This window comes from Coregonus clupeaformis, chromosome 14 (assembly GCF_020615455.1).
Source record: "Coregonus clupeaformis isolate EN_2021a chromosome 14, ASM2061545v1, whole genome shotgun sequence".
Taxonomy (NCBI): Eukaryota; Metazoa; Chordata; class Actinopteri; order Salmoniformes; family Salmonidae; genus Coregonus; species Coregonus clupeaformis.
Genome location: NC_059205.1, coordinates 546,010 through 657,077, shown reverse-complemented (window position 1 = coordinate 657,077; position 111,068 = coordinate 546,010). Strand labels below are relative to the sequence as shown.

At 43.0% G+C, this 111,068-nt stretch overlaps 1 protein-coding gene and 1 non-coding gene across 3 annotated transcripts; one reads left to right on the top strand and one right to left on the bottom strand.

Moving 5' to 3' along the window:
- Window positions 1-1,882: 1,882 nt before the first annotated feature.
- Window positions 1,883-76,148, bottom strand: LOC121580595 (anion exchange protein 2-like). Of its 2 annotated transcripts, none has more exons than XM_041895562.2 (23): window positions 75,989-76,148; window positions 43,954-44,127; window positions 34,156-34,318; window positions 33,499-33,755; window positions 30,851-30,996; window positions 30,428-30,696; window positions 21,857-21,993; window positions 16,871-17,051; window positions 16,479-16,614; window positions 16,149-16,347; window positions 15,784-15,889; window positions 15,313-15,497; window positions 14,666-14,885; window positions 14,291-14,494; window positions 13,923-14,071; window positions 13,385-13,579; window positions 12,641-12,847; window positions 12,434-12,523; window positions 12,169-12,335; window positions 5,295-5,548; window positions 4,820-4,989; window positions 3,659-3,832; window positions 1,883-3,404 (listed from the first exon to the last, which is right to left on the bottom strand). In XM_041895562.2, exons 2-23 carry the CDS (start codon window positions 44,020-44,022, stop codon window positions 3,324-3,326), a joined length of 3,759 nt encoding a protein of 1,252 aa, XP_041751496.1. In that variant the 5' UTR covers window positions 44,023-44,127; window positions 75,989-76,148; the 3' UTR covers window positions 1,883-3,323. The 2 variants fall into 2 exon arrangements, with proteins under 2 accessions (XP_041751496.1, XP_041751495.1); XM_041895561.2 differs by lacking the exon at window positions 75,989-76,148 and adding an exon at window positions 70,734-70,848.
- Window positions 42,104-42,178, top strand: trnag-ucc. Its single transcript has one exon. It is a non-coding gene; the product is annotated as a tRNA-Gly (tRNA).
- Window positions 76,149-111,068: the final 34,920 nt, after the last annotated feature.

Here is a 111,068-nt window from a genome sequence, read left to right as displayed (position 1 = left end):
ATTCCTAAGAAAATATATGGATATATTTGTATAATATATTTTCTTTCTTCTTTATTTCTCACTCTAATTTCTACATCCCTGCATGTCAACAATATATTTGAAATATAAAATGCTATAATATTTGCAGTTTAAAAAAAAAGAACAATACAATGTGAGAGAACATGAGTTAACAAATATTTTAGCATATTTCTGGGTGCTAGCTTCGCAACATTGCTTTGGGAAAACGGTGAGGAGAGAGGATGTGACCTGGTGAACTTGACAAGGCACACAAATTGAAAACTGTAACATCAGCAAGCAAATCTGCAACAGAGGCAATGTTTTGGACAGTACGATAACAACAAAACACATACAAGGGATCCAGTGCCTTCATTTGCAGTGATTCAACGAGACACAGTTTTTCTACTGCATTATTTAGAAAACACTTTTGGAATACTTGCAAACAACTGTATTGCATGAGGTTTAACTTCAATGTGGTAGAAAGTAAACAACCTCTGTTATGGCTGCATGTGTTGTTACAACACATTCAGGTGACATTTGAAGCTGGAAACAGCGGTCCCCTGTAGCTCAGTTGGTAGAGCATGGCGCTTGCAATGCCAGGGTTGTGGGTTCATTTCCCACGGGGGGGCCAGTATGAAAATGTATGCACTCACTAACTGTAAATCGCTCTGGATAAACGCGTCTGCTAAATGACTAAAATGTTATGAGTGGCTAGCCTTATTGTCTTTATAGATATGAGTAGCTACTAGGGCCTAAGTAAATAGATGTGCGTACATACTTAAAAATGCCTTGATTTGTATGGAATAGAATGTCTCTGACTTTTGGTGACTGTACATTAAAGCCATAATCATACCCATGCTGTACTACACAATTATCTCATAACTGAGATTTAATGTGATTTCCCTCCCAAAGATGATGGAAAGCTCAGTTGGCTTAACTGATTGCGTTTTCACATTGGTGCTTTCAGATCACACCGATTTGTAGTGTATGTCGCTTTAACTCTTTCAGGCACAGCCACATAGCCGGACCTCATATGTAGGCAAAGCATGGAAGGCCGTAATCTCTAAACTCTCGAACAAAACAAGGTGCCATATACAAACATACACGCTACACAGTCACTACAGTTAAATGGAGTCAAGAGAAATGGGCGGAGATGTTGTTCAGACAGTTAAACAAGGACTATGCAACTATGGTAGGAGTGCACGGCAGTGAGAATCAAGTGACTCACTCAAAAGTGGTATGTAGTGTATTCAGGTATGATGGACTATTTATGTAATGGGACCAAACGTCTTTAACATGTTTGGAGAAGCACAGTGGTGAGATCTAAGCAGCAAAGGGGTCGGTCGAAAGTCACTTGTATGTGCTCTTTAAAAAAATACAATGTTTGTCAGTCCTACAGGATAGAGAAAAAATGTGGACACATTTACTTTCTGAGGCACAGATTGTCAAATTAATTAGTAAAGACTTCCACTGTGTACCATCCCAAATATACACCAGGGGTACTGTAGTGCTACTTTATCTACAGGCCTGTATTTATTCAATCGCAAATAATGAATCAGTTTGAATGAGGGCTGCTTTTAAAGGGCGACTGCACTTCCTGATTTGGCCTCATTTTAGATTTGGTTCATTAAGAAATACTAGCGGCCATGACTGAATTTAAACCTCGAGTTGGTTTCGGGGTGTGGTTGGACGTGGGTGTCTCGGGGTGTGGTTGGACGTGGGTGTTTCGGGGTGTGGTTGGACGTGGGTGTTTCGGGGTGTGGTTGGACGTGGGTGTCTCGGGGTGTGGTTGGACGTGGGTGTCTCGGGGTGTGGTTGGACGTGGGTGTCTCGGGTGTGGTTGGACGTGGGGTGTCTCGGGGTGTGGTTGGACGTGGGTGTCTCGGGGTGTGGTTGGACATGGGTGTCTCGTGTGTGTGTGTTCACAGGTGGGAAGAGTTATTTAGCCAATTAGCTTCAGCTGGCTGGTGTGTGACAGTGGCAAAGTTGGTTTGACCTTGGATAGCCTATCTCCTGGGGCTAGTTAGAGACCGTCAATAAATTACACAATGTAAATTAGACAATATTTTCATGTTGTACACGTTTTAGTTTTCTCATTAAACACTTTCAATATTTGTATATGAATTTCTACAATTTTATAGTTGGTTTGAGGTTTTTAAGTGATTGAAATTTGGAACAATTGGAATTTTAACATAATGTCCCATATACATTGTGTCATTTACCAATGATCTCTAACTAGCCCCATAGGAATATCCAAAGTCAACACAAATTTACCACAGGCATTAAGATCGGGTCACGTGCAGCTGCACTCGGAATTGATGATTGCTTGTGGGCTGCCAGCTGGGGGCATGTGGGCAGGATTGAAACAAACCCAACCTTCATTTACGCTGTGATGCAGTCATGACCACAAGTCTCACAAAACTCAGTTTTGGACGAGACTGACTTCATGACCTAAATTATCCTATTTACACTTTGTAGTCAATTTCGACAGTAGAATACATGTCTCTGACTCATAGTGATGCCACAGAGACTGTTTTCCAAAATGAGAAGTTGGTTTTTAGGGACAGTTGCTCTTTAAACAACAATATAACGGATTTAGGCACCCCCTATTCTTAATTTATCATACCCCTGTAAACACACTCCCCATAACCTGAACAGACCCTGTCCACTAGAACAAAACACGTTAGATTCAATCACTTACCCACTGTACCTGATTCTAAAACAAACTCTTCGGCTTGATTACACTGTTACGGACCGCACATCATCATAACCAACTTGCATAGCCACATAGCATATGTGATAACGCCACCACAGAAGCAAACAGAAGACACTGTAAACCAGAAATAATTATCTCTCCAGAAGTCTTGAATAGGCGCTGGATATAGGCTACGGGGGGCCAGTATGAAAAATAAAAAAATAATGTATGCACTCACTAACTGTAAGTCGCTCTGGATAAGAACGTCTGCTAAATGACTAAAGTGTAAAGTGTATACACTGCAATGGTAAACAGCAGCTTTTACGTTGACACCAATCCTTTACTTTGACACATATCAAATCCAACTCACACCTGAAATTAAAACATACCCCAAAATACCGCAAAGATACATAATTCAACATTGTAACAATGACTCAAATAATTTCTAAGTATAAATCCACCTTCCGAAAAGCAAAATAGTAAAAACAGATAAAAAAACATGATTTGGGAGTTGGGACTCTAAAAACCTTTCAAACAAAGGATTTGGTGGGTTAGGAGCAACTTCCTGGAATATAGGACTAGGGTGCCTATTGGTCGGCAGGATGTCCATCACGTTGTCCCCAACCAATCATCATACAGGCATGTGCATATCTGTGTACTCATCCTGTCCCTCCTTCTCATCAAACTTAGGTTCTGCGTCATCTGCATCCAACTAAGACACAAAGAGAGAGCAGCGATAGAAGTCAAGGGTAAAGGTTATGGCCAGGGTTCAGCTGCATACGGTATCAGACTTTCCCATAGATTATTTCCCAGGCAAAGGCCCCCAAAGCAACATCCAACTGTATACTAAAACCAATAAAAGCCCAACTATTTTAGGCAACCGTGTGTGTGTGTGTGTGTGTGTGTGTGTGTGCGCGTGTGCATGCATGCATGCATCCATCCATCCATCCATATGGTTAGACTTACACACTGCATCTCACGCGTGGTGAAGATGCGGGGCAGCAGGAACCATTTGACGGGCACGGTGAGGATGAGGACGAAGGGGAATGCCAGCGAAGCCGCGGTGGACATGACCGCCCACAGCGCCGCCAGACACACCAACTGGATCCCTGTGAACAGGTGCATCCGCAGGGTCCTCACCTGGACCACACACATATGAGAGTATCAGTAGTAGTAGTAGTAGTAGTAGCAGTAGCAGTAGTAGTAGTAGTAGTAGTAGTAGTAGCAGCAGTAGCAATGGTAGTAGAAGTAGCAGTAGTAGTAGAAGTAGCAGTAGTAGTAGAAGTAGTAGTAGTATCATTAGTAGTAGTAGTATCATTCGTAGAAGTAGTAGTAGAAATAGCAGTAGTAGTAGTAGTATCATTAGCAGTAGTAGTATCATTCGTAGTAGTAGTAGTAGTAGTAGTAGCAGTAGTAGTATCAGTAGTAGTAGCAGTAGTAGTAGTAAATAATATAATAAGCCATTTAGCAGACGCTTTTATCCAAAGCGACTTACAGTCGTGCGTGCATACATTTTTGTGTATGGGTGGTCCCGGGGATCGAACCCACTACCTTGGCGTTACAAGCGCCGTGCTCTACCAGCTGAGCTACAGAGGACCTAGTAGTAGTAGCAGTAGTAGCATTAGCAGTAGTAGTATAATAATATAATATAATATAATATAATATATAATATGCCATTTAGCAGATGCTTTTATCCAAAGCGACTTACAGTCATGCGTGCATACATTTTTTGTGTATGGGTGGTCCCGGGGATCGAACCCACTACCTTGGCGTTACAAGTGCCGTGCTCTACCAGCTGAGCTACAGAGGACCACAATAGCAGCAGTAGTAGTAGTAGCAGTAGTAGTAGCAGTAGTAGTAGTAGTAGTAGTAGTAGTAGCAGTAGTAGTAGCAGTAGTAGTAGTAGCAGTAGTAGCAGTAGTAGTAGTAGAAGCAGTAGTAGCAGTAGTAGTAGTAATAGCAGTAGTATTAGTAGTAGCAGTAGTAGCAGCAGTATAATCCTTCCCTTTAGATCCTAAATTCACTTTTACAAGATAAAAACCAGTGTTGTATGCAATAACGTTTTGCTCAGCCACTCAGCACAGCATTTGGGGGGTTGGGGTGTGGTTGGGGTTTTGTGGTACTGACCTTGCGGACATAGGTATGGTCAGGATGATACTTGGGAGGCATCAGCAGCAGCAGCATGCGCTCAGTGAGCTGAATACCGTTGAGGGACATGACACCCATATAGAGGAAAATCCCAAAGAGCACGGCGATGGGGATTTGGCGCAGGAGATCTCCGATCACAATGGACAAACCTAGCCAGGAGAGGACAGACGTGAGAAGATAGTTTTTCCTTGGAAATGAACACATCATTTACGTTGCGCATGTGTCACGGGTGGCAAAACTTCAGAACCGTTTCCAAGCTTCCCAGGTCTCTGAGAAATCCTGGTTGGAAGATTCCCAGTTGGAGGATCCTCTCCCTGCTTATTCCCTCCTGATTCCAGAAGAATCCTCCAACCAGGATTTTTGGAAAACCTGTGAATTTTGGGAACGTTTCTGGAATTACGCAACCCTAATCTCGATTAAGGCCCGGTCCCTAAATTAGAGGGGTCATGCCTACCGACGAACAGAGCTACGAGGAAGCCCGTCACCCTCTGCTCTTTCACTTCCTGGATACGGGGCTTGTCGCCGGGGGCCACCGCCTTGCTCATGACGGTAAGGGCGTTGGCGTGGGTGACAGAACGCACGGTGGCGGCAGCCAACCAGGGCAGGCCGAAGAGGGCCGAAACCCCACCTATGGCCACAATGATGAGCAGGTCCAGGTGGAAGCCGGAGCCCTTCAACAGCATCCGCTCCTTCTTGCTGACTATCAGCCTGACGGAAGGAAAGAAAGAAAGAGAGAGCAAAGAAAAAGAGGAAGTGGAGAAGAGATAAAAGTATAAAAACATAGTAGATGGAGGGAGAGAGAGAAAGAGTGAGGAGGTAGAGAGAGAAAGAGTGAGGAGGTAGAGAGAGAAAGAGTGAGGAGGTAGAGAAAGAAAGAGTGAGGAGGTAGAGAGAGAAAGAGTGAGGAGGTAGAGAGAGAAAGAGTGAGGAGGTAGAGAGAGAAAGAGTGAGGAGGTAGAGAGAGAAAGAGTGAGGAGGTAGAGAGAGAAAGAGTGAGGAGGTAGAGAGAGAAAGAGTGAGGAGGTAGAGAGAGAAGGAGTGAGGAGGGAGAGAGAGTGAGATGCTTGTATTAGGGTCTTTCTATAAACTAGGGTACCAGTGAGGATTTCCTACACTGGACAACATGTTACAGCTGTTGATAAGTCATTGTTAATAATCGGGCAATTTTTTTTCATGTCATAATGTTAACATATACGGGGGGGGGTCATAGCTAATTTAAAACTTTTAACACTTTATCATGGTTGGTGTCTTCGCGGATTTGTCCAAAATCGTGTGACATAAAACATTACTTTTCTGTCCTTGCATTTATGGCAGTGCAAGATGAAGATATATCATATATAAAGCATTAATCAGTTAAATTAGATATTGAACTTGAACTCTGTAAGAATCCTGGATCTAGCTGTCGGACAGTTTTTTTGTATAGAGATCTTAGAAATGCAGTGTAACTACGTAACATTTAGTGTTTCCTTATGTTACGTGGTGAAAACAGTTTTCATTGGCACACAAATCCCAAATAATAAATGTGATTGTAAAATTGAATGCTTCTAACCGAAAGACTCGCCTTACCTTGATACTTAAAACCTAAATCAATAATTTCATTAACGCGGTTCTTCAATAATTATGCATATAATTGTTGGATGCGCATTTGGTGTCCAGCTGATTAGCTTACAGCGTGATATTTTCACACGTCATCATCTGATCCAGGAAGACATTTTCTGAATGACAGTCAAGTGACGAACAGCTGTTGTGATAGCACATGTGAAGCAACAAACAGCCCAAGTGCTGGAAAAAAAAAAAAAGAAGGTGTTCGCAAGGAATGTTCGAATATTTTGGTGTCACATTCGTTACGCTGGTGAAGACAGTTGTGCCTAGATCCACCTTGGATCTAATATACCTAGTGAATTGATGTTGATCATCTGTTGTTGTCTGCTTGATTTACAACAGGGTTTCGTTAGATTTAACAGAGAAAGCATCAAGGTAATGTGCTCATGTTTTCATATGTTTTTGTGCCTCTGATTGGACACGGAGTCTACTGTGCGCAATTGTGTAGGATAGACTATTGTGCAACACCCAACGCTAGTCCTATTAATTATTCTGGATATAATGACAAAAAAATGCATAGCCTAGGTGGCTTATTCACAATATGATCTGGTAATGAAATAACATCACAAATACATTTTGTTTTCCATGTTACACCAGCAATTTTTATAAAAAGCACGAGCTGGATAAATTATTTTGTGTAGAGGTGCTGCTGACTAACGGCGAATAAACTCTAAACTATAAAATGAATAAAGAGAGTTGCACTCTATACATAAACTCCCAGTAATACGTTGGGTAAACCACCAACTTTTCGGCATCACTGGGCCTTCTTCAGGGTGGGATGTTAAACTTGAAGTAACCCTACTTGAACTTGAAGCTCGGAAATTCAAGTACTGGAATAGGACTACCTCGACATTTCCTCAATTTGGTGATGAAAAGTCCTTGTAATCACCGTAGCCAATTTATAAGTTCTCCTGCTCCCTTACAACTATCTGTGATTACATTTTTGATCCGTTTTTGTGAGAGATGTGGCCACTTTCGTTTCGTTTCCTACTGCTTCAATTGAAGGGTGTTGCGCTACTCTGTTGTGGTAAAACCACATGTGGTTATTACGAGGACGACAACGTCTAATGCTGGCTTCAACTTGGCTTTCCAAACAAATCCTTCCATTAAAAAATAAAACACCTGGTTCTTGGTCACTTTCTCATTATAAAAACAGTTAAGATTTAAATGGTGAGCTTAATCAAATCAAATCAAATGTTATTTGTCACATGCGCCGAATACAGTTAAATGCTTACTTACAAGCTACCGCATATGATGGATTTATTATGTATGCCTACGTCGGCCGCTACAGAGAAATCACAATGCATCCACTTCACATCCAATCGATTTAGTCAGGCAATGTCCACATTATTCTCACATATTTTAGAATGTAATAATAATTGGAATATCAAGGCTTTGGCAAGGCCTTAAAAATGCATTATTCTTAAAGTGGTAATGACCTACTTTTTTGGGGGACACTTTTTGCATGCTTTCTGGGGAGAGGAGGGTTCTATATTAGGCCCTATATGTACAATGATATAAATTATAAAATTGTGTAACACTGAAGTCCTTGAAAATTACAATTAAGTGCTTGAAAAAGTCCCTGAAAGTCCTTGAATTTGACTTGCCATTTTTTTATTTTTTTTATTTAACTTTTATTTTGACAGTTAATTCATTCTGAGAGTAGGGTCTCTTTTACAGATGAGGCCTGCATAAATACATCAAACACATACAATATACAATATACGAAATTACTAAACATATTAAGAAAAACAGACACATTTATCAACATAGAGGTCTCTGATCATTACTCTAAACTGACCAAGGGGGACCAGAACATCTCATTTCAGAGAGCTCTGTAAGTTGTTCCACATAAAGGGCGCAAAAACCCAACTCTGTGGAGACCGAGCCTGAGACTGAGTTTGGTAATTTGTAAGTCTAAACTGAATTAATGATGATAGATACAGTACATAGGAAGTTTCTACATGAGTGCTTTGTAGCGCAACACAAGACAATGCTGCTCTCTCCTTACATACAAAAAGGCCCAACCCACTTTTTGATACAAAACACAATGGTGAGTTCTAGAACCATCACCAGTAATAAACCTAAGGGCACAATGGAAAACAGCATCTAGTGGTTTAAGTGTAAATGCTGCTGCATAGATATAGGTAATATCCCCATAATATAAAATATACATAAAAATGGCCTGAACAATTTCCTTTCAATTTCCTTTTATTTTATTTTTTACTTGTTATTATTCAGGGTAGCCCAATTGAGACCAGGGTCTCATTCCCAATGGTGTCCTGAGTAATAAAAAATAAATAAATGTATTAACAAAAGTCAGACATGCCTTGTTTCTGTAAAAGAAACCAACCTTGAATTTCTACTTCTGAGAACTTCAATGTCTGTATGAACCTGCAACCTAGGTCTATGTTGTTGTATAGGTGGAGTTATGGGCCAATTTGCATACACTACCAGTCAAAAGTTTGGACACACCTACTCATTCAAGGGTTTTTCTTTATTTTTTACTATTTTCTACATTGTAGAATAATAGTGAAGACATCAAAACTATTAAATAACACATATGGAAACATGTAGCAATCAAAAAAGTGTTAAAAAAATCAAAATATATTTTATGTTTAAGATTCTTTAAAGTAGCCACCCGTTGCCTTGATGACAGCTTTGCACACTCTTGGTATTCTCTCAACCAGCTTCATGAGGTAGTCACCTGGAATACATTTCAATTAACAGGTGTGCCTTGTTAAAAGTTAATTTGTGGAATTTCTTTCCTTCTTAATGCGTTTGAGCCAATCAGTTGTGTTGTGACAAGGTAGGCGGGGTATACAGAAGATAGCCCTATTTAGTAAAAGACCAAGTCCATATTATGGCAAGAACAGTTCAAATAAGCAAAGAGAAATGACAGTCCATCATTACTTTAAGACATGAAGGTCAGTCAATACGGAAAATGTCAAGAACTTTGAAAGTTTCTTCAAGTGCAGTCACAAAAACCATCAAGCGCTATGATGAAACTGGCTCTCATGAGGACGGCCACAGGAAAGCAAGACCCAGAGTTACATCTGCTGCAGAGGATAAGTTCATTAGAGTTAACTGCACCTCAGATTGTAGCCCAAATAAATGCTTCACAGAGTTCAAGTAACAGACACATCTCAACATCAACTGTTCAGAGGAGACTGCGTGAATCAGGCCTTCATGGTCGAATTGCTGCAAAGAAACCACTACTAAAGGACACCAATAAGAAGAAGAGACTTGCTTGGGCCAAAAAACTTGAGTAATGGACATTAGACCAGTGGAAATCTTTCCTTTTTGAGTCCAAATTTGAGATTTTTGGTTCCAACCGCCGTGTCTTTGTGAGACGCAGAATAGGTGAACGGATGATCTCTGCATGTGTGGTTCCCACCGTGAAGCATGGAGGAGGGGGTGTCATGGTGTGGGGGTGCTTTGCTGGTGACATTGTCTGTGATTTATTTAAAATTCAAGGCACACTTAACCAGCATGGCTACCACAGCATTCTGCAGCGATACACCATCCCATCTGGTTTGCGTTTAGTGGGACTATCATTTGTTTTTCAACAGGAAAATGACCCAAAACACACCTCCATGCTGTGTAAGGGCTTTTTGACCAAGGAGAGTGATGGAGTCCTGCATCAGATGACCTGGCCTCCACAATCACCCGACCTCAACCCAATTGAGATGGTTTGGGATGAGTTGGACCGCAGAATGAAGGAAAAGCAGCCAACAAGTGCTCAGCATATGTGTGAACTCCTTTAAGACAGTTGGAAAAGCATTCCTCATGAAGCTGGTTGAGAGAATGGCAAGAGTGTGCAAAGCTGTCATCAAGGCAAAGGGTGGCTACTTGAATTTAAAATCTAAAATACAGTGGGGAAAAAAAGTATTTAGTCAGCCACCAATTGTGCAAGTTCTCCCACTTAAAAAGATGAGAGAGGCCTGTAATTTTCATCATAGGTACACGTCAACTATGACAGACAAAATGAGGAAAAAAAATCCAGAAAATCACATTGTAGGATTTTTTATGAATTTATTTGCAAATTATGGTGGAAAATAAGTATTTGGTCAATAACAAAAGTTTCTCAATACTTTGTTGTATACCCTTTGTAGGCAATGACACAGGTCAAACGTTTTCTGTAAGTTTTCACAAGGTTTTCACACACTGTTGCTAGTATTTTGGCCCATTCCTCCATGCAGATCTCCTCTAGAGCAGTGATGTTTTGGGGCTGTCGCTGGGCAACACAGACTTTCAACTCCCTCCAAAGATTTTCTATGGGGTTGAGATCTGGAGACTGGCTAGGCCACTCCAGGACCTTGAAATGCTTCTTACGAAGCCACTCCTTCGTTGCCCGGGCGGTGTGTTTGGGATCATTGTCATGCTGAAAGACCCAGCCACGTTTCATCTTCAATGCCCTTGCTGATGGAAGGAGGTTTTCACTCAAAATCTCACGATACATGGCCCCATTCATTCTTTCCTTTACACGGATCAGTCGTCCTGGTCCCTTTGCAGAAAAACAGCCCAAAAGCATGATGTTTCCACCCCCATGCTTCACAGTAGGTATGGTGTTCTTTGGATGCAACTCAGCATTCTTTGTCCTCCAAACACAACAAGTTGAGTTTTTACCAAAAAGTTATATTTTGGTTTCATCTGACCATATGACATTCTCCCAATCCTCTTCTGGATCATCCAAATGCACTCTAGCAAACTTCAGACTGGCCTGGACATGTACTGGCTTAAGCAGGGGGACACGTCTGGCACTGCAGGATTTGAGTCCCTGGCGGCGTAGTGTGTTACTGATGGTAGGCTTTGTTACTTTGGTCCCAGCTCTCTGCAGGTCATTCACTAGGTCCCCCGTGTGGTTCTGGGATTTTTGCTCACCGTTCTTGTGATCATTTTGACCCCACGGGGTGAGATCTTGCGTTGAGCCCCAGATCGAGGGAGATTATCAGTGGTCTTGTATGTCTTCCATTTCCTAATAATTGCTCCCACAGTTGATTTCTTCAAACCAAGCTGCTTACCTATTGCAGATTCAGTCTTCCCAGCCTGGTGCAGGTCTACAATTTTGTTTCTGGTGTCCTTTGACAGCTCTTTGGTCTTGGCCATAGTGGAGTTTGGAGTGTGACTGTTTGAGGTTGTGGACAGGTGTCTTTTATACTGATAACAAGTTCAAACAGGTGCCATTAATACAGGTAACGAGTGGAGGACAGAGGAGCCTCTTAAAGAAGAAGTAACAGGTCTGTGAGAGCCAGAAATCTTGCTTGTTTGTAGGTGACCAAATAGTTATTTTCCACCATAATTTGCAAATAAATTCATTAAAAATCCTACAATGTGATTTTCTGGATTTTTTTTCCTCAATTTGTCTGTCATAGTTGACGTGTACCTATGATGAAAATTACAGGCCTCTCTCATCTTTTTAAGTGGGAGAACTTGCACAATTGGTGGCTGACTAAATACTTTTTTCCCCCACTGTATATATGGAATTTTTTAGTTGAATGAGTAGGTGTGTCCAAACTTTTGACTGGTACTGTATATTCACTTTTATTCCTCTAATTACACATGTGGAACTGCATGAAAATCATTTTTATGTTTGTTTCAAACCATTTAGAAATGTTGACCCCAATGTCACACATTTTCCCCATTATTTATAGAAAAACCCATTGCTCTATAATACTGTATGTAAAATGGGGTTGCAGAGGTGAGGGGTTGGAGGGGTCCCTTACGTGGTGATCTGCGTCTCCATGAAGATGAGAATGAACACGAGCAGGGCGGGCAGGATGCTAGCACCCATCATCCAGACAGGGAACTGGCCGTCCGAGCCCAGCGGGGGGATCAGCCATCCCCGCTTCTCAGGACTGGTCACCGAGAAGCCTGTGGGCACACTCAGCTTCTGTATGGGGGGGGGGGGGTCAAAGGGTAAAGGTCAGCCTGGGCCATTCTCACTTCTGATTGGACTCTCCTTACATTTGATTTTGACCTATATTTCACCTGGGTGTAGGTGTCTTTTATGCTGTAGTCCACCAACACCATGATGAGAATCGAGATAGGAACCCCGAAGTCTCCAATCATCCTACGGAGCTGAAACGCAGAACATGTTGGACTGAATATGATATTGTTTCTTACTGCCACAAGTGTCAAGGCATTTTGAATAAAGGGCCAATACTGTATGGCTCTGGTCAGGCTAACTGTACTTACCTTGCCGGGGAAGAAGGCACTGTTCTTGAACTTGCGCAGGTAGAATGCAATGAAGAACGTTCCGGACATGAGCACCAGCGTCAGGAGGGCTGTGTTGGGCTCTCCTACCACATTGCCAGGCACGTCGACCACAGTGTGGTTGCATGATGATGACGTCCATGTGCCGTTGACTAGGTAACAGCGTTGAAGAGGATGCTCTTGAAAGATCTGGGTCGGTTTTCATTCAGACAGACAGACATAGACAGACAGGCAGATAGACAGACAGACAGACAGACAGACAGACAGGCAGACAGTTTTCTTATGAGTCTCATACCTTCCTGCACCATGACATCAGTCAGGTGTGTTGTAGATGACTTCAGTTCCAAATGCTCTTGATGGTGTCAGAATGCATGCAGCGGTATAGATGCAGTAAAGAGGTCAATGGAACGCAGACCGTGGGGATAGAAGGATATGGAATTGGCGCACATTCAACAAATATGATCTAACAAAGTGGATATTCATCAAATCCGTCATGATTGATGTATTGTAACTTTCTGCTGAGGGGCAATGAGGAGATTCGGGATCTTACCCCACGGCATTTTTCCCCCACGCATTTCCATGGCATTTCCATTGTTTTGGTCGAGTTCCATTGACCTCGTTACTGCATCTATGCTAGCTATGAATGGCAAACTTGTTAGCCAGCGGACAAGCTAACCCAATCAGCTCCAGCCCAGTGTTGATGGGCGCTCTTCCTCCCAACCTCACCTTGCCCAGTTTGGAGAAGGTCTCGTAGATGAAGATAAGGGAGATGAGGAAGGAGAAGATCTCCTGGGTGAAGCGCGAGACAAAGCGGACCAGGAAGCTGCCCTCGAAGGCCACTATGAGGACCACAATGAGCACCAGCCAGAAGCCAATCCACACCCGGCCCGTCAGATACTCCATGTCATTGGCATTGCAGAACTGCATGACAGAACCACGAGACAAAATGTTGGGTGACGTTCAGAAAGCAACTATCATGCGCACATTTAAACCATATTCCTTACACCAGCTAGCGTTGCACATTTCCAGAAACTTCCCCAAAGTTTGCAGGTTTTTTCAATTGAAGGATGTTTGGAATTAGGAAGGAAAGGAATCCTTCAACTCCTCTAAACGGGATTTGTGTAAAACCCAGAAAACTCTTAGGAAGTTTCAGGAAGGTGGCAACCAGTTAATTCCTTGTAAATTCTTGCCAGGGGGGTGAACAAGTGCACCATTTGGGGAGAAGGGAGAGTAACAGAAGAGAAGATTTAGGCTAGTTGCTCACCGAGTAGAAGGCCTCCTCAAACACCAGCAGGGGTCCAGAGAAGCCCACCACAAGGAGAGGCTGCGCCCCAAGGAGGGAGAATATAACCCCCTGCAGTGCCGTGGCGATGATCAGCTCCGACACGCCAATCAACCCCCCCGTCTTCTCACCTAGAGAAGAAGAAGAGAGGGAGGGAGGGATGGAGGAAGTGAATACCAACTCAAAATGATATGGCTACCTATATACTCTATCCCTCTTTTTAGCTTCATTTCAATGTTGTTGTTGTTGTTTTTTGGGGGGGGGGGGTCAGCACTCCAATATTGTCCCTCTTTGTTTTAACTGTATCCCTTACTTCCTCCCCTCCCCCAATGGGTGACTGATTGACTAACCCAGCAGTCCTCCGAAGGTGACGGCGGGTGACAGGGCAGCGAAGTAGATGAATATGACGGCGGCCATGCACTGGGGGTTGAGCGCGTCACGGAAGTCGCTGGCATATTTGGGGTAGCGCCGTGCGGCGTCGCGGATCAGTCCCCCAAACAGGCGGCCTGAACGGCGGAGAGGATCGACCCCAGGTTTGAAGGGCGCCTGCAGAGCTGAGGGAGAGAGAAGGAGAGGGTTATTTTGGTGGTCATCCCTCAAGCTCTTTCCTTCAGTAGTTTGTCTTTGTCACCCTTGTCCATGGAATCTTTGGGCTTTTTGGTCTGTAGTTTGTCCTCCTGTTCCTCTGTAATATACAAATGTATATCTGTGTATATCTCTATTACCTTTATCCTTCGGGCTCTTTGGCTCTTTGACCTTGAGCTCCTTGCCCTGCTGCTCCTCTCTCTTGCGGAGCATCTCTCTCTGGAAGCGGGCCACCGAGCGCAGCAGCTCTTCGCCGCCCACCTCAGACGGCGGCAGCACAATGCTGCAGTCCAGGAAGCTGTTGATGGCGTTCAGCAGGTCCTGCCGCTCGTCCGCCAGGTACGCTGCCTCGTGGAAGTGCTGCGGTAAAAATAATAACATTAATATATCGTTGCTGTCTGATGAAAATATCTAATCTCCAAAAAACAGAAACTTTTCGGGAAATGGAAAAAAAAAACTGCCATATTTGACCATTAACGAACATACAATCACCAAACTTCAGAAGCTATTTTGGAATACATTTCTTGGTCCTAGAGTCATGAAATGTTCAGAGTACATTGAGGGGAGTTACTGCTTTCAATAGATGTTTAAAAAAATTAACATTTGTAAAAATGTAGTTCCGAGGTTTTCATCAGACAGTGACGATATGCCACTTAGCAGATGCTTTTATCCAAAGTGATTTACAGGAGAGTGAGTGCATACTGTGCTCCCTGTGGGAGTTCAACCCACGACCTTGGTGTTGCTAGTGTCACACAGAGAAGTATGGGTCACCCATCAGTTAACTCGCCTTGTCAGACATAAGTGTGGAGATGGAGCGGCCAATCTGGTGGTAGTCGATGTTGGCGATGGGCGGGCCCATGAGGAGGAAGAGGAAACGCACAGGGACGGGCACCTCCAGCACCGACTCCAGCAGCACGGCTTCCTGCAGACGCACAAACGCCATGGAAGGCTGCTCCAGGAAGGTCACGGCGCCTGTGGGAGACAGTCATTAAATGTAATTGAACTTTATGGATTATTGAATTTAAGGATGATCGGACTATCAGACTCAGTGGGGCTTTTCACATTCAGATCAAGTGCGTTAGACTAGAGTACGATTGGAGTAAAATCCTAATGGAGGATTAAGCAAAATCATGCTCAGTACAGATATCAATAACAACAACAAAATGTTAATCTGCCATGATTGACACTATTGGCTCTTCCCAATGTGGGGAAACGTCTGCCTCATAGCAGGAAATGGGAGTGAAATAGCAAGGCATACCTACGAGGACGACAGTGGCCTCTGCGTTTTCCGGAATCTTCTCCAGCAACTTGAGCTCATGCTTGGACTTGGACCTGTGCATGCCCATTATGGCAGGATTGTCCTTCTGTAGATGAACACGGGAGTTTAGACACCAGAAAAATACGCACACACTCAGACTCAAAAAACCATAAACACTCACCCAGACAAGAGGACAAAGATGCATGCACACACAAACACAGTTCAAACAACACACTATTACACAAACACAGTTCAAACAACACACTATAACACAAACAGAGCTCACAAAAAACGCTCAGACAGTACTCACAAACATCCCCGTACACACAGACACACTCCCAAAGACACATCCACACTTTCAAGACCTCGCTCTTCTCCATGTCAATGCGGGATTCTGTGAGGGTGCCGGCAGCCACTCCTCCATCCATGAGGGGGTCAGTCACAGAGGGCTCGGCTTGGTCCGTGTGGTTGCTGCTGTTTTGGTGGTTCACCATCAGTGAGACCAGGCTGGCGGCAGAGATGTTCCGCGTGAAAGAGCTATGTTCTTTCTCATCGCTCGGGTGACTGCGGGTAGAGAGAGAACGGCTGAACTGAGTTTGCGTAGTATAACCGTAGGTAGCAGGGTACCTAGCGTATCACAGACTGTAGGTAGCAGGGTAGCTAGCGTATCACAGACAGCTAGAGGAGAGACATACCTGTGTTTGAGTAGTAGGGCTCTGAGGACATTGGCCCGGTCCTCTACTTTGATCTGGTCAGAGATTATCATCTGCTCCACCACCTGATGAGCGATGCCAGGCAAGGTATTCTGCTTCAAGTCCAGCAGCACCGCACCTAAAGAACACCAACAATTTCATTATCTTGCCTTTGTCCATCCCTAGATTATTCTTTATTCCCCACTTTTCTTCCCTTCCTCCCCAATCTCTCCCTCTCTCTATTCATCAATCCTTTTTCTCCCTCCCCCTCTCACCTCTCTTTCACCCTCTCCTTTCCCCAACTCCTTCTCTCCCTCCTTTCCCCAACCCCTTCTATTCCCCACTCGTCTCACCTTCCCTCCCTTTCTTCCCTCACTCTCCCCTCTTTCTCTCACCGTGGGAGATGGTCTTTCGGAGCTCCAGGAGACTACGGAAGGAGAGCGAGGCGACGTGGGGTTTGCCCCAGCGGTCCGTCTCCTCCTCCACGTCCTCTTCAAACTTGATCCAGCGAGCCGTCTCCCGCCACTGCAACTCCTGGTTCTTATCCATCACCAGCTCGTTCAGCTCCACAAACACCTGGAAGAGAGGTCACACATACAGAATATAATAAAGTAAATAGTATAGAAAACTATCTCCGTAATGAGAACCTCCTCCTGTACCTTGGATCCAATTCCAACAGCCTTGCTCAAATCATGCACCTCTGTACTCAGCCCTCTGTTAACCCAGATTGTTAACCACTCCCTCAAATCTGTCAGTGTCCCACCTGCATTTAAGACCGCTGTCATCAGCCCCCTTCTGAAGAAGCCCAGTGCTGGCTAATTACAGGCCAATATCCAACCTTCCTTTCCTCTCCAAAGTGTTGGGAAATGAGTGGTTGCTGTACAGCTCCAAGTCCATCTCAATCAGAACAACCAATTTCTGAAGTTCCAGTCAGGTTTCCGGCCGGCCTACAGCACTGAAATGGCTCTACTCAGGGTCACCAACGACCTGCTGATTGCGGCTGATGCAGGCTCCCCCTGTCTCCTGATCCTCCTGGACTTGAGCGCAGCGTTTGACACTGTCGACCACCCCATCCTCCTGGAACGCTTCCGGGACACCACGGACTATCTGGACCAGCTCCGAGCTGGTTCCACTCCTACGTCTTAGACAGGACTGAGTATATGTCGCTAGGTGGGTCCAGGTCCCGGACCCACCATGTCACCTGCAGTGTCTCACAAGGATCTGTTCTTGGACCCTTCCTGTTTGTCCTCTACATGCTCCCCCTCGGTCGTGTCATTATCCGGCATGGAATCCCATTCCACTGCTATACTGATGACACCCAGCTGTATGTAAAAACTGCCCCAAGTCCCTCTGATGCATGTGCCCGTCTGAACACCTGCCCTGGGGAGATAAGTGCATGGATGAAGCAACACTTCCTTCAACTGAACAGCAGCAAAACCGTGGCCTTACTTGTTGGCACCTCCCGCCAGTTCCAGCACTCACAAATAACACACCTCACCATTGCAGGACAGAACATCCCTCTGTCCCCCTCAGTTTCCAATCTGGGTGTAAAGCTTGATTCCTCCCTGACCTTTGACAGCCACATCAAACAACTGTGTAAAGTGTCATTCTATCACCTCGAGAACATTGCCAAACACCGCCCCACCCTCACTCAGTCCGATGCAGAGAAGCTCGTCCATTCCTTTATCTCCTCAAGGCTGGACTACTGCAAAACACTCTTCACCTGGATCCCTGGCAGGATTCTCCAGAAGCTCCAATACATCCAGAACAGCGCTGCCAGGATCCTGATGAGAGTGCGGAAACACAATCACATCACCCCCATCCTGGCATCTCTGCACTAGCTCCCCGTCTCATTCCGGATTGAATTCAAAAACTCTCCTGTTGGCTTTCCAGTGTATTCATGGCAATGCCCCGCTTTATCTCAAAGAACATCTCTACCTCCATAACCCCACCGCGCACCGTCAGGTCAAGAAATAGCCTGCTCCTCCACGCCTCCGGGACCAAGCTCCGCTCCTTGGGGGATCGGGTTTTCATCTTGACTGCCCCGAACCTTTGGAATGCCCTCCCGGACCACCTGAAGGCACCACAGACTCTGGGCTCCTTTAAAACGGGCCTTAAGACCTGTCTCTTTCTGTTGATAGCTGTGCTCCTTGGTGTCCTTGTGCCTTGTAACGTCAGCTGTGTTCTTTGTGTCAACAACAGACAAAAATATATATGTTTTTGTTTTATTTTATGCACTTTGAGATTATTCTGTATAATGAAAAGCGCTTTACAAATGTAATAAATTATTATTCATTATTATTAGAGTAGAATAGAATGGTTCTTTATTTGTCATGGGCACTGATTGATCTCGTACAACGCTGTGTACTACTCCCTTCACAGAACAGAACAAACTGGCTCTAACCAGAATAGAAAGAGGAGTGGGAGGCCCCGGTGCACAACTGAGCAAGAGGACAAATACATTAGAGTGTCTAGTTTGAGAAACAGACGCCTCACAGGTCCTCAACTGGCAGCTTCATTAAAAAGTACCCGCAAAACACCAGTCTCAACGTCAACAGTGAAGAGGCGACTCCGGGATGCTGACCTTCTAGGCAGAGTTGCAAAGAAAAAGCCATATCTCAGACTGCCCATCTTAATCTTTTATTTTTATTGGCCAGTCTGAGATATGGCTTTTTCTTTGATGCTGATGCTCCAGATACTCAACTAGTCTCAAGAAGGCCAGTTTTATTGCTTCTTTAATCAGCACAACAGTTTTCAGCTGTGCTAACATAATTGCAAAAGGGTTTTCTAATGATCAATTAGCCTTTTAAAATGATAAACTTGGATTAGCAAACACAACGTGCCATTGGAACACAGGACTGATGGTTGCTGATCATGGGCCTCTGTACGCCTATGTAGATATTCCATTAAAAATCAGCCGTTTCCAGCTACAATAGCCATTTACAACATTAACAATGTCTACACTGTATTTCTGATCAATTTGATGTTATTTTAATAGACAAAAAAACGCTTTTCTTTCGAAAACAAGGACATTTCTAAGTGACCCCAAACGTTTGAATGGCAGTGTATATCGATATCAGTTGCAATGTTTTGATACAATATCGATATATTTTGGTTTTATTTTTAAAAAATTGCAACTGTTTAAATGTTCACTTTTCTGTTCACTTCCACTCTGTGAAGTCCAGACAACTGTTTGCTGATTGTCCATTGGGCCAGGTGTGAATGTTCTGGGAGTCTTTTTACCTACCTAAACAGTTTGAATACAATGGGAAGCCCTTGATGGCCCATCAGCAGGCAATCACGTATACCAAGTTGAGAGCCTGTGAGAAGGTCTGTGAGAGGGTTTTCTGCATGCAGTCATGTGGGTCATTCCACCGATAGAGTGCATTTTGGGTAGTGTAATTTGGTCAAACATTTTATTTTATTTGTTACTTGATTTTAACATTCTGTCATAAAGAGCACATGTTCAACTTCATAAAAACATGTTTTCCCCATCTCAAGAGGTTACAAAAAAACACTTCTAAAGTAAGCCAATCAAGTGACAGGGTTGACGATTCATCTTAAATCACATTTACATTTTAGTCATTTAGCAGACGCTCTTATCCAGAGCAACTTACAGTTAGTGAGTGCATACATTTTCATACTGGCCCCCCGTGGGAATCGAACCCACAATCCTGGCATTGCAAGCGCCATGCTCTACCAACTGAGCTACACAATTAGCCATAAATGCCCCTGTGACAGGGGGAATGGAAGTGTGTTGTGTGCAACAGGAAGGGGCAATTGAATGCAAGCTCCACTAAAATGTTACATTGTTACAACATTTCTAGCCTATCTACCTATGGGTAACAGGGTTGCCGTGTTATGCTCGATGCAGTTTTCCACCACAAAACACCAGAACATGGCCAAGAGTAGAACCAGCTCACCTGCTTTTACACTATGTAAAAATAAAATAAAAAAAGACAAAACTTGAATGGAATAGTTTCACCATATTAAAACGAGAGTTCAGTTCGCGTAACAAGGTTGACCTTAAAATTACGGACAGATGTAAATTAATTACTAATCACATAATATATAATATATAATAATAAATAATAATCTTCAGAAATGACTTTTTCAAAGCAACAAAATAACTAAGGCTTCACAATGATGGTGCAAACTTGGAGAAATCTTGGGGTTAAGTGGGTTAAAATCTTCTCAGAAGTCAGAAAAACATGACGAGGGACATGTCAAAATGCAGATTTTTGGCAAGTCTTTATTGATATAAAAGATCAATTTTTTTTAAAATGTCCATGTGGTTTATATTAAAGAGCACTTCATTTTAATATAACAGGCTTTTAAAATTCAATATTGGTGCACAACGAGAACCACATACACACACATTTTCCCATTTTATGTGACATCCTACTCATGTGTAACATAAACCCCCCCAAAAATGTGCACATTAAACTTGCATTAATGTTTTTATTGTTATTGCTGTGAATCCTGAAGTTTCCAAAATAAAGTGTTGTATCAACCAGACTAAGTTCCAATGAACTTAGGACAAGGTGCATGAAGATATTAGGGTACCATCCAGCATGCATCAAGCCTCTACAAACACACCTGTATAGGTGTGGCGTTAGAAAGTTAAGTAACTGTGCAGTCAAAATCAATCTGAAGGCTAACACGGCCAAAGTCCAAAGTGACCTGGCCTTAAACCGGGTTGTGCTGGTCCAAATAAAACACCCTACCTTCTGGTGCCGTGCCATGCGATCCACGAACTCCAAGCGAACCATTCTGTCCAACCGCGAAGGTCGGACCGATACACAACCACTGGCTGGGCGAGCGAGAAGCAGAGATACTGACAAATCTGACAGAGCAGACTTACCTTACAGTCACCAAACACACAGACACAGAAGAGAGTGAACTTTACCTGGCTACCTTAATACGACAAACTTAACTCCCTGGCTTACTTCCTAGAGCCCCTTGTGTCGTGTTACCTCTCCTCTTTTTCTTGTGGCGTGTGAAAGTTGTCCCTTCATTCATTTCTCAGTCTTTCTCTCCCCCTGTACTGACCTATGTACCAAAGCAGGGAGTTGAAGTACAGGTGACACATTGACTTCTTAAAACCAAACTGTCCATCATCATAACGACTTGACGTGCTACTCACGTCAGTGCCTGTTACTTGTAACCAGCAGTAATTCTACTGGCCTACATCGGTGGGGGTCAAATCAAGTGTAATAGCATATGACAGTGACATGTAAGTCTATGATGGACCAGTCAGGTAAAGTGGTAGCAAAAAAAAAAAAGAAACGTTACCAAATGGATTCCCCAAATGGTTGTTCAAACAAGGGGAAAAAAATACATGGAATTGGCCCAGTACCCCTCGCCCTCCTGGTACCCACCTCATGTGGGGTGCGATCCAACTTGCGGCTGCGGGCGCTAGGCTCCTTGTGGTCCTTGCTGATGTGCACCACCTGACCCTTGTTGCTCTTCCTGACCAGGTGACGGCGAACCGCAGGCACATCCTCAAACCTGTGGCCTAAGGGACATGGGGAGTGGGAACAGAGGGACAGAGAGACAGAGAAAAATAGAAAGGAAGTGATTTTCTGGTCCCAAACTGCTTTTCTCTTTTTTTAAGTCATCAGATCAGATAAATACTTATTTTTTTTCATGACAACATCAAAGTGTCTGGGAAAGACGTCATATTTAGGTTGTTATCTGACCAAATTACAAACAGTTAAAATATGTATATTTCTGGTCACTAAAAGGATGGCTTAAAAACATCATTTTTCCATCAGTATACAACTGACTATCCCGTCACAAAAGACATCAAGAATAACGTTGTTGCAACTAGTTTCGCCCGCTGCAGTGTGTTTTAACAAGCATGGTGAGAACACACTCAGATTCCCACGGGAGTACTTTTTCTTGAAAACAACATTTCAGGATTGGCTTAACAATAGGAAAGCTTTCCAAGGACTCATGGTGTGTGAGACCAACAAATCAAGACCAACCCCACCCTCATCAACTAGCCAATGTATTGCTTTTTTTAAAACTCACTTCTCATAGCTCAAATAGAGGCAAATTCATGGCTATCAAATTAAAGATAATGGTTGGGTTGGCTAACCATTGATACAAACATTAAACATGAGCAGTAGATCTGAACTACAAACTTGCAAATAATTGCAAGAACTTTAAACAGGCAGTCAAACCCAAAGAAAGATAATCAAACGTATTATATTATAAGTTATAACAATCTCATCATAATTTAATTATATATTATATCATGGATACTCACAAAAATCTTTCCTCTGACTCAAAGAAAGGCGCAGTTGCAACCTTTTGACTTTCAGAACACAGCACCAAACCATGCTTCACTTTGGGGCAAAATGAATGATTGTTTTCCAAAGAATGATGGATGGGCACACGCCACACACACACACACACACACACACACACACACACACACACACACACACACACACACACACACACACACACACACACACACACACACACACACACACACACACACACACACACACACACACACACACACACACACACACACACATACTTTTATCTGAACATGAAACAAACAATGCAAAACTGCACTCCAGTGGTGGGCAGCTTTGGGCTCTTTGAAAAGGTTCACATTCCAACGGTGCTCAGTGAACATGTGGGATGGACGGCACTGTTTGCCTGTTCACAGAACAATAAATTCCATATTTGGGATCAGATTTAAGATAACACATGCAAATTGACTGTGGAGAATAGGCTTTTTGTCTCTAAATATCACGGTTTTGTAAGCTTTCCATCAGGGTAAGGACAGGACAACACGGACATAAAAACATGTCTTGGTCAAAGCTTTATTGAAGTTTTGCTTTCATTCTCCCTAGAGGTGATATCATTTGGATGTCCATTAAAGTTACTGACAAATACATTAACATACAGCCAAAGTGATGTCTAGGAGATGTCATAATAAATTCATAGGTTAAAATCAGAGTAACTCCACCATGTTAAAATAATGTCATAGATACAGTTGCTAGTGAAAGTCTATACACCCCTTGCACAGTCTTCACAGTTAGCTGCTTTAACATTAAATAAAAAATGTTTTCAAAATTAATAAAAAATAAAAAGTTAAGATGTATTGATTGTGTATGTCTTCACACCCCAGAGTTAATACTTGGAGGAAGCACCTTTGGTTGCCATTACAGCTGTTAATAATTTGAAGAAGATTCTACCAACCTTGCACAACTCTTTGGGCAACATACATGCATTGTTTTTGTCAAAATTGCTGAAGCTCAGTAAATTTGGTTGGGAATCATTGATGGACAGCAATATTCAAACCTTGTCTCTGTTTTCAAGCATATTTCAGTAAGGACTGAGACTGGACCACCCAGGAACACTCAACACCTCTTGGAAAGCCATTCTGGTGAGTCTTTGGTATAAAACTTTGAGTAATTGTCACACTAAAAAATAAAACTCTATCCCAGGGTTAGATTTTCAAAAGACTATGGCTGCTTTTCCTTGAACTTTTTACCTAGGCTTTGCTCCTTTCATATTTCTTTAGATCCTGACAAACTCCCAAGTCCCTGATGGTGACATGCATATCCATAGCATGATGCTGCCACCACAATACTTGAAAATACAACATTGCATATACTCCACATTACTGGCCTGTATGACAAAGTGAAAAGAAGGAAGCCTGTGTTTAAAACAATCCACTCCATATAATCCATTATGTTAGCAACAAGTAATACTGCAAGACAACACAGCAAATAAATTAACTTTTTGCTGATCTCAGTTGCAACCATCATTTGCCACCGAATTATCGCTCCCTAACGCAGATGTCAAGGTTATCTTCTAGAACAAAAAATAGGGCAGCACTCCAGTGAATAAACGTAACGTTATGACTATAACTACTGTTCCCCAAAGGATGGAAACAAGGTACAACACAACTATGGGGAGTCGTTCTCTCACGACTTCGATTGAAGAACTCAAATCACGCCTGACAATGAAATCTGCGCCTCGCTGGAAGCCTCACTTTCCACAGGTGATAACCCTATGGTTCGGTTTAATTTCATTAATTCAGTACCCCTCTTCTCCGAGCCAAGAACAGGGCGGCGCGGGGGGCCAAACAGGTGTTGTACCTCGTTTCCCTTTAGGGAAAAGTAGTTGTAGTCATAACGTTACGTTCCCTTTCAGTCAGTACTCTCAGTACAACACAACTATGGGGAAAGGGAATCCCGCCCCAAGCCCCAACAAATACCAAATGAAACCACCCAGGCAAGATGCGGTAGTCTGGGTATTGCACACACTGCGCGCTGCCTATTTAGCCTGTCCTGTCCCTGCTGTAAGCACACTGTGTGGGCTACATTGGGAGCAGTGACATCCAAGCGATGAAACCTCACAAAAGTGTGTAGTGATGCACATCTTGTCGCTAAACACAAATATCCCCTGCTGTCAACCCTTTCGATAATGCCCAAGATGCTGCCGGACCCCTGGTGGAGTGGGAGCGTACACCGTTAGGTAACACTTGCCTCTTTCTGCTATATGCCAGGGCAATAGCCTCCATAATCCAGTGGGAGAGACGCTGCTTAGAGAGCGCCCCTGCCGCAAGCTGGATTAACAAAACAGACAAGAAGCTGGTCACTTAACCGGCTATCCCGGGTCCGCTTAATGTACGTGCGTAAAGACTGTACTGGACACAGGGCATGTCACTGTAATTCTCAGAAGCAAATGGAGGAGGCGAAAAGGGAAATAGCTCAAAGCTAGAGACCTATAGGACACAGTCATGACCATTGGAACGAAGGCCGCATTAGGACACAACATACAGGAAGGGTGTACGGATAAAGCGCGGAGATCCCCAACGTGTTTAGCCGAGGCCAAAGCCACGAGCAAGGAGGTTTTGTAGGAGAGGATCTTCAGATCCACAGACTCCAGTGGTTCAAAGGGGGCCTCACACAGAGCATCCAAAACCAAAGCTAAATCCAATAAGTGGGCGCGATAGGTTTAGAAACAAGTCTGAGACAGTGCACAACCTTTAGGAACCACACCGCAAGGGTACAAGCCATCAATTCCAACATGACAAACTGAAATAGCCACCATGTACACTTTCAAAGTGGAGAATGAATGACCCTGCTCAAAAAGCTCCTGTAGGGACATTAACATTTTCAACAGAGCACTCTGAAAAGAATTCCTTTCTTATTCCTTTATAAATGTGTTTGTTTTGGCACCAAAGCTCCAACACCTGCCACTTAAATGCATACAGCCCTCCCGTGGAGGGCGCCCTTGCAGACGAATAGTAGCCAAGCCCACAAACCTGCCCGTGCGCCTGGGATAACCAACAGGTGGACAATCTCCGCAAACCAAGGTTGCTTGGGCCAACGGGAGGCCATGAAAATCAACGACAAGCTCCACGGGAGGGCTGTATGCGTTTAATTGGCAGGCGTTGGAGCTTTGGTGTCAAATCAAAGGAATCGTGTTCGTGTGAGTCTCCCCTTTCCATAGAGTGGTCATAATAGTTTGTAGACTGATTATCAGGATGTTTTCATGGTTTGACAAACAGCTTTTCATAGCTCTGCCACCTTTCACCGCAGATGCAGAAGTGTGATATATGTGGTGGATTGAGACGCATCCAATGCAAAAAAAAACAACAGATATCTCTAGCTTAAACTGAGGGATTCTGATGGGATTTTTTATATTATTTTACTTAGATTGTGTCAATCGACTCGGGTTGTTTGAACATGGACAAGCGTTCAACATACACTACCGGTCAAAAGTTTTAGAACACCTACTCATTTTTTCGGTTTGCTTTATTTTTTACTATTTTCTACATTGTAGAATAATAGTGAAGACGTGAAATAACATGTATGGAATCATGTAGTAACCAACAAAGTGTTAAACAAATCAAAATATATTTTATGTTTGAGATTCTTCAAATAGCAACCCTTTGCCTTGATGACAGCTTTGCACACTCTTGGCATTCTCTCAACCAGCTTCAGTCTTGAAGGAGTTCCCACATATGCTGAGCACTTGTTGGATGCTTTTCCTTCACTCTGCCGTCCGACTCCTCCCAAACCATCTCAATTTGGTTGAGGTCGGGGGATTGTGGAGGCTAGGTCATCTGATGCAGCACTCCATCACTATCCTTCTTGGTAAAATAGCCCTTACACAGCCTGGAGGTGTGTTGGGTCATTGTCCTGTTGAAAAACAAATGATAGTCCCACTAAGCCCAAACCAGATGGGATGGTGTATCGCTGCAGAATGCTGTGGTAGCCATGCTGGTTAAGTGTGCCTTGAATTTTAAATAAATCACAGACAGTGTCACCAACAAAGCACCCCCACGCCATAACACCTGCTCCTCCATGCTTTACGGTGGGAAAAAACACATGCAGAGATCATCCGTTCACCCACACCGCGTCTCACAAAAACACGGCGGTTGGAACCAAAAATCTCCAATTTGGACTCCAGACCAAAGGACAAATTTCTACCGGTCTAATGTCCATTGCAATTTCTGAGGCTGGTAACTCTAATGAACGTATCCTCTGCAGCAGAGGTAACTCTGGGTCTTCCATTCCTGTGGTGGTCCTCATGAGAGCCAGTTTCATCATAGCGCTTGATGGTTTTTGCGACTGCACATAAAGAAACGTTGAAAGTTCTTGAAATTGTCCGTATTGACTGACCTTCATTTCTTAAAGTAATGATGGATTGTCATTTCTCTTTGCTTATTTGAGCTGTTCTTGCCATAATATGGACTTGGTCTTTTACCAAATAGGGCTGTCTTCTGTTTACCCCCCCCCCCCCCACCTTGTCACAACACAACCGATTGGCTCAAACGTATTAAGAAGGAAAGAAATTCCACTAATTAACTTTTAAGAAGTCACACCTGTTAATTGAAATGCATTCCAGGTGACTACCTCATGAAACTGGTTGAGAGAATGCCAAGAGTGTGCAAAGCTGTCATCAAAGCAAAGGGTGGCTATTTTAAGAATCTCAAATATAAAATATATTTTGATTTGTTTAACACTTTTTTGGTTACTACATGATTCCATATGTGTTATTTCATAGTTTTGATGTCTTCACTATTATTTTACAATGTAGAAAATAGTAACAATTAAGAAAACCCCTTGAGTGAGTAGGTGTTCTAAAACTTTTGACCGGTAGTGTACGTTGTGCTTCCACGAGACTGTATAGCCTGCATGAAGCCCGGCCCCCTTATGAGCACAAGGGGCTCCTGCAATGGCTGACATGGTATCCTGTTTGGCATTAACCAAACGTGGGGAAACTGTTGTTACAGTAATATTTTTGTGGAGGGGCACACTGGTCGCTCAGACCTGTGCTAAGGAAGTTATGCATGCTAGCCGACGATAATCGTGAGGCTTTTTAGTCTAAGCTAGGCTAGCTAGCCTCTTTGACCACAGCATGGTCCGTTTAGAATAACCAAGTGACTTAACACTACGTATACTAAACAAGAGTGCTACCCCAGCAACTTCATCGCGGGGAGGCAGGAATAGCTAGTAGTGGCTAGCACGCTATGCAGAGCTTGTTTAGCTAGCCTCTCGAAAGTCTACGTTGGACCGGATCACCAAGGTGGGACCGGACCCTTTATCGAGAGGCATGTGGTGCTTGACCGAGGCAGACACAGGCTGCAGGGGGTACCCATTGAACCTGGCCGCCCTCTCTCTTCGAGTAGCCTCCTGTAACGAGCGACAGAGCACACAGGAGCCGGGTTGAGCGCAGGCTACCGCATACACACCGCCCAGGCAGACGAGACATTTGCTCCGACCAAAGATCTATCCCTGCAACTCAGACTCAGCCGAGGTATGGGTACCCGGGAGAGGAAGTCACTATCGGAAACACCAACCCCCTCAAGAATGCAACACGATTGTCAAGAGAACCTGTGCCATAGACTAGGACAGCAGTGCCAGCCGCGGGCAAGCCACTGTTACTGACACCGTCCCCCAGTCCCACACACAAACTGATTTGAACGAGGGCAGCCAGAGCATGCACCGAGCCGAAACGTACAAGGCAACTGTCACGCCCTGGCTCGGGGGGACTCTTAAATGTTGAGCCAGGGTGTGGAGTTTCTGTTACATTTTCTATGCTTTTGTTCTAGATCGTTTATATCTATGTTGGCCAGGGTGGTTCCCAATCAGAGACAGCTGTAGCTCGTTGTCTCTGATTGGGGACCATACTTAGGCAGCCTGTTTGGCACTAGTATTTTGTGGGATCTTGTTCCGGAAGGTTTGTGTTGTAACCTAGGACTTCACGTATCGTTTCGTTTATTGTTTTGGTTCGTGTTGTGTACACAAATAAAGAATGTACGCTTATCACGCTGCGCCTTGGTCCGCTTCATCTGTCAACGATCGTGACAGCAACAAACGTGAGTATCTTTTTATTCATTTGGGAATGATCGCGAATCCAAGCCTGGCTTGTTAGCCTTTGTCGTTTCGGTCACGTTAGCCATCTGACTCATTGCTACAGCCAGGCCAAGCAATCCAAAGAATAACTAATTGGTTTGTGGTTAGGAAACTAGGAAAACAAATACAAACTCCAGCACACAACATCCACGCTCTACCACAAAGGGACAGTTTAGTTGGCGTAATTTTTGTTTGTTTTTTGGCGTGAATCGTTCGAGGTGAAGAGCGGAAGAATTTAAGGCATTAATCAGAGCCTTAGGGTTATCATCAGAAAAAGCCGGAACTTTCAGCGAGGCGCGTATTTCATTGGCCGTGTCAGGCGTGATTTGCGAGAGTGCGACTCCCCATAGTTATGTTGTATGACAAAGTTGGTAGAATCTTATTCAAAATTATTCACAGCTGTAATGGCTGCCATAGGTACCAAGTATTAACTCTGGGGTGTGAAAACATCTTCAGGTTATCTTTCTATAATTTTCTTTCCCTTTGAAAATGTGGAGTAGGTTGTGTAGATCTGAAGATTTAAAAAAAATATATAATCCCTTTTTAAATTAAAATTTAAGGCAGAAAAATGTGAAGACTGTGCAACGGGTGTGTAGACTTTCACTAGGCACTGTATATCAAAAAGAATATGTAATTTGCTTGCATGGTTGCATATTAATGCCATATGATGATGTCACAGCAGTAGTTAGGTCTCCTGTGTTAAAGTACTGTAGTTCCATTGGAAGTCATAATGCATTAATGATGTAGCTAGTATATCTGTGTAAAGTGTTATCAGAAATGCAAAAATGGTCATAATGATGATAGCCCTATGTCGGGATGCAAAAGTGATGTCATAATAAAGTCTGAATTTATATCAAAGTTAATCCCACTGTGTAGTCATGAAAGATCTACTATGATGTCACAAAAAATGCTATGATGTCACAGTAATATCAACATTAATCTCATGTGTAGTCATGGAAATTATGATGCTATGATGTCACAGTATTATAATAATAATAATAATAAGCCATTTAGCAGACGCTTTTATCCAAAGCAACTTACAGTCATGCGTGCATACATTTTTGTGTATGGGTGGTCCCGGGGATCGAACCCACTACCTTGGCGTTACAAGCGCCGTGCTCTACCAGCTGAGCTACAGAGGACCATTATCAACATTAATCTCCTGTGTAGTCATGGGAATAATGCTACAATGATGTCACAGTAATGTATAATGTTAGTCTCCTGTAAAGTTGTTAAAATGGTGCTGCAATGGTGTCGTAGTAATACTAAAATGAATCCCCTGTTTAGTCATTGAAATGATGTCACAGAACCAAAGTTAATAGTTTAGTCATTAAAACGTTTCACAGTACCAAAGTTTAATAGTTTAGTTATTAAAATATGTTACAGAACCAAAGTTAATAGTTTAGTCATTCAATCCTGATATGATGTCACAGTGAAATGTGAATCATCCCTCTGTGTAGTCATTGAAATCCAGGTCGGTTCTAGGTTGGAAAAATGTGACTGATTGATTTGTTGATTGACTGACTGACTGACTGACTGATTGGTACTCACTCTTGATTCCATCCAGGTCGGCAGACCCCAGCATCTGGGCCTCGCTGTCGTCGGTGGCCTGGCGCTGGTGATGCTCCTGCAGCCCGCACGTCATGTTGCCCGAGCGCCGGCGCTCCTGCAGGTCGTAGCTGCGGCTGCCACCAGGGGGCGGTACTCTGGAGGAGGGAGGTATGGAGCCCCATGTGGAGGGGCTGGGGGACTCCCGGGAGGGGCCGGAGGACAGGCCGTTCCTCCCTTTGTGAGGGGCCGACACCGAGTCCACTGGCTTACTGGTACCATAGCAATGACATGCAGACAGACGGACAGACATACAGACGGACAGACATGCAGACAGACAGATATACAGACAGAGGCTCTGTGTGAATTTGTATGAATGTTTGTGATTGTGTGTGCAGTATATGTGATTGTGTGTGTGTTGCTCACTCAGTAGGTGTGGCATCCTCTGGCAGGTTGGTGCCCAGAGCAGTCTCGGGTACGATGGTGAGGTGCCTGGGAAAGCTGGCACTGCCAGGCTGGCTTGGCGTGGGGGTAGTAGTGGCACTGGCACAGTCATCCTCAGACACAAAGAACTACAGACAGATTGGGGTCAATGAGGAAGAAGCCTACCTGTTAAAAAAGAAAGTAGCTGAGTGTGTGTGTGTGTGTGTGTCTTATAAATCAAATCAAACTTTATTTGTCACATTCGCCAAATACAACAGGTGTAGACCTTACCGTGAAATGCTTACTTACAAGCCCTTAACCAACAATGTATTTCAAGAAAGAGTTTGTTGTCCTGGCACCACACTGCCAGGTCTCTGACCTCCTCCCTGTAGGCTCTCATCGTTGTCGGTGATCAGGCCTACCACTGTTGTGTCGTCAGCAAACATAATGATGCTGTTGGAGTCTTGTTTGGCCACGCAGTCGTAGGTGAACAGGGAGTACAGGAGGGGACTAAGCACGCACCCCTGAGCTGCACCCAGTGTAGAGGATCAGCGTGGCAGACGTGTTGTTGCCTACCCTTACCACCTGGGGGCGGCCCGTCAGGAAGTCCAGGATCCAGTTGCAGAGGGAGGTGTTTAGTCCCAGGGTCCTTAGCTTAGTGATGAGCTTTGTGAGCACTATGGTGTTGAACGCTGAGCTGTAGTCAATGAACAGCATTCTCACATAGGTGTTCCTTTTGTCCAGGTGGGAAAGGGCAGTGTGGAGTGCGATTGAGATTGCGTCATCTGTGAATCTGTTGGGGCGGTATGCGAATTGGAGTGGGTCTAGGGTATCTGGGATGATGCTGTTGATGTGAGCCATGACCAGCCTTTCAAAGCACTTCATGGCTACAGACGTGAGTGCTACAGGGTGGTAATCATTTAGGCAGGTTACCTTCTCTTCCTTGGCATCAGGGACTATGGTGGTCTGCTTGAAACATGTAGGTTTACAGACTCGGTCAGGGAGAGTTTGAAAATGTCAGTGAAGACACTTGCCAGTTGGTCCGCGCATGCTTTGAGTACACGTCCTGGTAATCTGTCTGGCCCCGTGGCTTTGTGAATGTTGACCTGTTTAAAGGTCTTGCTCACATCGGCTATCGAGAGCGTTATCACACAGTCGTCCGGAACAGCTGGTGCTCTCATGCATGCTTCAGTGTTGCTTTACTCAAAGCGAGCATAAAAGGCATTTAGCTCATCTGGTAGGCTCGCGTCACTGGGCAGCTCGCGGCTGGGTTTCCCTTTGTAGTCCGTAATAGTTTTCAAGCCCTGCCACATCCGACGAGCGTCAGAGCTGGTGTAGTAGGATTCAATTTTAATCCTGTATTGACGCTTTGCCTGTTTGATGGTTCGTCGGAGGGCATAGCGGGATTTCTTATAAGCGTCCAGATTAGTGTCCCGCTCCTTGAAAGCGGCAGCTCTAGCCTTTAGCTCAGTGAGGATGTTGCCTGTAATCCATGGCTTCTGGTTGGGATGTGTACGTACGGTCACTGTGGGGACGATGTCATCGATGCACTTATTGACAAAGCAAGTGACTGAGGTGGTGTACTCCTCAATGCCATCGGTTGAATCCAGGAACATATTCCAGTCTGTGCTAGCAAAACATTCCTGTAGCTTAGCATCCGCGTCACCAGACCACTTCTGTATTGAACAAGTCACTGGTGCTTACTGCTTTAGTTTTTGCTTCTAAGCAGGAATCAAGAGGGATTTGCCAAATGGAGGGCGAGGGAGAGCTTTGTATGCGTCTCTGTGTGTGGAGTAAAGGTGGTCTAGAGTTTTTTTCCCCTCTGGTTGCACATGTGACATGCTGGTAGAAATGAGGTAAGACGGATTTAAGTTTGCCTGCATTAAAGTCCCTGGCCACTAGGAGCGCCGCTTCTGGATGAGCATTTTCTTGTTTGCTTATGGCCTAATACAGCTCTTTGAGTGCGGTCTTAGTGCCAGCGTCGGTTTATGGTGGTAAATAGACGGCTACGAATAATACAGATGAGAACTCTCTTGGTAGATAGTGTGGTCCACAGCTTATCATGAGGTACTCTACCTCAGGCGAGCAATACCTCGAGACTTCCTTAATATTAGACATCACGCACCAGCTGTTATCGACAAATAGACACACACCCCCGCCCCTCGTCTTACCAGACGTAGCTTCTCTGTCCTGCCGATGCACGGAAAACCCAGCCAGCTCTATATTATCCGTGTCGTCGTTCAGCCACGACTCGGTGAAACATAGTGTTTGTGTGTTTATCTTATAGTGTGTGTATGTGTGTGTGTGTGTCTTATAGTGTGTGTGTGTCTTATAGTGTGTGTATGTGTGTGTGTGTCTTATAGTGTGTGTTTGTCTTATAGTGTGTTTGTGTGTGTGTGCGTGTCTTATAGTGTGTGTGTGTGTGTGTCTCATAGTATGTGTGTGTGTGTCTTATAGTATGTGTGTGTGTGTCTTATAGTGTGTGTGTGTGTGTCTTATAGTGTGTGTGTGTGTGTGTGTCTTATAGTGTGTGTGTGTGTGTGTGTCTTATAGTGTGTGTGTGTGTGTGTGTCTTATAGTGTGTGTGTGTATGTTCAGTATGTATGGTGTGTATACCCTTTGTATAAACCATTATAAGCTTGTGACTCCACCTGCACATCGTCGTTGTGTGTGTCCGTCTCTGTATCAGGTGTAGGTGTGGTGGTCTGCCCCCCCTCTCCATCGTACTCTCCCTCTGCCTCCTCTTCCTCCTCCTCGTCCTCCTCTATGGTGGGAGCTCCTCCGGCCCCAGATCCTCTCCTCCGTCCCGCTCCCTCCTTCTTCTTCTTCTTCTTGCTCTTCTTTGTCTTCCCTTCTGGGGGCAGTTTGGACAGCGGGTGGTGGATGTGATGAGAGGACTGGCGGTGGTCTGGAGACAGGAGAGAGGGAGACCGTGTTTGGTCGTTTCACTTCCATTGTTTGCATTGATTGATATGACTTGATGTCAAAAACGCAAAAGGAGGAAGTAAAGACAAACAGAACCTACAGTAGTGTGGTCATTTATCCACAGGGTCAGGAGAATAACTGGAGTAAACATGTTTACCATAGAACAGATAGCTCCCTATCCAAGTCCTCCAGTATTTAACTGGCAGGGATATGCATATTAAGCGAACACCGATTTGCCGCACTTGTCTCTGTCTATACAGGCTATTTCCAAACACAATGTAATTACTTAACCCCTACACGGTCACCGCATTAAAACAGTGATTGGATAGAAATGAGAGGTAACTAGGCTAAATCAGCGGTGGGTGGGTGGGTGGTTTGCTCACACTCAAAGTCCTCCTCGTTATAGGCCCGGTGCTTCTCTGGGGGTCCACGGGCCGGCGGGTGGAGGATCTGCTGAAACCGCTGCACCCCCAGGGTCTTGTTCAGATCCAGCTCTTCATCCTCATCATCGTCAATCCGCCGCGGAGAGGGCGGCAGCGGGACCGGCTAGCGGCGGAGAGGGGTGGGGTGGGGGGAGGGAGGGTAAAGGTGGTTAGAGGTTAGAGGTTAGGGATTATTTCATCTCACGGATTTACAATTACATTACATTACATCTAGAGCAACTTTTTGTTAGGACATTCAAGAAAAGGCATGCCAATAGCATAATTGCTAACAATAAATGAGCATCGTCATAAACAGCTCATGTGCTATGCTAGAGCAGGGGTATTCAAATTTACCCTACGAGGTCCGGAGCCTGCTGGTTTTCTGTTCTACCTGATAATTAATTGCACACACCTGGTGTCCCAGGTCTAAATCAGTCCCTGATTAGAGGGGAACAATGAAAACATGCAGTAGAACTGGCTTGGAGGTCCAGAGTTGAGTTTGAAGGCTATAGGATATGATTGGTAGACAGGGAAGTGCAAAGTGCATGGCATCATAGACAACACTAGGGGGAGACATAGCCTCTGGGACATGCCAGGTAACTGACTAGTTGAGAGGGCTTGATGCTTCTTCAAGTACTGTATTTCATTGCAATGCATACATTGTACCAGGGCCATTGACGTATCAAACTAACAGAAACCAACAAAGACATATCATCCATACATTCACTCCTAAATGTCCTATATATTGACACACATGTTGCCCTCTACTAAATTAATATATATCCAATATTTATTGTCATTCCTATTACACAGGATCGATATCAAACTAACAGATAAACAAATTAACACATTCATAGGCTGTTGTCAACCAAGCACTGTACTTCCAACCTGTAAACAATATCAAATTCTTAACAGGTCAACCCCAACTGTCTACACTCTACAGCATCATCATGACACTTAACATGGGGCGGCAGGTAGCTTAGTGGTTAAGAGCGTTGTGCCAGTAACCGAAAGGTCGCTGGTTCTAATCCCCGAGCCGACTAGGTGAAAAATCTGTCGATGTGCCCTTGAGCAAGGCACTTAACCCTAATTGCTCCTGTAAGTCGCTCTGGATAAGAGCGTCTGCTAAATGACTAAAATGTAAATGTTAAGTATTTCCCATAAAACCCTTTTGGGAAAACGGTGATGACCAGATACAAACCCGTCATTCTCATCTAGGAACAACACTGCAAATTAGCATCAACTTCAAGGGTTATGGTGCAATGCATCTCTGGCTGTTATGTTATTCAATGTGTCAGTGTTTTAATTGTATCTGTCCTTATTCAAATAAACGATTTGGAATGTTATGAAATGCCATGAAACTGAACCAGATCACCCGGAGCAGTAAACAGACTTATGCTCTGACAACGGGGCTGAGGGAGGCGGCTGCAGCCCCCCTGCTGCCTGTGGTATGTAATGGATAGGGATGGGACTTAGGGGGATGTTATCACAAGGATTCACTGGGGGCTCACGTGCTTTTGGTCCATCCAACAAGAGTTTATTTTCAGAGGAGGCCCACCTCTGGGTAGCAGGGGAAATATTGCCCCGCGATGCCAGGGTCCGTATTCACAAAGTGTCTCAGAGTAGGAGTACTGATCTAGGATCAGTTTTGCCTGTTAGATCATAATGAATAATATTACATGGACATGGGGGGGGACCTGATCATGGATCAGCTACTTTGAAGCGCTTTATGAATACAGGCCCAGGGCTAGCCTCCTTCAGGTTAACACCAAACCCCCCACGGCTAAATAAACAGGAATGTCTCTGAGGTTTTGTCTCTTTGTGGTAAGGCTATGAGGTTAGATAAAAGGAAAGGAAAAGTCAAGGGGACGTTGATTCGTTTTGGCTTGAGCTCAAGCCTTTGTTACGTAGGTTGGTGTCGTAACCCTGTCTCTTTTAGACATTTTATCTTTTAAAAAAAACTCAAACAAATAGGTCACAATCTATGCCAATAAGAGTTTGACTTACTCAAACATCTTCTCAATGTTTGAGTAAGTAAAACTCCTTGTAGCACAATCTATGGGGAGAAACAAATACCCCAAATGCAACGGTTAGTCATCGTAATATTGATGCTAACACAGCCACAGTCGCAAATGCAAAGGTATGGTACCACTGAGCTAATGGTACCACTGAGCTAATGCTATGTATGGTACCACTGAGCTAATGCTAGGTATGGTACCACTGAGCTAATGCTAGGTATGGTACCACTGAGCTAATGCTAGCATAGCTACACACTGTATATCAGGCTTTGGCAGGTACTCAGTGAGTGAAAGTAAAAGTTATTTCCTGTGATTCAGCAATGCCCACTCGGAGCAGTGAGGCAGATAAATCAACAGACTACATCCTCACACCAATACACTTTTCCACGTCACAAAGGATTAACCTCAGGTCCCCCATTAGGCAGCCATCTTGTTTCATGCCACAGCTCCTCAGGGAGGGGACAACAGTCACTTTTCCCATCTGCTCAGAGCTTGACATTTCCATTTGCAATATCATTTCAGATGCTTGCATCAGGGGAATCTTAAAACAGCTGAGTGATACTGCAGGTAAATTATGAAAAGGTCACGAAGGTGAACGGTCCAAATCATACAAGACTTAATTACTAGTGCTACTTATGTAAATAACTAACTTAATATAGTAACAATATTTTGCATACAAAGTGAATACTACCGCACACACATAGAAAAAGTGTCTCAAGAATGAAAAAAAAAAACTGTAATCACAGTGCTTGAACACACAACATACACACGCACACACACACACACACACACACACACACACACACACACACACACACACACACACACACACACACACACACACACACACACACACACACACACACACACACACACACACACACACACACACACACACACACACACACACACTTCAGTCTAACGTGCTTCATTTCATTACATCAGCAACACCTGACTCCAATAGAGGTCATATAACTCTTGCTTAAACAATATATTCAATCTGTTGAATATGAGCTCACTGATTCATCTTTTCTTTTGTTTGATAATTTTTGCTGTCCTCTTGAAAGTCGCCCACCTCACCTACACCTTCTTTTTACATACAATATCTATGAGAAACACATTTGAACACCATTTGGGGTTCAATTTAAAGCCACAGTCTGTAAGTTGACTTTTTTAGTTTTATGGAGCAAATCCATCCCATGACATATGCAAATAGCACTTGATTTTTTTATTTTCTGTAGTGTGAGACAGCTGTACTAATCTCAGTGGTACCGTTTTATTCTTAACCATGGGGGGTATATTTCATTAATTAAAATGACCTGAAATCTTAGACTGTGACTTTTAAAGGACAGATTAGCATAAAAACAATGATAGCGCGGACATGACTTTAAAGAAAGCCAGACTCCATTGTCACAAAGTTGAGAGCGATAACAACACTGAGGTATGGCTGTGTAGCCTGCACAGAAATGGAATTGCCTCCTGAGTCCTGCTGTTGAATTGCCTCTATTATAAATATTGCCTTATATTATAAATATATTATAAATATTCCATCCTTTATGGAAGGCAGACGCTGCTACTACGGTCACGTGATAACTTGATATATTTGATATCGCTGGTTGGCTGGCATCTACATCATTTGTTGTATATTGTAACCCTTAGCCAATCCCTAACCCATCCCTTATCTTTTTTATTTTAATTAAAATTTTTAGTGGGTAGATCAGCTTTAATATTGCAGATAGATTGTAACTTCCATCAATGTAATTGTCTGCATCACTTCCAATCCCCCATATGTTTTTTTTCTCGCAAATATATATATATATATATATATATATATATATATATATATATATATATATATATATATATATATACACATACATACATACACATACATACATATATACACATACATATATATTTTTTAAAACCCATCCCTTATCTTAGTGGATATGTGCAGATACATGATGTACTGTACCTCTGAATCAAAACCACAGTCAACAGCTATTTTGCTCACTAAGATTTTGAAAATCAAGACTGTGTTGCTGTTCATTTTCCCACCAAAGGAAATTTGGTTTGACCCGTTGACTCGTGGTGTTGGGAAACCACGTGGGTAAGAGTCTGCTGTGGTGTTATGTAACTGCGTCTGAACTTTTCGTGGCCTTTTCTCCCCCGTCCCCCCACCACCCCCGCGGTGGTGGGATCCAATCCATGATGTTATTTCAATTCCCGGTTATCATTTTTGTAACACAATGTTAACCACATAAATACATACTAAAACCCTTTTTGATTGAGAAGGGTTGTGGTAATCTTCACGCCCAACTTTCCTGATGCACTTATTGATCTTTCTCTTTCCTGATACACTTATTGATCTTTCTCTTTACTGTGATGTTTACAGTGATTGAGCGACATTAGCTGGGTCGTGATTGAGATTAATGCGCTGTGAAGATCTTTAAGGTTGCTGTAAACAAGCTTTCAGTTTTGCCCATTTACAGTATGATATTCAGTTTCCATTTGGAGGGGAGAACTTGAATCTCCCTAAACTACAGTCCTTAGTGATTAGACCACTGTGTATGAGCTTTAAAGGTTGGAAACAACATCTTTCACTGGAAACGGCAAATCAATGTTTTATAAAAAACAATTATCAAAAAGTGAAGGAATTTGGCATCACACTACTGGCTCAGTACTTGTGTTGTGATGAAATAATTGAATAGAATGAAATCAAAACTGTGTTGAATATAAAATATTAAAATCTTCAAGGTGATTTTCTTGTCGAATCTTTCTTTTCCACTCCACATATGCATGGCATTGATGGTGTGCCAAGTCCATTCAATCATTTGTAGAAATTACTTATTAAGCTGTTTCAGTTAAATCATTTAATGAAAGAACACTGTTATTGTTGCCTCTGTCAATGTTGTTCACCCTGATGGCTACATCCATAGGATCATTAAGTTAGCCAGCTAACTTTGATAAACAGCCACGTCCCACTGGGCACAGACGTCAGTTCAATGTCTTTTCCACGTTGGTTCCACGTCATTTCATTGAAATGACGTGGAAACAACGTTGATTAAACCAGTGTCCTGTGGGCTATAACTCTTGATTTTCTGGTTGATTAAGAAAGCGACATTTGTATATTGGTTGTCGAGTCAATTATACCTTGTAAATTTTTTGTCTATATTTCAAAAAAATATTAAGTTATTAGCAATTTTGAACAGTTAGCCGGTAACTCATTGATCTAGCTGTCTGGAACATCCCCCAGGGCACTCACCTTGATTTCAAGCAGGAAGTCCATCAGCTATCTGTCACAGTCACGTAGCGAAAGGACGCTAGATGCTCATGACGAGCATTAAAACAAAAAAAGCTATCTAAAATAGCAGGGGAGAGCTACGTTTTGGGCAGTTTTTGGAAAGCCTCTGGTCACATGACAAGAGTGGTCCGTCCAGACAGGAAGTAGACCTTGTCCGGTGACATAATGACCCCATATAAGATTCATAGTCAGCGTCCCAAATGGCACCCTATTCCCTATATAGTGCACTACTTTTGTCCAGGGCCCATACGGCTCTAGTTAAAAGTAGTGCACTATATAGGAAATAGGGTGCCATTTGGGACTCATTTATAATCTCTGTGCAGATTACCAGGCTGCCTTGGCGTTCTACGCATGCAGACCACACACACACACACACACACTCACACACACACACACACACACACAGCCGAGACAGACAAACTGTCACTCTCAATCAAACACACACCTCAAAAGGAACATAAAGCACCTAGACAAAATAGATTTATGGTAATGCTGTCATTCCCAGTCAAGCACCAACACTGAAACTAAGCATGGCTAATGTGTAACTCCTTGAGGAAGCGGACTCACGGACAGTGAGGGAACGACAACATTGGTGAACTACTAGAGCTCTGGAAAAGCTCTAGCTTGATAATTATTTTTGCAATTTTACACACATAAAGAGCATTTTTTTCACACTGACACACACATTAGAACATTTTTTGTTTTAGTCAGTGAGGTACTCTGTGAGGTACTCCGCTGACCATAGAATCAGTATGCACAGAGGATACTGTTGGTAGGACGACACTGTGACTTGACTTAATGAATACACAAGTCAATATACTGAGTATACAGAACATTAAGAACGCCTACTCTTTCCATGACACGGACTGACCAGGTGAATCCAGGTGAAAGCTATGATCCCTTATTGATGTCACTTGTTAAATCCACTTCAATCAATGTAGATGAAGGGGAGGAGACAGGTTAAAGAAGGATTTTTAAGCATTGAACAATTTGAGACATGGATTAGGTATGTGTCCCATTCAGAGGGTGAATGGGCAAGACAAAAGATTTAAGTGCCTTTGAACGGGGTATGGTAGTAGGTGCCAGGCGCACCGGTTTGTCAAGAACTGCAACACTGCTGGGTTTTTCACGCTCAACAGTTTCCCGTGTGATTCTTGAATGGTGCACCACCCAAAGGACATCTAGCCAACTTGACACAACTGTGGGACGCATTGGAGTCAACATGGGCCAGCATCCCTGTGGAATGCTTTCGACACCTTGTAGAGTCCATGCCCCGACGAATTGAGGCTGTTCTGAGGGCAAAAAGGGGGTGCAACTCAATATTATAAATATTACCCATTACCGGCCGTGATCGGGAGTCCCATAGGGCGGCGCACAATTGGCCCAGCGATTGTGAGGGTTTGGCTGGGGGTGGCTTTACTTGGCTCATCCCTCTCTAGCGACTCCTTGTGGCGGGCCGGGTGCCTGCAGGCTGACTTCGGTCGTCAGTTGAACAGTGTTTCCTCCGACACATTGGTGCAGCTGGCTTTCCGGGTTAAGCGAGCGGGTGTTAAGAAGCATGGTTTGGTGGGTCATGTTTCGGAGGACGCATGACTCCACCTTCGCCTCTCCCGAGCCCGTTGGGGAGTTGCAGCGATGAGACAAGATTGTAATCACGAAAAAAATGACAAAAGAGAAAAAAAAGGAAGTTAAATTCTATTCAATTCCAACCAACCCCAGCAGTGATTGACAGGTGCGTATGGTCATTCCGGTTGCCATAGTAATGACAGGTGTTTCTCTGGGCTGCAATTGTTCAGATTAACGTCTATTGTTTGACCGAGAGCAACCAGGCCTCAAAGATCAAAACGGACAAGAGGGGGGAGGAAATGTATTTCATCAGACACACACACACACACACACACACACATACTCCCAGTCACGCAAGCATCATCACGACCACCTTAACCGCCCTCCCACAAGCACTCCCTCCCACCCCCAATATGAGCATTGGGGTTAAGTCAAAGCTGGTATTAATAACTAAATCTAGGCAGGAATGCTGGCGTGTGGGCGTCGTACCACCACATATCACCCATGTCTGAGAGGAACTAGCCAACGGTGCCAAAACACGAAACACTTCATGGGTCTTAGTGGCTAGCGGGAGCTTAGCTCATGTCCCAGCAGGCAAAACGGATTGAAATGAGGTCATAATGGTTGTAATGATGTCATTTCAACCACATTTACTCGTTGGGGTCACGACACAGCGTGGGTCTTTCGACACAGCAGCAAAACAGTCCTAACAAACGGCCGTACAACTGGGGGTGGCGGTTGGTTTGGTTTTCAATTCATTTGTAATAGAGCATTACAGCGCCTTTGCAAAAGTATTCATCCCCCTCTGCGTTTTTCCTATTTTGTTGCATTACAACCTGTAATTTAAATGGGATTTTTATTTGGATTTCATGTAATGGACATACACAAATTAGTCCAAATTGGTGAAGTGAAATGAAAAAAATCACTTGTTTCAAAATATTCTCTAAAATAAATAACGTAAAAGTGATGCGTGCATATGTATTCACCCCCTTTGCTATGAAGCCCCTAAATAATTTCTGGTGCAACCAATTAGCTTAGTTGGTAGAGCATGGTGCTTCCAACGCCAGGGTTGTGGGTTCGATTCCCACGGGGGGCCAGTATGAAAAATGTATGCACTCACTAACTGTAAGTCGCTCTGGATAAGAGCGTCTGCTAAATGACTAAAATGTAGAAGTCACATAATTAGTTCAATAAAGTCCACCTGTGTGCAATCTAAGTGTCACATGATCTCAGTATATATACACCTGTTCTGAAAGGCCCCAGAGTCTGCAACACCACTAAGCAAGGGGTACCACCAAGCAAACGGCACCATGAAGACCAAGGAGCTCTCCAAACAGGTCAGCGACAAAGGTGTGGAGAAGTACAGATCAGGGTTGGGTTATAAAAAAATATCTGAAACTTTGAACATTCCACAGAGCTCCATTATTAAAAAATTGAAAGAATATGGCACCAAACCTGCCAAGAGAGGGCCGCCCACCAAAACTCACGGACCAGGCAAGGAGGGCATTAATCAGAGAGGCAACAAAGAGACCAAAGATAACCCTGAAGGAGCAGCAAAGCTCCACAGCAGAGATTGGAGTATCTGTCCATAGGACCACTTTAAGCCGTTCACTCCACAGAGCTGGGCTTCACGGAAGAGTGGCCAGAAAAAAGCCATTGCTTAAAGAAAAAAATAGGCAAACACGTTTGGTGTTCGCCAAAAGCCATGTGGGAGACTCCCCAAACATATGGAAGAAGGTACTCTGGTCAGATGACACTAAAATTGAGCTTTTTGGCCATCAAGGAAAACGCTATGTCTGGCGCAAACCCAACACCTCTCATCACCCCCAGAACACCATCCACACAGTGAAGCATGGTGGTGGCAGCATCATGCTGTGGGGATGGTTTTCATCGGCAGGGACTGGGAAACTGGTCAGAATTGAAGGAATGATGGATGGTGCTAAATACAGGGAAATTCTTGAGGGAAACCTGTTTCAGTCTTCCAGAGATTTGAGACTGGGACGGAGGTTCACCTTCCAGCAGGACAATGACCCTAAGCATACACTTGAGTGGTTTAAGGGGAAACATTTAAATGTCCTGGAATGGCCTAGTCAAAGACCAGACCTCAATCCAATTGAGAATCTGTGGTATGGCTTAAAAATTGCTGTACACCAGCGAAACCCATCCAACTTGAAGGAGCTGGAGCAGTTTTGCCTTGAAGAATGGGCAAACATCCTAGTGGCTAGATGTGCCAAGCTTATAGAGACATACCCCAAAAGACTTGCAGCTGTAATCGCTGCAAAAGGTGGCTCTACAAAGTATTGACTTTGGGGGGGTTAATAGTTATGCACGCTCAAGTTTTCTGTTATTTTGTCTTATTTCTTGTTTGTTTCACAATAAAACATATTTTGCATCTTCAAAGTGGTAGGCATGTTGTGTAAATGAAATGATATAAACCCCAAAAAAATCCATTTTAATTCCAGGTTGTAAGGCAACAAAATTGGAAAAATGCCAAGGGGGGGGTGAATAATTTGTCTTTACACGTACTACTGGTGCAATGCAAGCATTACCTGACCAATAAGTAAAAAAACAAACAAATAAATACATAAATAAATGTCAAATAATGTGTGTATAGAACGGTGTATAGAACGTGTGTATAGAACAGCGTTTCAGTCCTCAGGACCCCAAGGGGTGCATGTTTTGGTTTGTGCCCTAACACTATACAGCTAATTCAAATTATGAAAGCTTGAAGATTAGTTGATTATTTGAATCAGCTGTGTAGTGCTAGGGCAAAAAACCAAAACGTGCACCTCTTGGCATCCCGAGGTTCGAGTTTGAGAAACCCTGGACTATAGAATAACTAATGTGTATCGATGTAAGGTTAAAACTCACAACTGAGGTGACCGTGGTCTTGGTGTTGGCGGCGACGTTGGTGTCGCTGGCGTCCTTAGGGTTGCTCATGGCACCGTGCAGGGGGTCACGAGGTCAGTGAAGTATGTTGTGATGCGGTCCTTAGCCCTTTTCACTCTCTTTCTGACTCAACAGAGGACTTTGGAGTAGCATAACCTGCAAAAAGGACAGGAAATGTATTGTTAGTCTTGATCAAATTACTATTGGTAAATTAGGTCAAATTTGACTTCAATCGCGCACATTTTATTTAGTGTAGTGATTTAAATGATATCAATTAACATCTTCATTGTACGTCCTACATAACGATTATACGTCCATAACGATGTCATTCATACACTCAGGGCCACGTCACCAGACCAGGGTAAGGTCAAGGCTCTAACAAAATAATAATATAACAGTTATAAGTAGGGTAGGATTTTTCCTGGACATGTCACAGGGTCCTGGCCCTAATCATATTATAGGCTATGCCATATCAACCATGAGACAACCCCTTGTGAATGAACAACAAGATTACAGTAATGTGATTTTGAATCGGGCAAACACAGCGGCAAATAACAACAGCAATCAATCTCTCTGGTATTTGTTATTGGTAAATTTACAAACATATATAAAGATAAATATATTTGAAACTTGTATCCCATTTGTGGTGAAATAAGTATAGCCAGTTATAATTGTAATGGCTTAGCAGATAATAACAAAAGAAGAACAATATTTACATGGCTCAAAGAGAAGGAATATAATATCTATTGTTTACAGGAAACTCGTTCAACAATTATAGATGAAGTTGCGTGGAAAAAGGAATGGGGGGGGGGGCAAATATACTTATCCCATGGACAAAGAAACTCAAAAGGGGTGATGATATTAATTAACAGTAATTTCGATCCGAATGTGCAAAATGTCCAAACAGATACGCAAGGTAGATGGATTATTTTAAATATGTTATTGGACCATAAACAGATATGGCTCATTAACCTTTACGGACCAAATAATGATGATCCACACTTCTTTGACAATATATATAATACATTATCAACTCTGCAAGCAATTCAAGACTCTATTATTATGGTGGGAGATTATAATACCGTTTTAAATTGCTCAATGGACTGTAAAGGAAATCACACTACAAACAATCACCCTCATGCTCTTAAGGAAATCGTGAATGTCATGGATACATTAGAACTAGTAGATATATGGAGGATATTGGACATTTAATCAAAGCCTATTGGATGATAACTTGTTTTTAACTAGGACAGAGGAATTTAAAACAGATTTCTTCTGACATAACATAGGTACAGCAAATCCCCTTATTGTATGGGACACCTTTAAATGTGCCTTTAGAGGCCATGCAATTCAGTACTCATTTCGAAAACAAAAGCAATTTAGGTCAAAAGAGTCCACACTAACAAAGGAAATAGAAGGTCTAACAGAACAGATAGATAGCAATAAAAACTGTAACATAGAGGCTCAGAATAAATTAGAGGAAAAACAAAAAGAAATGGAGACACTTATTCAAGAAAGATCAAGTGTAATATATTATCAAAATAAAGCAAACTTGGAATATGGGGAAAAATGCACCAAATTATTTTCTTAATCTTCAACATAGGAATGCTACCAAAAATAATTTATTGAAACTGGTTACAAATGACGGAGTCACCCATGATTCACCAAATTATATTTTGAAGGAGGAAACAAAGTACTTTAAGCATATGTTTTCGTTTCAGTCGCCTCCATCTCCTCTAACTGAAGCAAATTGTAGAGATTTTTTTTCTATTGATAATATAAAATTAACAGCAATACAGAAAGACTCATGTGAAGGTGAAATTACAGAGGAGGAACTTCTGGATGCAATTAAAGACTTTAAGTCCGGGAAAACTCCAGGGTTGGATGGCATACCAGTCAAGGTATACCAAACCTTTTCTGATATACTCAGAGGACCGTTATTAGCATGTTTTAACCACTCCTATGTAAATGGTAGATTATCAGACACTCAAGAAGAAGGTCTGATTTCATTATTACTGAAACAGGATACAAGTGGAAAATATAAAGGTCCAGTCCATTTAAAAAATTGGAGGCCCCTTACACTTCAGTGTTGTGATGCAAAAATTCTAGCAAAATGTATAGCGCATAGAATTAAAAAGGTATTGTCGGACATTATTCATTCTAATCAGACAGGTTTTTTACATGGACGATACATTGGAGATAATATAAGGCTAGTACTGGAAACAATAGAACACTATGAAAAATCTGGGAAACCAGGCCTACTATTCATAGCAGACTTCGAAAAGGCATTTGATAAAGTACGACTGGGGTTTATATATAAATGCCTGGAGCATTTCAATTTTGGACAATCTCTTATAAATTAGGTTAAAATCATGTATAGTAACCCTAGGTGTAAAATAGTTAATAATGGCTATTTCTCAGAAAGTTTTAAACTGTCAAGAGGAGTGAAACAAGGTTGTCCACTATCGGCATATCTATTGATTATTGCCATCGAGATGTTAGCTATTAAAATCAGATCCAACAATAATATCAAGGGATTAGAAATCCAGGGCTTAAAAACAAAGGTGTCATTGTACGCTGATGATTCATGTTTTCTTTTAAATCCACAACTTGAATCCCTCCACAGCCTCATAGAGGAGCTAGATACATTATCTAACCTCTCTGGATTACAACCAAATTATGATAAATGTACTATATTACATTTTGGATCACAAAAACATTTAAAATGTTCATTACCATGTAATTTACCAATAAAATGGTCTGACGGTGATGTGGATATACTCAGAATACATATCCCAATTGAAATAAATGATCTCACTCCAATACATTTTAATAGAAAGTTAGCAAAAATAGATAAGATCTTGCTACCATGGAAAGGTAAATACCTGTCAATTTGTGGAAAAATCACCCTGATTAACTTTTTAGTATTATCCCAGTTTACCTATTTGCTTATGGTCCTGCCTACGCCTAGTGAACAGTTTTTTAAATTATATGAGAAAAAAAGATTCCATTTTATTTGGAACGGCAAGCCAGACCAAATTAAACGGGCCTATTTATATAATAAATATGAATCGGAGGACAGAAATTATTAAATATTAAAGCATTAGACCTATCACTAAAACCTTCAGGAATACAAAAGTTATACTTAAATCCGAACTGGTTCTCTAGCAAATTAGTAAGATTATCTCACCCAATGTTCAAGAATGGCCTTTTTCCCTTTATTCAGATTACAACCTCTCACTTTAAGTTATTTGAAAAGGAAATAATCTCCCAAATATCACTATTTCTAAAACAAGCCATAGAAAGTTGGTTGCAATTTCAATTTAATCCTCCAGAAACTCCAGAACAAATAATGCGACAAATATTGTGGTTAAACTCAAATATACTAATTGATACAGACACAGGTCTAGGAATGGCTAAAGGATTACAATATTTACCTGGAGCTAACCCTGCAGATAGCACTACTGGGTGATCTGAAAAGTCATAGTCAAGCAAAAATGTTTATTTTCAATTTACGATCTGTAGAAACAATGAGAATAGAAAGGTTCAGAACTTTTGTAAAACATCACAGTACAGTTGAAAAATATATGGCAAATAGAAATCCAATATGGATGGTGTTAAGAGATAGATGGGAGGTGTTGAATGGAGCTGAAGGATGGGACTAATAACAACAACTAATAACAACAAGATAACTAATGTAAAGCATACTGTGTCCATAATAAGTATATAGGTTATAGGTTGAGAGCTTTTGTGAAAGAGCACAGTTAGAAAAATATGGCATATAGAAGCAAAAAAGATGAACATCATGAAAATGATCGGAGGAAGTTCAGGAGTAAAAACAAACAAAATATAATTATTGTAGAATTTGACTGTGTCCATAAAATGTATATAGTATGTATGGGCTGGAAGTAGAGACCTAAGCGTTGTTGTTCACTAGTTTACTCCAATTGGGGAAGAGGTAGTGGGGTTGGAAAGTAATGAAGGGAAATATAATTTTAAAAAGGATATGTGTGTGTGTATGGATGTATGTATATATGTATGTATGTATATATATATGTGTGTGTGTATGTGTGTGTATGTATGTGTATGTGTGTGTGTGTATATATATATATATATATATTGTGATGTCACGAGAGGCTGTGTCCTGGAGGGACGTTACATCCCCCTGAGGTGGCTGCAAACCCAGACAGCTATGGCTCCATCTGCTGGTATGGTCGGGATCTCCACCCCTCTATGGCCAATCTTCCCACGCAGCTGAAACAAATGAGGAGCTGATGAGCTGAAGGTTTGGGAAGGGAAGAGACACAGTCTCCAAGCTGGGCTCTCTGGAGGACAAGAGTGCTGCACGTCCACTTCCATGAGGAATATAAGGATTTGGAGATACTTACCTTTGGGAAAATACTCACCTTTGGATATATGCACCTGTGGAAATACGTGTGGGACATTTGGAAGGACGTTTTGCTGGGTTGGCCACTAGCTGCAACGTGGAATACAGTAAGGCTGGGGAAAAGTTATTTGAGCGAGGGAGAGTTATGATTTTGGATGTGGAAGAGACATCCCTGAACTGTTAACCCTTAAGAGCCACCAGAGAACAGAATTGTGTTATACTTTCGTTAGTTTCCCAAGACCTTTAATAAAATCCTTGTTTTGGTTGAACCTGGTCTCCTTGCACTACTTGAGCAATCCCGCTGAAAGCTGTGTAGCCTCTCGTGACATCACAGATGGTGGAGAATACAGGCACGCTCAAGCGTTAATAGTGCATGTCAGAGGAGGATACCGAAGGTTTGATCACCCAGTTTTCCAAGTTGGCCGTAGGCTCCCCGCCGACTGAAATGGAGGACATATTGAAAGCCCTTGTTGCTGGCCAGCAAGCCCAGATGCAAGCAAACGTGGCTCTCTTGGAGGAGCAAAAGAAAGCCAACCTTCTGAAGGCAGAGGAATTGCAGTTGCAGAGACAGAGGGTGGTCCAAAATACCCGCCCAATAAAGGCAAGTGACTTTATATCTAAGATGGGAGCTACCGATGACATTGAGGCATACCTGCATGCATTTGAGGCCACGGCCACTAGGGAAGCCTGGCCCAAGCAACAGTGGGTTGGTCTGTTAGCCCCCTTTCTAACCGGGGAATCGCTGAATGCTGTCCGGGACCTGGGCCCTGACCAGGTTACTGACTATGATGCCCTGAAGTCTGAGATCCTCAGCAGATATGGACTCACAAAGTTTGGTATGGCCCAGCGCTTTCACAGCTGGACCTTCCAACCAGACCAACCTCCTCGGGCGCAGATGCATGAACTTGTCCGAATCGCAAGGAAATGGCTGGATCCGCAGAGGAATACAGCAGCGGCGGTGGTGGAGGCCGTTGTGGTGGATCGTTACCTACGCGCCCTGCCTTATGAGGCAAAACGGTTCATCAGTCAACAGGCCTTGACCACGGCTGATCTGACCGTGGAAGCTGTGGAAAAGTACCAGGCCACAGCGGAGATGCTGAATGCTTCCCGAAAAGACCCCAGGAGTGCGGCCCCACCACAAATGGGAAGAACCCGTCCAAAGGACCCCAAGGTCTCGAACCCAGCCACGTCAGGACTTATCCTGGCTCCAGGGGGAGCCAGAAACCAGGCGGGTCCAAGAAGAGTACACCAGGAGGGGGAAACTCGACAGTGTTACCGGTGTGGGGAGATGGGACATATCTCCTGGCAGTGTGGGAAACCAGCCGAGGAACCTATGCCCACTGCGGAGTCCTCCAGCTCAGCACCCACACACCGTTTTGCCTCGCTCTTGGGAGTCGTAGATGGCGGCCCAGATCGACCCCCCCACCTGCCCGGTAACTGTGAATCACCATGATGTGGAGGCCTTACTGGATTCTGGTAGCCGGGCCACCCTGGTGCGTAAGGATTTGGTGGGCCCAACGTGTCTGACCCCGGGAAAGTCCTCCCAGTTTCCTGTGTCCATGGGGACACCAGAGAATACCCCATTACTGAACTTACAATGACCAGCACACGGGGAACCATACACACGACGGCGGGGTGGTTGATTCCCTCCCCGTCCCTGTCCTAATTGGGACGAGACTGCCCAGCCTTTTACCCACTCTGGAGAGAGTCTCAGGAGAGGATAACCCGAGTACCTCGGAAACGGAGAGGCAAGACTCATCCTGGGAAGGCTCCGGTGCAATCCTCCGAGTTACTCACTCCCGCCCGGGCTCTGATAGGGATGGCAGGTGCCCAGACCGACACAGAGACGGAGCTACAGAATCTGGACAAAGAACTGTCTGGTCTGAAGGGGACCGCTGAGAGGTATCGTTTGTTAAAGCAACAGTTAGACATGAAGACAGAAGAGTTAGATATCCTCCAGGCTAAACTCCAACAGAGCTCCTTCCCTAAGCAACAGGAGGAGCTGGAGAGGCTGCGCAGGACCATCGAGGAGTGTGAGGAGACCCTGCGCAGTAGTAAGGAGGTCCAGAAGAAGGCAGAGGAGAAGTACAAGGTGTTGGAGAACAAGATGAAGAATGCGGAGGCAGAGAGAGAGAAGGAACTGAAAGCTGCTCAACAGAAGCTAAACTCTGCTAAAACCAAGGCTGATGCGTTCAGTAAGAAACTCAAGGAGAGACAACAGGAGGCTGAGTCCCTGGTCCTAGAGTTGGAGGAGTTGAAGAGAGAGCAGTCTGGCAAGCACCACGGCAATGCGGACGCCCTCTCCCGGCGTGATGCCTTCTTCGCTGCCTTTACCCCGACGAGGACGTCGGTCCCGAGGGGGGGGATGTGTGATGTCACGAGAGGCTGTGTCCTGGAGGGACGTTACATCCCCCTGAGGTGGCTGCAAACCCAGACAGCTATGGCTCCATCTGCTGGTATGGTCGGGATCTCCACCCCTCTATGGCCAATCTTCCCACGCAGCTGAAACAAATGAGGAGCTGATGAGCTGAAGGTTTGGGAAGGGAAGAGACACAGTCTCCAAGCTGGGCTCTCTGGAGGACAAGAGTGCTGCACGTCCACTTCCATGAGGAATATAAGGATTTGGAGATACTTACCTTTGGGAAAATACTCACCTTTGGATATATGCACCTGTGGAAATACGTGTGGGACATTTGGAAGGACGTTTTGCTGGGTTGGCCACTAGCTGCAACGTGGAATACAGTAAGGCTGGGGAAAAGTTATTTGAGCGAGGGAGAGTTATGATTTTGGATGTGGAAGAGACATCCCTGAACTGTTAACCCTTAAGAGCCACCAGAGAACAGAATTGTGTTATACTTTCGTTAGTTTCCCAAGACCTTTAATAAAATCCTTGTTTTGGTTGAACCTGGTCTCCTTGCACTACTTGAGCAATCCCGCTGAAAGCTGTGTAGCCTCTCGTGACATCACAATATATATATATATATATATATACAGTGGGGGAAAAAAGTATTTAGTCAGCCAACAGTTGTGCAAGTTCTCCCACTTAAAAAGATGAGAGAGGCCTGTAATTTTCATCATGGGTACACGTCAACTATGACAGAATTAATTGAGACATTTTTTTCCAGAAAATCACATTGTAGGATTTTTTATGAATTTATTTGCAAATGATGGTGGAAAATAAGTATTGGTCACCTACAAACAAGCAAGATTTCTGGCTCTCACAGACCTGTAACTTCTTCTTTAAGAGGCTCCTCTGTCCTTCACTCGTTACCTGTATTAATGACACCTGTTTGAACTTGTTATCAGTATAAAAGACACCTGTCCACAACCTCAAACAGTCACACTCCAAACTCCACTATGGCCAAGACCAAAGAGCTGTCAAAGGACACCAGAAACAAAATTGTAGACCTGCACCAGGCTGGGAAGACTGAATCTGCAATAGGTAAGCAGCTTGGTTTGAAGAAATCAACTGTGGGAGCAATTATTAGGAAATGGAAGACATACAAGACCACTGATAATCTCCCTCGATCTGGGGCTCCACGCAAGATCTCACCCCGTGGGGTCAAAATTATCACAAGAACGGTGAGCAAAAATCCCAGAACCACACGGGGGGACCTAGTGAATGACCTGCAGAGAGCTGGGACCAAAGTAACAAAGCCTACCATCAGTAACACACTACGCCGCCAGGGACTCAAATCCTGCAGTGCCAGACGTGTCCCCCTGCTTAAGCCAGTACATGTTCAGGCCCGTCTGAAGTTTGCTAGAGTGCATTTGGATGATCCAGAAGAAGATTGGGAGAACGTCATATGGTCAGATGAAACCAAAATATAACTTTTTGGTAAAAACTCAAAGAATGCTGAGTTGCATCCAAAGAACACCATACCTACTGTGAAGCATGGGGGTGGAAACATCATGCTTTGGGGCTGATTTTCTGCAAAGGGACCAGGACGACTGATCCGTGTAAAGGAAAGAATGAATGGGGCCATGTATCGTGAGATTTTGAGTGAAAACCTCCTTCCATCAGCAAGGGCATTGAAGATGAAACGTGGCTGGGTCTTTCAGCATGACAATGATCCCAAACACACCGCCCGGGCAACGAAGGAGTGGCTTCGTAAGAAGCATTTCAAGGTCCTGGAGTGGCCTAGCCAGTCTCCAGATCTCAACCCCATAGAAAATCTTTGGAGGGAGTTGAAAGTCCGTGTTGCCCAGCGACAGCCCCAAAACATCACTGCTCTAGAGGAGATCTGCATGGAGGAATGGGCCAAAATACAAGTAACAGTGTGTGAAAACCTTGTGAAGACTTACAGAAACGTTTGACCTGTGTCATTGCCAACAAAGGGTATATAACAAAGTATTGAGAAACTTTTGTTATGTATTTGTCAAATACTTATTTTCCACCATAATTTGCAAATAAATTCATTAACAATCCTACAATGTGATTTTCTGGAAAGAAAATTCTCATTTTGTCTGTCATAGTTGACGTGTACCTATGATGAAAATTACAGGCCTCTCTCATCTTTTTAAGTGGGAGAACTTGCACAATTGGTGGCTGACTAAATACTTTTTTTCCCACTGTATATATATATATATATATATATATATATATATATATATATATATATATATATATATGTATGTATATGTATATATGTATGTATATATATATATATATGTATATATATATGTATGTATATATATATATATATGTATATATATATATATATATATATATATATATATATATATATATATATATGTGTGTATGTATATGTATATATGTATGTGTATATATATACAGTGGGGAGAACAAGTATTTGATACACTGCTGATTTTGCAGGTTTTCCTACTTACAAAGCATGTAGAGGTCTGTAATTTTTATCATAGGTACACTTCAACTGTGAGAGACTGAATCTAAAACAAACATCCAGAAAATCACATTGTATGATTTTTAAGTAATTAATTTGCATTTTATTGCATGACATAAGTATTTGATACATCAGAAAAGCAGAACTTAATATTTGGTACAGAAACCTTTGTTTGCAATTACAGAGATCATACGTTTCCTGTAGATCTTGACCAGGTTTGCACACACTGCAGCAGGGATTTTGGCCCACTCCTCCATACAGACCTTCTCCAGATCCTTCAGGTTCCGGTGCTGTCGCTGGGCAATACGGACTTTCAGCTCCCTCCAAAGATTGTTTCGGGTCGTTGTCATGCTGGAAGACCCAGCCACGACCCATCTTCAATGCTATTACTGAGGGAAGGAGGTTGTTGGCCAAGATCTTGCGATACATGGCCCCATCCATCCTCCCCTCAATACGGTGCAGTCGTCCTGTCCCCTTTGCACAAAAGCATCCCCAAAGAATGATGTTTCCACCTCCATGCTTCATGGTTGGGATGGTGTTCTTGGGGTTGTACTCATCCTTCTTCTTCCTCCAAACACGGCGAGTGGAGTTTAGACCAAAAAGCTCTATTTTTGTCTCATCAGACCACATGACCTTCTCCCATTCCTCCTCTGGATGATCCAGATGGTCATTGGCAAACTTCAGACGGGCCTGGAGATGCGCTGGCTTGAGCAGGGGGACCTTGCGTGCGCTGCAGGATTTTAATCCATGACGGCGTAGTGTGTTACTAATGGTTTTCTTTGAGACTGTGGTCCCAGCTCTCTTCAGGTCATTGACCAGGTCCTGCCGTGTAGTTCTGGGCTGATCCCTCACCTTCCTCATGATCATTGATGCCCCACGACGTGAGATCTTGCATGGAGCCCCAGACCGAGGGTGATTGACCGTCATCTTGAACTTCTTCCATTTTCTAATAATTGCGCCAACAGTTGTTGCCTTCTCACCAAGCTGCCTGCCTATTGTCCTGTAGCCCATCCCAGCCTTGTGCAGGTCTACAATTTTATCCCTGATGTCCTTACACAGCTCTCTGGTCTTGGCCATTGTGGAGAGGTTGGAGTCTGTTTGATTGAGTGTGTGGACAGGTGTCTTTTATACAGGTTACGAGTTCAAACAGGTGCAGTTAATACAGGTAATGAGTGGAGAACAGGAGGGCTTCTTAAAGAAAAACTAACAGGTCTGTGAGAGCCGGAATTCTTACTGGTTGGTAGGTGATCAAATACTTATGTCATGCAATAAAATGCAAATTCATTACTTAAAAATCATACAATGTGATTTTCTGGATTTTTGTTTTAGATTCCGTCTCTCACAGTTGAAGTGTACCTATGATAAAAATTACAGACCTCTACATGCTTTGTAAGTAGGTAAACCTGCAAAATCGGCAGTGTATCAAATACTTGTTCTCCCCACTGTATATATATATTTATATTTGTGAGAAAAAAATACATATGGGGGATTGGAAGTGATGCAGACAATTACATTGATGGAAGTTACAATCTATCTGAAATATTAAAGCTGATCTACCCCCTAAAAAAAAAAAAAATCAATCTCTCTAGCTTGAGTTTATTGAAGAGTGTTTTTTAATGAAAACATGTGTGATAGCTTCATCATGAAAACACTGCTAAGCATTGCCGTGTCCTGAATGGGTTAGACAAGATTAGGATGTATCAACCTTGGCAAGAACACAACATCCAGTGGAGGATGGAAAACCCTCTTTTAATTATTTTCAGAGGTAGCAAATCAATTCAGCTGGTCAGGCAGAGTCTTATAACACTCAGCTGGTGTTAACATGTTTACCATGGTTACAGGTCTACCATGGTCTACCAGTGGCCTCCTGGTTTGTGTGATGAGTAACCTTGCATGAGACCTGAAGACTTACATTACCTCCCTGAGCGAATGCCTAGGCCTTAGCGCAGTGGGCTAACAGTAGTGTGGTGCGAAGCTGACCCGGGTGCAAGCACAGTTGGTCACATTGGCGCCAACAATGGTGCGGGTGCCAGCGCAATACCACTGACCCAGGTCACGCACTGCTCGCCATCTGATAGAAGTGAGATAGCATTCATAAACACTCAAAACAGCTTAGAGCTTCTCTGATAGTGGAGAGTTTTTCTCAACAGAGAATAACATCTAACAGTTATCATGAGTCTGTATTCTTTTTAGAAGCAGCAACTAAGGGTCAGTGTTGCCAGATTGACAAATTCCCTTCAATGACGTCAGACACGAGGAACATCCCAACACAGCGCTTGAGGGCTTGAGTGGGCTGCCAGATTGTGTTCTGGCCGTGGTCAGATAGTGGGGTTGCCATATTGTGTAGGCAGAGTCCACTTGGAAATCCCCCTAATGTATAACCCAAATCATTTCAGTGAGTGAACTGACACACTCAGCATTTTCCACACCATTATTGTGATACTATGCAAATTCAGGCCAAGTATTGATATTATGTTGGTCTCGTTTAAAGTTTCTCTCACGTTTGTATAATCAAAATGGGACCCATATCTCCTGTTTTCCATAGATGCATCTCAATAGTCTACAGGGTGCTTCCTCTCCTCATCCCTGACCCATTACATCTACTGAACTGAGAGGGCACCACCTCAAACTATTGAGATGTACCCCTTTCCCTATGAGTGATAAGAGATACGTGTATATCCCCAGTCTTGCCACTATAGTATGGGACTGTGGTTTCCATCAACAAGGTCACTGCTGCAAGGTCACTGCCTTCGGAATAGTACATCCACAAACTGGGGAGGAGAAAATGGGATGGAGGATGTTCATTAAAGGTATCCTCTGACACTTCCTGGTTGGGAATGATATGATACTTATATATTATGTATGTATGTAGAACTTGTGATAATCATATACAGTGCATTCGGAAAGTATTCAGACTCGTTTACTTTTTCCACATTTTGTTATGTTACAGCCTTATTCTAAAATGGATTAAATTAAATTATTTCCTCATCAATCTACACACAATAACCCATAATGACAAAGCGAAAACAGGCTTTTAGAAAGTTTAGCAATTTATTAAAAATAAAAAACATAAATATCTTATTTACATAAGTATTCAGACCCTTTGCTATTAGACTCAAAATTGAGCTCAGGTGCATCCTGTTTCCATAGATCATCCTTGAGATGTTTCTACAACTTGATTGGAGTCCACCTGTGGTAAATTCAATTGATTGGACATGATTTGGAAAGGCACACACCTGTCTATATAAGGTCCCACAGTTGACAGTGCATGTCAGAGCAAAAACCAAGCCATGAGGTTGAAGGAATTGTCCGTAGAGCTCCGAGACAGGATTGTGTTGAGGCACAGATCTGGGGAAGGGTACCAAAAAATGTCTGCAGCATTGAAGGTCCCCAAGAACACAGTGGCCTCCATCATTCTTAAGTGGAAGAAGTTTGGAACCACCAAGAATCTTCCTAGAGCTGGCCGCCCAGCCAAACTGAGCAATCGGGGGAGAAGGGCCTTGGTCAGGGAGGTGACCAAGAACCCGATGGTCACTCTGACAGAGCTCCAGAGTTCCTCTGTGGAGATGGGAGAACCTTCCAGAAGGACAACCATCTCTGCAGCACTCCACCAATTAGGCCTTTATGGTAGAGAAGCCAGACGGAAGCCACTCCTCAGTAAAAGGCACATGACAGCCCACTTGGAGTTTGCCAAAAGGCACCTAAAGACTCTCAGACCATGAGAAACAAGATTCTCTGGTCTGATGAAACCAAGATTGAACTCTTTGGCCTGAATGCCAAGTGTCACGTCTGGAGGAAACCTGGCACCATCCCTACGGTGAAGCATGGTGGTGGCAGCATCATGCAGGGGGATGTTTTTCAGCGGCATGGACTGGGAGACAAGTCAGGATCGAAGGAAAGATGAACAGAAAGATGAACAGAGCAAAGTACAGAGAGATCCTTGATGAAAACCTGCTCCAGTGCAGTCCTGTTCACCTTCCAACAGGACAACAACCTTAAGCACACAGCCAAGACAATGCAGGAGTTGCTTCGGGACAAGTCTCTGAATGTCCTTGAGTGGCCCAGCCAGAGCCCGGACTTGAACCCGATCAAACATCTTTGGAGAGACCTGAAAATAGCTGTGCAGCGACACTCCCCATCCAACCTGACAGAGCTTGAGAGGATCTGCAGAGAAGAATGGGAGAAACTCCCCAAATACAGGTGTGCCAAGCTTGTAGCGTCATACCCAAGAAGACTCGAGGCTGTAATCACTGCCAAAGGTGCTTCAACAAAGTACTGAGTAAAGGGTCTGAATACTTATGTAAATGTAATATTTCAGTTTTTAATATTTAATACATTTGCAAAAATTTCAAAAAAAATTTTTTTTGCTTTGACATAATGGGGTATTGTGTGCAGATTGATGAGGGAAAAAAACAATTTAATCTATTTTAGAATATGGCTGTAACGTAAGAAAATGTGGAAAATTCAAGGGGTCTGAATACTTTCCGAATGCACTGTATTATGATATTGGAGTGGAGGATCAACAGTACAGATAGTGCTGAATCATGTGACGTCACGGGGGAGATCCTTAGACAGCATAATTCATGTTGAGATGTTGTCATCACTCACTACAGAGTGTTTGCGTCTGCTTGTGGTATGACTTTCATCTTTGATTATCTATCTTATGGTGAAACAGGTGACGCTGAAAGACCTCAAAGACTAGGACACAGAGGCAGGCAGACTCACACAAATATGCATGCACACACACACACACACACACACACACACACACACACACACACACACACACACACACACACACACACACACACACACGTAAGAGAGCAAAAAGGGGAACACATAAGTCTCAATATTACTCCCACATACAGAAGCAGTGTCTGTGTGTGTCTGTGTGTGTGTGTGTGTGTGTGTGTGTGTGTGTGTGTGTGTGTGTGTGTGTGTGTGTGTGTGTGTGTGTCAGTCTGTCTCTGATTACGTTATCATCCCTTTCAGTTCAACCTTCATTTCATTAAAGTGGAAGAGATCCATCTGATGACTCAATCATGACCCTGATTTCAAATCGATACTGCTCCTGGCACACTGATACAGCGTCATGACAGTCAAAAGGGATGTAGCTCAGTTGGTAGAGCATGGCGTTTGCAACGCCAGGGTTGTGGGTTCGATTTCCACGGGGGGGCCAGTATGAAAAATAAAAATAAATAAAAAGAATGTATGCACTCACTAACTGTAAGGCGCTCTGGATAAGAGCGTCTGCTAAATGACTAAAAATAAAAGCCAGTTAGAAAAACACTAAAGAGGAAACACAAGTAGTTCCAGCAGGAAAAAGCAGACTTTACTTCTAATCCCCTCTGCAGAAACCAACAGCAGGGTTATTTAGACAGGGTCATAATTCTCAGTAACGTTTTTAATGTATGCTTATAACACGTCTTACAATGCATTATAACTGCATCATACTGCACATGTCAGCATTAAGTGAAGTGTTGACACCTCTGAGTATCATTTTTGACTGTTTAAAGCCCCAGAGAGCAGGGGCCTCATTTTTCAAAGGTGTGTGCGCACAAAAAATACTCTAAACCCAGCGTGCCCAAGTTTTCCCGGGAAAGTGTGCATATCTCCAAGTAATAATAATAATAATATTTATTATTATTATTATTATTATTATTATTATTATTAATTATTATTATTATCTCCAAGTACAGCTCAGACCATGCGTACTTCTGGTGGTTGATCAATTGTATTGCAAGCAAATATTGTTCTTATGGGGAAATGGGGGTGTTTGATGCGCAGGAATTATAATAATGGTAGACTAATACAAATATTAAAACGTGGGCCTAATGATGACACAGATGCATTTACATTTAGTAAAGGAGATCGCAGAGCAGCATGTAGCCTAATGTGTTTATTTTACTTTTAATTCTATAGGCCTAAATCATAATTATATATTGCAGGACAAATATTTATGCTACCATTTATCCATCCCTCAATAGCAAAGCATGCTCAAATGTAAATAGACCGGTAGCCTACTTAACATATTTGAGAGTATGGGTAGTCTACAGTAATGCTGTGCGGTAGGAGCACCACATCATAGCCTAGTACATCTCAGAGCCACCAAGGCAGGAGATAGAAACACAATCATGTATTGATAACAAAATACTGAACAACAATTCATCTTTTGCATAGAAGTGTGGGCTGAAGCATTTACTTTTATATTGTTCGAATAGACAATCAATCTTGCAGAATGCGTGGCCAGAGTTTGGCACTCGCTGTAGGCGGCATGCGTTTTAAGTTTGAAAAGTCCCTGCAAAAGATTAACACATTCTGCCCACACTTCTACAGAAATGTGATCAAACTTGCCATTGCGCTTTTCTTTTAGGAACTATCACGGCCCAGTTCCAACATCTCCAAATCATACAGCAAATGAGGGCGTTTTTGTTACCGTAAAAGGTGAATGGAGGGCGTTTTCCAGGCGGGTTTGTAAAGCTTGTTCACGAGCGCACAAATATAGCAGCATATGTTTCTGACTTATCAATGAAAACATGTGCATATGTTGCGTGCGACAGTGACAAATCCCCACTCAAATCCTACAATCTCCACGTACGCCAGAATTGAGTGAGAAATGTGTGCACCGTTGATAAATGAGGCCCCAGAAGTCTACACAAAGGGACCATGGTTATCTTTGGCGAGGACCCTCAACCCTTAGCACCACCTCCTCCCTCATCGATTCAAAGGGCTAAAAGGCTCTGCATGGTCAATCCATCTCCTTCAGTGGGCCGTGCAGCCTTTACTGTGATACGGCCTCTGTAGAAGTCAGGGCATTCATACTTCTTGCGCTTCATGGAGCAGCTCAGAGCTGTTGAGTAGAGCTGTTGTGAAGGAAGTTGTCAAGGAAGTGAGTTTGTGTTTATACAGGACCTCCCACCCCCACCTACCATCAACCAATCATGTCAATGCAGAGTTATACAGAACTATACGGAGCCCTCCGCATTGTTCCAAAAATTGGGAGGCGCACGGCATCGCCGTACAGAGCTCGATTTGGCCTCCGGAAGCCTCCGCAAGCTCGGCAATTATGTCACATCCTCCATACGAAGCCTACGGACAGCATTGCTGGATCAAGCATAAATCAGCTATTTATCATATAAAAGCGCTTAGTGGAAAAAAAAGCACCAGATTCGCCAGCCAGCACTTAAACAATGAGAACGGCAAAAGGGATGAGGGAGATTACCACGCTGTACCTACTCTTGCCTTCGTTGTTGATGTGGGTCCGTGGAATGTTAAGGTCAATCCATGGTGGATTTGTAAGCGGTGGGCCAGTTACTAAAGCAAAGCGCTACACGGTCCGTGTTAGGCAACCCCACCAGGGATTATGGGGTTAAAAATGTTTGTGTGAAAAGATTAGCATGATTGTTTATGCAAGACTAGTGAGCATTTGGATAGAATATCTTGGCTATGTGTGTTTGGTCAGACTTGATCAAAGTTTTGGCACTGTGGCCATTCACGGAACATAAGGTTGTTGGAAAGTGACGGGTACCCTGAAGATATTTGGGAGGCCAGGAGGGACTCGACTTTAGATCATGATTAGGGCATGAGGGTAAGAGGGCCAGCCTTGTCTAGACTAGACATAACATAGTAAATGTAAATCCGGGACACTAAAATTAGTATGCTATGTTACATTTGGTATGGTTACATAAGACAGAAGGTAGTAACCTAAGGTAAAAATGAAAGGAGGGGGGGTTGGTTGGTTGGTTGGTTGGTTGGTTGGGTGGATGGGTAGGCGTAAAACGCGAACATCTAGCAACCCGAACATCTAGCAACCCAAAGGTTGCGTGTTCGAATCTCATCACGGACAATTTTTGCATTTTACTTACTACTTTTTAGCAACTTTGCAACTACTTAGCATGTTAGCTAACCCTTCCCCTGACCTTAACCCTTTAACCTAAATCCTAACCTTAACCCTAACCTTAACCCTTAGCGTAGCTAACGTAAGCATTAGCCACCTAGCTACCTAGCTAACGTTAGCCACAACAAATTGGAATTTGTAACATATCATACTTATTGCACATTTTTTACATATTGTACAAATAGCAATTCGTAACATATCATATTAATTGTAATTCTTAACATATCATACGAAATAGATGATAGACATCCACAAATTAATACATACCAATCGAAATTTAACATATCATTATAAATGGAGGGAGACAGATTTACTATATGTTACGTCTACCCCTGAGTCCAGGTTGAGAGTGTGAACCTTCTCCTTTCAGATCATAGCTACCAGTGCACTGTTTTTTACGAGTGTGCTGTTTTTAGTTTTTTTTTACAGTTAAGAATCACCTTTCTTCGCCACGTACATTTACCTGTACCAGGAATTTGGGCCTGGTGAAATGGTGTTGCCACAATATACAGAATATACACAATAACTGGAATTCACTAAAAACGACAGACTGAACTGTAAAACTATAAACAACCCTATAAATTATGCATGTGCAAGGTGTATAAACAAGACATTTTTAAAGAATGATGTGCAATGGGGGAAATATATATGTAAGAGTCATTCCGTGTTAGAGTGCAAATTGGTAGGTGCATACAAGAATGTGCAGAGAGTGCAAAGAGCAACGTACAATTCTAGGATGATAGTGCAGAGTGCAAAGTCCATGAATGAGAAGACCATCATGGACCAGGTGGCCCGGTTGGTGAAGCCCACGGCGCGTGGGAAGAAGCTGTTCAGGTGGCGGGAGGTTTTGGTCATGATTGACCTGAACCGCCTGCCAGATGAGAGTCATTGGAAGAAGATGGTGTGTCCAGGGTGGGAGGGGTCGGCGATGATCTTTCCTGCACGCTTCTTGGCCCTGGAGTCATGCAGGTCCTTGATGGAGGGCAGGTGGCAGTGTGTTTTACTCCCCTTCTGGTTAACATTAGCATTAGCATGTTGACTTCTGTAACCGTAAAAGCCTTGTTTTTTTGCATGTTAACATCAGAAGCCTCCTCCCTAAGTTTGAGTTACTCACTGCGTTAGCACACTCCGCCAACCCTGATGTTCTAGCAGGGTCTGAATCCTGGCTTAGGAAGACCACCAAAAACTCTGAAATGTCCATCCCCAACTACAACATTTTCCGTCTAGATAGAACTGCCAAAGGGGGCGGAGTTCCAATCCACTGTAGAGATAGCCTGCAGAGCTCTATCATTCTATCCAGGTCTGTGCCCAAACAGTTTGAGCTTCTACTTCTAAAAATCCACCTCTCCAGAAATAAGTCTATCACTGTTGCCGCTTGCTACAGACCCCCCTCAGCCCCCAGCTGTGCCCTGGACACCATATGTGAATTGACTGCCCCCCATCTATCCTCAGAGTTCGTACTGCTTGCTGACCTGAACTGGAATATGCTTAACACTCCGGCCATCCTACAATCTAAACTAGATGCCCTCAATCTCACACAAATTATCAAGGAACCTACCAGGTACAACCCTAAATCCGTAAACATGGGCACCCTCATAGATATCATCCTGACTAATTTACCCTCTCAGCGATCACTGCCTCATTGCCTGCGTCCGTAATGGGTCCGCGGTCAAATGACCACCCCTCATCACTGTCAAACGCTCCCTAAAACACTTCAGCGAGCAGGCCTTTCTAATTGACCTGGCCCAGGTATCCTGGATGGATGTTGTCCTCATTCCGTCAGTAGAGGATGCCTGGTTGTTCTTTAAAAGTGCTTTCCTCTCCATCTTAAATAAGCATGCCCCATTCAAAAAATTCAGAACTAAGAACTGATATAGCCCCTGGTTCACCCCAAACTTGACTGCCCTTGACCAGCACAAAAACATCCTGTGGTGTACTGCATTAGCATCGAATAGCCCCCGCGATATGCAACTTTTCAGGGAAGTCAGGAACCAATATACACAATCAGTTAGGAAAGCAAAGGCTAGCTTTTTCAAACAGAAATTTGCATCCTGTAGCACTAACTCCAAAACGTTTTGAAACACTGTAAAGTCCATGGAGAATAAGAGCACCTCCTCCCAGCTGCCCACTGCACTGAGGCTAGGAAACACTGTCACCACCGATAAATCTACGATAATCGAGAATTTCAATAAGCATTTTGCTACGGATGGCCATGCTTTCCACCTGGATACCACACCACTACCCCGGCCACCAGCTCTGCCCCCCCGCTTCTCCTTCACCCAAATTCAGACAGCTGATGTTCTGAAAGAGCTGTAAAATCTGGACCCCTACAAATCATCTGGGCTAGACAATCTGGACCCTTTCTTTCTAAAATTAGCTGCCGAAATTGTACCAACCCCTATTACTAGCCTGTTCAACCTCTCTTTCGTATCATCTGAGCTCGCAAGAGATTGGAAAGCTGCCGCGGTCATCCCCCTCTTCAAAGGGGGTGACACTCTAGAACCAAACTGTTACAGACCTATATCCATCCTGCCCTGCCTTTCGAAAGTATTTGAAAGCCAAGTTAACAAACAGATCACCGTCCATTTCGAATCCCACCGTACCTTCTCCGCTATGCAATCTGGTTTCCGAGCTGGTCATGGGTGCACTTCAGCCACGCTAAAGGTCCTAAACAATATTATACTGTAACCGCGATCGATAAAAGACAGTACTGTGCAGCCGTCTTCATCGACCTGGCCAAGGCTTTCGACACTGTCAATCACTGCATTCTTATTGGCAGACTAAATAGCCTTGGATTCTCAAATGACTGCCTCGCCTGGTTCACCAACTACTTCTCAGATAGAGTTCAATGTGTCAAATCGGAGGGCCTGTTGTCTGGACCTCTGGCAGTCTCTATGGGGGTGCCACAGGGTTCAATTCTCGGGCCGACTCTATTCTCTGTGTATATCAATGATGTCGCTCTTGCTGCTGGTGGCTCTCAGATCCACCTCTACGCAGATGACACCATTTTGTATACATCTGGCCCTTCATTGGACACTGTGTTAAAAAACCTCCAAACGAGCTTCAATGCCATACAACACTCCTTCCGTGGCCTCCAACTGCTCTTAAACGCTAGTAAAACTAAATGCATGCTCTTCAATCAAACGCTGCTTGCACCCGCCTGACCGACTAGAATCACTACTCTCGGCTGGTCTGACTTAGAATATGTGGACAACTACAAATACCTAGGTGTCTGGTTAGACTGTAAACTCTCCTTCCAGACTCACATTAAGAATCTCCAATCCAAAGTTAAATCTAGAATCGGCTTCCTTATTTGCAACAAAGCCTCCTTCACTCATGCTGCCAAACATGCCCTCGTAAAACTGACTATCCCACCGATCCTTGACTTCGGCGATGTAATTTATAAAATAGCCTCCAACACACTCTACTCAGCAAATTGGATGTAGTCTATCACAGTGCCATTTGTTTTGTCACCAAAGCCCTGTATACTACACACCATTGTGACCTGTACACTCTTGTTGGCTGGCCCTCACTACATATTCGTCGCCAAACCCACTGGCTCCAGGTCATCTATAAATCACTGCTAGGCAAATCCCCGCCTTATCTTAGCTCATTGGTCACCATAGCAGCACCCACCCGTAGTCTGCGCTCCAGCAGGTATATCTCACTGGTCATCCCCAAAGCCAACACCTCCTTTGGCCGCCATTCCTTCCAGTTCTCTGCTGCCAATGACTGGAACGAACTGCAAAAATCTCTGAAGCTGGAGACTCTTATATCCCTCACTAACTTTAAGCATCAGTTGTCAAAGCAGCTTACCGATCACTGCACCTGTACACAGCCCATCTGTAATTAGCCCGCCCAACTACCTCATCCCCATATTGTTATTTATTTTGCTCATTTGGACCCCAGTATCTCTATTTGCACATCTTCTTCTGCACATCTATCACTCCAGTGTTAATACTAAATTGTAATTATTTTGCACTATGGCCTATTTATTGCCTTACCTCCATAACTTACTACATTTGCACACACTGTATATAGATTTTCTATTGTGTTATTGACTGTACGTTTTGTTTACCCCATATGTAACTCTGTGTTGTTGTTGTTTTTATCGCACTGCTTTGCTTTATCTTGGCCAGGTCGCAGTTGTAAATGAGAACTTGTTCTCAACTGGCTTACCTGGTTAAATAAAGGTAAAAAAAACATTAGCATTAGGGGGAGGCTACGCTGTTGCTAGATCTGTGGTGGGAGGATACGCTGTTCCTAGATTCTATTCTTATTTACAATAAAAGTTATTCAAAAATGACACAATAGATTATTTACCATTCATTTCTATTGGACACAAAATAATCTGAAACACAACCAAAACAAACAGCAAATGCATCCAACAAATGTGTAGAGTCACAAGCTTGATGTAATCATTGCGTGCTAGGAATATGGGACCAAATAGTTGTTTTTACTACTACTTTAATACACATAAAAGTGAATTTGTCCCAATACCTTTGGTCCCCTAAAATGGGGGACTATGTACAAAAAGTGCTGTAATTTCTAAACGGTTCATAAGAATAGAATATGGATGAAATTACCCTAAAATTAAAGCTGACAGTCTGCACTTTAACCTCATAGTCATTGTATCATTTCAAATCCAAAGTGCTGGAGTACAGAGCCAAAACAACAAAATAATTGTCACTGTCACAATACTTTTGGAGCTCACTGTATACTGTATATATTTCAGTATGTATGACACCTGAGTAGACCTACACTACCGTTCAAAAGTTTGGGGTCACTTAGAAATGTCCTTGTTTTCGAAAGAAAAGCAATTTTTTTGTCCATTAAAATAACATAAAATTGATCAGAAATACAGTGTAGACATTGTTAATGTTGTAAATGTCTATTTCATTAAATAGTACCCGCAAAACACCAGTCTCAACGTCAACAGTGAAGAGGCGACTCCGGGATGCTGACCTAGGCAGAGTTGCAAAGAAAAAAGTCAAATCTCAGACTGGCCAATAAAAAAGAAAAGATTAAGATGTACAGTGAGGGAAAAAAGTATTTGATCCCCTGCTGATTTTGTACGTTTGCCCACTGACAAAGAAATGATCAGTCTATAATTTTAATGGTAGGTTTATTTGAACAGTGAGAGACAGAATAACAACAAACAAATCCAGAAAAACGCATGTCAAAAATGTTATACATTGATTTGCATTTTAATGAGGGAAATAAGTATATGACCCACTCTCAATCAGAAAGATTTCTGGCTCCCAGGTGTCTTTTATACAGGTAACGAGCTGAGATTAGGAGCACACTCTTAAAGGGAGTGCTCCTAATATCAGCTTGTTACCTGTATAAAAGACACCTGTTCACAGAACAATCAATCAATCAGATTCCAAACTCTCCACCGTTGCCAAGACCAAAGAGCTCTCCAAGGATGTCAGGGACAAGATTGTAGACATACACAAGGCTGGAATGGGCTACAAGACCATCGCCAAGCAGCTTGGTGAGAAGGTGACAACAGTTGGTGCGATTATTCGCTAATGGAAGAAACACAAAATAACTGTCAATCTCCCTCGGCCTGGGGCTCCATGCAAGATCTCACCTCGTGGAGTTGCAATGATCATGAGAACGGTGAGGAATCAGCCCAGAACTACACGGGAGGATCTTGTCATTGATCTCACGGCAGCTGGGACCATAGTCACCAAAAAACAATTGGTAACACACTACGCCGTGAAGGACTGAAATCCTGCAGCGCCCGCAAGGTCCCCCCTGCTCAAGAAAGCACATATACAGGCCCGTCTGAAGTTTGCCAATGAACATCTGAATGATTCAGAGGAGAACTGGGTGAAAGTGTTGTGGTCAGATGAGACCAAAATCGAGCTCTTTGGCATCAACTCAACTCGCCGTGTTTGGAGGAGGAGGAATATAGCCTATGGCCCCAAGAACACCATCCCCACCGTCAAACATGGAGGTGGAAAAATTATGCTTTGGGGGTGTTTTTCTGCTAAGGGGACAGGACAACTTCACCGCATCAAAGGGACGATGGATGGGGCCATGTACCGTCAAATCTTGGGTGAGAACCTCCTTCCCACAGCCAGGGCATTGAAAATGGGTCGTGGATGGGTATTCCAGCATGACAATGACCCAAAACACTCGGCCAAGTCAACAAAGGAGTGGCTCAAGAAGCAGCACATTAAGGTCCTGGAGTGGCCTAGCCAGTCTCTAGACCTTAATCCCATAGAAAATATGTGGAGGGAGCTGAAGGTTCGAGTTGCCAAACGTCAGCCTCGAAACCTTAATGACTTGGAGAAGATCTGCAAAGAGGAGTGGAACAAAATCCCTCCTGAGATGTGTGCAAACCTGGTGGCCAACTACTAGAAACGTCTGACCTCTGTGATTGCCAACAAGGGTTTTCCCACCAAGTACTAAGTCATGTTTTGCAGAGGGGTCAAATACTTATTTCCCTCATTAAAATGCAAATCAATTTATAACATTTTTGACATGCATTTTTCTGGATGTATTTGTTGTTATTCTGTCTCTCACTGTTCAAATAAACCTACCATTAAAATTATAGACTGATCATGTCTTTGTCAGTGGGCAAACATACAAAATCAGCAGGGGATCAAATACTATGTTCCCTCACTGTATGTATGACACCTGAGTAGGCCTAAATCAGATAAGTGGAAATAGAAAACTGTAGAATAATATATTTTTGTTCTCTTCTCGCCGGCTCCTCTCCTTTACTGGGTACAGAGGACAGTGACTCAGCAGCAAAACCACATCTAATATTCAGGCATTCTGGGGCAGACTCACTGTCGGATTGTGAGGCCTGATACGAATGTAAAATGGCCTAAATTATGGGTGCAATGGATTGAAAGGCACAACTGCTTTGATGGTTGCAGATAAGAACCACTCTTAGAAAGTCTATGCTCCGTTCATTTCATTCTCGTTTTATTCAAAGTGTTTCTCTGGTCTACACCATTGCCCATCGTCATCCAGTCAAAATAGAGTTCAATAGTGTTTGCAACCACTAGGGCATGTGGAAATCAGGTCATGACCTCATAAGGTCTGCAGTAGATATCATTCCCACCATCTTGAGTAATTGACATTGCCTGGTTTGGTCCAAAGTTGATCAGAGCTGACTGGCCTGGCCTGCCCTCTAATTATTTGGACTGCATCCCAAACTCCCCCCACTACTTTTGACCAGTGCCCATAGGGCTTTATAGGGAATAGGGTGCCATTTGGGATGCAGAATCAGTGTGAACATGCCAAGCCTTGGTCAAAAACAAAAGCAGGGTCGAACCCACACGTACAGTGCTGTAGTTGCTACAGATGTAGGATCTTAATTTGATCACCCTGTTGTTGCAGGAAATTTCTACTTATGCCACTTGAACAGCCAGTGACTGCACCAGCTGCATATATCAAGTACTGAACAGTGTCTGGAGAAGTAAATTATAGCCTGCTGGCAAAGTGGCTTGCTAGCAGCACAAGGTTGTATTATTATGGCTATGCCGTGTATACGCTGTGAAGGTTACCAGGAAGTGACAGCCACTAAGCTTTGTAATTTTTGATTTTTGAATGGTCTTCAATGGGCAATAAAACATAGCGTAATGGTCTTCAAGCACAAAAAAAAACGTTCATCCACAAATATGAGTATCATTTAATATACATATTTTTTTCATTTAATATACATATCATTTGATGATATAACCGTGAAGCACATTCAAAATATTAGGGGATATGATACGTAAGTAAAAGCGCAAGGCGTGGGTTACTTTCACCTGTATTGGGAACCTATGAGAGCAGCAAGAAACTAGACATTCCAAGGTAAAACAAAACGTCATGAGAAGGTAAAGAGACATTAAGACCCCATGGGTTATTCCTCTACCACCGTTTATGCAACAACGTTTCCATCCAAGATGGATGTTCATCAGGGCCCGTATAAAGTAAATCTTGCCGTTATAGAATATGCTCGAAATTGAATTTTTGGTTTGTGTAACCTAGGTCGGTACTCTCAGAGCATCTCAGAGTTGGAGTGCTGATCCAGTTTTGCCCTTTAGATCATAATGATATGGCACCTGATCCTAGATCAGCACTCCTACTGTAAGACACTGAGAATACGGCCAAGGTCACGCGAATACGGCCAAGGTCACGCGAATACGGCCAAGGTCACGCGAATACGGCCAAGGTCACGCGAATACGGCCAAGGTCACGCGAATACGGCCAAGGTCACGCGAATACGGCCAAGGTCACGCGAATACGGCCAAGGTCACGCGAATACGGCCAAGGTCACGCGAATACGGCCAAGGTCACGCGAATACGGCCAAGGTCACGCGAATACGGCCAAGGTCACGCGAATACGGCCAAGGTCACGCGAACAGAAATCACAATTTTTAAGCATATTCTATAACGGCAAGATTAACTTTGTAAGATAAGAGGTTTGTATCCAAACAATTTGAGGCTGGAGGCTTAGTATGTCTATGGACTAGATGGAAGGAAAATAAGCAAATCATTGTCATCAGTTGACTGGTCATTATCATTCATAAAGATGTCCCTTTCATGAAGTAAGACACAATGTCGCTTCACACAGGTGCAATGTTGAACTGTCCCTAAATAGCCGATATCGTGGGTTAGATACCATCTGTATCTCAAAACCTTATCATTCCTCTCAGAGAGCGAAAGAGAGATAAATAGAGGGATAGGGGGAAAATGTATCGAAATGAAAGAGACAGGTAGTGCCTCACAAGCCAAATCCTACATTGAGAGCTCAGTACAAACTGAAAGCTGCAAAAGAACATGAAGTTTCATTGCCCCCCCACCCCCCCCCCTCAGTACATGTTGTGTGTTAACGGAAGAAAAAACCCTTCTCACTCAACAAAAAAGTTAATGCAGACTCGAGCAACTCAGCTAGAGCTCATAGGTACAAAACGGAGAGAATTCTGTTTTACCGGCCAACAGGAAACAGTCATAAAAAGGGCAGGAACACTTCCTGTTTTTTTTTCTTCTTCTTTCACTTCACTCAACAGATAGGAACCCCCCCCCCCTTCCTCGGATGCGCGACAGATACACACACAACGGCACGCCAAACTCTAACAAAACGTCCTCAGTGTCTCCCTCTGTGACACGATAAACATTACAACCGCTTATTAGAGGCTTCCATTTACAAAGGAGAGAGGATATTTCTTCTTCACAAGGGACACCGAAACCCAAACTGAGAAAGACAGCAGAGTTTAAGGGATCAAGGGATGGCAACACATACGTTTACATAATTTAAGAGGACGCTCTTATCCAGAGCAACTCTCGTTGTAAGTATAGGTACAGCAAAGGCCTTCAACCGTTGCATAACAAGCATAACCGGAGCGAATCCCTACTAGTAAACATTCACATTGCTACAGTTAATGTATAAACACTTGAAAAAAAAACACTGACAGTACAAAGTGAGTGAAGTCTGAGCGGTGTGACTGTGAGCTTGCAGTCAACGACGTAATCAAGGTGAGTGGAGACAATGAACCCGACTGCCGCAAACAGAGGGAGTGTGAGTGCGTGTGTGTGTGTGTGTGTGTGTGTGTGTGTGCGCGTGTGTGTGTGAGAGAGAGAGAGAGAGCCCGACAGAGCTTACCTCGGCGTGCTCACTGCAGAGAGCTTCCTGCAACAGCAGACATCGTAGTGCAGAGTCAAAACCCACTGTGAATTCAGACAGGCAGGGAGAGAACACCGAGAAGAGGGAGTGTGTGTGTGAGGGAGAGGGAGAGGGAGTGTGTGTGTGTGAGAGAGGGAGAGGGAGTGTGTGTGTGTATGTGTGAGAGAGAGGGAGAGGGAGTGTGTGTGTGTGTGTGAGAGAGGGAGAGGGAGTGTGTGTGTGAGGGATGAAGAGAGAAGCGGCGCAAGAGAGAGAGCGAGGGAGACTGTGGTTGGTTCTGTATTACTGGCTGGGCTCTGCACACCCCCTAACACAAGCACACACTCACTCGGACACACACACACACACACTCTACACTCGCAACCGTTGAGTACCAACTAATGTTTCAAACCCTCCCCCAACTTCCATTCCCCTTCGATTGGGTTTCCTCCTCTAGCCCTCTGACAAGCATGTGACCGTGGGAGATGACTCGACAATAAGGGACACACACTCACACACACACACACACACAGACTCACTCATTGTTAAAACACAGTGTGAAACATGACACAGTGACACACATGCCGAAAGACACTCTCTACAGCCGCTATTCACAATCTGACAATGACCTACATATTTACACAATGTGGACAAGGTTATATGGATAGTGAATCCTGATTCTATCCCACTAGAAAAAAGCAAAGCATATAGGCTGTGTACAATGAAAAATAAGTGTTTTTAAATAGTAAAAAACTATTAATCAAAGGTTTAACGACAAACTTTAATCCATTCTTTCATTTTTTTATACCAGGTGAGGCAGCTGAGAACAAGCAATCTTAAACAAATAAATTACACACACGAGAAACAGTAGGCCACTAAAAAGGATGCCGTCCAGGAAAACCGAACACCTAGCTATATAACATCAATATGATACTTTTTTAATGATCTTAAGTGTGTTTTGACCCAACACTTGAAATAAATGCACTTTAAATAAATCTGACTTGACACAGTAGGACTTTGACATGAAATGCTCAAAATCGCCTATGGCCTGTGCAAGCCGTTGAACTTTCTGACCAACTGAGCATAGCAAATATCAACTCAATGTGACAGGCCTATTTGTTCATTGGTCCAAAAACAAGGTTATTATAGTTTTGTGATTTTATATTCGTTTTTATTTCTATTAGTTTAGATTTTTATTTGAAATTCAGTTTAGTTGCAGGTAGTTTTCAGATTTGATTTACTAGTTTTTTTAAATTAAGTTTCAGTTTGATAAAAAAAAGGAAGAAAAAAAAAGTTTTAGTGTTAGGGACAGAGAGTAGCCTATGCATGGGAGGCTAGGATACATTAATGTGTTGTAGACCTATAGTTTGAGTTTTTTGGGGGGATGTTACTTCATGCCACTGTGGGGCAGTAACAAGATGAAGTCAGTGGTTAGGTTTAAATTATAAATCAATCTTAGGCCGCATTCCAGAGCTTAGACGTTGCTGACGCGTGACAGATCTTCCAACGCCTGGAGAGGTATTTAACTATCAGCTAACCACATCATATGTTCTAGCAATCTGTCAGTTGATGACACAGTCGATGACGTGGCACGCAATCATTGGTTGATGCATGCAACGTCTGAGCAGTGGAACGCTGCTTGTTGCCCCTGCCCCGACCAGAAAAGAAATTGCCCGTGAGATGTATCGCTCTGGGTATCGCCGCAGGGTGGGGGCAATAAGAAAACCAGAGCGGCCCTGCCCCCATTTTGCAATAATAATAGTTTTAGTGTCGTTTTAGTTTTTCAAATGTTGTCCTTAATTATTTGATTTCAGTTTACTAAATTGTTTTTCCAATTAAATGTTTAATTAAATGTTTAGATGACTATAATAACCTTGGTCCGAAACACTGCTGATGTCATCACAGACCATACATATATCAGTACATGGGGATTCTAGTTCTAGTTGACATCAGAGCAGGCCGCAGCTAAAATGACTGACAAATTGTGCCATTCTGATATATAGGCCCACTGGCCACAGACCAGCCACTAGTTCAACGTCTAGTTTTGATTTACATTTCATTGAATTGTCAACTGACGTGAAAAGTTGGGTGAAAAAAAAGACGAAATTCCCTTACGTTGATGACTTTTTGCAAATCCAATCAGTATTCCACATTGATTCAGTTTTCCACATAGAATTTTTGGTTGAAATGACGTGGAAAAAAATGATGATTCAAACAGTTTTTGCCCAGTGTGGGGGGGTGGGGGGGGGGGTGGGGGTCTATGACATCAGCCTATCTAAAGTTCTATATTTATGGATGTCATGACTGACTGACCAGTTAAAGACCAGTTTGTGTCCTCTCTCACCTTGTAAAGAGTGGCCTTGATTACATAAGTCAATGTCATAGCCTAAACACACGCACACACACATCAGTCCAACACAAGAGCGTCAGTCCTAACACAAACAGTGATAATGAGGGACAATCTTAAGCCGTGAGAGTGGTTTCCATGGCGACAGACAGAGCCAAGTTGGTACAGGGCAATGTGGTCAGGGCATGGGGCTCCATTAGATAATACTTTACATCATCAGCAGTTATAGTATTTTAAACTTGACCACAATGAGCAATATTAGCATTTCCAGAACACTTCCTCGTGTAACCCCATGTATCTTCCCTGTTTAGCATGTATTACATTTTCATGCCCAAATCATCCCAAATTTTTTTTTTAAACCAGTTCATTGAGTAACACAATCCAGATTTGGGCATGAAATGTAATAGATTGAAGGAAAATTACACTGTCCGGTCATGGTGGAATAGAAAAAGCATAACAACTGATCTCCTATGTAGGACTATCACCAACCAAAACAACAGGCATTATCCAAGCCCACAAGTTACTACGACATCCAAAAAGCTGTGTCTATAATCAGGCTATTCATGATTTCCAATCCGCAACCGCACTATAAAACAAAATTGCAGAGGCATGGTCAATATTTCATGTTTTATGGTATACTAATTACTCATCTAATGTTGCCAAGTTACTTTTTTTCGAGATATATGCGCAGGGTTAGGTCAGCATGCACAGATTTCAAAAAGAGCATGTTTTCATAGCGTGCACGTTCTCCAGTATGGTTTTTTAAAAACTTGAAAAAGAAAAGGAGCGGTGCAATTCAGCATGGCAGAAGAAGAATGACATTCATATTCTCACGGAAAACCATTGGCTCAGGCAGTGCATCTTGGCTGGAAAATTCATTAAAAAAAGAGAGAATGTTAAACCAGATAAATATCACAATTCTATGTCTCCGGAATTGTTTTTCTTTCAGCAGATCCTGGTTAGTTTTGTATGCTAATGTCAGCGTCCATAGATACTAACATCAGAGGAAAACATAATAAAGACCCCCCCCCCCCCCTTTTATACGTTTCTTATAAAGGCCACCAGTTTTGGGGGTTCTAAACACTTTGTTGTAATAGTTTAAAATGGGAAGCCAGAGAGGGAATACATCTAATAGAGTTACTCTGGAAGGAATTTATAACTCAGAAAAGTAAATCACAGAAGTGCTGAGTCACTATAATTTATAACCGATAGAGATCCTGATAGTCTCAGACATGAATCAAAATAGAATTATAGAAATATAATTATCGATGTGAATTCTCAGCGTCACAGCTTTCTACTTACCGTACCAAACAGGAAAGTGGTGGCACTTGGTTGACCAATGAGCATTAGTTAACGCATGGATATTAACCAACATCTCCTCAAAAGCCCAATAGGTGTTTAATCACAATTTTCTTTTTCTTTTTTGCCACACCAGGGTTTAACGTAACCCCTTGAATGGCTGGTGAATGGTTCACCCAGGCTTTTGTGTTCCTGAGGTCACGCTTCCTTCTTCATAGGTCAAGAAGGATTTTAGGCACTCAGTATCTTTTTCTGAAAGGACTGCCACACTCTTAGAAAAAAAGGTGCTATCTAGAACCTTAAAGGGTTCTTCGGCTGTCCCCATAGGAGAACCCTTGGAAGAACCCTTTTAGGTTCCAGGTAGAACCCCTGTGGGTTCCATGTGGAACCCTTTCTACAGAGGGTTTTACCTGGAACCCAAAAGGGTTCTCCTATGGGGACAGCCGAAGAATGCTTTTGGAACCCTTTTTTCTAAGAGTGCAGAATGAGAGATGTAATCTGCGCTGCCTTTGGTTCTCCTTTCTGGGGCTCACTTTGGTTTCATCTACACTCTCAGAAAAAAAGAGTTCCATAAAGAACCATTTGTCCATGTAGGACAGGGCTGAGCCTGATCTGGCCTGCGAGCCCATTCAATCCAGTCCGTGGGGTGGAATTATTATTTTTGGTTAAAAAACACTCTAGGCCACTCTTAAACGTCTAAAACTAGATAGAAAGTAAAGTACGTAGAAATTATAACGGACCTATCTTCTTTTTTTCTTTTTTTTTTTTTTTACTGCACTTTTTCTGGCCGCAAATTAAAACAAAAATAATGTTCTGTGCGGCCCTCCATTGAATTTTCAAATCCCGATGTGGCCCTCCAGCCAAAACTTTCACATGTGGAAACGTGAAAATGTGTTTTTGGAACACTTCAAGCTTTCAACATGTGTAGTTTCATATTGTCACATGTTATCACATTAACATCACATAAGATCACGTGATCACATGAAAACGTGCTTTAGGAACACTTCACATGTTCACGTGAAATTCATATGGTTTTTCCGTAAGGGTTTGCCCACCCCTGCTGTAGAACCCCAGATAGATCCCTTTTCGGATCATATTCAACCCTTTTTGGTTCCACATAGAACCTCTGGTTCCAAACAGAACCCTTGAAAGGGTTCTATTTGTAACCAAAATGGGTTTTATATGACCTGAAAGGGTTCTATCTGGACACCTTTTTCAGAGGGTTCTCCTACAGGGACAAATGGTTCTAGTTCTTCAGTCCCATGTTGTTTTGACGGTGAACCTAGCTGAGAAGTTGTCCAGTGCATGCAACCAGACTGGCAAATTCCATATCAAGTGTCAACTCCCTCCGTCTGCTGTGTAAATCAAATGCACTTCTGAAAGCGCTATCCGGAAATTCACTATCTGCAATTGACTGAATCCAAGCCTTAGAAATAGTAATTCAGGATGCAGGAAATATTAGCATGCTAACTGCCATTGAGATTGAGACTGGTAGCATAGCCAATGGAATTGACAGGTGACCATACTTAGTCACAAGCTGTATGTTAAAAAAGGCTTAATATAGTAATGAGTTGGCGTCATACACATGATAAGATTACAAGAGACTCACCTCTACATGTTCATTCGCAGTTTTTTTTCCCACATGCAAGACTATGTAACCGGATTGTTGTTCGGACAAAGTTGTGTACTTTTTTATAAAGTAAAAAAAAAAAGAAGAGCTGTGCCTATGAATCTCTCTGCTAAGGCTGTTGATCCCACCAGGATCTGAGAGGTTCTCCTGTTGTAAATGACTGATGTACAGGACTGATGAAAGCTGAAGAGGGCAACTATATAAGGTTGGGTTCGGAATGAATGTGTGTGTGTGTGTGTGTATAACTGTGTGTGTAACCGTATGTGTGAGAGAGAAAGAGCGTGGGATTAATTGGTAAGCTTTTAACTCCCAAGGGAAGACTCGAAAAAAAAATAACACAACAGTTATTATCCATACGTGGTCATACTGTTGCGCTCAATGGTACACCAAATACCCCCCCGCCCCCCCAAAAAAGAAAAACTCCCCTAGGAATGATCTTGATGTAAATAGTGATTATTCCCAGTGCTGTGAGATCCTGCTGTGTTGAGCTCTATGACTCCTGTGGGAAGGGAGATGGGTGAGAGAAAACAAGACAAAGGTTGGTGTTTTGACCAAGACAATGACCACACACATCCCACACCACTCAAATTGTTGTTTTCAGGGAGTGTAGGAGGACAGGACTCAATGGAAACAGGTTTTTTTTTTTATCAAGTATTGGCTGTTATTGGGACAGGTCTCTCACAGGTATATAATAACCTCACAGTGACCTGGGTTGGTGCACTTTCTTTGTTTACGTCTAGTGTCTAGTAATGTCTATGTTGCAAATGGAAGACAATTTCACTTCCTGTGAGTTTGTTTAGCGTCCTCCAAGATGGTGTGTGATTAAATTCCACTCCATTAATATTAAACCACAAACGACTCAGCCCTCAAGGAAAGACATGTAATGGATCATTATTTATTATTATGTCCTGTTACGTCGTTAAAAACAATTTAATTTCCATTCTCTTGAGGCTTCACACTTTCCAAGATCAATTTTAGAGTTAACATAATTTCTTCTGTACCACTAATACAATTATATAAAATGGATAAAGTAAGATCTCTTTACCAACCTACTTAAGAGTGGAGTGTAAAGTGTGAAATAAAAGGAACCTTTCCTGCTCATAGCTGGTTTAAATCACATGATGTACACCAGTTGATGTCATCGGTGTCTCCGGATGATGTCATCGGAAATACTTATCTTCTTCTATCTTTTTTACTACAAAACATAGAAACCCGAAGTTTTCACATGTTGGGGTGGTGCTGGAGATGATGTTGAAAAAAAAGGGTGGAGCGCCCCTTTAAGACAGCTTTTGCTGACTTTGTGAAGAATATCACCCCTGTGTTGGCATGACAATACTGAAGCATCAATTTTCACTACCAATTGGCCAAAATGAAGACTAACCTCAGTGCTTGGCAAAAGTTGATTTAATTTCACATCAAATGATCTTCTGAGGGGGTCTTCAGTGCCCCTCTGCTATCTCGCTGATGTAACCATGGCAACATTTATAAGGTCAACAGGGTGATATCAATCAGCCATGAAAGTCACTAAGGTGATATCACTTAACATATCATTTTATTGTTTTGGGCTACTAGCAGTAGAGGCATAATCCTAATTTTACTGCAGGAAAATAAAAAGGAATGCATGTGATATATCAGACGTTTTGTAATATAATTACTGTCAACATAAAAATATAATTATAAATATAGTTTATACGGGTTTTATACAAATTTCCCTCTAAAATACTGTATATGTAAACAGACCATAAATATAAAATACAAAAATATTGTAAAGCTGTAAGTGCTATTATATGATACAATATCAGTACTTGTTGCATTTACATAAAGCAGATTATAAATATAATAAAGTATAATATATAATTGTATAAAGGGCCGTCCACACCAAGGACAATAACTATAAATATAAAATTGTAATGATAAAAAAAATATATATTTCTAATTCAAGTGAACAGGAGCGTTCAGACTACAATGAGAACTACAAAAAAACGTGGATAACGATAACAAGAGCTATCTTTTGGATCACTTTCAGATAAAAAATGTTCAGATGATAAAACACTTACAACCAATCAAAGATGCGTTCTATTGAAGCGGAGGCAGAGCGTACGGTAAACTTGCCTGAATACAGTGCCTTTTGTTGTGTTGCAACGTTTAAAAAATGGATTCAATTGTGTCACTGATCTACACACAATACCCCACAATTGCAAAGTTATGTTTTTAGAAATGTTTACAAATTTTTAAAAAAATGGAAAAGCTGAAATGTTCAGGAATAAAACTGTGCTTAACAGTACTCACTCTGTGTGCAATAATAGTGTTTAACATTATTTTTAAATAACAACCCGATCTCCGTACCCCACACATACAATTATCTGTAAGGTCCCTCAGTCGAGCAGTGAATTTCAAGCACAGATTCAAACACAAAGACCAGGGAGGTTTTTCCAATAGTTTGCAAAGAAGGGCACCTATTGATAGAACAAAAGGTGACATTGGATATCTCTTTGAGCATGGTGCAGATATTAATTACACTTTGGATGGTGTATCAATACACCCAGTCACTACTACAAAGATACAGGCGCCCTTCCTAACAGTTGCCGGAGAGGAAGGAAACCGCTCAGGGATTTTCACCATGAGGCCAATGGTGATTTAAAAAGAGTTACAGAGTTGAATGGCTGTGACAGGAGATAACTAAGGAGGAATCAACAACATTGTAGTTACTCCACAATACTAACATAAATGAGTGAAAAGAAGGAAGCCTGTACAGAATACAAATATTTCAAAACATGCATCCTGTTTGAAATAAGGCACTAAAATAATACTGCAAAAACTGTTGCAAAGAAATGAGCTTTTGGTCCTCAATAAAAAGCATTATGTTTGGTGAGTACCACTGAGTAATAATAAGCCATTTAGCAGACGCTTTTATTCAAAGCGACTTACAGTCATGTGTGCATACATTTTTACATATGGGTGGTCCCGGGGATCGAACCCACTACCCTGGCGTTACAAGCGCCGTGCTCTACCAGCTGAGCTACAGAGGACCACTCTACAACTCTTCATATTTTCAAGCATGGTGGTGGCAGCATCATGTTATGGGTATGCTTGCCATCGACAAGGACTATGGAGTTTTTTGGGATACAAATATTTATACAGCACATTTCAGACATGGAATGCGCTTTACAGGAAAAAATAAATAAAAAACGATGAAAAATAAAAGCTGAAATATTTACTACACAACAAACACACACTGAACAACTAAAAAGCACCCTAAGGAAAAGCAAAGCTAAAAATATATGTTTTTAAATATGCCCTCAGTTTCATTATTCAGACCCCTTGACTTTTTCCACATTTTGTTATGTTACAGCCTTATTCTAAAATTGATGAAATATATATTTTCCTCAGCAATCTACATACAATACCCCATAATGACAAAGCAAAAACAGGCTTTCAGAAATATTTGTAAATTTATAAAATATAAAAAACAGAAATACCTTATTTACATAAGTATTCAGACCCTTTGCTATGAGACTCGAAATTGAGCTCAGCTGCATCCTGTTTCCATTAATCATCCTTGAGATGTTTTTACAACTTGATTGGAGTCCACCTGTGGTAAATTCAATTGATTGGACATGATTTGGAAAGGCACACACCTGTCTATATAAGGTCCCACAGTTGACAGTGCATGTCTGAGCAAAAACCAAGCCATGAGGTCTAAGGAATTGTCCGTAGAACTCCGAGACAGGATTGTGTTGAGGCACAGATCTGGGGAAGGGTACCAAAAAAATTCTGCAGCATTGACGGTCCCCAAGAACACAGTGGCCTCCATCATTCTTAAATGGAAGAAGTTTGGAACCACCAAGATTCTTCCTAGAGCTGGCCGCCCAGCCAGACTGAGCAATCGGGGGAGAAGGGCCTTGGTCAGGGAGGTGACCAAGAACCCGATGGTCACTCTGACAGAGCTCTAGAGTTCCTCTGTGGAGATGGGAGAACCTTCCAGAAGGACAACCATCTCTGCAGCACTCCACCAATCAGGCCTTTATGGTAGAGTGGCCAGACGGAAGCCACTCCTCAGTAAAAGGCACATGACAGCCCACTTGGAGTTTGCCAAAAGGCACCTAAAGACTCTCAGACCATGAGAAACAAGATTCTCTGGTCTGATTAAACCAATATTGAACTCTTTGGCCTGAATGCCAATCGTCACGTCTGGAGGAAACCTGGCACCATCCCTACGGTGAAGCATGGTGGTGGCAGCATCATGCTGTGGGGATTTTTTTCAGCGGCATGGACTGGGAGACTAGTCAGGATTTAAAAATGTTCTTAATATTTATAAATGTGCAAAACATTCTAAAAAACAGTTTTTGCTTTGTCATTATGGGGTATTGTGTTTAGATTGATGAGGGAAATAAATAAAAAAATCCATTTTAGAATAAGGCTGTAACGTAACAAAACGTGGAAAAAGTCAAGGGGTCTGAATACTTTCTGAATGCACTGTGTTTAATTTTCCTTTATTTTTCTTACAAAATGTTATAATCTTTCTTCCACTTTGACTTTAGAGTATCTTGTCTAATTCGTTGACAAAAAATGACAATTAAATCAATTTAAATCCCACAACAATTTGGAAAAAGTCAAGGGGTGTGAATTCTTTCTGAAGGCACTGTGACTGGGTGTATTGGTGGCTACAATAAGGACGACTTGGGAGAATGATGATTGAAGACAAACAGCGTATATCAGTATGAGAAGGCCATATTTTCCGATGGTATCTGTTAACGCAGATACATCCTGACAAAATACACACTATGACTGGCCTGCTAATGTGCCTTTCTGGACCTTGTAAACTGTTGAGAAAATACCCATTACTGATCCAAAATGGTTCCCTAATCGATTATTTCGGAATGAAACATGCTTTCAAATGGTTATTCAAATTAGCCGACATCACTGCAGTTTACAGCCCAATACTTGTGTACTCACTTGATAACAATATTACATTCCTCAATGTTGGTGTAGCCTAGGTAGAATAATGTTATTGTCTAAAAACGTGACCAAACACTAAAAACGTGCCCCTGCTTTGCGTGCCCGGGGACTGCAGAGCGCAGCCTGGAGGAATGCACAGATCTGCCATTTCATAATCTGTTAACTTTTTCTTGCACTTGCACCTGACAGGTAAATATTTATAGCCCTACTATTTAGCTAATGAATGGCCTAATATCTAGCTAATATTTAGCTTCTTACTTCGGCTACACAACTCTAGCCTCTCTCTTTTGGCTGTTCCTGTGCGCAATAGGCTATTGGTTACGGACGCAAGCCTCTCCACTATTCCTGTTCTCCTGAAATCCCAGGAAAAGTTACAGGCTACAAAAGCTATAGGACATGTATTTTTAGATTTTTTTAATACTAGGCCTAATAGCCTTTTCGTGGAGAGAAGCAGGTTTGCTCTTGCTAATTGCTCAATGTAAAATAGGTCAAATGAACTGTCTGAGAAAGTTGAGGAGAGAGAGTACGTTGGTGTGATCACTTTGGCCAGTGATGATAACATTGTTGCACTGAAACTTTGCAAATGGTTGCACAGGACAGACAGAGAGATGAGCACAGTGAAAAAGAAGATCCAAACAAATTGACAACCATTAGAAAAATTGAAATCACTTGCAAACCACTTGAGCAACGAGGCAAGCAATGACATGATGTAAAAGATGTGCAGGCTAAACAGCATTTGTTGTTGAATTGTTACATTTTAAATACGAGTTTCTATATTATTTTTCATTACATTCATGAAGTATTATTTGCAGTTGTCACTATGACAACGACCACACCCTGAAGCACTGAATGGTCTGTGTTACCATCTTATTAATAGTCCTGCAGCATATGAGTCCAATGTTTGACGGCCACATTGTTTACATCAAAAGTTCGCTAGCAGCAGTAATTACATTTACATTACATTTTCGTCATTTAGCAGACGCTCTTATCCAGAGCGACTTACAAATTGGTGCATTCACCTTATGATAGCCAGTGGGACAACCACTTTACAATATATATATTATTTTTTTCTTTGGGGTGGGGTAAGTGGGGGTAGAAGGATTACTTTATCCTATCCCAGGTATTCCTTAAAGAGGTGGGGTTTCAAGTGTCTCCTGAAGGTGGTGAGTGACTCCGCTGTCCTGGCGTCGTGAGGGAGCTTGTTCCACCATTGGGGTGACAGAGCAGCGAACAGTTTTGACTGGGCTGAGTGGGAACTGTGCTTCCGCAGAGGTAGGGGGGCCAGCAGGCCAGAGGTGGATGAACGCAATGCCCTCGTTTGGGTGTAGGGACTGATCAGAGCCTGAAGGTACAGAGGTGCCGTTCCCCTCACAGCTCTGTAGGCAAGCACCATGGTCTTGTAGCAGATGCGAGCTTCAACTGGAAGCCAGTGGAGTGTGTGGAGGAGCGGGGTGACGTGAGAGAACTTGGTTGAACCAGACGGGCTGCGGCGTTCTGGATGAGTTGTAGGAGTTTAATGGCACAGGCAGGGAGCCCAGCCAACAGCGAGTTGCAGTAATCCAGACGGGAGATGACAAGTGCCTGGATTAGGACCTGTGCCGCTTCCTGTGTAAGGCAGGGTCGTACTCTACGAATGTTGTAGAGCATGAACCTACAGGATCGGCTCACCGCCTTGATGTTAGCGGAGAACGACAGGGTGATGTCCAGGGTCACGCCAAGGCTCTTTGCACTCTGGGAGGAAGACACAACAGAGTTGTCAACCGTGATGGCGAGATCATGGAGCGGGCAGTCCTTCCCCGGGAGGAAGAGCAGCTCCGTCTTGCCGAAGTTCAGCTTGAGGTGGTGATCCGTCATCCACACTGATATGTCTGCCAGACATGCAGAGATGTGATTCGCCACCTGGTTATCAGAAGGGGGAAAGGAGAAGATTAATTGTGTGTCGTCTGCGTAGCAATGATAGGAGAGGCCATGTGAGGATATGACAGAGCCAAGTGACTTGGTGTATAGCGAGAATAAGAGAGGGCCTAGAACTGAGCCCTGGGGGACACTAGTGCTGAGAGCACGTGGTGCGGAGACAGATTCTCGCCACGCCACCTGGTAGGAGCGACCTGTCAGGTAGGACGCAATCCAAGAGTGAGCCGCGCCGGAGATGCCCAACTTGGAGAGGGTGGAGAGGAGGATCTGATGGTTCACAGTATCAAAGGCAGCAGATAGGTCTAGAAGGACGAGAGCAGAGGAGAGAGAGTTAGCTTTAGCAGTGCGGAGAGCCTCCGTGACACAGAGAAGAGCAGTCTCAGTTGAATGACCAGTCTTGAAACCTGACTGGTTTGGATCAAGAAGGCCATTCTGATAGAGATAGCAAGGGAGTTGGCTAAAGACGGCACGCTCAAGAGTTTTGGAGAGAAAAGAAAGAAGGGATACTGGTCTGCAGTTGTTGACATCGGAGGGATCGAGTGTAGGTTTTTTGAGAAGGGGAGAATTACCCCACTATTAACCTCTCTCTCCCCCCTCACCAATCTGTCTCTCCTAGCTCTTTGTCTGCTTCCTCCAAAACGCAACTATATTTTACCTAGGTGTATTGTCCACTTAGATTCAATTAAGGAACATACTGTAGTTTTAATGAACCGCTAGCTTGTGCTAGGTGTGTATTATGAACCTCCCATTACGAGATCTAGCTAGTGGTTTGTTTATATGTAGTAAAGCTGGACTATAATACAAATGCTAGCGCGGACAACTTGTGGTGATAATGTTGAACTGCATATTAATTACACCAGGATGATACATAACATGAAGTAAACAAATCGCTACTTTATTTCAATTTGTATTTTGAAATTAAATCAAATGAACCTTAAAATATTGCTTTCTGCACACCCTCATGATAGTGATATTTTCTAATAATGTCTCTCTCCTGTGCATGTCATTCTTATGGCCTACCTTCATTACAAGGGTAGGGCTTGCACTAACCCATTTCATGACAGCATGTACAGTAGTTGTAGAAGTCAAATCTGGTATCCTTCAACATGGTTAGCCTCTGTCACAGATCCCTCCGAGACTGCCTCCTCTCCTTGTCACCGGCCTTCTAGCCACTGCCGCTCCTCTGTTCATCATTCCATTTGTTTTGTCTTGTTTTCACACACACACACCTGGTACATATCCCCTCATCAGTGTCTGTATAATTATTCCCTCTGCTCCCCCATGTCTTTGTGTGTGATTGTTACTTTGTGGAGGTATCGCTAGCTCGGTTGAGCATCTTTGTTATTTTTATCGCCGGGAATATTTACCTGTGTATGTTTGGCTCCCAGTACGCATTTAAGTCAGACTGGGATGAAGCATATTCCTTCTTCACACTCCTGCGCCTGACTCCCCACGTCCATCCCATCGCTACAGCTTCATTAACTGTCTAATGAAAAAGAAAAACCCACACATTGATCAGTATCAGCCTTTTCTTTTCTGTCAAGTTATTAGCAAATTATTCCCACACACATAAGTTATCTCAGACGTGTTAGTGCTTTATATGTCATGTATTGTCATAAATAATTGAATTGTAAAGGCTAATGAGGCTGGTGGAACCGTTCAAGAAGAACCCTCCAAAGATAAAAGGGTTCTCGGTAGAAACCTTCATAGAGGGTTCTAGGAAGAACCTTTAGATGATAAAACGGTTATTGGTGGAACCCTTAATAGTGGGTTCTAGGGAGAACCCTCTGTAAAAGGTTCTACCTAGCACCAAAAAGGGTTCCCCTATGGGGACAAACCGAAGAACCTTATATGGTTCTACTTAGGACCTTTTTTTTAAGAGTGTATAGAAATGACAAGCCACATGTACAAGTGGTAGGTTAGTGGTTAAGAGCGTTGTGCCAGTAACCGAAAGGTCACTGGTTCTAATCCCTGAGCCGACTAGGTGAAAAATCTGTCGATGTGCCCTTGAGCAAGGCACTTAACCCTAATTGCTCCTGTAAATCGCTCTGGATAAGAGTGTCTGCTAAATGACTAAAATGTACTAATCCCATCATATGTCTGCATTGGGCATGCATGCAACAAATAATCTCACATCCTCTGTAACCAAGAGGGTAGAGCACGGATAGTGGAGGCAAGAGAAAAGTACCCCAGAGCGTGACCACAGTGAAGGGTCACTTTTACATGGGCTACAAAGTAGCCATGTAACGTATGAGTTCCATCCCTGTATGGCTGACCGGGCCGGGACGCAAACTCTAATCAACTGACACTTGTAGCTAGCATGCCAACACCTGGAGAAGGAGGACAGTGAGTGTAGCAGAATGAAGCAAATCTGTGCTAAATTGCAGGAGATCCTCCCGCAGCTGAGATGCTTACAGTATTAAAATATACTGTAGAATCATTAATGATAGACAGGTGGAGACACTACTTCAAGTCTCAGGGGGGATGACATCACATCACAGTGGCTACCAGAACTAACATGCAGCTCACCGCTGCTCCAGCCACGCCCCTTTCACCTCCTCCTACGCCACCGACAGTATGACTCAGCCGCCCACTGTGTGATCTGAGTCAATGTAGCAGAATTAAATACCCACAAAATGAATTCTGTGGGTGATAGATTGACTCAAGTTCGCACAGTCTGCTCTGCTGGCTGCTGAGGTTGATGCGGAGGAGGAGGTCAGTGAGGGGTGAGTGTGTAGCACACGTGAGCTAGTTGACAGGTGAGTGCTAGGCTCTTTCTCAATTCATCCTTCCTCGATTACTCTCCTCGCCTCCTTCTAAAAACCGATTGGAGAAGAAGGTCAGAAGGGGAGGGACCTTGTTTCCTTCTCCTCCAAAAACAGTTGCGATACAATACATGTGAGGAGATAGGTTGCGAGTAATCAAGGAAAGACCAAGTGAGACAAAGCCCTAGTAGCCATCGTGTGGTGATGTCACTCGCCCTGAGACATAAAGTACTGTCATCCTAGCCCAACCAAGATCATGGTTTTTGGTAGGATAATGGACGCTGCTCAGTGGGTATGAAGTGCTGTTGTGGACAAAGGGCTGCATCCTAGGTCAGCCATACAGGGATTGTTACACCCACACCAATGATCAAGGACATCAGCTGCAGCTGAAATTCGGTGCAATATTATCAGACAAAATGAGAGTGAGTGAGTGACAACCAGACAAACGGTGAATGTTCAATGACCAAAAGGTACACTATACTTAAATCAAAGAATCAACACTTTATTTCATATCATACAAAGAACGCCTGTGTAAATGGTTAGTGGGTTTAGACATTCATCTTACTCCAAAACAAGAGATGATTAAATAGTTAAATGAAGTGTCTAATACAAATAATAAGCAGGATGTCAGAGCTGGAACAGAAACTTGCACACCCAGTAGCTAGATCTCTAGAAGCAAGGTCGGCCATGAATGTTCTAGGTCTATTCACTGTTACTTTTAACAGTATTTTTGAGGTCCTACAACTAATTATAATATTAAACCAATATATTGTATAACCAATTGGAGATATACCTTTCAGTCTCTCCAGGACTTGTCACTTTCTTTGGGACCTTCATCCCCAGACAGGGTTTAGCAGATTTCACAGGTCTCTGTATCTGAGTTTAGGAAAAGTAGAAATTAGACCAGGACTTGCTTCATTATTCTCAAGTGATATAACATTTGATTTTTCATTTCAATTTTTTTTTTTTTTTTGTGGGTAGATCAGCTTTAATATTTCAGATAGAATGTAACTTCCATCAATGTAATTGTCTGCATCACTTCCAATCCCCCATATGTTTTTTTCTCTCGCAAATATATATATATATATATTTCAATTGTGTTTTTGTAATGTCATACTTATCTCTTTGGGACTTGAAATCTGTTCACCGGAAGTTCTTTGGGTTTCCAGGGTTCACTTCCGCTCCTCCTATAATTATAGTTATCGTCCTTTGTGTGGATGGCCCTTAAGTCCTATCATCAACTGATTTCAGCCAGTGTATGGCTTTGGATTGACTGCATTGTTTGAATGGAATGTTGGAATATTGGCAGTTAATTAGAAAAATTAATGGAATTCTTCTTCTAAAACTGTCTGACTAGCTAGCTAACAAACATACAGTGCAGATAAATTCTTCATATTCATTATTTTTACACAATATCTTGTCACAGCACTGGCAAATCATGGTTGACCAACTCCCTGACCAAAATGGCTGACCTTTATCCCATCATAAGAAGGTTTATGTCTATTCTAGTATTCAAATTCCTAATTCTATGTGTAAAATAGTGCTATGTCTTGAGACATTTTATGCTAGGATTTTTGGAATGTTGAACATTTCAAATTCATGGAACATTCTTCAGTCAACTGACAAGCAAGAATAAAAAAACTGAGCTGTCAAACCTGGAGGATTTACAAACTGTTTTTTCAACTTGAGGTAAGCAAGCAAAGCATTTTAATTAGTAATGTATGTTACCCAAAACAATATTTTGTCAATATGAAGAAACATAATAATCTTGTTTTAACAATACCAAATTTGATATCATATGCAGACAGTTAGCTAGCTAACAACTGTCATTAGCTAGCAAGTAGGGGCCTACAGTTAAACTTTGTAGTTAATCTCTAAATGCATGTTGTTACTTTGTTTCAGTTGCCAATAGAGTTCATGGGGGATCAGAAAGAGAGAAGGGATCAGGTAAAATGTCTCAAACTCGATGATAGCGCAACCATCACCACCTTATTCTTGAGACATAAAGTTGATCTACTCTTGTTAACAGGGTGTCCAGCCACTCTTCCCAGAGTGAGTGAAAACGCGCTTTGGTGATGAAATTTCACTTCCTTATGTTATAAAATAAATTTCACCAAGAGAAATATGAATATTCATGTTCTGAATTGTTCAGTGGGGTCTTTCACTAACATTTAATTAACAGCAAAAAGCAAAATTAGCATGACACGAACTGAATTAAATGTAAAACGCATTGAAAATAAAAGCTTGTGTTATGCTCAGTGCTCTGTTGACATTTCACAGAGATACGCTTGTTTTTGTGAGGAGTCTTCGAAAAATAACAGGAATTTCATATTAATATGAAGAGTGTATACTAAAATATGAAAATACTATATGTCATGTCTCAAAACTGATATCTATACTGAACAAAAAAACACGTGGTCTGCGGTTGTGAGGCCGGTTGGACGTACTGCCAAATTCTCTAAAACGACGTTGGAGGCGGCATATTGTAGAGAAATGAACATTCAATTCTCTGGCAAAAACTCTGGTGGACATTCCTGCAGTCAGCATGCCAATTGCACGCTCCCTCAAAACTGGAGACATCTGTGGCATTGTGTTGTGTGACAAACTGCATATTTTAGAGTGTCCTTTTATTGTCCCCAGCACAAGGTGCACCTGCGTAATGATCATGCAGTTTAATCAGCTTCTTGATATGCCACATCTGTCAGATGGATGGATTATCTTGGCAAAGGAGAAACGCTCACTAACAGGGATGTAAACAAATTTCTGCACAACATTTGAGAGACATAAGCTTTTTGTGCATATGGAACATTTCTGGGATCTTTTATTTCAGCTAATGAAACATGAGATCAGCACATTACATGTTGCGTTTATATTTTTGTTCAGCTTACCTCTATATTGTTTTATGTCCTGCGGATTCGAGAAGAAAGATGACGAGTTCAACGGGAAAGTGAGCCTGTCAGGTAGCCTTCATTCTCGCACAGCATCCAGCCTAGCTGATGCGATGCTGTGCAATTTCCCTCATTTTTTACCACTTTCTTCTATGGCCTCCATTGATTTAGTCAACCTATTTTGGCCATCCTATTCTTAGAGGATTATCTACACAATTAACATTATTATTTTACCCATTGGCCAAAATATGCGTTTTGATTGGACACCCTACATTCTGGTATTTTCTGTGGAGTTTTATTAAATAGAGAATACATGTAAATGTTACATCAAATGTATCCTGAAATAAATTATAAATAATGGGTTTTTTTTATTGATCAGGGATGCCTCACATGCTGCAGAGTAGACTGGACTTATCTGAGTGCTGACCTCTATGCATGGATAGGCTGATGAGCTAAATTATGACTGGATGCTTGTATCTGCTTTTTGTTTTTGCATGTGCTTTTGCTCTCTTTTGTCAGGATATGAGGAAGGGAGACATGTCAGCAACTCAAGTCAATCAAGGTAAACTGTCATCCAGCATATACAGTGCCTTCAGAAAGTATTCATACCCCTTGACTTATTCCACATTTTGGTGTGTTACAGACAAATTCAAAATTGATTTAATTCACCCATCTACACACAATACCCCATAATGACAAAGTGAAAACATGTTTTTAGAAATTTTGGCAAATGTATTGAAAATTAAAAACAGAAATACCTTATTTACATAAGTATTCAGACCCTTTGCTATGAGACTCGAAATTGAGCTCAGGTGCATCCTGTTTCCATTGATTATCCTTGAGATGTTTCTACAACTTGATTGGAGTCCACCTGTAGTAAATTGAATTGATTGGTCCCACAGTTGACAGTGCATGCAAAAACCAAGCCATGAGGTCGAAGGAATTGTCCGTAGAGTTCCGAGACAGGATTGTGTCGAGGCACAGATCTGGGGAAGGGTACCCAAAACTTTCTGCAGCATTGAAGGTCCCCAAGAACACAGTGGCCTCCATCATTCTTAAATGGAAGAAGTTTGGAACCACCAAGGCTCTTCCTAGAGCTGGCCGCCCGGCCAAACTGAGCAATCGGGGGAGAAGAGCCTTGGTCAGGGAGATGACCAAGAACCTGATGGTCACTCTGACAGAGCTCCATTGTTCCTCTGTGGAGATCGGAGAAACTTCCAGAAGAACAACCATCTCTGCAGCAGTCCACCAATCAGGCCTTTATGGTAGAGTGGCCAGATGGAAGCCACTCCTCAGTAAAAGGCACGACAGCCCACTTGGAGTTTGCCAAAAGGCACCTAAAGACTCTCAGACCATGAGAAACAAGATTCTCTGGTCTGATGAAACCAATATGTAACTTTTTGGCCTGAATGCCAAGCGTCACGTCTGGAGGAAACCTGGCACCATCCCTACGGTGAAGTATGGTGGTGGCAGCATCATGCTGTGGGGATGTTTTTCAGCGGGAGGGACTGGGAGACTAGTCAGGATCGAGGGAAAGATGAATGGAGCAAAGTACAGAGAGATCCTTGATGAAAACCTGCTCCAGAGCGCTCAGGACCTCAGACTTGGGTGAAGGTTCACCTTCCAACAGGACAACGACCCTAAGCACACAGCCAAGACAACACAGGAGTGGTTTCGGGACAAGTCTCTGAATGTCCTTGAGTGGCCTAGCCAGAGCCCGGACTTGAACCGATCGAACATCTCTGGAGAGACCTGAAAATAGCTGTGCGGCAACGCCCCCCATCCAACCTAACAGAGCTTGAGAGGATCTGCAGAGAAGAATGGGAGAAACTCCCCAAATACAGGTGTGCCAAGCTTGTAGTGTCATAACCAAGAAGAGTCGATGCTGTAATCACTGCCAAAGGTGCTTCAACAAAGTACTCAGTAAAGGTTCTGAATACTTATGTAAATGTCATATTTCCGTTTTTTATTTGTAATAAATGTGCAAAAATTTATAAAAACCTGTTTTTGCTATGTCATTATGGTTTATTGTGTGTAGATTGATGAGGGAAAAAAACGATTGAATACATTTTAGAATAAGGCTGTAACGTAACAAAATGTGGAAAAAGTCAAGGGGTCTGAATACTTTCTGAAGGCACTGTATCTGGTGAAAGGTATAACACAATTTCTAGAGTGTTGAAAGTTTTGAAGAGCACAGCGGTCTCCATCATTGGGAAATTGAAAAATATGGAACTACCCAGACCGACCAAACTGAGCAACCAGTCAAGAAGGAGGTGACCAAGAACCCAATGACCACTCTGATAGAACTACGGAGTTCCTTGGCTGAGATGGGAGAACCTGCCAGAATGACAACAGTCTCTACAGCACTTCACCAATCTGGGCTTTATGGGAGAATGGCCAGACGGAAGCCACTCCTGAGAAAAAGGCACATGACAGCACAACTGAAGTTTGCAAGAAGGCATGTGAAAGACTGAAAGCATAAGGCAAAAGTTCTGTAGTCTGATGAGACAAAATTGTTACTTTGGCCTGAATGCAAAGCGCTATGCCAGGAGAAAACCAGGCACAGCTCATCACCCGTCTAACACCATCAATACCGTGAAGCAATGACTTTAGACTGGGGAAAGGATTTACGTTCTAACAATGACCCCAAGCATACAGCCAAGCAATGCTCTAATGGCTTCAGAACAAGAATGTGAAAGTCCTTGAATAGCCAAGCCAATGGCCAGACTTGAATCCCATAAAAAATCTGTGGAAAGGCTTGAAGATTGCTGTTCACCACCACTCCCTATATAACTTAACAGAGCTTGAGAAGTAAGCAAGGAAGAATAGGAGAAAATCCCCAAATCCAGATGTGCAAAAGTCAAAGCTGTAATCGCCGCCAAAGGTGCTTCTACAAAGTATTGTCTCAGGGGTGTGAATACTTATGTAAATGAGATATTTATTTATTTCATTTTCAATACATTTGAAGTAATCAACATTTTAAAATGAATAGATTTGGTAGACAGTTGTATTATTATCTCCCCACATTTCATTGGAAGAGTAATAACATAGTCTATTAGCTAGAAAGGTATCTTGGTGGCATAGAGTAAATGTTGCTGTTAACATTTTAGCATTTTTTAAAAGCTAATTTCCAGCAATTCTACACAGTTTGGCATAATAATAATTTGGGGGGTGCTTATATTTGTAATGGAAATGTGTTTCTTGCATATCCCAACTCCCCCTGAGACACCCACAGGGCCAGGGTCACCATTGTCCAGCGCCCCTGGAGTAATTGGGGTTAAGTGCCTTGCTCAAGGGCACAGTGACAGATTATTTTCACATTGTCGGTTACTGTCCCAATGCTCTAACCTTAAGGCTACCTGCCACATAAAGCTGAGAGATTTTGCCATGTTATATCTAGTATCCTTCAATTCTATGCATTTTGCCATTCCTAGTACTGTGTTCCTCTGCTCAAACATTATAATTCAATCAATGGGCATGTGCCCTGAATGCCCTGTTTTTGGAATTTTTCATTCTCCCTGACTGTCTAGCTTTTATTTGATTGTTAGTTCTCAAAGATAGTATTATGAAAAAATATATATACAATGTAGAAAATAGTAAAAATTAAGAAAAACCCTTGAATGAGTAGGTGTTCTAAAACTTTTGACCGGTAGTATATATATATATACATATATATATATATATATATATATATATATATATATATATATATATATATATATATAATGTGCCTTGCAAAAGTATTCATCCCCCTTGGCGTTTTTCCTATTTTGTTGCATTGCAACCTGTAATTTAAATGGATTTTTATTTGTATTTCATGTAATGGACATACACAAAATAGTCCAAATTGGTGAAGTGAAATGAAAAAAATACAGGAATGCATGCATATGTATTCACCCCCATTGCTATGAAGCCTCTAAATAAGATCTGGTGCAACTAATTACGATCAGAAGTCACATAGTTAAATAAAGTCCACCTGTGTGCAATCTAAGTGTCACATGATCTGTCACATGATCTCAGTATATATACACCTGTTCTGAAAGACCCCAGAGTCTGCAACACCACTAAGCAAGGGGCACCACCAAGCAAGCGGCACCATGAAGAACAAGGAGCTCTCCAAACATGTCAGGGACAAAGTTGTGGAGAAGTACAGATCAGGGTTGGGTTATAAAAATATATCAGAAACTTTGAACATCCCACGGAGCACCATTGAATCTATTTTTAAAAAATGGAAAGAATATGGCACCACAACAAACCTGCCAAAAGAGGGCCGCCCACCAAAACTCACGGACCAGGCAAGGAGGGCATTAATCAGAGAGGCAACAAAGAGACAAAAGATAACCCTGAAGGAGCTGCAAAGCTCCACAGCGGAGATTGGAGTATCTGTCCATAAGACCACTTTAAGCCGTACACTCCACAGAGCTGCGCTTTACGGAAGAGTGGCCAGAAAAAAGCCATTGCTTAAAGAATAACACGTTTGGTGTTCGCCAAACGGCATGTGGGAGACTCCCCAAACATATGGAAGAAGGTACTCTGGTCAGATGAGACTAAAATTGAGCTTTTTGGCCATCAAGGAAAATGTCTGGTGCAATGTTATGCACACTCAAGGTTTCTGTTTTTTTGGTCTTATTTCTTGTTTGTTTCATAAGAAAAAATATTTTGCATCTTCAAAGTGGTAGGCATGTTGTATAAATCAAATGATACAACCTCCCCAAAAAATCAATTTTAATTCGAGGTTGTAAGGCAACAAAATAGGAAAAATGCCAAGGGGGGTGAATACTTCTGCAAGCCTCTGTATATATGTATATATACAGTTGAAGTCGGAAGTTTACATATACTTTATTTTAAGAATGTGAAATGTCAGAATAATAGTAGAGAGAATGATTTATTTCAGCTTTTATTTATTTCATAATATTCCCAGTGGGTCAGAAGTTTACATACACTCAATTAGTATTTGGTAGCATTGCCTTTAAATTGTTTAACTTGGGTCAAACGTTTCGGGTAGCCTTCCACAAGCTTCCCACAATAAGTTGGGTGAATTTTGGCCCATTCCTCCTGACAGAGCTGGTGTAACTGAGTCAGGTTTGTAGGCCTCTTTGCTCGCACACGCTTTTTCAGTTCTGCCCACAAATGTACTATAGGATTGAGGTCAGGGCTTTGTGATGGCCACTCCAATACCCTGACTTTGTTGTCCTTAAGCCATTTTGCCACAACTTTGGAAGTATGCTTGGAGTCATTGTCCATTTGGAAGACCCATTTGCGACCAAGCTTTAACTTCCTGACTGATGTCTTGAGATGTTGCTTCAATATATCCACATAATTTTCTTTCCTCATGATGCCATCTATTTTGTGAAGTGCACCAGTCCCTCCTGCAGCAAAGCACCCCCACAGCATGATGCTGCCACCCCCGTGCTTCACGGTTGGGATGGTGTTCTTCGGCTTGCAAGCAACCCCCTTTTTCCTCCAAACATAACGATGGTCATTATGTCCAAACAGTTCTATTTTTGTTCCATCAGACCAGAGGACATTTCTCCAAAAAGTATGATCTTTGTCCCCATGTGCAGTTACAAACCGTAATCTGGCTTTTTTATGGCAGTTTTGGAGCAGTGGCTTCTTCCTTGCTGAGCGGCCTTTCAGGTTATGTCGATATAGGACTCGTTTTACTGTGGATATAGATACTTTTGTACCTGTTTCCTCCAGCATCTTCACAAGGTCCTTTGCTGTTGTTCTGGGATTGATTTGCACTTTTTGCACCAAAGTACGTTCATCTCTAGAAGACAGAACGCGTCTCCTTCTTGAGCGGTATGATGGCTGTGTGGTCCCATGGTGTTTGTACTTGCGTACTATTGTTTGTACAGATGAACGTGGTACCTTCAGGCGTTTGGAAATTGCTCTTTCTGAGGTCTTGGCTGATTTCTTTTGATTTTCCCATGATGTCAAGCAAAGAGGCACTGAGTTTGAAGGTAGGCCTTGAAATACATCCACAGGTACACCTCCAATTGACTCAAATTATGTAAATTAGCCTATCAGAAGCTTCTAAAGCCATGACATCATTTTCTGGAATTTTCCAAGCTGTTTAAAGGCACAGTCAACTTAGTGTATGTAAACTTTTGACCCACTAGAATTGTGATACAGTGAATTCTAAGTGAAATAATCTGTCTGTAAACAATTGTTTGAAAAATTACCTGTGTCATGCACAAAGTAGATGTCCTAACCGATTTGCCAAAACTATAGTTTGTTAACAAGTGGTTGAAAAACGAATTTTAATGACTCCAACCTAAGTGTATTTAAACTTCCGACTTCAACTGTATATATAGTTCAATATCTTTTCTGCATGCTTTCTATCTGTTTTTAGTAGTTTAAGTTGACACAAACTGTTTTTCCATCCCGAAAATTACCACTTATACTGCCCGCCTAAGAACTTTTTATACAGAAAAAAAACTGTAATTAGCTCCAATGACTGTAATTTCCTCCACATTAAAGGGATAGTTAGAGATTTTGGCTATGAAGCCCTTTATCTACTTCCCCAGAGTCAGATGAACAGGATCAGCTAGAATGCTAACTGTTGCCGTAGACTGGAAGTTAAAAGTCCTGTAAGACTTCCAGTCAAAATTCCAAAACATATTATAAAAAATAATAATAATTGCGGACCCGCTGCAGTACCTCTGCGGACCCCAGTTTGAAAACCCCTGCACTGTAAGACAAACACTTACCAAAGCCATGGCTTGTGGTGACACACTCAAATCTTTATTTGCCTTCCCATACAGGAACCAGCAATCACAACCTGGCCAAAGGATGTGGACATTTAGTGAACGGATAGTGTTTTAACTAACATCAACAATTGGGGAGGGAAAGGAAACAATACAATTAAATAAATTGGAGCCTGAGCCAAACCAAGCCACAAGCCAAAAATGGGTTTTACCCAGCTTGCTGTATACCTAACTGTGCCTTTTATGCTCTAAAATGGACATCCTGTTATGTGGGCCCATTTGCCATGCCAAGTGAACCATTCCACTTATTCATAAGGCTGCACAGAGATATACTATGGAATTAAATTAGAGGTAGTTCAATTCTGTGATAACTGTATGATAATTGTATGTGTTCTGTACAGAGATGAGGTAGTCAATTTGCAATGTTTTTTTTTGTGTTAGTTAGTGTTAGGGTACATGTTGGCTGAGTTTGTTGGGGGTAAGGGGTTCAGTAAAGCAAATCCTGTACTTCACTAAATCAAAAGTAAGCCTCCCTCCGTGACAACTCCTATATTATGAGCTTTGCTGTTGTCTTGAGTTGCAGCTTTCATAGAACTCTCATCCCACACAAGTGCAAAGCAAGGACCACACTTGAAGCAAAAACAATACTAAATCTTCCAACTCTCATGGCATGTAATGGTAACATCATTTTAAATACATAAGCAGTAACTTCATGTTTTTGTGTGTGTTTCTTTTTGTTTGTTTCGTAACAGCATGTAAATTGCATGCATTCTGCCTCAACCAGGACCCAGCCCCTGCTGAAAAATGCTGGTGACTAACGCTAGTGAGCAGCATACAGTGCCTTCAGAAAGTATTCACACCCCTTGAATTTTTACACATTTTGTGTTACAGCCTGAATTTAAAATATATTAAATAGCTTTTCTTTTGTCACTGGCCCATAATGTCAAAGTGGAATGATGTTTTTTTTTAAATATTTTAAAAACAAATTCATTAAAAATGAAAAGCTGAAATGTCTTGAGTCAATAAGTATTCAACCCCTTTGTTATGGCAAGCCTAAATAAGTTCAGGAGTAAAAATGTGCTTAACAAGTCACATAAAAAGTTGCATGGACTCACTATGTTTTCAATAATAGTGTTTAACATGATTTTTGAATGACTACCTCATCTCTGTACAGCACACATACAATTATTTGTAAGGTCCCTCAGTCGAGCAGTGAATTTCAAACAAAGATTCAACCACAAAGACCAGGTAGGTTTTCCAATGCCTCGCAAAGAAGGGCAGCTATTGGTAGATGGGTAAAAAATAAAAAAAAGCAGACATTGAATATCCCTTTGTGCATTGTGAAGTTATTAATTACACTTTGGATGGTGTATCAATACACCCAGTCACTACAAAGATACAGGCATCCTTCCTAACTCAGTTGCCGGAGAGGAAGGAAACCGCTCAGGGATTTCACCATGAGGCCAATGGTGACTTTAAAACAGTTACAGCATTTTAATGGCTGTGATAGAAAACTGAGGATGGATCAACTACATTTTAGTTACTCCATAATACTAACCTAATTGACAGAGTGATTCAAAAACATGCATCCTGTTTGCAACAAGTCACTTAAGTAATACTGCAAAGCAATTCATTTTCTGTCCTGAATACAAAGTGTTACGTTTGGGGCAAATCCAATTCAACACATTACTTAGTGCCGCTCTCTATATTTTCAAGCATAGTGGTGGCTGCATCATGTTATGGGTATGCTTGCAATCGTTAAGGACTGGGGAGTTTTTCAGGATTAAAAAGAAACGGAATGGAGATAAGCATGAGCAAAATCCTAGAGGAAAACCTGGTTCAATCTGCTTTCCACCAACCACTGGGAGATTAATTCACATTTCAGCAGGACAATCTACTAAAACACAAGGCCAAATCTACACTGGAGTTGCTTACGAAGAAGACAGTGAATGTTCCTGAGTGGCCGAGTTACAGTTTTGACTTAAATCTACTTGGAAATCTATGGCAAGACCTGAAAAATTATTGTCTAGCAATGATCAACAACCAATTCGACCAAGCTTGAAGAATTAAAAAAAGAATAATGGGCAAATATTGTACAATCCAGGTGTGGAAACCTGTCAGAGACTTGCCCAGAAAGACCCACAGAGTTAATTGCTGCCAAAGGTGCTTCTACAAAGTTTTGACTCAGGGGTTTGAATACTTATGTAAATGAGATATTTCAAGACATTTTCAATAACTTTGAGAACATTTCTAAAAACATGTTTTCACTTTGTCATTATGGGATATTGTGTGTAGATGGGTGAGAAAAACATATATTTAATCAATTTTGAATTCAGGCTGTAACACAACAAAATGTGGAATAAGTCAAGGGGTTTGAATACTTTCTGAAGGAACTGTATGTTATGTTTTGGACACTTTTTAATGCTGGTGACCAGTTTATGTCAGTATGGTACCGATGTGGATGTGATGAGGAGTCAGGCGCAGGACACAGAGGTTTAGTCCAACAAACTTTACTATTAGTAAAGTGTACAATAATCCATACACGACCTCGAAAATACAGAGGCGAGAAACAGTACGCAACATGCGTAAAACAAATACCATGAAGAGCGCAAAACACACAGCTCAAAAGACACGCGGACAACAACACACAATATCACTAACACAAAACAGGGAACTTATAGGACACGTAATTAGGACACAAACAGACACAGGTGTACCAGACAGACCAAAGCAATCAACACACGAAACATACAACGGTGGCAGCTAGTATTCCGGGGACGGCGAACGCCGAAGCCTGCCCGAACCAGGAGGAGGAGCAGCCTCGGCCGAAACCGTGACAGTTTATGATGGTGATGGTGGTGACCAGCTCATGCTGGTATGCTGGTGACCAGCTTATGCTGGTAATACTGGTATGCAAAGTAATGTTTAATCCCTATTGGAATCTAGCCAGAGTAGTGATATCCCAAAATTTTAATTTTGATTCACCCACAACCTGCATTCAGAATGATTTCCACGGTTAGAAAGATAAACCTAAACCATTTAAACGGCAACAACCATTTCAGTCCAACTAAAAGATTGGATTCATTTAGAAAAATGTATGTTATTTATGTTTGTGAAGCATAAGATGAATGAGATGAATGAATACTTGCCTTTGGAAAGTTTTCAGACCCCTTGACTTTTTCCACATTTTGTTACGTTACAGCCTTATTCTAAAATGGATTAAATAAAACAATTTCCTCAGCAATCTACACACAATACCCCATAATGAAAAAGCGAAAACAGGTTTTCAAAATTTTTGCTAATTTATTAAAAATAAAGAACAGAAATACCTTATTTACATAAGTATTCAGACCCTTTGCGAAATTGAGCTCAGGTGCATCCTGTTTCCATTGATCATCCTTGAGATGTTTCTACAGCTTGATTGGTAAATTCAATTGATTGGACATGATTTGGAAAGGCACACACCTGTCTATATAAGGTCCCACAGTTGACAGTGCATGTCAGAGCAAAAACCAAGCCATGAGGTCGAAGGAATTGTCTGTAGAGCTCCAAGACAGGATTGTGTCGAGGCACAGATCTGGGGATGGGGTACCACAATGCCAACATGTATCCCCACTTACATCAGATCAATACACAGGTGGCAGAACAATTAAATGCAAGAATGAAGAAACTTTAAACACCACCTGCCATACATGTCACGAGTTACTAAGCCAGAACCCAGAAGCAGACCAGGACAAGGTAAGTTGAAACGAAGGTGAGTGTTTATTTACAAATTCAAGAGTGATGCTGAATCATCCAGGGAACAGAGCGGGCGGCGTTGATTAGTTGTTAGGGGTGTAGTGGTTGATCCAATCATGGCTCGGCAGCCGCCGACCACCAGGCAGAGGTTGGATGAAGGTTCCGGACGAGTGACTGCAGATGGAACAAAACGGAGGTAAGTAAACAACAAACCAACAAGGTGCCAAACAACAAAACTAACGCTAGACGCTCTAAGACTGATACTCTGATAAACCTACTGTTCATGGCTAACGATCCGGCAGGGAATGGATGTTAGGCCAGAGCCTAAGAAGGGTGATGATCAGGACCAGGTGTGCAGATTGCTGATGGGATGCAGGTGCGGAAATCAAGAGAGCTCCCGGAGCGTTCCAGAACCCTCGGGAAACTGGAGATCCCGAGCAGAAAAACTAGTCCACAGACAGGACCCGACTCAGACTGCCGGGATCGTTACAGTACCCCCCTCCGACGAACGCCACCGGGCGGACTCCCCGGAGCGCCAGGATGGAGGCGGTAGAAGTCACGGATGAGGTCAGCATCTAGGATCTGTCGCCGCGGAATCCAACTCCTCTCTTCAGGACCATACCCCTCCCAGTCCACGAGATACTGGAAACCCCGGCCCCGCCGTCTGGAATCCATGATGCGTCGCACCGTGTAGGCAGGACCACCTCCGATCATCCGAGGAGGAGGAGGAGGAGGCGGAGGAGGCAACAGAGGACTGAGGAGAACAGGCTTGAGGCAGGAGACATGAAAGGTGGGATGGACTCTGAGCGTCCTCGGGAGTTTGAGTCGAACTGCCACCGGATTGATCACCTTCTCCACCACAAACGGACCAATGAACTTCGGTAACAACTTCCTAGACTCAGTCCGTAAAGGAAGATCCCGTGTGGCCAACCAGACCCTATCTCCGATGGTGTAGGTGGGAGCGGGGATCCGGCGACGATTCGCCTGGAGCTGATACCGGTCCGAAACTCTAAGGAGTGCCTTTCTGGCCCGATGCCAGGTCCGGTGGCAACGACGAATATGGGCCTGAACAGAAGGCACTGAGAGCTCCTTCTCCTGAGAAGGGAACAAGGGAGGTTGGTAGCCATACAGGCACTGGAAGGGAGACATCCCAGTGGCAGATGTAGGGAGAGTATTGTGGGCATACTCAACCCAAGGCAACTGAGAGACCCAGGAGGTGGGGTTGGAAGAGGCCAGGCAGCGTAGCGTGGATTCCATCTTCTGGTTGGCTCTCTCCGCCTGACCATTAGATTGGGGGTGAAAACCAGATGTGAGACTGACTGTAGCTCCAATGGCCAAACAGAAGGACTTCCAGACAGCAGAGGTAAACTGAGGGCCACGGTCGGAAACGATATCACTGGGCAACCCGTGGACCCTGAAAACCTCCCTAACCAGGATCTCGGACGTCTCCGAGGCAGAGGGAAGCTTGGCAATTGGCACAAAGTGGGCGAACTTGCTGAATCTGTCCACGATAGTCAGAACGACCGTGTTCCCCTCAGAAGCGGGCAACCCAGTGACAAAGTCCAGGGCCAGATGCGACCATGGTCGCGGGGGAATAGGAAGGGGGTGAAGTAGTCCAGAGCTGGGCCGATTGGTACCCTTATTCTGCGCACACACTGGACAGGCAGCAACATAACCCCGAGTATCCTCGGCCATGGCAGGCCACCAAAAAGCGTCTGCGAAGAAACGCCATCGTCCGAGCCACGCCAGGGTGACAAGCCATCTTGCTGGCGTGGGACCATTTGAGGACCGCAGGACGAACCGACTCAGGCACAAACAACCGACCGGGTGGACCGTTACCGGGACCGGGCTGCGTCCGAAGAGCCGCCATCACCTCCTCCTCAATCTTCCACCTAACAGCTCCCACGACGCAGTTCCGGGGGAGAATTGTCTCGGTCTTGGACCCACCCTCCTCCGTCTTGGAGAACATCCGAGACAAGGCGTCCGCCTTGCCGTTCTTAGATCCAGGTCGGAACGTCAGGGAAAAATTGAATCGTCCGAAAAACAACGACCACCTGGCCTGAAGGGAGTTGAGAGCGTCTAGCCGATTGCACGTAAGCAAGATTCTTGTGGTCAGTCCAGACAATAAACGGTTGCTCCGCCCCCTCCAACCAGTGGCGCCACTCCTCCAAGGCAAGTTTCACCGCGAGAAGCTCCCGGTTACCCACATCGTAATTCCTCTCCGCAGGCGAAAGGCGACGAGAGTAGTAGGCGCAGGGATGGAGTTTACTGTCCGTGGAGCATCGCTGCGACAGGATGGCGCCAACTCCCACATCAGACGCGTCCACTTCAACGACGAACTGACGGGCCGTGTCCGGTTGAGAGAGAATCGGTGCGTTGGTGAATCGCCTCTTCAAATCCAGAAACGCTCGATCCGCCTCCGGATTCCACTTGAAGCTCCTGATACTGGAAGTCAAGGCAGTTAACGGAGCGGCCACACGGCTGTAATCCCGGATGAATCTGCGGTAGAAATTCGCAAACCCCAAAAATCTCTGGAGCTGCAATCTCGTACCGGGCTGGGCCCATTCCAGAACCGCTCTAACCTTCTCCTGGTCCATCCTAATCTCTCCCCTGGAGATGATGTACCCGAGAAAGGATGTCGTGTGGGCGTGAAACTCGCACTTCTCGGCCTTCACGAACAGGCGATTCTCCAACAATCGCTGCAGAACCTGCCGGACATGCTGGACGTGGTCGGAAGGTTCCTTCGAGAAGATCAGAATGTCATCCAGGTAAACAAACACAAAGAGACCGATCATATCTCTCAGGACGTCGTTCACCATACTCTGGAATACCGCTGGAGCATTGGTCAGTCCAAACGGCATCACCTGATACCGAAGTGACCCATCGGTGTATTGAAACCCGTCAACCACTCGTCTCCCTCTCTGATCCGGACCATGTGATACGCATTGCGTAGGTCTAGCTTGGTGAACACCGTAGCACCCTGTAAGGAGTCGAAGGCAGAACTCATCAAGGGCAGGGGATACTTGTTCTTGACCGTGATGTCATTCAACCCCCGATAATCAATACACGGTCGAAGAGAGCCATCCTTCTTACCCACAAAGAAGAATCCTGCCCCCAGGGGTGATGACGAGGGACGAACGAGACCAGCAGCTAGGGACTCCTTGATGTAGGTCTCCAAAGCCTCACGTTCAGGTCGGGAGATACTGTATAACCTTCCCTTGGGGTAGACAGCTCCAGGGAACAGGTTGATGGCACAATCATATGGTCGGTGGGGAGGGAGTGACAGAGCCTTCTGCTTACTGAACACTTCCCCCAAATCGTGATATGTCTCGGGAACCAGGGACAAATCTGGGGGTTTAGCCTCAATCACCTGACTGGGAACCGAATGGGGACAGGCAGTCTTGAGACAGTTAGCATGACAATCAAGGCTCCAACTCGTTACCTTGCCCGTCACCCAATCGAACGTGGGATTGTGTTCCTTCAGCCAGGGGTATCCAAGGACCAGAGGAACATGGGAAGACGGCAGAATGAAGAATGAAATCATCTCCGAATGATTCCCCGACAACAGCATCTTAACCGGTTCAGTCCTCATCGTGATACGTGCCAGACTACTGCCGTTCAGAGTGGTCGCTTCAATGGCTTCCGGCAATTGCTCCTTGGAAAGCCCCAGCTGTTCCACCAACTCGGCATCAAGAAAGCTTCCATCGGCACCTGAATCGATAAAAGCGTTAATCGCTAAGCTCTGATTCCTGTTCACAAGGGTAGCCGGGAAACGGGGTCTGACAGAGGTACTGAGAGGTTGAAACTGGCTCGCTAAAAGTCCTCCCAACTTTAGCGAGCCGGGCAGTTTGACGACCGCCGGGAACAAGTGGAGATGTAATGTCCCGAGCTACCACAGTAGAGGCAGCAGTTGGTCTTACGTCTATGTTGACGCTCCTCCTTGGTTAACCCGTGCCGCCCCACTTGCATGGGTTCAGAATCGGGAGAGAGGACCTCTCCACTAATCCTTTGTGGTGGAGAATGATCGACGTGTTCTGGTCCACCACCCGACCCGACTGGGAACTGAGAAGCTGATCGATTGGACGGACCCCATTGCTTCTCCCTCCTTCGCTCTCGGACTCGATTATCCACCCGAATAGACAAGGCTACCAAGCTGTCCAGGTCACTAGGCTCGGATAGGAGATCAGCTCATCCTTGAGCTGCTCCGACAGACCCTGGTAAAAGGCCGCTTGCAGAGACTCCTCATTCCACCCACTCTCCACAGCCAACGTCTTGAACTCGATCACGAAGTCGGCCACGCTACGAAGTTCCTTGGTGAAGCGAAAACAGGCGCCTAGCTGCGTCCCTCCCTCGGACGGAATGGTCGAAGAGCTTCCTCATCTCGGCCGTGAACCCCTGGTATGAAGCCATGCAGGGGTCTTGTCGTTCCCAAACGGCTGAAGCCCACTCCAGCGCTCGACCACGCAGCAACTCAATCACAAAGGCTATCCTAGCCTTGTCTGTGGCATAAGAGTAGGGCTGTAGATCGAACACTAACCCACACTGCATAAGGAAAGAACGGCATCTTCCCAGCTCCCCCTCATATTTATCCGGCGTCGGAACCTTGGGCTCACGGAAGGACACCGCTCCAGACGCGGCAGGCGAGATGGGTGAAACCGGTAGTGGATCCTCCACCGGAAACTTGCGCTGGTTCTGGACCTCCGTCAGACCGGTAGAAAGGTTCCGAACTGCCAACGCGATCTCCTGTAGCTCCGTGCTATGATGGCCCAACATCTTCTCCTGATGGGTAATGGCATGGCGAACAGAGTCCAGGTCCGCTGGGTTCATTACTGGCCGGATCGTTCTGTCACGAGTTACTAAGCCAGAACCCAGAGGCAGACCAGGACAAGGTAAGTTGAAACGAAGGTGAGTGTTTATTTACAAATTCAAGAGTGATGCTGAATCATCCAGGGAACAGAGCGGGCGGCGTTGATTAGTTGTTAGGGGTGTAGTGGTTGATCCAATCATGGCTCGGCAGCCGCCGACCACCAGGCAGAGGTTGGATGAAGGTTCCGGACGAGTGACTGCAGATGGAACAAAACGGAGGTAAGTAAACAACAAACCAACAAGGTGCCAAACAACAAAACTAACGCTAGACGCTCTAAGACTGATACTCTGATAAACCTACTGTTCATGGCTAACGATCCGGCAGGGAATGGATGTTAGGCCAGAGCCTAAGAAGGGTGATGATCAGGACCAGGTGTGCAGATTGCTGATGGGATGCAGGTGCGGAAATCAAGAGAGCTCCCCGGAGCGTTCCAGAACCCTCGGGAAACTGGAGATCCCGAGCAGAAAAACTAGTCCACAGACAGGACCCGACTCAGACTGCCGGGATCGTTACAATACATGAACAAAGTACACTTTTGCAGGCACATACAACCGTACCTGTGGTACCACTCACTGTACGGAGACAGGACAGAAGGTTGCAGGGCGGATTTAATTGATGACTGATTCTTCACAGCATGTATCCCCACTTATATCGAGTGAACACAGGTGGCAGAACAATTGGCAGAAGAAGAAAAAAAGAAGAACAACGCTAGGATAAAGAAGCTCAAACACCACCTGCACTTATAAACGCCATTTCCCATCGGTAAAGGAGCCGTTTGGAAATGCCTGTGCAAACAGACAAAGTGCTAGAAAGGCATAAGTACTGTTGCTTTCACCAACCCAACCCATGCCATGTGAGTAGTCGACAAAAGTCACTTCACCCTCTGCAGTGAATACACCTGCCCATAACTAAAGTATTTATTTGCCTTCCACCAATGGAAAAACCCTAGTTTGGCACTGCCCTCTTGTGTTATTTTCTGGAGAAGCATCTGAGCGCCCATGTGTGCAAAAAAATAACCCAAATGGTATGAAAAGTGGTTAGTGGTGTGTAAGAGACAAAGCAGGCAACAAATAAATAATTACATAATAAGCAAGTTAATAAAAAACAAGATACAATAAGTTAAAAGTAACCTGGGGAGACATTGCTCAAACACTTGCCATATAAACATATCGACGATGCTTAGAGGGGAATCATAATGCACATTTACACTACAGCCATGCAGGTAACAGATTTTCTTCACATTCACATTTCCATGAATAAATACAAATCTGTAAACATTCTGACATTGACATGTGGGAACCAATTAACTCCTCAAAATTCAACTCAAATGTATTTATTAATTTATTTCACTGCTAATACCCCCCCCCCCATTCATTTCTTTATAACGTTTTTGGTCAACGCACCACAAATTCTATGAAAATCTACAATTAGATGTGAGCTGTTTTTTCCTTTTTTAAATTTCCATTGGCATCTCAGACTGAATTTACACTGACAAGAGTTTTAGCGAGGATACCTGCGTATACTTCAGGGTCTTCCCTATGTTCCCTGGGCCCTATGCTCCCTCAGTACCCACTGAACCAATTTCAATATAAATTGGCACAAATACTTTTTGTCTAATTGTATTACAATCAAATTTGGCCTTATTTGCTGGCCGGAGATCATCAAAATAATACCCAGTGTGCTTTGCAAGTGTTCATTTTCACATAACAATTTAGTAGACACTTTGGATAGGTCTTATAAATCATATTAAATTGAGTCTTCACAAAGCATTTATAACCCTGTCATGCATCTTGTTAGACCATTGCAATGCCAGGATAGTGGGTTCGATTCGCGGGACCACCCATACGTAAAAATGTTTTCACGTATGACTGTAAGTAACTTTGGATAAAAGCGTCTTAAAATGTTATATATTATATTATAAACTGGGTGGTTCGAGCCCTGAATGCTGATTGGCTGACAGCCGTGGTAAAGCAGACCGTATACCACCGGTATGACAAAAGAGTTATTTTTACTGCCCTAATTACGTTGGTAACCAGTTTATAATAGCAAAAAGGCACCTCGGGGGTTTGTGGTATATAGCCAATATACCACGGCTAATGGCTGTATCCAGGCACTCTGGGTTGCGTAGTGCATAAGAACAAACCTTAGCCGTGGTATATTGGCCATATACCACACACCTTCGGGCCTTATTCCTTAATTATATTACTCTAAAACATTTCTAGGATGGCCCAACCTCTTTCCTTCTTGGGTGCATCGTCAAAATTTAATTTTCTCGTTTTTGTTATTCCAGGTTTCAAAATTCACATTTTCACAGAATTTCAATTTTTTTTGTTGTTGTTGAAAAACAACAAAATTGGATTTTCTGTGTTCACAACAATGCTTAAACTACATCAGGAGATTACTAAGAAACTTAGATTTTAATAAACAGTGATTCGCATTGGGGGCATTTATTTGACCTTAGACATTTTTTTAAAACCCAAATTTTATGCAAATGTCACTTATATATGAACAAATATTTATCATTGTTAATGTTTAGACTATTATTTTTCATATATACTGAACAAAAATATAAACGCAACATGCAACAATTTCAAAGATTTTACTGAGTTACAGTTCATATAAGTAAATCAGTCAAATGAAATAAATTCATTAGGCCCTAATCTATGGATTTCACATGACTGGGAATACAGATATGCATCTGTTGGTCACAGATACCTTAAAAAAAAAAAGGTAGGATTGTGGATCAGAAAACCAGTCAGAATCTGGTGTGACTACCATTTGCCTCATGCAGCGCGACACATCTCCTTCGCATAGAGTTGATCAGGCTGTTGATTGTGGCCTGTGGAACGTTGTCCCACTCCTCTTCAATGGCTGTGCGAAGTTGCTAGATATTGGCAGGAACTGGAACACGCTGTCGTACATGTCAACCCAGAGCATCCCAAACATGCTCAATAGGTGATGTCTGGTGAGTATGCAGGCCATGGAATAACTGGGAAAATGTTCAGCTTCCAGGAATTGTGTACAGATCCTTACGACATGGGGCTGTGCATTATCATGCTGAAACATGAGGTGATGGTGGCTGATGAATGGCACGACAATGGGCCTCAGGATCTCATCACTACATTCATTCAGTGAGGAGAGAGAGACACATTATCACCTGGCTGTGTACCAACGTCCTACAGCACATTGTTTTGCAGGTTTTACATTTATTTTATTTTATTTACAAAATCAAACGTCCGTGGGCGTTGGCCTACAGTGGTTCTAGTGTTAATGCCAACCTGCACTATTACTTACTAAATGTTGTCACAGTGTTAAGTTCATGCATGTTCACTGTGATCTCTCCATGGCCTAATAAAATATTACTTGGTTACATACTTGAGCTTGTATCATTTCAACTGTGTAATAAGTATACTGCAGTGCACTCTTAGAAAAAAGGGTTCCAAAAGGATTCTTATGCTGTCCCCATAGGAGAACCCTTTTTGGTTCCAGGTAGAACCATTTTGGGTTCCATATAGAACCCTCTGTGGAAAGAGTTCTACATGGAACCCAAAACGGTTATACTTGGAACCAAAACGGTTCTACCTAGAACCAACAAGGGTTCTTCAAAAGGTTCCCCTTTAGGGACAGCCGAATAACCCTTTTAAGTTATAGATAGCACCGTTTTTTCTAAGATTGTGGTGAGAGAAAGTTTGTGAACCCTTTATTAGTTTCTGTATTTCTGCATAAAGTTGACCTAAAATGTGATCAGATCTTCATCTTAGTCCTAATAATAGATAAAGTGAACCTAATTAAACAAATAACACAAAAACAATTGTCCTTTTACATTTCTTTATTGAGCAAATTGAGCAAACATTCAATTTCTTTATGGGAAAAAGTATGTGAACCTCTAGATTAATGAGCTCAATAAAGTGTATTAAAGTAGTAAAGTTTAGTATTTGGTCACATATTCCTTGCATGCAATGACTACATCAAACTCGTTGGATTCATTTGCTGCTTCTTTGGGGGGTCACGTTTTGGGTTATGTTTTGCTCAACTGTAACTGAAAGGTGCATTTTTTAGTGAGTAGATAAAATGTTTCTAAACACTTCTAATTTAATCCTGATAATGCCATGATTTAAAAAAAACATGAATGAATCATGGATAATGATGAGTGAGAAAGTTACAGAGGCTACAACAAAACATGCTAACATGGTAATATGCGGACCACTGAAATGCTCAGTCTGATAGAGTTGGCATTAGGAAACAAATTTGGATATGAAATTATATATTTGCATACACAGCCCTGATAGGATGGTCTAGAGCCCACCCCTTTTCCCCTTCAACACAACAACAACAACAACAACACCAACAACAACAACAATAACAATAACAACAATGGCACATGGTCAGTTGTCAGTTGGAGTTGGACCCTAAAAGCAACAAACTTCCACAGGTGTGTAGGCTACTTTGTCCTGTCATCAAAACAAAAGGAACACATAATGCATCTTCATTTGCTATTATCATTGTTGTAGTTTTCAATAGGTCACCAGAAGATGCAGGACCAGAACAGCCTGTTAGCGTGGTGGACCATCCTGGCCTGTACCCTGTCTGCCGTCTATTCATTACAGAAGGCCATGATTATCTACAGTTACTGTGTTAGGTCTCTGAGACGCAGGCCCGTGGTATAATCATCAGTATGATCACAAAGTCTATTTCATCATTTTACCAAATAGACTTTGCAGAGTGGTGCAGTGGTCTAAGGCACTGCATCGCAGTGCTATCTGTGCCACTAGAGATCCTGGTTTGAATCCAGGCTCTGTTGAAGCTGGCCGCAACCGGGAGACCCATGGGGGGGGGGGGACGCACAATTGGCCCAGGGTAGGGGAGGGAATGGCCGGCAGGGATGTAGCTCAGTTGGTAGAGCGTGGCGTTTGCAACGGCAGGGTTGTGGGTTTGATTCCCACGGGGGGCCAGTATGAAAAATTAAACAATGTATGCACTTATGGATGTATGGAGATAACTTATTTCTCTAATGAGGAAACACTCTTGAATTACACATTTTGGAATGTTTTTGTTGTCGGCTCGGGGATTCAAACCAGCGACCTTTCGGTTACTGGCCCAACACGCTTAACTACAACTAGCTTCTCAACAACAACTAGCTTCTCAACAACAACTAGCTTCTCAACAACAACTAGCTTCTCAACAACAACTAGCTTCTCAACTACAACTAGCTTCTCAACAACAACTAGCTTCTCAACTACAACTAGCTTCTCAACAACAACTAGCTTCTCAACTACAACTAGCTTCTCAACTACAACTAGCTTCTCAACAACAACTAGCTTCTCAACAACAACTAGCTTCTCAACTACAACTAGCTTCTCAACAACAACTAGCTTCTCAACTACAACTAGCTTCTCAACAACAACTAGCTTCTCAACTACAACTAGCTTCTCAACAACAACTAGCTTCTCAACTACAACTAGCTTCTCAACTACAACTAGCTTCTCAACAACAACTAGCTTCTCAACTACAACTAGCTTGGAGTAATCTGTTGTGATGGTTTGGGTGAAAATCAGAATGGCATGATCCCAGACCTTATGTTATATTCATTTTATTGGTTGCTTACACCATTTGTATAAAACTGCAGTTATATGGCCACTACAATAACGTCAGTATCACAACTTTGTCCAAGCAAATAAGCTTTCCTGCAGGATTCTCAGGGATTCTCAAAGATTATCATGTCAATGCCAAAACAGTTGCTGTACATTAAGGGATCAATATCCTGCAGGCATGTTGCAACTGCCCCCTGCCTGTGCTTCTGTGGGAGGGACAGGATCTGTGATGATCTCACCATGTGGTCCATCCCAGTCAATGCCATGGTCCTCAATCCATGTCTACACAAGGCAGGATGAAGATAATTAGTCACTGGTCATTGTGAACATATGCAGCTTTGTAATTAATATATGGATAGTGCAGAGATAATAGGATGAAGGGTAACTGGCAACTACTTTTAGTGGCGAAAAACACAACCCCTATTTAATTCAGCTGTATTTGGCCTTCACAAACTTTCATACTTAAGTGTCTGAGATTAATTTGCATATAACAAATTTTATGTGTCAGCGGCATGTACAGTGGGGGAAAAAAAGTATTTAGTCAGCCACCAATTGTGCAAGTTCTCCCACTTAAAAAGATGAGAGAGGCCTGTCATTTTCATCATAGGTACACGTCAACTATGACAGACAAATTGAGAAAAAAAATTCCAGAAAATCACATTGTAGGATTTTTAATGAATTTATTTGCAAATTATGGTGGAAAATAAGTATTTGGTCACCTACAAACAAGCAAGATTTCTGGCTCTCACAGACCTGTAACTTCTTCTTTAAGAGGCTCCTCTGTCCTCCACTCGTTACCTGTATTAATGGCACCTGTTTGAACTTGTTATCAGTATAAAAGACACCTGTCCACAACCTCAAACAGTCACACTCCAAACTCTACTATGGCCAAGACCAAAGAGCTGTCAAAGGACAACAGAAACAAAATTGTAGACCTGCACCAGGCTGGGAAGACTGAATCTGCAATAGGTAAGCAGCTTGGTTTGAAGAAATCAACTTTGGGAGCAATTATTAGGAAATGGAAGACATACAAGACCACTGATAATCTCCCTCGATCTGGGGCTCCACGCAAGATCTCACCCCGTTGGGTCAAAATGATCACACGGTGAGCAAAAATCCCAGAACCACACGGGGGGGACCTAGTGAATGACCTGCAGAGAGCTGGGACCAAATTAGCAAAGCCTACCATCAGTAACACACTACGCCGCCAGGGACTCAAATCCTGCAGTGCCAGACGTGTCCCCCTGCTTAAGCCAGTACATGTCCAGGCCCGTCTGAAGTTTGCTAGAGTGCATTTGGATGATCCAGAAGAGGATTGGGAGAATGTCATATGGTCAGATGAAACCAAAATAGAACTTTTTGGTAAAAACTCAACTCGTCGTGTTTGGAGGACAAAGAATGCTGAGTTGCATCCAAAGAACACCATACCTACTGTGAAGCATGGGGGTGGAAACATCATGCTTTGGGGCTGTTTTTTCTGCAAAGGGACCAGGACGACTGATCCGTGTAAAGGAAAGAATGAATGGGGCCATGTATCGTGAGATTTTGAGTGAAAACCTCCTTCCATCAGCAAGGGCATTGAAGATGAAACGTGGCTGGGTCTTTCAGCATGACAATGATCCCAAAC

Coding starts and splice junctions, on each gene's coding strand:
- LOC121580595 (XM_041895562.2), bottom strand. CDS start 44,022: ATGAGCAACCCTAAGGACGCCAGCGACACCAACGTCGCCGCCAACACC. Junction 30,697..30,850: donor GAGGATGCCACACCTACTGA/GTGAGCAACACA, acceptor CTATGGTACCAG/TAAGCCAGTGGACTCGGTGT. Junction 12,336..12,433: donor TAAAAGACACCTACACCCAG/GTGAAATATAGG, acceptor CCCCCCATACAG/AAGCTGAGTGTGCCCACAGG.